General features: G+C 38.4%; 1 protein-coding gene across 1 annotated transcript; it reads left to right on the top strand.

The window, feature by feature from the left end:
* Nucleotides 1-4269: 4269 nt before the first annotated feature.
* LOC122806301 (potassium voltage-gated channel subfamily A member 3-like) lies at nucleotides 4270-6504 on the top strand. Its single transcript, XM_044076609.1, has one exon. The coding sequence runs from the start codon at nucleotides 4351-4353 to the stop codon at nucleotides 5923-5925; it is 1575 nt and encodes a 524-aa protein (XP_043932544.1). The 5' UTR covers nucleotides 4270-4350; the 3' UTR covers nucleotides 5926-6504.
* The last annotated feature ends 137675 nt before the right edge of the window (nucleotides 6505-144179 follow it).

Below are 144179 nucleotides of genomic sequence, written 5' to 3'. Positions count from 1 at the left end.
AGCAAAAAGACATTGTGTGTCAGAACTCCATCTTGGTGTGTGTTTGGGGTGGGACTTCATGGCTGATGGTGGCTTGACTGTGCTTGAGGAGACCACCTAAACTCATTGCAATATAATAGCATTTGTCAGAAATTGAGCATGAGCAGAAGCATGCATGCATCAACCAAGCAGGATTGGCAAGGGTTGGGAGGGAAAGGTACATACTCCCCAGCAGCAATATGATGCTGCATCAGTATCCTTAATCCTCCTTCACTGGCCCTGGACATGGCTTGGTTTGAGTCCATGGAAGGCTAAGGCATGTCTGGTATACCCAGTGAACAAGAAGAAGAGCTGATGGGAGCTGATAGTCAGTTGTGAGCAGGGTGGAATAAAAAAATGAAAAACAAAGGAGAATAATCCTAGATGCCAATAATAAACGTAAGCAGGGCTTCTATCAGATAGAGCTTCTCTTTTGTGATCAAAATCCAGTGCAACCTTGAGTAACCATAAACTCATGGTAGATTAACACATCATTAGGGAGCCATAAACCCTCTTGCATATCAACCAGGACAATATGTTTAAAAAACATACCATATAGCCAAGATGACCATATTCTGGGGCTCAAATGGACATCAGCTCCTCCTGCACAAGGTATCCTTTCCAAATGTTCCTTCAAATACCAAATTCTCACTTCTCATCACCTTGCAGAGACACAGGGTAGAATACAAAACCTAGTTACTGTCAGCTTTTGGTGGCACCTTTAGAAAAACATGTTTCCACACAGATCATGTTTTATAATTTGATCCAAGACAACATTTACAAAGTCAGAAACCAAGTTGCACAATCACCTTAATGTGCTACATGAGTAAGATAAAATAGCACATCCCATGTTTTGTTTTACTTTTGTAATTTTATATAATTTAAATAAATATTTGCATAAAACCCCGATAGAGGCACCATCTCTTAACATACCAAATGACCAAGGCCCTTTTGACTGAGTTACTTAACCTAGAAAAACTCCAAATAGAAAAAAAAAACATGTTTTTCAGTAGTAAAGGGTCACTGAGCCAGGAGTATGTTCTGTGCTATGTATTAGTAAATTATCTTAAGGCTGAAACAAATTTCAGTTTGGCAATCAATTCTATAAGGAAGTTTTAATGTCATAATATGTCATGATGAACAAAAGGATGGTTGTAGTATGCATGATAATAACAGTCAAGAGGTTTTTACACTTCTTTTGTCCCTTGCTATTTAAGGTGCCCTTTGTAGAAGTAAAATATAGGCACCTGTCACTCCATATCTGTCTGATTAAGGCATAAAGAATTATACAGCCACTCTGTACAATGTGAACTGTTTGCATATATTACATTCTCCACAAAGTAGATCAAATGAATGATAACATAAACTCCTAAAGCTGGAGTAGTACTAATGTTTAATAAAATAAGTTTGGATAATTTAAAGGTTCAGTCTACTGTCACATAGCCATGACACCTTTTAGACATTTATACAAAATGGAACAATAGAAAGTACTATTGCTCATTTACAAGCACATGTTAGCAAAATACTTAATTTCATCTCACAACAGCTTAGAACAATAGTGCTTGCATAATGCAGTCCAAATAAAATGCAACTCACTATTTTAAGTGATGCACTACTCTCAATTAAGATACAACAACACTACCCTTATATTCTCCCAACATTGGTACTGAGGTTTAACCAGAATACAAAACTTCAGCACCTTGGAGAGCAACCCTGGAGTGCTCACAATCCCATTGCAGGACAAGGAGACCATCACCATCTGTGATTTAGTGCCTTCAGTTTCAACAAGCTAACCATTTCGGCATAACTTTTTTCTTTTTTTTCCCAACTTATATTTTATTACATTTTCAGATTTAAATGTTAACAACAATGACAAAAAAAAAGGTATATAAAGAAAGAAAATGGAAAACATTATAGAGACATTTAACAGAAATCACCTATAATCATCCTGTCATGCCAGAAGAAAAAAGAAATGGTTATCTACTGTATAACAAATTGCATCAGCCAACACAATAAGGCATTTATCTAAATAAACTGAGGTAATATAGACATAATATTAGGAAGCCAAAGGTGACCAGTAGATAATATAAGAAGCAAATAAAACCTTTGAACTCAACTATTACAACTGTACAAATAGTGCCACTAATAGTTGAGAGATAAACTTTTACTAATCATGTTATTTTACAATGAATTATGCTGCTTAGAGATTTTATTTCAAAGTTATTAGAGAGAGGGTCTTCCATATCAAATATTTTTTATTAACTTCTATTGCTACTGTTTCCAGAGTTTGGATACACTGGTTTATAGTAGCCAGTAATGCGAATACAAATGTGCACCATTATCATCTAGGACAAACTAGTGTCATGCAGACATAAACAAAATACAAACTTTCAGAACAATGGGCAGGTAAACACGAAGCAATTCCAGTCGAAAATAATTATAGGTTCACCCATAGTTATTTGGCTTTCGCCACCCTTTTAGTTTAAAACGATCCCCCATCCATTTCCTTCTCAGACTTAAAATCATTTCTCCTTTCTAGTACTTCTGATTATCAGGTACAGACACAAGTCCGCATAATGCAGCACTTGTCTGAGGTGCTGCAGTTTATGACTTTACCAAAACTAGTACGAGAAATCCGGAGAATTCTCAACAAGGAAACAACTCTCAACCTTTAGAATCAGGGACACATCCTGAAATAATCAGGGACACTTAACATATTGACAGTATTAACTTGAGAAGTTGACAGAATATGATAATGTGAATTAGCTTGCATTTTGAAGTAAAATAACTCTCTAACGATTACTGTCACTATTTATCAAATGTAATCCATCACTCTTTATCCTCAGATAGCTAGTTTTATGATACACGGACTATATTTTTGACCCATTATGAAAGATAATTGAGAGGTATACCAGGAAAGGCCATTTTGTTTGAGACAGTTGCAAACAGGCTGTATAACCTACTATTTAGATCTCAAAATTCACTTTTATCATGGGCTCATTGTGAAACTTTGGCTTTTTAAAAACAAATCTGAATTCCCAAAATTAACAGGCACACCGACGAGTAATGCCAAGCGAAGTGGTACAGACAATAAAGAAACTCGCCTCAGGGCATCTGCTTATCTATAATTATGAAATTGTTTGGGATTAGAAGTTTATATGACAAATCTTGCTGTATTATTTTGCTTTTGGAGTCACATGAGACTAATGAATACTTATCGACCAAACATAGTTTACTGAATTTAGTGAATTATAAATACAAGAGAGATAACTGGTAAGGGGAAACGAGAAAAAAAAGGTCATTTTTAAAAAGCTGATCAGTTTCAACGAATGGTTTGAAATTAGCTGATAACAATTTTTTGTTCTTAACCCCTCACGCAAGCGCACACACACACACACACACACACACACACACGCACACACACAATAATTGCCCGCCTGTAGGTTGCCTCTTGTTTATTAATTTTGCTGCACCCTGGGGTATGTGGGCTCAAAAAATACCTGTTAAGCATTCTACCATATCGGGGTATCTTTTCTGATTAAGTTACTTGCAGCGCTGATTAGAAAGCATTCCAGCAGTGGAAGCAAACATGCATTGCTAACGTTAGGTTAGTGACACAACTTGTGTCTTTAGAAATTTCTTTCCAGCCAATAAATAAAATGTCAGCTGCTCTTGGTAGTAGGAAGCAGGCTCTTAGCTTATATTAAAAAAAATATAAACTCGTATTCTTTTCAGTACAGTTTGCAGTCTCCAAAAGGGTTAATTTAAAAGTGTGTGTGTGTGTGTGTGTGTGTGTGTGTGTGTGTGTGTGTGTGTGTGTGTTTTACATACAACGCTACCTTCACGTTTTAAAAATTACCACTACTGTTGGTTTATGCAGTCTGCTTAAGTACCATTACTATATGCAACTGCTTTTCAAGGCTTGCGCACATTAACAATATCTGAGGTGTGTTTTTTGAAGAATGTCTCTAGACATGGTACTATAAGGTTTAAAAACGGTCCTGCAAAATCTAGGCGCCTTGCCGTGTGTGTACTCTGGGCAGCTCCTACCTTTCCGTGAGATGACTATCAGGCAGGTTAAACGTGACTCTGTTGACTGCTTTATATAACGCCTTGGAAGGGGAAGAGCAATGGGCAGGCTAAAGCCTTTTTCACTCACTGTGGGCGGGAAAACTAAACTGTAGGAGGGTCGCAGTATATTAAAAGGGTACTAAGAGGAGTGGAAATTCGAGACTCCAATCTGTTTGGATACTAGCGCCAACCGTTGCGCTATTTGGCTCTGTGGAGCTTGGAGGAGGAGGCGCTGCTTCCCCTGCCCTCCAACTCACCTGTATGGACGAGCACCTTAGCCTTCTTCGTTCTCCTCCACCTTCCTCCACCAAGCACCGAAGTAGCAATATTGTGAACCCGGGTTACACCGAGACAGAGCAGGACATCATGACGGTGGTAGCTTGTGATAACATGTTGGAGGAGACTGCCGCTCTTCCTGGGCACCATTCAATGGACCGCTACGAACCTGACCACGAATGCTGTGAGAGGGTGGTCATCAACATTTCTGGACTACGCTTTGAAACCCAACTCAAAACATTAGCCCAATTCCCCGACACCTTGCTTGGCGACCCAAAGAAAAGGATGAGATATTTCGACCCCTTAAGAAACGAATACTTCTTTGACAGGAACAGACCGAGTTTTGATGCAATCTTGTATTACTATCAATCAGGAGGTCGAATAAGGAGACCTGTTAATGTCCCAATAGACATATTCTCTGAAGAAATCAGATTTTATGAACTTGGGGAGGAGGCAATGGAAAAATTTAAAGACGATGAAGGATTTATTAAAGAAGAGGAGCGTCCATTGCCTACAAATGAGTTTCAAAGACAGGTGTGGCTTCTTTTTGAGTACCCGGAAAGCTCTGGACCCGCCAGGGGCATTGCCATAGTGTCTGTTTTGGTTATATTGATTTCCATTGTTATTTTCTGTTTGGAAACCTTACCTGAATTCCGAGATGATAAAGAATACAATGGGCCAATTGCACCTGTACTGAATGGAACAAATTCCCATCTGACCATTACATTTGCAGACCCCTTCTTTGTGGTAGAGACACTTTGTATTATTTGGTTCTCTTTTGAGTTGTTAGTTAGGTTCTTTGCTTGTCCAAGCAAAGCAACATTTTCCAAAAACATAATGAACATCATCGATATTGTTGCAATCATTCCTTATTTTATTACACTTGGAACTGAGCTGGCTGAAAGGCAAGGGAATGGTCAACAGGCAATGTCCTTGGCTATTCTGAGGGTTATTAGGCTAGTTAGAGTTTTCAGAATCTTTAAGCTGTCCAGACACTCCAAAGGACTTCAAATTTTAGGACAAACCCTAAAAGCCAGCATGCGAGAACTTGGACTATTAATTTTTTTCCTTTTCATAGGGGTGATTCTATTCTCCAGTGCTGTTTATTTTGCCGAAGCTGATGACCCAACTTCTGAATTTAACAGCATCCCCGATGCTTTTTGGTGGGCTGTAGTTACCATGACGACTGTTGGGTACGGCGACATGCACCCGGTTACTATAGGAGGCAAAATAGTCGGGTCGCTCTGTGCAATCGCTGGTGTTCTAACAATTGCTTTGCCTGTCCCTGTCATTGTGTCAAATTTTAACTATTTCTACCACAGGGAAACCGAAGGAGAAGAGCAAGCCCAATACTTGCACGTTGGCAGCTGCCAGCACCTGTCATCAACTGAAGATCTGAAAAAGACACGCAGCACCTCGTCACTCAGTAAATCCGAATACATGGTTATAGAAGAAGGCATCAACAACAGTGCATTTAAGCAACCTAACTTTAAGTCTGCCAACTGCACTGGAAATAACCAGAACTGTGTAAATATAAAAAAGATTTTTACAGATGTGTAACAATTATGTGAAGTGTTTGTGGAAATAATATATATCTTATATATTATATTTTGTGGAGGAACAACATCGGTAGAAATGTGACCCAGTTCCTATAATTCTCAAAGTCCATTTCTCGTAGAAGATGAACATGCTTACATTGCTCAATGTGTGAAGAAATGTTTCTGTTATCAGAAATGAGAGCTGTGATCTGGGATGCTTGTAGGTATTCTATGTTTTCGTTTTTTCACGAACAGAAGCGTGAAGTGCTTCCAGTGTAGTTTATTACACTCGGTTTTAAACTTGGCGTTTGTGAAGACATTTACTCCTTGTGAAAAGCAGGTTATGAAAAACGGTGAAACAAGTACTGTAACCGCATTATCATAATGACAATGCGGACAAATAAACATTGTATTTATATAGTGAGTACTTACGGTAACAGTTACAAAGTGTATGTAAGTGATAACCATGGAATATTGTTGTGGTGTTTCAACTAGTTAACCTCTTATGTACACGTATTGAACTAGAGTTGAAGCTTCTAACTTCATTTGATACCAGCTGTACTCCGCATACCGGCAACCAGAATACAGACGAAATATATTATTTTAGAGTTATATTTTTTTATTAAATTAAGGAGATCATAAATTTATATATTTGCATTAATTTGTGAATTTGAGCTTCAATTATTTGGCAGTTTGGCTGTCACAGTAGCCCTTAAGTGTTTTGTCTGCCTTTTTTGACATCATTAGAAGAAAATACGTTGTTTCTGTCACAGTTAGGACATCGAAAGTGCCTGAAAGAACATAGCTTAAAGAAAAGATGGCAGCACGGCATCTTTATTTATTTCACTTTCATTGGAACCACTTTCTAAAGAAAAAGCGGTCTCTTTAGTCTTAACACGCCTTCTAGCGGAAGTCACTAAACTTGCCAGGAGTGATGCAGTTTCTATAGCAACCTTAGTTTCCTGGGAAACCATTGAAGGTTGTCATGACATTCATTTCAGTTTCCACTGTAACCTTCCAGATCCTTCTAAGCCTGCAACATTTAACTGCTGCTGTTTTGTTAAAACGCACAGAGAAGTTAAATCCCAGTGTGACTTTTATTTTACATTATTATGTTTGCAGGTTTCCTTAATTTCAAACACTTTAGCCTGCGAAACTGACACGCCAAAAATAAATACGCCCTAGTAAAATATTCAACAAAGCATGGAAGAAAGTTGACATAAACCTAAAAAAAATCGTGAAATAAAGCAATTACTGTTCTGACACATTCAAAATTAGACCGGAGATTTAACTCATTTGGCCAATATTGTTTTAATGGAGGCACACATTCGAGAGAAAGGTACGCGAAACTTTGAAAGCAGTCATTAGGTTCCATATCAAAGGGAAAATCAGAATCACAGATAATCCTGCAACATCCCATTCTGAGTTGCCAGCAGCGTCACTGCTACCTCCTTCTCTCCTCAAAGAATCAGACAATAAAACCTGAAACATGGACACAATCACCACATTAAAACACTTGTTAGAACTGCAAGATAACCGACTGAATACGAGGAAAATAACCCGGGATTAAAGCAATTTGAAAATGGACGTCAGAACTTCCTGCTTTACCATTTTCAAACGCCAGGGGATGCTGTAAACTCGCAAAACAAAGGTGAGTAGTGTTTTACATCAAACCTTGCAAGGCTGTATGATTTAATAAAGATGTTACTTATTTTAAAAACATTGCAACTCTCCTCCTGCCAGTGAGGTCATTCTTGACTATGGGGGTTCTATATTTTGTGGAAAGTGGGATTTTAATGGGTGGGGAAGCTGAGCACAGGGAGAACAACTGATTAATTACAATTACTATCAAATGACAAGAACAGACAGTGGGAGGAGTAAATGCATCACCTTTCCGATTGTGTGTATATAGACACAAGCACGCACGCACACACGCACACACACACCAACCACTCCTGCACACAGACTCAACAGGTAGAGAAGCAGATTGCATGATATAATAGGCATAGTATGTGTGTGCCTGTCTGCAGGACCCGCCTGTGTTTATGCATTTCTTTCTCGTTATATGTATTTAGATAAAATATATAGACACACGTATGACACAGATAACAGAAATGTAAACAGATTCACAGACCTATAAAGACTTGAAATAATTTATCTGGTACATGGATGACTGACTAAATAAAATGAGTATTAAGATTCATGCTTTTTGATTGGCTGAAACATGTTCCCACCCCTGGGAATAAGGAAAGCCTTTTTAATGTATAGGTTGTTCTGTTACTAGGACCATCTTGCTGGTTCTTCTTGATGCAAAAGATTGCCAGAATGGAACAAAAGATGAACTAAATACATTTAGCCAGCATATCTAGCTGTCTATATATATATATATATATATATATATATATATATATTTTTTTTTTTTTTTTGCTGATATCTACAAAGCAATAAATGTATTTAACTGAGCTGGGATGATTGCTTTATATTTTATATTTGCCAATCTCATTAAACCAGCCCTGAAACACGTTTCTTGCATCTTGCTGGATAGCATGAATAATGACTGCGTATGCAATTCATGATGACGAAAGTACTTCAATAGACAGTTCATGAGAAGCATTTATCATTTAGGATAGTTGCAAAAAGCAGCACAAATGTGGATTGCTTATAAGAAAGAAGAATATTGTGAAAGAAAAGACTCATGCAACTCTAAGCATGATCAGAGTTGTATCTGCATAGACAGAGATGATAGACACCTGGAAAGGCATTCTGAATAGGTTTCTGTTTTAGGTAGAAAAGAAACGGCAATGGCCCATTTTCTTTATTTCAGGTAGGGGACATTAATGTTTTGGGAAACCACTGACACCTAATGTAAGAAAGCTGACATGAGTAACACTCAGGCAACCTCTGATTTAATTGAGGTACATGTATAGAAGATAGACAGGTTATTCCTTTATATCACAGAGTTTTTTTTTTTCAATTTTCACATACTGTAGTCTAAAGAGCAGAAGGATTTCCCTTAATCTTCCCGAGTGGCAAAATAGGGTAGGGTCACTTGCAAGAATCTTTAAACTGTAAATATCCTTAACTGAGTTAATGAATTTGTGGCATTCATGCAATGAGTTGCTAGGGATATTTTTTTAAAGAATCTAAGTCATATGTATCATCTTAAGAACAGATCAGGTGAATAACATTAACATATAATGCATATCCCTTGCTGTAGGGAAAGCAAGCTGACAGTGAGGGCCTGAGCACCTCCACCATTCCATGGTGAATGGGGGGAGTGAACAGAAGAAGCTTGGAAATGTTCACTGTTCCCGTGCAAAGGAGCTAATAGTGAAGCTTGAGCATCTGTGCCATCCCAAAGTGAAGAAGTAGGTATTGTTTGGGAACTTCTAGAATTTCAAAAACAAGGAGATGATGTTAAAATAATTCATCAGCTTCAGCACTCTAGAGTGTTGGAGCTGGTATTATGGCTTGGAAACCCACCGGTCTCTTGATCTGAAGGGAGATGAATCTTGGAGAGAGGGTAACTTCAGCCTTCCCGCAGTAAAGGATCTGATACTAAAGGTTGTAGCAATCTGGTGCTCTGCTATGAAGAACTGGACAATTTTACATTATGAGAAAGCTGACACTTAAAAACTAAGCACCTCTTAATTTTCCAGAATAAAGAAAAATGGGGGGACTGAGTACTTTCAGTTATCCAGTAAAAACGATCTGACTTTAAGAAAGTGGCCATTTACTGATGCCCTAATATATGGGAGCTGAAAGTGAAGACTTGGGCACCACTAATATTCCAAAGGGTGGGAAATAACTTCAAAAGGTTTGGTTCATGCCAATATCTTTCTGTACAGACTGATATTGAGTGTATGGAAGTTCAATGTTAGTATGAGCATTCTGAAATAAGATTCCTAACTTTATGTAACCAGGTATATTCTAATGTTCTAAACTGAGGAGTTAATACTGGGAAATAGACATGCTCAATGTCCCAGTGTGAGGGAGATGACCCCAGGGAAATAGGAATATCCACTGCACCAGAATAAGACAAGATGGTATTGGCACTCTGGGAATTTCCAGACATTCGGAGTGGTTTTATACTGGGGGATTGGCTATCTCCATTGTTTTGGAGAGCAGAAGCTGACAGTAGTGGATTGTGTATCTCCACTGTTCTGGAGTGGTAGAGTTGCTACAGAAAATTCTGAGTAGTTACTGATTTATTTATTTATTCAATTTTAATAAGTAGACTGCACTTGCAGTCTGAAAAGTAGGACAAGGGGTTGATGTCACTGGATGCTGCCTGGCTGAGTATCTACTTTGGATTTCTGGGTACTTTATGATATCATTAACTGAGCCGATTACCTGGGATTAAAGTGTACACACATGTTGAAATGGGAAGGTTGGAATGGATAATTGACGTAAGTATGAAGATTTGTTGGAAGCACGTTCTTATGCAATGTTCTTGACTGAGCTATTAGGTCCTTCTGTATCTTTTTTACAAGCCTGCATTTTACAGTTTTGCAACACTGCCTTATCTCAGCCACTGCATACTAATGTTTAGTAGTAATCTGCGGGGCTTACTTGCAACAGGTACTTTATGTTAACTGTTAGTAAACTAGTGTTATGTGGTTTCTATGGTAACCATTTGATAAAAAGGAATGCATACCATGATGGCATCTAACTGTTTATACTTGTGAAAAAAGTGTGTGAGGGGGTACTTGAATTTTCTGACTTAAAAAAAATATATTTAGGTATGTATTTCTAGTTCCTTGAAATAATAGATTTTATTAAGTAATACAGCAAACCTGGACTATTGAGAGGTAAGGTACTACAATCTTAATACTAACAGCCAGTGTGACCTTATAAATATTAAAAAGGGGTGCTGAGAACTTATTTTAGAATGTCAGCTGTCTGCTTACTGAAGTAAACCAGGTTTGATTATTCACAGTCTTAACAAATTGTTACTAATTTGTTAAACACGTTTTCCTTCTTAAAATGACATTTGATGGCCAATGTAGCTGCTGCTATAATACCATTATTATGGTAATAATTTTAAATTCCAAGACCTGTACGTCAGAGTCATGGAACAGCGAAACAGAATTTGTGAAAAAGGGGACTTCTGTATACTGAATCTGGGATTCCTGTGTCTGAAGAGTATTCCCTTTTCTGTCAGGCATGGTGATCTCAGAGTTAGTATATAAGTAGTAAGGTTTACTGTGTCTCAAGAGTATTCCCTTTTCTGTCAGGCATGGTGATCTCAGAGTTAGTATATAAGTAGTGAGGTTTACTGTGTCTCAAGACTATTCCCTTTTCTGTCAGGCATGGTGATCTCAGAGTTAGTATATAAGTAGTGAAGTTTACTGTGTCTCAAGAGTATTCCCTTTTCTGTCAGGTATGGTGATCTCAGAATTAGTATATATAAGTAGTGAGGTTGCGGGGTGATCTCAGAGTTAGTATATATAAGTAGTGAGGTTGCGGGGTGATCTCAGAGTTAGTATATATAAGTAGTGAGGTTGCGGGGTGATCTCAGAGTTAGTATATATAAGTAGTGAGGTTGCGGGGTGATCTCAGAGTTAGTATATAAGTAGTGAGGTTGCGGGGTGATCTCAGAGTTAGTATATAAGTAGTGAGGTTGCGGGGTGATCTCAGAGTTAGTATATAAGTAGTGAGGTTGCGGGGTGATCTCAGAGTTAGTATATAAGTAGTGAGGTTGCGGGGTGATCTCAGAGTTAGTATATATAAGTAGTGAGGTTGGGGTGATCTCAGAGTTAGTATATATAAGTAGTGAGGTTGCGGGTGATCTCAGAGTTAGTATATATAAGTAGTGAGGTTGGGGTGATCTCAGAGTTAGTATATATAAGCAGTGAGGTTGCCGGGTGATCTCAGAGTTAGTATATATAAGTAGTGAGGTTGCGGGGTGATCTCAGAGTTAGTATATATAAGTAGTGAGGTTGCCAGGTGATCTCAGAGTTAGTATATATAAGTAGTGAGGTTGCGGGGTGATCTCAGAGTTAGTATATAAGTAGTGAGGTTGCGGGGTGATCTCAGAGTTAATATATATAAGTAGTGAGGTTGCGGGGTGATCTCAGAGTTAGTATATAAGTAGTGAGGTTGCGGGGTGATCTCAGAGTTAGTATATAAGTAGTGAGGTTGCGGGGTGATCTCAGAGTTAGTATATAAGTAGTGAGGTTGCAGGGTGATCTCAGAGTTAGTATATAAGTAGTGAGGTTGCGGGGTGATCTCAGAGTTAGTATATATAAGTAGTGAGGTTGAGGGGTGATCTCAGAGTTAGTATATATAAGTAGTGAGGTTGCGGGGTGATCTCAGAGTTAGTATATATAAGTAGTGAGGTTGCGGGGTGATCTCAGAGTTAGTATATAAGTAGTGAGGTTGCGGGGTGATCTCAGAGTTAGTATATAAGTAGTGAGGTTGCAGGGTGATCTCAGAGTTAGTATATAAGTAGTGAGGTTGCGGGGTGATCTCAGAGTTAGTATATATAAGTAGTGAGGTTGCGGGGTGATCTCAGAGTTAGTATATATAAGTAGTGAGGTTGCGGGGTGATCTCAGAGTTAGTATATAAGTAGTGAGGTTGCGAAGTGATCTCAGAGTTAGTATATAAGTAGTGAGGTTGCAGGGTGATCTCAGAGTTAGTATATAAGTAGTGAGGTTGCGGGGTGATCTCAGAGTTAGTATATATAAGTAGTGAGGTTGGGGTGATCTCAGAGTTAGTATATATAAGTAGTGAGGTTGCGGGGTGATCTCAGAGTTAGTATATAAGTAGTGAGGTTGCGGGGTGATCTCAGAGTTAGTATATATAAGTAGTGAGGTTGCGGGGTGATCTCAGAGTTAGTATATATAAGTAGTGAGGTTGCAGGGTGATCTCAGAGTTAGTATATAAGTAGTGAGGTTGCGGAGTGATCTCAGAGTTAGTATATATAAGTAGTGAGGTTGCGGGGTGATCTCAGAGTTAGTATATATAAGTAGTGAGGTTGCGGAGTGATCTCAGAGTTAGTATATATAAGTAGTGAGGTTGCGGGGTGATCTCAGAGTTAGTATATATAAGTAGTGAGGTTGCGGGGTGATCTCAGAGTTAGTATATATAAGTAGTGAGGTTGCGGGGTGATCTCAGAGTTAGTATATATAAGTAGTGAGGTTGCAGGGTGATCTCAGAGTTAGTATATAAGTAGTGAGGTTGCGGGGTGATCTCAGAGTTAGTATATATAAGTAGTGAGGTTGTGGGGTGATCTCAGAGTTAGTATATATAAGTAGTGAGGTTGCGGGGTGATCTCAGAGTTAGTATATATAAGTAGTGAGGTTGCGGGGTGACCTCAGAGTTAGTATATATAAGTAGTGAGGTTGCGGAGTGATCTCAGAGTTAGTATATATAAGTAGTGAGGTTGCGGGGTGATCTCAGAGTTAGTATATAAGTAGTGAGGTTGCGGGGTGATCTCAGAGTTAGTATATATAAGTAGTGAGGTTGCAGGGTGATCTCAGAGTTAGTATATAAGTAGTGAGGTTGTGGGGTGATCTCAGAGTTAGTATATATAAGTAGTGAGGTTGCGGGGTGCAAGGGCTTGCCTCCTGGAAAAAAAATGAAGGAGAGCAGTGATTGGGAATACTCACTGTTCACCTGTAGTTTCACTTGTTTTTAATTTTGGGACTTGCCATTATGGGTCTTATGATTACAGCAGGGGGCCTGTGCTAGACATCTGCTCAGTCTTCTTTTTTCCTGAGATGCAGTACTTTGATGGATATGACAACCTTGCAGCAGCATTTTCTAAACACTGCAAAATGTGACTGGGGTGGCACTTTTCATATTGTGAGTGACTTGCTTAGGTTTTTGGATTGTTACATTGCTAGGTTTATATGGTATAAACTAGGCCCAGTCCAGCTTATGACAAATTAAGTGTTCATAACTTTGATGAGTGTTATCACAGCTGTATACAAGAAATATTTTTCCTACGTTAGCTGACATTTATGGTAAAGACTATCTACATAACTCTCATTCTACTAAAAAATAAATGCTACAGAAGCTTACTGGGCTTATAATTTTGATCACAGTAATGACAAGGGCTCACAGACCAATAGGCAAGACATCCCTCAATGCCAGTGGTGACCCAGGTTCAGGTAAAGCTGTACGAATCAGTATGCAAATGTCAGGGAAATGGTAGAAATATTCAAAGGATGGCTAAAGGGCAGAATATTCAAAGGATAGCTATGTTTCTGTAGGATTATTCAGTAGCTAGACAGATGAATCTTTGTATTCCTTACAGGAAAATGTAGAGAATATATGGCTACTGCCCTATATTACATTAAGTTTAGAACAAGTAGTATATGTGTGTGTATTCTGCACATTCCTTTCTGATATTTTGAGAAGGAGAACCACATTATTTTACATTCCCAACGTGCTGGATGATACTTTTCCTGTGATATTATTCTGTCAGGTGCACCTGTTTTACAGAGAGATGAGCACATGAAGCCCCCTTGTGACACAAACAGAAACTTCTGGGCAACTGAAAGAAGAAAAGGTAAAATGGGTGCTGAAACGTAGGCCGGTGATCAAAACAGACAACTACAAACTGTGAAAAAAAAGAAATAACGCTTGAGCCCCGTTGTTGTCTTACCTTAGTGATATGCTAGTTGAGGTGGTCCTGAGATGTAGTTTGGGTCTCCTTGCCACCCTCCTGGCACTGCTGCCCAGAAAATGAAATAGAATGCAATGTTTAGTGCTTCAGAAAGTGAATGGACCACATAACAACACAGAACATTAACCTGGGATGAACTCATGAACTGCTCTGCTGATCTTTTTATGGAAACAAATACTGCTACTATGGATGTCACACTTGGACTTTTATTTCTATCATGAAATTAGTTAGAAGGGTCTCATGCTGATGTAAGTGCATTAATACATGTGATTTAAGACAAAGATAGCTGCAATATAAAGGTAATCAGACAGGCAATGACTTGATTTAAATCCACCTGCAGTTCAAGTGCTACCTGTGGCATTACAGTCCTTGTTTTTAACCAGAAGAGTAAAGGACGGAAAATGTTTGTTTGTTTTACTAGGTAGCTCAGTATTACTATGTTTATTTTAACTTCACTGCTTTCTTTTTTTATTTTAAACAGGATCTTTTTTGTTTCTGGCATACTGTAGACTGGTCAGGGACGTGAGCCTTCAGATCCTATTTACTCAACTGCAACTGCAAGTGGCTATCTGTATTATCCAGCTTAATGCAGTTCAGATGCTGTTTGTACAATTGAAGTCTGTTTATACCTTGAAAAGTGAAGGGTAGGGACTTTTTTCTCTTACTTGTATGTAGCTCTGGTACCAAGGCACTAGTCTGACTATTTATTTTAGCGTTATGCCTTTATTTAATCTAGGGTTGAGTAACTTTTCAACTATAGCCTCAAAACAGGCTTTGTATCATGAGAATGGAGGAGTTCAAAGGTTATCTTATTTCACAAGGGTGGATCATCAACTGGCCTTGGAAACTACAGACATATCAGTCTGTCTACGCTGATATGCAAAGCCATGAAACATGGAAATGATAAACAAAGACATAGGCAACCTTTAGACACTGGACCCAACCCAGTTTGGCTTTGTCAAGGGAAGGTCATACCTACTAAACCTGGTGGACTACTTTGAGAAGGTCAAGGCAATTGATGAGGGAAAATGGTGCATACCACCTACCTGGACCTACTAAGGTGTTTGATACAATACCCCACTCGGGTATAGTTGACAAACTCACCAAACTGGGCATAAACCCCTTCATAAGTCACTGCACTGCCAGCTGGCTCACAGAAAGGATCCAGGAAGCCAAGACTGGTGATACCACCTCAATTAAGAGACTGGTGGGGTACCTCAGGGCTCCATGTTGGGACTGCTTCAATTTGGCATCAGTTTGCAGATGACTGCAGAATGAGGGCTTTCACAAAATTCCACCCCATGACAGAGATATCTTACGAGAAGGTCTAACACAGGAAAATGACTGGTGCCAAAGTCATGGACTAAAACTCAATGCCAAGAAATGCATCATAGTGCATTTTTGGAAAACTGCCACCAAAGCTAATTAATCCATCAATCAGACACTCCTAAGAGGTGATCCAGTTGTCTGGGATCTGGAAACATACATACATATACAGTAATCTGGCCTTTGACCAATATGTGGCTAAAGTAGTAAGAAAATCATTCTGTCACCCAACTTAAAAGTAAGAGCATGGCATCCAGGTCCAAGGAAGGCATAGTGCCACTTTACTGTGCACTTATTAGACTCATGATTGAGTATAATGTCCCCTATGGTATGTACCTGACCAGATATATGCAGCAGTTGGAATGCTCAAAAAAGGTTTCTTACCAGGAGAATTCAGGGTATAAACACATTGTCCTGTATGGATCACCTTAAAGCCCTATCTCTATATTTTGTCTCCTACAGGTTACTGAGAGGCGATCTAATTCTAGCATACAAGGCATTCTCATATACAGCTCTGGTGGACTTTTTGCACATCTCCAAAATGAACAGCTTCAGAACCACTAGATCCAAGGATGTAAATTTTGCTTGTGACATAAATAAGACATGTCAGTGAGACAGATATATGTCTCAGTGGATCCCCATGCTCTGAAACAGTCTCCCCATTCATGTGAAGCACATGACATTCTCTAACCCTATTTAAGATTACCTTGACAAATGGGTGGGAAATTAGAAATTCATCCTGGAACTGACCCCCCCTGTCTCTGATAGACAGAAGTAGACATTAATGCCCAAACTAACAAACCTCCCCTCAGCATAACCTCTAGAAACCACCTAATAAACATACCCATTCCTAAGAAATTTTTGATCACCTCTGCAATAGAGGGGTGAAATACTAATCATCTATCCAAGGGAGAATTTAAAATTTAATTTTTAATATCATCTGGAAGGTTCTGAGAATGCAACAAAGCAAACCTCCTTAAAATAATACAAATAGCCATAGCCCTTGAAGAAGTATCAACAGAGTCATATACACACTGCAAACAATGAGTATTGACCTGTGCAATAAAAATAAAGTATGTTATTTAAAGCAGATTTTTCCTAATAAGAAGAAACTGCAGAAAAAAATCCTCCTACTTTCACAATATGTCAGAATAAACTTTAACATATGAGCCTGACAATTTAAAATTCTGAAACTGAAAGTTGCAGAAGTTAACACTTTTTTCCCATCTTTATTAGAAAGAGTAGGATTGGGATTAGCTTATGTGCTTTGCAGCAAAGGAGTCAACTAAGGCTATAGCTGCTGAGTCAGGTTTGGGAATAGTGTATAACAATTTTATATATCCTATCTGCCTTTTTAGGGACAGCTGGCTGACTATCAGGAAAATTGCAGGCAGTAAGACATACATAATCTGAAGTAGATAGGACAGGAGGAATAGATGTAGGTTCTGTAAAATCCTTCTGTAACAACTCAAAGTATTTTTGAGGGACTGAGAAACCTCACTGTTCTCCCACTGAAAAACTGGGGCATTCTAGCAATAGTCTTAGAGGAAGAGAAACCCCACAGGGAGGATCAGAAAATGAGCTCTCTTCTGAATCTGAATCAGAAATCTGAGGACAAAACTCTGAATCTGTCCCTGTATATCCTTGTTCAGGTTCAGAATCTTGAATCTCTTCAAGAAAGGAGGCATCCCTCTTTCTTTTATAAGAAACTGCTGTACATGAAGGATCAATATCCTGAATCAAACCCTGAGTGAGTCCCAGTAAACTACTCCTACCCAAGGACATTTGAGAAGGAGATGATACATACTTGGTTTTCAGTTTCTTTTTGACAGGAAAAATGGGGCCAGCCATGTTACTAATGGCAGCCATTGCTTCCCCACATATGGGCACAGCATTCTGACACAACAGGGAAACCTTCCCTGTTCCCTCTCCCATGCCCAATGAGAGTGGTTCTCTCTTGCCCACTGAGGGGACCCCAACAGCCACACAGGATGTGGCTAACTCCCTTTCCATACTGGCTGTAGATGCTACACCAGAGGGATCTTGGGTAAAAGATGAATGGTCTGAGGTACAACAAATGGTCACAGCAGAGTCACCCAGCTGTGCCTGTGGCAAATTGCTAGGCTGCTGTGGTGTCAAAGGCTATTTGCTTAACTTTTTCTTTTTGTAGTTGGAAGAAGAACTGACCATGGGAATGACAGTCTGTTCCATGGTCAAGCCAAAAATGGTGCCACTATCCTGTGGAGAACAAGCAACAATGCCATCAAAGCTACCAGTCCACAGAATTTACCTTTTTAACAGAAAAAAAAAACTCAGTAAAAATCACTTCCAAATGGTATAGCAGCCACACAACATTAAAATAAAAGCAATTTTTCCACAGAAAAAAGTTTACCATTTAGATAATAGTACTTTTAAACTGACAGAAAAGAGTGTTCTGTGTAAAAGTATGTTAGAGTCTCAAGGCAGTCTATTAAAATACAATATACCTAGCTTAAAAGTAACTTTCCTGAGGAGGAAAGTAAAACATCAGTAAAAAAATAAGAAAATGGAAGTTTTTCCCCAAAGAGACATATCTGCCCCGCTAAGGAAAGCACAAAACAATCATTAATCCTCAAAAGCCTCAGAAGAGTGCACTCTTCAGTGGCAGTAAAGCTCTGAAGGGCTTCATGCCCAAACTTGTCTTTCAGTCAGTTCAACTTGAGCTGCTTGATGATTGGGGTGCATGGAAGGTGCCGTGAAGCTTTGGAAGCTGGCAGGCTGTTATATCCTTTGTAGGATATAACCCATATAGCTAAGACTAATGCAGCAGTGATCAGTGTGAAGAACATCTCCTTAATTACCCTGTCATCAATTCTGAAAATGTTTCTAAATGTAAAATATAAACTGCTTAATATAACTATACTTCATTGGCTGAATCTGAAACATGTGACTGTGAAGCTAGTTCAGTGCAATAGCAGTGTTGAGTGTTAACATGCTAGCTGTCTGTCTTAGGAACAAAGGCGCAAACACATGCACATACATGCACACACACACACACACACACACACACACACACACACACACACACACACACACACACACACACACGCACACACACACACACACACACACAAGCAAAAACTGAGGGTAATGCTACTCAGTGCTAGAAGTCTAAATCTCAAAATGCACTCATTCGAGGCACTCCTTAAAATGGAGAACATTGATATCAGTGCAGTGACTGAGACCTGGTTCAAGGCTCCAGAGAGCAACCCTGCACTACCAGGCTATAACTCATACCACACTTTTCGGCCATGTAACCTGGACCAAAAACACCAAAGGTGGAGGTGTGTCCATATTCATTAAGGATATCCACACCTCCAGTCTAATTGCTCAGCATAATGCATCCGAGGTTATCCAAGTGCAACTAACTCTGGGCAAAACTGCAATCCAAACTGTAGCCTGCTACAGATCCCCCACCATGCCCTAGGATTCCCACTCCTCTTTTCTTGATGTACTGGAAAATATTAGGGTTCAACCAAACACCCTAATAATGGGCGACTTCAACTACCCCACCATTAACTGGGAAAACTACTCATGTACCAACTCCTTAGCTCAACGCTTTCTGGAATTCATAAACTCCAATGCCCTAGATCAACTTATCCACACCCCCACCAGGGGCAACAATATCCTAGACCTAGTCATTACCAACATGAGTGACCGGTGCTCCACACCTGAAGTCAACTCTTCGTTGATTCGATCCAACCATAAGCTTATCACCCTTGATATCCACATCCCGGCCCCACCTCCATTAAGGAAACCACAGTAAAAAATTTCTCCAAAGCCAAAGCCAACTTCATGCTTCTTAAGACAGAAGTGGTGAACTTCATGAAACCCAAGCAGATGGACAATACAGTTACAACTGCTGAATCCTACACAAATGCACTCTATAAGCACTTACACGAGTGCATGGATCGTGCTATCCCAAACAGAACCAAGATGCTATCCACCAAAAAAAGGAAGCCAATCTGGTGGTCCCCTGCCATAAACAAACTGTACAACAGAAGGAAGAAACTGTTGCAAAAGAGAGTAAAATCCCATGAGTGGAGGAGCTCCCTGGTCAGCCTCAGTAAGAAGCTGAGATCCCTTATAAGATCCTCCAAAACTAGCTGCAAAAACAAAATCACCACTAAATCCAAGGACAACCACAAAGCATTCTATAGCTATGTCAAGAATCTAGATGGCAACACCCAGATCTTCTCTGAGTTACATCACAAAGGCACGAAAATTACAGAACCAACTGATATTGCCAACATCCTGGCAGATAGGTTCAGTGCTAACTTTACCCCCCTCTCACCCCGTAAAGGGCCCATATCTATACAGGAAAAATGCAGATTCCCTGTAATCACAACTATGCAGGTAAAAGCTGCACTCTCTAAAGCCAAAAACATAGCATCCATGGGACCGGACAACATCCCAGGCTGCATTTTACATGAACTTCAGAATGAACTGGCTCCCTACTTAAGCATCATGCTCAGTAATAGCCTCGCATCAGGCTTTGTGCCCACTGAATGGTGCACAGCAACAGTTATCCCACTCCACAAAGGGGGAGCCACCACTGATTCTGGGAACTATCGACCCATTAGCCTGATGAGTCTGGTCTGCAATTCTATGGAACGTATCATCATGGAACTCATAAACAAAGACATTGGTAAGCTTCAAACTCTGGATCTCACCCAGTTTGGTTTGTGAAAGGCAGATCATGCCTCCTGAACCTAATCGACTTCTTTGAGGCAGTCACCGAAGCCATGGATGAGGGTAAGGTGGTTCACACAGCCTATCTTGACCTCGCCAAGGCTTTCGACACCATCCTCCATTCTAGAATTATAGCTAAACTCACTAAACTAGGTATAAATCCCTACGTCACAAGATGGGTTGCCAACTAGCTCACTGACAGAACCCACACTTTAAAAGTTGCAAACTCCAAATTTGACCTCAAAGCAGTGACAAGTGGAGAACCACAGGGTTCCATCCTGGGACCTCTCTTGTTTGGTATCTACTTCTCTGAAGTACAGGCTAACACAGAAGGCCTCTGGGTAATGAAGTTCACAGATGACTGCAAACTAGGAGTCATAGTCAAGTCCCCAAATGATGTGGATATCCTACAGAAGGGCCTCACTAAGACAGATGCCTGGTGTCAGAGCCATGGCCTCTGGCTCAATGCCAAAAAAGTGCAGTGTCATCCCCTTTGGTAAAAACTCTGTACTCATGAACTACCACATAGGCAGCAATCTACTTAACACCGAATGTGTGATAAGTGACCTTGGGACCCAGGTGTACAGTAGTCTCTCCTTTGATAGTCACATTGCCACAGTAGTCAGGTAGTCCTTCCACGTGGCACACCTCATCATAAAAGGTTCTCATCCAGGAAAAAAGAGGTCATTGTTCCCCTCTGCTCGTCCCTCATTAGACCCATTATAGAGTACAATGCCCCATTTGGAATGTACCTCACAAGACATCTTCAGCAGCTGGAAAGGCCACAGAAGTACCTCACAAAGAGGATTACTGGCCTCAAACAAATTCCCTACACTGACCGCCTCAAAAACCTCCAGCTTTACTCCGTAGCATATCGCCTACTCTGAGGTAATCTTTGCCTAACATATAAAGCTATGTCAAACCCAGAGCTGTTGGACATGCTACACCTAAAGAAATCCCAATCCCTCCGAGCTACATGCTCTAGGGACTTAAACCTTGTCACCACAATAAAGAGGACATGCTGGAGGGATAGATTTCTGTCTCTGAGACTTCCTATACTCTGGAACAAGCTACCCATGTATGTCAAGTAAAGTTCTTCATTAGCACTCTTCAAGAAAAATCTTGATGAGTGGATGGGAAATAAGAAATACACCCCGGGGATCACTTCTGTGTCTCTGCTAGACAGTTGCACAGGAAAATAACTTTCTTGGGTGGCGTAAGCTATGGAACCTTGCTGACTAGGCTTACGTAGGCCCTTGGGCTGATAGCCTAATACCTACCTATGAACACACACTCTCTCTCTGTATGTAGCTATATATATATATATATATATATATATATATATATATATATATGTGTGTGTGTGTGTATACACACACACATATGCATATATATATATATATATATATATATATATATATATATATATATATATATATATATATGTGTATGTATATAGCTTCCTGCAGAAAAAAGAATGATGTACTGAAAATGTTCTTCATTACTGACACTAAGACTGTATGAGGGTGCTGTTTCAAAATGGCAGAATTAAGATTCAGGAATATTAAAATGCATTTTAGTGAGTAAGAAATGAGATTAAATTAAGTGAACCCTATATGAATCTGTCATTTAGAAGGAGAAATGATACAGTGATTGGAAGACTTCATCAAGACTTACTTTGACCTCTGGAATTTCTTCTAAAAAGGTTCATAGGTTCATAGGTTGGTACTAGGCTATCAGTCCTAGGGCCTATACAAGCCTAGCCATAACAATTCCCTGGCTATTTCTTCCCACACTATTTACTTCCCTGGGAGAAATTTAGAATTTTTGGTTAATGGGCTAAAAAGCATGAACATTCCAGAATCTCTGCTGCTTATATCCCTTATTCTGTTATTAACATTATGAATTCAGCATTCATAGTAGTCTGTATGGATTCAAGACTATGGATTACCTTTAATTCCAAATGTAAAAAATCTTAAAAAGCAAAAAAAAAGCTTTCCTTAAAGATAGCCAGTGAAGGTTAATTCTCTAAGCTATATGGAAGATTGTTCCTGACTGTAGGAATATGATAAATATAAACTGTATGAAACTGAAGAACAATCTTTTGTTTCTTATTATCAATCATATTATCCCAGAAAACACTGGTTCCAAATCACCAAAAGCACAAACCAGTCACAAAGAGCTCCTATAAAGACTGTCCCTCCTCAACAATTGACTGCATGATAGTGTCAGCAGAAACACCGGTTCAGATGGATAAAAAATGAAATTTAATTCCTTCAGCAAGTAGACACCAGAGTGAGGCAAACAATAAAAACAAAGCAAACAGTTTTGATATTAAACCAAAAGATTAAGCGCTTTCATCTTCTTACAGAAGACTTCATCAGAATAAACAGAACCTTTCTCTGCACCAATTTTTATAGTACATTACTCATCTTCCACTGGATAAAACATTAATTAAGTAATTAATTATGCAAATGATACCAATGAACTAGAATTAAAAAAAACAGTATTATTAATAAAGTTATTTAAACAGTACTCGCTGTATAAAACAGTTTTTAAAAAAAATCAGTTTCTGTAATTTTAGTACTTTTGTTTTCAGTGTATATCAAGATATAAATACATATGAAAAGATCTTGTTCAAACCCTAAACTACTCATAAAGGTAAAACAAACAAGAAAGCATCCATTACAACATATAGGAAACAGCCATAAAAAGTTAATATGGTTTTACAATAGGCATAAATATGTATACATAATTAGTTTTTAGCCCTTCTAGGCTTAGACGCCTTCACTTTTTAAGGCAGGAAGAAGTCAAATATGGTCATTCATACCAGGTGGGGTACAGGCATCCAGTTTTAACTGACATATAATTTCTTTATAGTCTAATATATTCTCCCAATCCCCATCTTATTAATGAACAACTACACCATTTTTTGAAGGTTACAAAACCCTTCATACCCAGCATGTTTGGGATCCCCAAGGTCCATAAGGATGTCAGAAACCCACCCCTTAAACCTATTGTCTCCTCTGAGGGTTCAAAAACACAGCCCCTGGCAATATTTGTGGACACAAAATTAAAACAGTACCAACGCAAATACCAACATATTCTTATAGATTCTTGGGATTTTTTACACAAGATAGGAAATTTAGAGTTAAAATCTGAATTTATTTTTGTGACAGTGGACGTCAAGGATCTATTTTCTGTTGTTCCACACCAAAAAGGCCTAGAATGGTTCGAACACATGTTGATAGAGTTTGGATGTCTATCTTCAGCTGATTTTAGGTTGGTACTTGAAAATATGGAGCTGGTGCTCAAAAAAAAATGTTTTTGATTTTTCAGGGGGAGTTGTACCACCAACTTGATGGGGTTGCCATGGGTTCATCCTGTGCCCCCATATTTGCAAATATTGTTATGTTATATTGGGAAATCTGTCATATATTTGATTCCATGTATAAATATTATATTTCTAGGTACTTTCATTTTTTGGACAATATTTTTATTGTGTGGAAGGGACCCCTCAAGATGATTCCCAATTTTATTGAATTCTTGAATTCCACCACAGAATTTTTTAGGTTTTACCCACAAAACAGGATTGAATAAAATTAATTACTTGGACATCTGCATAGAAAAATACTTCGATAATAACAGATTTACATCCAAGGTTTATACGAAAAGTGTTTTTCCAACTCTTGCCTACACTATCAAAGTAGTCATCCCTATTTTCAGAAATGTAATATTATCGAGGGACAGATGGTAAGAGTTGCAAGGATGACATCCAATAAGGATGATGTTATACAGGAGTTGGATTATGTTGCATTCCCTTTTTTTAGAAATAGGGTAACCAGATGAATTGATTAGACCCATTAAAGAACAAGTGCTACAAGAATGGGGAAATTTGTATATACCCTTACTCTCTGTGGAACCCATAATAAAATAACAGGGTTTGGTTACAGGGACATCATCTGTTACACCTTATCTAATAATGATCTTTGACCAAGATACATGGTGGATAAAGAAAACCATAAATAGAGTATGGGGTATGTTTCAAAGAATGCCCAGTAGGTTAGACATATTTAACAGACAACTGAGATACAGTTATAAGAGAAATTATAGTCTTAAGGAAATACTGGAAAAGAAGAAGAGCAGTACCATCAGTGGGACAATAGCTAAAATGGGGGCACATAAGTGTGGGAGGGGTTCCCAATGTACTTTCATGGCTAACTGTAAGAGTTTAGAAATACCACGTATACCAAAGCCTTAAAACTTTGATGTACAACAGCTGTTATTCAAAAGGGGTGGTCTATCTCGCTTACTGCATATATTGCTGGACATATTATGTTGGTAAAACTAAATGTACTTTGAGACAATGTGTGTATGAACACAATTATGACATCAATAGAAAAAGAGAGACCAGTGCTCTGTATAGGCACAGGCTGGTGTGCACACAGGCAGATTTTAAGTTTTGGGTCCTGGAAAAGGTGGTTCCCAGTGATAGGGGTGAGGATTGGGAGAATATCTTAGAATATAAAGAAATGATATGGCTGTTAAAACTGGATGCCTGTACCCCACCCAGTATGAAGGACTAAAAACTAAATTATGTATACACATTTATTACTATGCCTATTGTAAAACCATGTTAACTTTTTATGGCTGTTTCCTATATGTTGTAATGGATTTTTTCTTGTTTGTTTTACCTTTATGAGAAGTTTTAGGGTTTGAACAAGATCTTTTATATGTATTTATATCTTGATATACACTGAAAACGAAAGTACTAAAAGTACAGAAACTGTTTTTTAAAAAAAACTGTCTTATACAGCGAGAACTGTTTAAATGACTTTATTAATAAGACTGTTTTTTTAATTCTAGTTCATTGGCACTATTTGCATAATAAATTAATTACTTAATGTTTTATCCAATGGAAGATGAGTAATGTACTATAAAATGGGTGTAGTGAAGGGTTTTGTTTATTCTGATTAAGTCTTCTGTAAGAAGAGGAAAGCGCTTAATCTGTTGGTTTAATATCAGAACTGTTTGTTTTGTTTTTATTGTTTGCCTCACTCTGGTGTCTACTTGCTGGAGGAATTAAACTTCAATTTTTATCATTCATAGTATAATCAAATTCTAGATTTAAAAAGTAAAAAATTCACAGGATTACAAAAAGCTTTTTTTTGCAGATATAATTTTTCTGGCATAATTTCCTTGTATCAGTTTATATATAGTATAGAAAAAAAACCAAACAATTAAATAGACTGGTAACTAAAATAAATCCAAAAGCCACAGGACCCGGAGCCAAACTTAAAATCAAACAGAGTTTAATACACTATCACCACAGACACGCAAAACCAAGCGCTTTCACCCAGCCTCTGCCAGGCTTTTTCAAGAAATTAATACTTGTGCACAACATCCCTTGTCCTTAAATAATACATTTCAGAATCAGCTGATCAGTAATTAATTAATTAATTAATTAATATCAACCCGCTTAAAGTGCTACCTTTACATCCTTTACAAAAATCATATTTTTAAAAATTCTTAGGTTTTTTTGTTGTACAAAACAAAACAAGTTAAACCACAAGTTCCAATAAAATCAGAGCCTAGCTTTTCTTACTTTTAAAACAGACCCAATGTTTATATTGTCGTTTAATCCTGGGGACCTAGTAGAGTCTAATCTAAGTTGCCAATAAAGTTCACAGTATTCTAGACATGTCTCCCAACTCCCTCCTCTTACTTCTGGGGTAATCTCTTCTAGCACCATAAACTTTAAATTCATGCTGTTACACTTTTGAGAGTGTTTATATACAGTATAGCCCTGACCTGGTTAGCCTATTCTTGTATGATAAGTTCTTCATATTAAACTCTTTTAAAAAGCTATTTATTTATTTTTTTTTATTTAAATTTAATGACTGCACCAGAATACTGATCCAACAGGACCTACTTCACATTTAGCCAAGGGGAACGTAAAAAAGAGGTAACTATAGTTAAAGGAATATAATACAATTGCTTAAAAGCATTTAACACAGACAGTACACTGAATTTAAAAACACAGCATAATATAAAAAGAGATTAGTACAGACAAGTAAATATATTATAATGATATGAAAGCATGCACAACAATAAATTGAATATACAAACTAGCATACCACTGTATGAGATAACACATTGGGTTGTGTAATTATGAGAATGGGATAGAGAGTATAGTTGGAGAAGAATTAGGTATTTACAGTTGAGTGGAGATGGTTTGGGTATTAAGTTATGAGAGTGATGATTATTCTGGAGAGTGGGGACAGCTTTGCTTCACTAAATGTAGGTGGTGGTTTTATTTCTTTATTTGATTTAATAACTGGGCAAGGGCTATAGAACTTGGTTCTTAAGCAGCAAGGAGAAATGGCTGGGAAAATATAGACGAGTGAGGTTAAATATAGGTGAGAGTGATCTACTGCTAGAAAGTTAAGTAGCACTGACACAGTATTTAGTATAACAAGGTTATATATAAGAATATGAGCTACGTGGTGCAGGTGGGACAATGCATTAAGTGATGTATATTTTTTGTTATAGTAGCTTTCACATACTGATATCTTCTTCAGGTGTGTTTTGAGTTTGGATTACAGTTTAGAGTAGGATTTTATGTTTGTGATGTACATTGGCATGGATTTCCATACTTTGTGTTCTACTTTGTTTTCATTCTACATTTATATACCTGACATTGTGAACCTTGGCTCTAGTTAATTGCTACTGTTGAAGTGGCACCCAGACCCCATGTGTAAAAATGGGAAAGGGTGGCTGTGGATGGATGGATGAATGGATTTGTGGTTTCTACGTGATCCTGTGTGACTGTTCTTGCCTTTTCTGAAACAATGTGAATAACAAGCCTCTGTCCTGAGAGCTGATAGGACTGTACATCATGGAAGTTACTTAAAGCACTTTCCTTCTAAGGGCACTGTGCTATGATTAGATTGTTGTTCATAATTACACAAAGGTCTGTACTGTAAAACATTTTTCTTAGAATATTACTATTTATTGTTGCAGGTACTTCCAATTTAGTGCATTAGAAGATCATTATGCAACATTTATTATACTCCAGATGTAATGATTTAAGTGCACATTGCCCTTTGTAAAGACATTGTTTGCAATGTGTTCACAAAGGGCACTAATTTGGGTGTGGCATCCTGGTTCTACCTTTCCTTTGTTTAATTAGGCAGCCATTTTTGGAGTCCTGGTTCTACCTTTCCTTTGTTTAATTAGGCAGCCATTTTTGGAGTCCTGGTTCTACCTTTCCTTTGTTTAATTAGGCAGCCATTTTTGGAGTCCTGGTTCTACCTTTCCTTTGTTTAATTAGGCAGCCATTTTTGGAGTCCTGGTTCTACCTTTCCTTTGTTTAATTAGGCAGCCATTTTTGGAGTCTTGGTTCTACCTTTCCTTTGTTTAATTAGGCAGCCATTTTTCTTTTCCTCATTTGCCTACTTTTTTTCCTGTGAATGTCAGTATTAAAGTGATTTCTTTCTTTCATCTTACAATTAATTCCCATAGTACATAAGGATGTTTCATAGACCATGGAATTAGCATTGTTAATGTTACAACAGCACACCTTGATTAAAGCAAATTTCCTTTATCCACTGGACAACAAGATATGTAAAATGTGATAAATAATCAGGAGACGTATTCCACTGATTTTCTTGTTTACAATGTGATTATGTTACAGTAACAATGATTTGTTAGAATTTGTAGTCTGAGTGGATGTCAGATTCAGGTTTTGCCACACAGAATAATAACATTTTAGGGGAGATTCATCTTCTTTCTATGGCTGAGTGCAGAAAATTATATAAAGCCTGCAATGTGAAAAACATTTATTTCTGCTGGTTATACGGTAGAAAACCAAATAGCGAGTAGAAGAAGCTAAAAAAATGGGCACTCCTTCCAAAGACTACAGATGTAGCATTTCGCATCACCATTTGTTGACACAGTACATATCAATGTAATCTAGGCAGGTCTAATTTTGGGATAATAGCCACACATAAAACATGGAGATCCCAGTCACTGTAACTTTAAATAATAAATTCAGGTAAAAAAAAAATCTTAATATCAATCAAAAGGATGCAGAACAAGATAAATTAGATGCTGTAGGCAGCATCGGTTTATATTTTTATCAGAATTTGCAGACATGAGCTCCTTTCCATGTATTATTGGCAGTTCAGAATACCGACATGTATCAAGTCAGCAAGTAAAGTATAAAGACCTGCTTTGTGTCTACTGCCAATATGGTCTTTGTGGCTTAATACTGATATATCATCTGCCTCTTCAAAAACATAAAGGAAACCTATGTTCTGAATGTAATAGTTTATTAAAGTACATTCATTCTGCTGTAAATTTATGCATTCAGATATAGTACTAACACTTTGAAAGTCTATAAGGAAATGAATGGTCTTGCAAAATTTCTTGGCATTTGTGAAGAAACTGATATGTCTAGACAGACCCCCTCCCCCCAACTGTCCTTTGGATACTCAACTATGATCCTTTCAAGGTGCCTCCTTTTTAAAACAAACTTGGATAGTTAATGAGTTGGCCTAGGAAATGGCAAAGTGCTTCTTCTCTGTAATATGCCAAAGCAGTGGTGGTACCATCAAATTTCAAGTGATAAGTTGCCTTTTCCAAGATCAGGGAGCCTATATCTCTTCTGGGGGATGTTAGTGATGTAACAGGGTCTGAAACATTGCTGCCTCTGCCATGAAGATACAAAACTAACGTGGCACACCTACATCTCTGTTTCCACACTGCACCTAGTAGTCAGACTGTTCTATTAGCCACATGATTGGAAATTACAGATCTAAAAGGCAACCTCATATCTCTATTACTTGATATGCAAAGTATAACTAAGACATCTACATCTCACCATAATACCAGACAAAACATTGCAATGCACAAACATATTTTGCAAGGGGGCTTTTCACCTGTTATACCTCAGTGCGAGTAAGTTCCTACACTCCTGATGTCTGAAGATGTTACCTCTGAGACTGCATAACCCCCAAAAAGGGAACAACTGTTTTAAAGAAACTTTCCCTTTTCTTCAAGTCATGCAACCTTAGAAATGCCTTAACAGAACATCTGCAACAAAACACCACCATACTGACTAAAATGCTGATAACATAAACAATTTTCGGATACATGTGCAGCACTTTTTATGTTGACAGAAAGGCATTGTTTTACAGTAATCCTCCCCAATGCCCAGTAGCAAGTCCCACCTAAACGCCACCCAACAGGCCGCCGACATGAATAAACATGAAGATGTTGAGAAAGTTAGCATGAATTATTCATTCATTATTACTGGCATGCGTGAGCCAGTACCCAACAAAAGAACATCAATCCAAGTTATGGAAAGCTGAAAAAATACACACAGTAACAAATCATCCGTTTGCACATAGTTTTGTGAAATAGTCACAGTCCAGGCTGCTGATCCTCCTTATCTGATTCACTGTCAAGCCTGTCATCATTTTGTTCTTCATTCCCAGCCTCATGTAATGGGAACATCCCAGCACTTGCAAGTGAAATTAGCCGTACTGGCAAAACAGAATCATTTACTTTAATTATGTTTTATAACAGGGACTGCTCAGAGTGTATTATTTTGTACTTTTTCTCTTTTTCTACACCATTTTATTTTTTTAAACATTGTTACTGCCTAACAGGCTATTACTTAAGTTATATTTGAGTTTCTCATTATTGTTTAAATGTCATTGTTAAAGTGAATAAACATAACATAATTTGAATCTGATCATTTCAACCTCTGACTTCAAGAGTTTGTGGCAAAGGCATCCATGTATCCATACCCCACAAATATTTTTCCCTGTGCTTTTTGCAAGGATGCCAGCCCCCCTGCACCCCCATGTATATAAATAGAAATATACCAATTCTGAGATTGCACTACTTTGAGGAAGCATGTGCACTGCTTGTGATGTCACAGGCAAATCTGCATGACATGTCAATCATGTGTAATTTGCATGCTACATCATGGTCATTAGGCATGTTGATCACTATGGCCATGCCCATTCCTGTGCGAAACAGCTCTGGGGGGGGGGGGGGTAATGTTATAAAACACCGCCAACAAAAATAACAAGAGAAACCACAGTGTTCGCAAGAACTCCATAATACAAAATGCAAAGTTAATCCCAGCAAAGCATAGCAAAGTATATTACAATTTGAAAAAGTACCACTGTGAACCATGGATAATGTAGAGGGTTAAATATAATGCAGTATAATATAAAGCTGTGGAAACAACTCCGTCTGAAGCCACTGGTGAACACTTGATGAAATGTGTGCACGAGGATCACAACATGTAACATGGTACATGACATATGAATGGTAGCGATGCAAAAAGTTTGGAGTTTGACAGCTCAATGATATTCAGAATGATAAAAGGCACTTTAAGACTCAAAATGACATTTAACATCAGCTGTGATCATATGAAGGGAATCATGTTTGTTAAATGTGGTCCTCCAAATGCCTTTTATTTCACAGTATCCACATGAGATGAATTTGTGAGGGAAGAGTGGAACAGTGGTTTAGTGATTAAAGTTTATGTATGTATGTATGTTGTGTATATATGCATGCATTTATCTATGCATGTACGCACTTCTTGATTTCTATTTTAACCAGGTAGGAAGACTGGTCAAAAGACCCTTTTCAGCCACAACCTGAGCTCTCAGAAGAAGCAAATGTATATAATAGGGACAGACTTGATAAAAGACATTATAACAATATATAGGAAGACATTCAGTAAGAGTGTATGTAATATACATACAGTGAAATTTCCACATTTAGCAGTTATAGCAGGGTATTATCATATACCTTTGGCATCTGGCAGTGTTTTCTTTATATAGAGTTAAGCTTAAATTATAATTGTAATAATTGTAATTTACAAACATATTTACATGGGCTAATTTTTACCTTCAAAAGATATTCATAAAAACAATAGTCCAACTGGATCAGACCTATAATGATCAAATCTTAACTAGGCATTATCTCTATAATGCTATATTTATTAGCTTGAAATAGATGTATTTTCAGTTTGTTTTTGAAAACGTGATTATCATACTTAGACGTCTTATATCACCTGGTAGATATGTAGCTGGGTCTGTTTTAGTAAATACAAGCTTTTATCTAATTGTTTAATGATTCTTCAGTTTCTCTGACTATAACATGGATGGATGGGTTTTATTTATTATGTCTAAACTTTTAAGTGCTTAGTCCCTACCGTACCAGTAGTTATGCTAGAGGGTCTAGAGGAATGATAATCAGTGAAATGGACCTGCACCAGTGATATGAAGAGATACAGCCCTAACTAGAGCCCAGGAAACATGGGTTTGATTAGCACATCAGGAGCTTGACAGTATGTGCAGGATAGGATGGGGATTCACACCCTGGTTGTGAGGATGCCACACGGGACACATTTAGTGCACACCAAGAGGACAACTGTTCATTGGATGGGCAGAATGTTTTGCCAATGGTTGTCTCTTTGTGGATGTAAGGGGAGGGGGGATTCTGATACTCCTTGCAAAACTTTTCCAGGGTTGGTATTTGGTATATCACATAGAGAAGAAACAGGTGAAAAACAATCATTGTCAGCAATATGACACCACCTTGGGTGCCTTACTTTCCTCACTGACCCAGAACATGGGTCAGAGTTAGTCCAGGGTTGGCTACAGTCAGGCTTGGTTGACCCCTTGGACTAAGAGAGGCCCTGGAGCAGCTGATGGTCACCTCTGAGGAGACAGAAAGATGAAAACAATTCAATTAAATGACAGTAAGATCGTTATTCTTCAGATCAGGTTTGATGATAAGGATGTTCACCTGTTTTAGACGTATGCAGACTTGCAGACATGTTTGAATTTGCAGCTGTTAACACATGTTTTTCTGAGCTGTAAATTTGCATGGTGCAATAAGGTATGGGCTTGGCTGTTCTTCCAATCCTCCCATGCCAAATCTCTTTGCATCGTTAGTTCTTTGGTTTCTTTACCCAAGAGCAACTCTTGTCATCTGAACCTCCTGTGTGTCAGTGGGAAAACAGTGTCTTGAACTTTTGTGACTTGATTGTTGAAATAGTCTAGCATTATATTTGGAACTGTTGCAGCATACATTACAAGCATTATATTTGGAGCTGTTGCAGCATACATTACAAGCATTATATTTGGAGCTGTTGCAGCATACATTACAAGTATTATATATGGAGCTGTTGCAGCATACATTACAAGCATTATATTTGGAGCTGTTGCAGCATACATTACAAGCATTATATTTGGAGCTGTTGCAGCATATATTACAAGCATTATATTTGGAGCTGTTGCAGCTACATTACAAGCATTATATTTGGATCTGTTGCAGCATACATTACAAGCATTATATATGGAGCTGTTGCAGCATACATTACAAGCATTATATTTGGAGCTGTTGCAGCATACATTACAAGCATTATATTTGGAGCTGTTGCAGCATACATTACAAGCATTATATTTGGAGCTGTTGCAGCTACATTACAAGCATTATATTTGGAGCTGTTGCAGCATACATTACAAGCATTATATTTGGAGCTGTTGCAACATACATTACAAGCATTATATTTGGAACTGTTGCAGCATACATTACAAGCATTATATTTGGAGCATACATTACAAGCATTATATCTGGAGCTGTTGCAGCATACATTACAAGCATTATATTTGGAGCTGTTGCAGCATACATTACAATGCAGTCTGTGCCCTACAAGGACATGCAGAATTCTCTTTGCGTTCTTGCTTTTGCCTGCCCATTGCAACCTGCGGTAAGGCTTTAAATAGCCAAAATGACACAACAAACAAGCAATTGTTTGGGCTACTAGGTAAAGCAATAACCTTCAGACAAGCACCAATGATATATGTTGCAGGATTTTATCTAGCTGTTTAGGTCCTACTGAGGGATGATCTTCTTAGCTAAGGCTGCAGGTCCTGAAGCATTTATACTGAAGTAACTGATAATGATGGCATTTTTGGGATAAGAAGGTGGATACACCCCATTTAAAAATGTGATACTATAATAAAATTGAGGATAGTGGGAGAATATAAACACCATCTACATGTATGTGAGCATGTGAACCAGTTGGGGCTTTTGTGATGAAACAAGGGGTTAGTTTGAGATATGCACATTATTTTAACTGAAGTACTGCTTTTCACAAAGAGTAATAATACACCTCCATTTCTCAAACAAGGTCTGGTATATTTAAGAATACAGTGATTTCATCAAATGAAATTAGAGGAGCAAAAAATCAATATCTGCCATTATTTTGTAAGAACAAGTATGTATTTTTGAGAAAAAAATATTTGTGGTTGCTTTCTGATCACACAGGCTTCTACTAATAATAATAAATAACAACGCTGTTCAATCTCAGCCTCCGTATAGTTTTTTTACAAAGTAAATTGAGAACAGCTAAAGTCATTCTCCTGCATAAGGGAGGACCTTCCATAGACCCAGGCAATTACAGACACGTAAGTCTGACCAGACTCATGTGCAAAGCCGTGGAAAGGCTTATCATGGAATTAATCAATCAGGACATAGGGAGCCTCCAAACACTTAACCCATCTCAGTCTGGATTCATCAAGGGCAGGTCATGCTTACTCAACCTGGTGGATATTTTTGAAATGGTCACTAAAGCAGTGGATGAAGGCAAAAGAGTACACACCACGTGCCTTGACCTGGCTAAAGCTTTTGACATAATTCTCCACTCAGGCATACTGTAAAACTAAATAAACCCCTGTGTCACTTGCTGGATTGCCAAATGGCTCACAGACATGATGCAGATAATCAAAATAGGGAATATTACCTCCACAAAGAGACCAGTCTCCAGTTGGAGTCCTCCAGGGTACTATGATGGGACCTCTCTTGTTTGGCATCTACTTTTCTGAAGTAAACGTCAATACCAAAGAGCTCTGGATGACTAGGTTTGCAGATGACTAGAACAGTCATTGAATCCCCAGATGGCTTAGCCATCCATGCAAGAAAGTTTGTCTTAAATAAATAACTGGTGTCAAAATTATGGTCTGTAACTAAATGCCAAAAAATGCATTGTTGCATTCTTTAGGAAGTCATTTATCTCAGAGAACTACCACATTGATAATACATCTTTAAGAGTTGACCCAGTTATTCAAGATTTGAGAACTTATGAGGTTAGTGAATTAACTTTTAACCAACAGGTGTCTTTTCTAAGAAAGTCCTTGTATATTGCACTGCTTATAAACAAAGGGATTGCATCTAGATCTAGGGATGTCATTGTCCCCCTTTACTCAGCCCTTATAAGGTCAGTCACTGAATATAATGCCCCCTTTGGAATGTATCTCTCCAGACACATGCAACAAGTAGAATGTCCACAGAGATACCTTACTAAAAGCATACAAGACCTAAACATCATGTCCTACATGGACTGACTCAAAGCCCTGTCACTATATCTGATATCCTAAAAAATGAACAAGCACAAAAATCTGTCTAGTTCCAACATCACCAATATGAGTGTTAAGAAAAAAAAAACACAGAAAAACTAGTAGACTTAACATTTCGTTGATGAGCTCACTCAGAATAATTTCCAAAAATCATAAATGTCAGTCCTTTGTAGTTGAAAAAAACTGTCATGACAGTTTTCATGTTTACTAAATGAAAATTGTCATGCTTTTTTTTTCAACTGCAAAGCACTGGCATTTCTTCTGAGCAGTAAATAACTTGTTTTTTATGCAGACTAATACATATGGACGGATGTTTATTAGATGTTATTACACAGATGTATATTTATATTTATAGTGTTCTAATTAGATACTGTTTATGGTTAGATAGCTATATGTGTTTTTTCTTGTATCTATCTAGCTAGCTCTTTTTACTTATCTACCTATGTATATGATTTTAGTTCTTGTCACAGACCTGATGAAGGCTTTATTGCATTAGTTATCTGAAAGTGATTTTAGTTAAAAGTCAGTCTTTTTATATGCATGTTATGCTTTTCTTAATACCTGATTTTGGAATGTGAGTTACAAATAGGTAGTGTTTTCCTTAGCTAGGATTTAGTTTGATCTAATCTGTAGTAGTGTGTGGGGGTGGGTACTTGCTGTTCTTAAATGCACTTTTACAACCCTGTTTATATTGTTTGTCTGGAATAGGCTGATTTACAATTAAATACATATATTTTCCACACCTACTTCTAAGTGTATAAAAGCTGATATGCTTAGCAGTGTAAAGTATTTCTGATTTTTTGTTACTGAGGATTGCTTCTCTGCAAAGAATAAAGGCTTGTTGTTTTGGAACACTATCTGGGTTTCATGAGTTTTGGAAATTATTTGCGGTAGCGTTGTTGCCTCACAGTTAGACATTGCTCGTTCGATTCTCAGTTAGAGCATCTTCTGTGTGGCGACATGCGTGAATGGGCGTTCCTTCATTGAAGGCTGTGTGTTAGGCCTGGCAAGTCAGTACATAAAAAATCTACTGCCAATCATTAGCGGACCGGAGTTCCGCTGTGGCGAGCCCTAACCGGGAAAAGCCAAAAGACACAAACAAATTGTGATTGAGCTCATCAATGACATTTTAAGCATGCTAGTTTTTTCTGTTTTTGTTTTTTCTTTTAATTTGGTATTCTACAGACTGCTAAGAGGTGAGCTGTGTCTGGCATAGAAAGCATCATCCAAACTAATACTGATGGATTTACTGTATATAAGCAAGTCAAATGGCATCAGAAATATTCAGTCTAGGACAACATCAACAGAATGGTTTGGAGGGACAGGTATATTTTGCAGAGGATACCACTGCTGTGGAACAGACTCCCTATCCACATAAAACAAAGTTCATCTCTGCCCATTTTCAAGCACAACTTGGATCTATGGATGGGACACAGAAAATGTACAACAGGACATCCCCCTGTACTACTAATGAACAGATAGAGCTCCTAAATGCTTTACCCCATGCATGGGTCCCTCAAATTATCTATGTTATGATCCCAGTTATTCTCATTAGGGATAATATATAATTATGGACCTTGGGATTGGTAAGGCCAATTTATAACCATAATTCTTTAAGTATAGGATTTCAGTGGGGAGCTGTTTTCTGGTCATGTAAGTTGATAGATGGTACAATGTGAAGGTTAATGGTCTAATGACTTTAAGTTGGATGTTCTGGATAGGGAGAGTATCTGCTTCCTACAGGCAGGGGATGGGTCTATATTATATATTTGAAGCTTCAAAATTTTGAACCTCATATGTTTGACAACATATGAGCAAAACTTGAAACCTCAAATATATAATAAAAAAGTAAAAAAAAAAAACTTACCTTAACGCTCTGAGCAGGGGGAAGCACCCCTGCACCCCTCACACCCCCCACTTAAATATACCATCTCTGAGACCATACTTCAGTGCAGAAAAGGGAACATTTTCTCATTCTGCACATATGGAGCCGTTGCCTTTCACCTTCAAACTTTTCAAAGTTTGATCATATGGTGTCAACCATATGACAGTCAAACTTTGAAATGTTCGGTAATTTAATCAGGACCTGCAGGGAATATGGTGAGTGCAGTTAACAGAAGGAAAACTATTCTTTTTGTTTGAGCAACATTATAGTTTTACTGATGTAATAGTATTTAGATATAGGTGTAGGTAAGCCAGATCTATGCTTCAGAGGGATAAAGCCCTGAATACTCAGCAGGTGTTCCAGGTTCAGTTACTGGCTCAAGCTCCTGAGGAACTGGCAGGGGAGGAGATAGGAGTATACACATGGGACAGACAAGGAAGCTGGATTTCCTGGCAGAGGCAGAGCTAACTAGTGTGAAGTGATTTCTGAGGTTGGCTGAGGTGGCTTGTTGACATCTGTCCTTTGTGGAAGTGAGGGGGCAGTTCATTGTGATCCTCCTACTGCTTGTTCCACCCACAGGGTATTAATGGGGTACATGCACAGGGTAGGAAAATAAGGTATAATCCCTTCCAGTAACAGTATAATGGGAATCAGAATGCTTTGATCACCTCACTGACTGAACATTTATCGAAGGAAGTCCGGGGAGGCCAGAAAGGGTAGGTAGTCACAGCAAGTGAGGAGAGGCAACTGCTTTGCAGATTGTCAACTGTGGAAGCAAAATGATTTACATACACAGAAAAAAAGATATCATTGGAGGAGTAAAGCTCCTGATCCCACAGTTCCTGCTGCCACCAAGAGCAACTGTTAGGCTATATTAGTGGTATTTAATCATATGTGTGAGGCTTTGCAGCAACCACAGGTAGTAAGTGGCCTATAGTCCTAGTTATTCAGGAGTAGAACTATAGTAACAACAAAGTGAAGGAATCAATGCTTTTTAGAATACAAGTATGAGCCTCAGGCAAGCAATAACAGATAAGGTTTGATGCATTGTAAAACATACCTTGCTGTCTGCAAGAAATAAAAGCAGAAATGGTTTTGCTTATAGGAGTAAAACTGCAAGTGTTGCTCTCACCAATGGCCCTTAGTAATTTGATAACACCAAAGGAATAAAACTCTTGCTACCAAGCAAGGGCCATTCTGGTTAAAAGTAATGAGGTTAAGCAGGAGCACAGCTCTTGGTACAAGGAGGAACTATAAGCAGATGCAGTAAAAGGTGTTGCTGTTCAAAGAGACAGAATATCCATATGATGGCCTTGCAGTTCTAAAATCTGGGTTTCAGCCCTGATGAAGAAAAATACTACATGAGGAAATTGTATGTTCTGTCTTTGTCTGCTGATGTTTTTGTCAGGTACTCTGCTTTTTACTCATCTTCCCAAAACATGTTGATTGAAAGTGCTCATTTAAATTGGTTTGTCTTTGCCATTTTGTCTAGTTTGTCAGTTAATGGGGCTATAAAGGGCCAGTTCTCCCACCTATTTAATACATTTATAAATTAAAATCAAACCTTTAAAGGATTTATTTTAGCTCTGTTACACAGAGGTATAAAGCCCTAAGACCCAGATGACCTGAGTTTGAATAGGGTAATAGGTGCAGAAATATTTGGATTGAAAATTTGGCCGTGAGGAGCAAAATCTGGCAAACAGTTTCTGGTGTGAATGACTGGTGATTTAAGTTAGTTGATTGCCACCATGCAAACAGGGGCTTGCATGGCACTGAAAATGGACAGTGTCAGGTACTATTCCAAGTCTATGATGGCAGCCCTCATTAGCATTTACATCCAGGGTGTAAGAGGCCCTGCAATAATCTAAATGTTCATGTTAGCCACCAGGAGCAGGGTTACTGCATTACTAGAAATGCCCTTATTGACTCAGTGCCAGCAAGGGCAAAGACTACCTCCATACTTACATGCATGATGGCTTCTCAGGTTGGTTTTCAGCTCTGTGTCTAGGATGCCCAGTATAAGGGAGCAAATGGATCCAAGACCAGTACAGGAAGGCTCAATGGTTGGCAGGCATGCAGGCCAAAATACATCTACTATAAAGTTGGGATTTGTGCCAGATTCAAACCAAATCTGAAACTAGGGACAATTATTCACTGAAATGAATAAAATGAAATATAAACAACAATGAAGACATACAGAACCATTCCAATAAACAATAAAGCAAATGTAACAAAACTGGAAACTTAATGTATGAAATTCAGCATGCTACAAATGGACTTCATGAATGTCCCTTGAAAGATACCTTCAAAGCTCAGGCATTTACAGATATTATGTTGAGTAACCAAATGGTCTACATTGCATGCAGTGTCACAGACAGAGCTGCTATACCAAATAGCTTTAATACAGTTATTTATTGGCTCGCATGGATATCACAACAGTTACTACAGATACAAAGGTTATCTCCTAGACTATCCATTCAATGACTACTTTTTGCTGGATCACAAAACTGATGATAATCTGAAGTGTATGAATGTGAAAGGGCAGACCCTTTTGACCATTAGAGCCACATTTCATCATTCACAGTGTACTTTTACTACAATGCTGTAGAGCTGTGTGAGGCAGAGGTTCTGCAGCAACTCACAACTCCAGCAGCAAGGAAGTATCTGGATTTTAGCAACCCTCTTCAGATGAGATTCAGTATGGTCATTGGTCCAGAGAGTATGTTTTTTTTTTCTGGCATGTTCATGGCAAGCATGACCAATCTTAGGATAGATCTGCAGTACTAGCAATGACTCCAACTGTCTTCTCTTAGAGGTGGCTGGAGATAGACTCTCTAGCATATTCCACCTTGATTCACCTTAACTAAGAATATGTAGACAGTGGACATCACACAGAGGCACTATGTAGTACCTGACTCTTTCCTTCTTATTCCCCCTTCTCTGCCTTTGCAAGATGTAAATCTCTGTCAAAAACATCATGGAAGAGGTGCAAAAGTTCAAGTACCACAAGATAAACAGGTATGAAATGTTATTTGTGATTGTTTATGCTGGCAAAATAGACAAATAATCAGAGGCTCATTCATTCATTCTTTAAAATGGCCTAAATACCTTAGTCCCAAAAAAATACATTTATGTGGTCATCCCTCGGTCACTTTCTCTTATTCTAATCCAGAAGAGGCTGGGTATACCCTTTGGATCTTCAAAATAATACTTTCTATACCTCTTAACTGTCCAGATGGTTGCTTCATATTTTAGGTCTGTTCTTCATAAAATTTGTGGTTTTATTTAAGATTGAAGTCACTAAATAATGACAGACATTTGAGATTCAGACTTCATATCTTTCAGAAAATGCATGCTAACATAACAGAAATTATTCTAGCAACTTTCTAAGTTTATAAGAGCAATATTTAACATTTGTTCCTATTTTAGGGCCTTTGTCCTTCCATTATTTTTGGCTTTGTCCAGGTTTCTTGTTTTAAGAGGTTAAGATGTATGTTACTTGCACAAAAATTAAACAAAATTGCCCAGGCAGAAGAAGATACATTATTACCCCTTTGAGATGGAGTCAGCCATTACCTTTCGTTGCCCATTGTTGGACTCCTTTTAGCCTCTAGGGTGCTTAGGAAGTAAATGGTAGTGGTAGCAATCCACCCGAGGCTAACAGGCACCAGTGCATTCCCTTACTTAGATGACTAGGTGTATTTCATTCCTGTGAGGACAATGAATTTTGAGAAGCCTTAGCTTCCACCAGTTTAGGTGTTTCACAGGTTGTTTCCTATGTGCTTAGACCTTTTTAGCATTTTACCTCTGCATAAAATCTAGAAGATTTTAGAGTAATTCATCTGTTTTATGAGTCACATCAGATGTAAAGGATTCCTTAGAGTCTTAGGACTGATGGAAGCAGCAGATACTGGAATGGTATCATATGCCAGGTATCACATGAGGGGCCTGTAGTGGATTTTCAAAGAACACTAGTCTCAAAAGAAGGACCATCTTGATACCACAACAAACCTTTCAAAGGTCTGCAAGACTGACTCATGTAGCACTGTCATCTTTTTCATCCTATTTGGTAACAAAAATGAGGTCTACTCCAAAATCAACAATGCCACTATCACAACAAATGGATCCACCCTCAGAATGAAAGGGGCAATACAAGAGGTGAATGGCCCAAAGTCAGTGATAAGTTGGAGTAAGACTCATGCATCAATGTTCTGGAGAAGAAAACAGAATTCTTCCACTTTCAGCTTTTGCACAGATGTTTTCTCCCCAGGGGTCATCTCTGCAGCCATTCAGACAACATGCCTACTATTCTGTGTTCTGTATATCTACAAGTAAGGAGGACTTGCTCCTACCCAATATGCAGATAAGCAGTGAGAGTATGGGAGTGAATCTCAAGCGACATTCGCTTACTCTCAGTATTTCAAATTCCATTGGAAGCCAATTGTTTACTGTCCAGCCTGAGTCAGTACTGAGTGGTCACCGACTTTTGTCAGTGCCCAAAAAATGTTCAAGGGATGGGAGAATCTAAATACACAGGAATGACCAAGCCACTGAAGATTTTGGCTCTTACATTTTCATTGGCTTGGTCGTTCCTGTGTATTTGCAGTCGTTAATGTTTTCTATTGAGTATGGGAGAATCTAGTTTACAGTCTCTTTACATCTCTAGCCAGAAACATGAAGGTAAGTATTTTTCACTGATTCCACCGGCCTGGTGAGACTCTAGCCTCAAGGTATTCTTAATAATTTCAGTATAACACACACTACCAAATGTGAACATCACCAAATAAGAAATGAATATGAATTTCAGGAAAAAATGTATTACTCCTGCTGTCTTGACATAAGTATTTCAGGAAATATAACACTATAAGAATATAATACTATAATAGTATAGGAATAGGAATATAACACTATAAGAATATAATACTATAATAGTATAGGAATAGGAATATAACACTATAAGAATATAATACTATAATAGTATAGGAATAGGAATATAACACTATAAGAATATAATACTATAATAGTATAGGAATAGGAATATAATACTATAATAGTATAGGAATAGGAATATAATATTATAAGAATATAATACTATAATAGTATAGGAATAGGAATATAACACTATAAGAATATAATACTACAATAGTATAGGAATAGGAATATAATACTATAAGAATATAATGCTATAATAGTATAGGAATAGGAATATAACACTATAAGAATATAATACTATAATAGTATAGGAATAGGAATATAACACTATAAGAATATAATACTATAATAGTATAGGAATAGGAATATAACACTATAAGAATATAATACTATAATATTATAGGAATGGGAATATAAAACTATAAGAATATAATACTATAATAGTATAGGAATAGGAATATAATACTATAAGAATATAATACTATAATGGTATAGGAATAGGAATATAACACTATAAGAATATAATACTATAATAGTATAGGAATAGGAATATAATACTATAATAGTATAGGAATAGGAATATAATACTATAAGAATATAATACTATAATAGTATAGGAATAGGAATATAACACTATAATAATATAATACTATAATAGTATAGGAATAGGAATATAATACTATAAGAATATAATACTATAATAGTATAGGAATAGGAATATAACACTATAAGAATATAATACTATAATAGTATAGGAATAGGAATATAACACTATAAGAATATAATACTATAATAGTATAGGAATAGGAATATAACACTATAAGAATATAATACTATAATAGTATAGGAATAGGAATATAACACTATAAGAATATAATACTATAATAGTATAGGAATAGGAATATAACACTATAAGAATATAATACTATAATAGTATAGGAATAGGAATATAATACTATAAGAATATAATATTATAATAGTATAGGAATAGGAATATAATACTCTAAGAATATAATACTATAATAGTATAGGAATAGGAATATAATACTATAAGAAATTTTGACAACTCATTATCAAGCAATAAAAAAGCAACTAAAAACAAGGAGCTGGGAATCAGAAAACATGGCTTTACTGCTGTAAGTGAATTTATGCAAGAAGAAGCCACATGTAGGGTGTATGTGATTCAGACACTTACATACCAACTGCAGTAACTGTAGAGCAGGAAAGGTGGGTATGATATATACTAATGGCCACATGAAGACAAAGTAGTGATTAATATTGTTAAAATGAGTGGCTTGGTGTATGCATATGAGGCAGATCAAGATGGAAGTTGGGATTCAGAAATATATAAATGGCACCGTACAGAGCTGAGAATGCCACAGATTTCTGTTTTTCATGCTGAGGGAATTGTGAGAAATGTTAGGGTTTGCTGACACATTAGTATATTTCCTACATGCTCTAATTAAAAATGCTGAAGTGTTAAAATGTTGAACTCAAACTACCTACACCTCTGCTGGACTACCCCCATCCCTACGAACCCAAGCTAGTACTCATTTTTCAGTTTCACTAACAAAGGAGTGATATTGTTTGTTGATTGTCTGTGCACTGGTGCAGTGGACATATGTAGGGGAGTGATATTTTTTGTTGATTGTCTGTGCACTGGTGCAGTGGACATATGTAGGGGAGTGATATTGTTTGTTGATTGTGCACTGGTGCAATGGACATATGTAGGGGAGTGATATTGTTTGTTGATTGTGCACTGGTGCAATGGACATATGTAGGGGAGTGATATTGTTTGTTGATTGTCTATGCACTGGTGCAGTGGACATATGTAGGGGAGTGATATTGTTTGTTGATTGTCTGTGCACTGGACATATGTAGGGGAGTGATATTGTTTGTTGATTGTTTGTGCACTGGTGCAGTGGACATATCTAGTACATGTACACTATTAGAAGGCATTTTGAGTTCAGCATTTTAGTTTCAACAATCTGATATTTCAAGATTTAGGTTTCAGTATTATGACTTTCAGTATATTAGTATTCAATAAGATATCACATACCTTGGGGAGCATATGTGATTTCTACACACCACAGAGGAAAAAGGGAACACTGCAGATCCTCGACAGTATAATCCAGTTTCCTCAGGGTTTGCTATGGTTTAGCCTGCTTCTCTAAGTGCCAGAAAGCCATAGGCTGCACTCACATTTAAATAACATCCCCACCTGGGTAAATGGTATGGTGGTACATGAACAGTAAACATCATCACTTCATCAACTGCTAGGTGGTCTGTAATGTGCAAGGTATGATCAACTGTGTGTGTGTGTGTGTGTGTGTGTGTGTGTGTGTGTGTGTGTGTGTGTGTGTGTGTGTGTGTGTGTGTGTGTAAGCCAGCCAGGCAGTTTCTACAGCTCCCATGTATGACACACCTGTGACCTGTATCACTGCTGTGTGTCTCCTAGGGCCATCTTAGTGGCAATGCTGGATATGTCATGGAGCCCTGGCTGATGACATCCATCAAACATCCACAAAATGAGGCAGTCAGGGGTACTATTCTCCACATTCCCAAATTAAACCAAAGGGTAAAAAGGACAAGCAGACAAACCATTAAGTAAAAACTGCAAGAAAAGCCTACCCTGGAAAGACTAGTGAAGCAAATACATTACATAAAACAGATGCATTCAAATCAGATACTAGAATGTGCTCATCCATGCATAGGCTAGATGCACTGTGTTGTAGATATAGACAACCCATTTAACAATGCAAAAAGGCAGGGAAGTTACCATTGTCTGCAAAGGTGGGGGAGGGAGGGAACACATTTGTAGATGCTTTTCATAGGGAAATGTGTAAGACAGAAGGTGTATGAGAAAGAGTATAGGTGTGTGCGTGGGCTTGGATTAGGGTGGGGGACATGAAAAGAGAGATATTTCAAAGGCTCACTGTCTCAGACGTTAGTGTAATGTACTGTGGCCTGTGGTGGTGTGATTATGTCTGCTGGGACACAGCACCAGTGCAACATTGCATGTTGAACTAGTGAACAGATCCATAGTATGGATGGTAGAAGGTTGAACATCATGTGTATGTTCCTACCCATAGGTGATGACTATATTTCCTTGTGACCTCACCCCATCTCCCACTTATCCTCTGTGCTTATGACATGGTCAGTACCAATCAGGTCATTCTCACACCAACATTCAGTACCAACTCCAGTCAAGCTTACATGAATGAGCTCCAGCAATGGCTCATAAACCATAAATTACTTTTTACCCCTACCAAGACCCAAACTATGCATTTTGGAACAACACAGAAAATTCAACAAGCACCTTATGCTAACTATCTTTGACCTGCACAACCATTCCAAAGAGACAACCTCCACTTTCAGATTACTAGGACTATGGCTTGATCAGTCACTAAACTTCCATTTTTCACACAGACAAAGTAAGAGCCGAAATAAACCCCTCCTCTTCTGGGTGATCTACCCTTTTCTATCCCAAGTAGCTAGAGCAGTTCTGCTTTATCAACTTGAATATGGTCTCCCAATCTTTGCTTCTGCCTTCAAGAAAAACACTGTAACACTTCAGGCTATCTCTAACTCCATCTGCTGGTTTATTGCAAACTCACTGTATCACAGTGGAAAAAGTCAAATGGATACCCATAAAACAAAGATCTAACATACTTTTAGGATCCCAAAACTGCAAACTACTCCAGCTCCACACATTTACTTCCCTTGCAGGTAGACATTATGAAAAAACCTCCTCGTACAACCCGAGACACTACTCACAAGCCACATTAACCATCATTACCCCCTAGAACCAAACTCCACAGCACTGCACATGCCCTGTCATACCAACTCTCATTACCTCTAGAACCAAACCCCACAGCACTGCACATGCTCTGTCATACCAACTCTCATTACCTCTAGAACCAAACCCCACAGCACTGCACATGCTCTGTCACACCAGCTCTCATTACCCCTAGAACCAAACTCCACAGCACTGCACATGCTTTGTCACACCAGCTCTCATTACCCCTAGAACCAAACTCCACAGCACTGCACATGCTCTGTCACACCAGCTCTCATTACCCCTAGAACCAAACTCCACAGCACTGCACATGCTCTGTCACACCAGCTCTCATTACCCCTAGAACCAAACTCCACAGCACTGCACATGCTCTGTCACACCAACTCTCATTACCCGTAGAACCAAACTCCACAGCACTGCACATGCTCTGTCACACCAGCTCTCATTACCCCTAGAACCAAACTCCACAGCACTGCACATGCTCTGTCACACCAACTCTCATTACCCCTAGAACCAAACTCCACGGCACTGCACATGCTTTCTCCTCTCAGGCACTTACTCTTTGGCAAGCTCTCCCCATCAGCATTATTGAAATCAACACTTATTCCAAATTCAGAATGCAATTCAAAAAGCACTTCATACAAGCCAAATGCTCTTGCTTTAACACAGGACATATAATCTAACCATTCCCCTTTCCCAGTCTCTTCTTCTCTCTCAAGATTCACTTAATATTGGCCCACCTTTGAAAGTACTATATTTACTGTACATTACACTCTGCCTGATTGTACATTGTACTACGCTTGTTAACTAGAATGTATATGCACACTTTTTTTCTGTGTAATTTGTCTGAAGTAATCTGTTACGTTTACATTTCTGTATTTTTTTGTTTGTTTGAGAAATGTTTTGTATTTCACCTGGGCTGAGTGTGAAATTGGTCAATACGGATCTGGTTGTTGTTTGTCTTTCGGCTTTTCCCAGTTAGGGGTTGCCACAGCGGAACTCCGGTCCGCTAATGATTGGCAGTAGACTTTCACAAACGCCAAGGTGCCAGCTCGATGTTCAACCTTCAGTGAAGGCATGCCCATTTATGCATGTCTTTCGAATGTCTACCCAACCACGGGCAGGACATGCATACTCCACACAGAAGGCACTCCCCGCACTCCAGCTGAGAATCAAATGGGAGAACCTCTTGCTGTGAGGCAACAATGCTACCACTGCACCACCGCGGATGTTAAACAATTATAAATAAATAAATGCAAACATATCACTGCCATGACCAGGAGACATTCTTTCCAGGGTGGAGGAACCTCCGCAATGGATTTAGCTGTGAACATGTCCTCATCCATGGCCTTAATGCAACCATCCATATATTTACCAGTGGAATAGCACTTTGAATGGTACCTCACCGTCTCCAGGCATCCTCCTGAGGACAGTACATGCTTCATTAGGTGATTTAGTCTATCAAAACAATCACACATGCATGGAATGCCCTTACATAGGTCAACTCACACACCCTGCATCAGCCTGACCAACCCTGCCACGGGTGTGGAGGTACTACACTGTGCCTCCAAGATAATCTTGCACATAATCTGGCTTGTGCCCAATAACATGCAGACTTTAGGGGGAGGGTATAAATGATGTCTCCATTGACAACCAGTACTGACCTCCCTGTGTTACCTGGCCTGCCCAGTAGAGCTAATGACAGATACTAATGTGTGTCTGATGTGAGGTGGCACATACCCCTGACTGATGGTGACCTCAGTAACTAGTCCTCCTGTGTTATATGTATGTGTCTCCTGGGTTTACATACAAAAAGATGCTGTGTCTATGGCCTGTGTAAGAGATGTGGTTGTCACATTATCTGTATCCGCCATAAACACTGTAGCCTCCTGATTTTGCAAGCTCATGCCTGCCACCATCTTCAGAGATACTAGAGCCTCAGATCTTCAGAGATACTAGAGCCTCACATCTCAGGCAGCGACAGTTTCACAGTGATGGTGCTGGATACGGAATCACCTGTAAACACATCAAAGTGCAATACAATGTGTAAGTAAAGTCCAGTAGCAGACATATATTATTAATCAGGTATAGAAATACTACCTATACAAAACCACACATTAAAATACAATACCTTGAGCAGAGGATAGTGGAATTCCTGTTCTTCCTGTACAGCCCAAACAGACAACATTCCCAACTTGGCCAAGGAGAAATAAGTCTGGAGGACCTAGACATGCTGCTACAAAGAAAGAGGTGTACATACCTGGGCATCTTGTGTAGATATTTTTGTTGCTCAATGATCATCCATTCTGACATCCAGCACTGCACTGTGGGACCAACATGAGGTGTCAGGACCACTGATGGGGGTGTGTGATTCTTCCTTCCACCCACCCACTGACTTACCTTCCCATGCCAGGTGGCAGCTCATTGTTTTGTAGTATGAATAATGTCTGTGGCCCTGCATCAGACCACTGCATGTATAATATCCTGGCCACCAATCACATTTATATTTATAATCACATATTTAGTGGTACAATTACTGTAGCCAACATCCAAGCCACAGTGTCATCAGCCATGGAGATGGAGGCCTGGGCGAACAAACCTATCTTCTGCATCAGAGAACCTGGTCTTCCTCATAGGTTTGTCAGCAAGCTCATCAATACCTTTCTGCTCTGCCTGTCATTTAAACATTGATCTCTCAGTATAGAAAACACTAGCATCAACAACATAGTCAACAAATGCCTTTCTAACACTGCTCTCTCCCACTCACATATGCCATGCTGCCTGTGTGTCTGGCATTCCTAGTTCTGTAACCAAGTGTCAGTCTCCCAACTGTATTGACCAAATGCCCCTCAAAGTACAACTGCTGTATTACTGCAACTCTCATGGATAACATCAGTGTGACGTGGCATGGTTAAAACAGTTTGGCAAAGATGGAGGAAATATAAGGTATACAACAGTCATGTGGTTTAAAACACACAGGTATTATAAGCCTAGGCTGAATGCCTTACACCGAAGATCGAGGAAGTGCGATGGGTAAGTTTCCTTTTAGGCTTCACAGTCCTGTACAGCAATTATCTATCCTAACAGTACTTGTCTCTGTTCACTTTTTGTTTTATGACCCATGAAAGTCATGTTGCACCATTATGTGTGGCTAATTAACAAAGCAACTAACAGTACACAGTTTTTTATTAAAAAGTTAAACTGAAAAGGTTGGGACTTAACCTTGTTAAAGGTAAAGCAGGTTTTCTGCTTGAAGTACATGTTAGAGTTTTGAACTGAAATTACTACTCAATGTCTTCTTCAAAGGATCTGTGGGTCTCAGTGGCCTCCTTCACACTACCCTCATGCTTGTGTTGTGCCATTTCTGGAGTCTGTGCATGATAATTATGCAAATGAAGGCTCCAAGTAGAAATGTTGTTGAATTGCTCAATTTCCATAACAAGCATCCTGTCAAAACTCTGCATTAAGATCTGGATAGATCTGTGGACACATGAGGACACCTGTGGGCAGCACTGCATATGCAAGATTCAGCTTATGGCTCAGGGAAGATATCTGTAATTTACATACTAAAGTTGGAGCCACTGTTATGCATAGTTGTCTTCCGGCATAAACAAAGATATTGGGCTGCCATGTTTCACACCTCAAACTGCTATGCTCAAACATTATCATTCATTACATATATTTGGCTTTCCTATCATCAGATACACAAATGAGCAGTCCTCCATTGCGGAGCAGTTATCACATGTGAAAATGGGTGTGATCATGATTTTCCTACAAAATTTCTCTCTGTAGTTACTCAGATGCTGAATAATGTCATCTAAGGGTGACAGCAATAGTGTTTTTCATGCACAAAGGTGGTGTGTGGAGGAATCCAAGATATTTCCCCACCTATTACACCACAATTATAGACAGAATAACCTGGAAGAGGGCTATAAAGGCCTTTGATACAAAGTAGAGGCCTGAGTACTTTGGGCCTTGCATTAACCTATGCCAAGGGAATCGCTTACATGGGGACATAGTGTTGTTACCACGATAATGTCCTTAATGGATTCAGTCTTAACCTCACAGGTCAGTGAGAGGCTGAGGTTAGACAGCAACATTCACCTTTATACTCAAAGTAATCCCTGGCTTACCTCCACATGTAGACTGTCAGTGTGTGCCATGCGCATATCTAACACTCTTCCATTTCTTTTTCCTTATCCCCTGAAGCAAATACAGAGAATTCATATCATCACAAGAGGAGGCTGGAGTGCCTTAGAGAACACTAGGATGAGAATACCTGTTACAGAGAGTAGATGTGTCTATGTTAACAATCTGGTCAGTTATTATAGGTTTAGACAGGAAAGGTGTGGGTTTTCTACAAAGTTGTCACCTTATAAAGTGACTGAAGTGGGACTTTTTTATGGAAACATAAGTTATTGCAGGGCAAGCCATAGTTACAAGCAGTGAAGTAGACTGGACTTAATTTTTTTTGTTTTGTTTTTTTGCATATACATAAAAGATCTGTGTTGTGGAATGTCAGTTATTTCTGATCTATCCTATAATGTTAAGGTGTCTCAGGTACAAATTTGATAGCTTAATGCAACCACAACAGGAATCTAAGGAAGTATTTTTGTGATAATATCTCAGGGCATTCACTGTTTTCTGTTTCTGTTTTTTTTTTTTTTTTTTTTTTTACAGAATTCAACTACCTACCTAAAGATTGTCCTGCATAAAGGGTACTGGTGGTAACCCTTGTTTTATACAGTATTGGCACTTAAATTGTAGATTAAATATTCAGAGGCAACAGTATGGATCATTGTTGCTATTTATATTGGAGGGTGCATGCCTGGCAGTATGGACTGTTGCTGCTATTTATATCTGAGGGTGCATGCTTGCCAGTATGGACGGTTGCTGCTATTTATGTCTGAGGGTATGTGCTTGGCAGTATGGATGGTTGCTGTTATTTATATTTGAGGGTGCATGCTTGGCAGTACAGATGATTGCACCTATTTATATCTGAGAATTCATACTTAGCAGTATAGATGATTGCAGCTATTTATATCTGAAGGTGCATGCTTGGCAGTAAGGTCTATTGCTGTTATTTATGTCTGAAAGTGCATGCTTGGCAGAAGGGATGGTTGCTGCTATTTATGTCTGAGGGTGCATGCTTAGTAGTATGGAAGGTTGCTGCTATTTATGTCTGAGGGCGCATACTTGGCAGTATGGAAGGTTGCTGCTATTTATGTCTGAGGGTGCATGCTTGTCAATATGGATGATTGCTGCTATTTATGTCTGAGGGTGCATGCTTAGCAGTATGGAAGGTCACTACAATTTATGTCTGAGGGCGTATGCCTGGCAGTATGGATGGTTGCTACTATTTATGTCTGAGGGCGTATGCTTGGCAGCATGGATGGTTGTTGCTATTTCTGTCTGAGAGTGCATGCTTAGCAGTATGGAAGTTTGCTACTATTTATCTCTGAGTGTGCTTGCTTGGCAGTATGGAAGGTTGCTACTATTTATGTCTGAGGGCGTATGCTTGACAGTGTGGATGGTTGCTACTTTTTATGTCTGAGGGCGCATACTTGGCAGTATGGAAGGTTGCTGCTATTTATGTCTGAGGGTGCATGCTTTGCAGTATGGATGATTGCTGCTATTTATGTCTGAGGGTGCAAGCTTGTCAGTATGGATGATTGCTGCTATTTATGCCTGAGGGTGCATGCTTGCCAGTATGGATGATTGCTGCTATTTATGTCTGAGGGTGCATGCTTGTCAGTATGGATGATGGCTGCTATTTATGTCTGAGGGTGCATGCTTTTGTGGAATTATATATATTGCTCAACATATTAAGTTGTTGCTTTCAGAGCACTTCTTATGATGTCAATGGGTTTGGTTCCTCCCTTGGTTAACTATTTGATATCATTGTTTGGCCTTCATGTTTGCTGTACTTTAAAGAAAGACGTACAACATTTGAGGGGAAAATATGTGTGAGCTGAATCTTCCATTTTTATTGGTACAGTTCTCACACAGCATATTTCCAGTATGCCTGGTTTGATGACATTAATGAATTTTAACAGCAACCTTCAGACAGATTGTGCATGTGGCTCTGCATACTGATCCTTTGACTTGTGAACCATGTATGTTGAAAGCTGCTGGTTCAGCTTCCTAACCTTGCTTGTGTATTGTGGCCTTACTCACAATTTCAAGTGGATGTTAGTGGTCATTCTGCACCTTACAGGCACTATTAAAGTATGTTTGACTGAAAGCTTCACTTGGATTGTACAAGTAGCTTTACATGCTACTGCATTGCCTTTCAATGCAGTAACATGTTAAGCTACTGGATTGCCTTTCAATTTGCATGTGAAAATAACTGTGGGTTCAAATCCTCTCTTGGTTCTTTGCAGTGGTATCACTGGCAATTTGGGATTGGTGTTTTCTGCTTTTTCAAATGCAGCACCTGTATGTAAGTCTAAAGTAAGTATGAACTCTTATTTTTTTCATATGTATACACTTGAGTCACACACACTATTACTGAGAATCAGAGTGCAGCCTTCAGTGTACTTGCAGAAATAGCAATATATCTTCAACCCCATCTTTCTGTATTTCATGTACTGATGGCAGTGGGTACCCCAAGGGTTGTATAATGTGACATCATTTCTACTTTAGGTTGGCATTTCTTGTTCATTAAATTATAATATATGTAACACAGTCAGAGTAAAGATATGTCTTAGGTGAATTTTATCATTGTATCTGTAGCTCTGTCCCCACCCTTTTCCCATTATACTTTCTGTTGTATAATTTTTTTTAAAATTTTTGTTCCTCGGTTTATTTTACAGTTATATGCAGCAGCACCCAGACCTGCCCGCATACCTCCAGTAAGGCCTGTCAACCCCCCAACAGATGGCAACAACACTACCAATACTAAAAACACAGGTGTCCCAGGCTTTTGCAGTCCCCTCCATGCCTCTTACAGCATACTCAATGGACACTGCAGCAAGACCCGTACCAAATGCTGCTGCTTTTCAACCCGCCAGTTAGCAGTGGCAGTGCAGGTGATACCTTTGTTAGCCGGCGGCAGCAGGAAGACATAGTGGGAGGCTCACTGACAGGAGGGATCCCACTCCATTTTCTGTCTATGCCTGCCCCTGTTTGTTGTCCAGTTCTCCCAGTCTCCATTTTCTCTCCTCTGTGTATCTATCTCCTTCTTCACTGTGTTCTCCCTCCCCTCACTATGTCAGCATCGCCATCAGCCTTGTCTGTCTTTCATGTTTGTTTGTGTGTTCTTGCTACCTAACCTAACCCGTTTACCTTCCTCTAGCTTTCCCCACTACATTCCACAATTTACCTTCTCATTATATGTATACATATAATTGGCACCTGAGTGCAAAAAAAAAAAATCACATCTCCATCCTGCTCATTCCCTAATTTTTCACCTTATTTTCTACCCTCTGTTCCTTTCCCCTCTTCATCACTTTCTTATGTTCCCATTTCCAACACTGATTTTGGTAAAAAAAAAATAGATTAGTACACATGAATCACCACTAATTCTCCTTCTTACTGCTACACTATGCTCAGGATCATCCACAGACTCATTGAGGTGTGGACACTGCTAATGAGCAGTGCTTACGTTTCTCTTTCCCTGTGGTTACAACTTAGTACAAGGCATACTTCCCACTATTCATGCTGCACAACTTAGTACACTGAGCACTTCCTGTTATCCATGCTATACAACTTAGTACAATGCACACTTCCTGCTGTCCATGCTGCACAACTTAGTACAATGCACACTTCCTGCTATCCATGCTGCACAACTTAGTACAATGCACACTTCCTGCTATCCATGCTGTACAACTTAGTAAAATTCACACTTCCTGCTGTCCATGCTGCACAACTTAGTACAATACAAACTTCCTGCTATCCATGCTGCACAACTTAGTACAATGCACACTTCCTGCAGTCCATGCTGCACAACTTAGTACAATGCACACTTCTTGCAGTCAATGCTGCACAACTTAGTACAATGCACACTTCCTGCTATCCATGCTGCACAGCTTTGTACAATCCTCACTTCCTGCTAGCCATGCTGCACAGCTTTGTACAATGCACACTTCCTGCTATCCATGCTGCACAATTTAGTACAATACACACTTCCTGCTATCCATGCTGCACAGCTTTGTACAATGCTCACTTCCTGCTAGCCATGCTGCACAGCTTTGTACAATGCACACTTCCCCCTATCCATGCTGCAGTCATGAGTGGGATATTAATGAGCTCAGAATCTTACACTGTTTTCCTTGTACTCAGTCTTAATGAGGACTGGGTCTTGCTATGCAAACAATGTAATCAGCTTTGGGGTGACCACGACTATTGCTGCCATCTTTCTGAATCCCAGAGAATGTAATTTCTCCTTCTAATGAACATTATTGTGAATCTCTACAAAACCAAGCTGGATCCAAGTTACAGCAACATTTCTATTGAATTGCTAACTTCTAAAGTTATAAATAAGCCACCCTGTCATCTACTAAAAAACAAACTAATGTTGAAGAATCCAACACATTCCTTAAGGGATGATACAGTTATATAACATATTTAGCCACCCATTTGTCTTTCTACTACAGAAAAAAATCTTGTTCTAAAATTGTTTCTGCATCTGAAATAACATACCACATAACGTAAGAAATGTGAAACCAGGGAAAAAAAATCACTGAAAAAAAAACATTTTAATGGAAAATGCATGCAAACGTTTTAATGATACAGAAGGATGCTTTCAATCATATACAAATGTAAAGAAAATTCTTAAGTCAGAAACCACAGACTATAGGGAGTGCTGAGAGTTAACACACACACACACACACACACACACACACACACACACACACACACACACACACACACACACACACACATAAACAGTACCAGCAACACTTCCAAAAAGTCATTTAATACTGACCGTGAAGTGCTTTTGTTCCTAAGACATGGGAACTTAATCAGAAATGATCACAGTATAGTAATCACCTGCTTATATAACAATCAAAACAGTGACATAATTGTATTTTAAAAATAGAAAGTTAAAACAGGTAAATGTACATATATGAAAAATATATAAATCTTTAAGAATTAAAATATTTTAAATGAAATGGCTGTCTGTCCACTGATAAAATTTGCCATCTTAATTCCTGTACTTTGTGGAGATTATACCAGTCTACACCTCTAAAATCAATGTTAAAATGTTCTACAATCAAGTTAAACCATGTTTTGCCTGTGCGTTAGCTTTATCTTTGTTTTTTATTTTGCAGTGATGTTTATATATTTAGTTATGCCTTGCTAATTTTTTTAATTTCTAGTGACTCTGCCATATTTATTTCAAGTTTATAAACTATTTTCATTTCTACCTTCCATTACTACAAACGCACATTGCTATTATAACTCCACTTTTCTATCACTTGTCACTAGCTCATTACATGAATGGTTTAATAATGTTGTTTAGTATTCATTCCCTCACAGAGATGATAATTAATGTTTCTTGCATAGTGCCTAGTGCTTTACTAAAGTTAAAATAAAATTTTCTGTTTTGTTACTTAGGCCTGGGCCACGACTGGAAAGGTTCTCAGGACTAGATCTTTTGCTGATTAACAGAGAAAATTATATAAATAAATAACACATAAAAAGTTGAAATGTATCCTTAATGTTATCATCTGAACTTTCAAACAGCTCAGATGTCATTTTTGCCAAACTGCGTTCTCTCTCTCTATATCTATATATATATATATATATATATATATATATATATATATGTGTGTGTGTGTGTGTAGATATACACCCACTTGTAAAAGAGGATGTGGATTCTAAAAGTATAAGGTATGAATTTTTTATAACTATTGATTTGTTGACAAACAAATTTGAAGCTCTAATTATTTATATAAGAAGAATGTGGGCATCAGTGCATACAATATGGCAGTGAGTGTTATTAGAAGAGAAAATGTGGGAGGAGTTTACTTAGTTTCAGCATGAGTACCTGACTTTATGCATTTACTCTAAGCAGATTATTATTTAATTAAGTACTTCCTGTAGCCGCTATGCTGGAACACAGTTGACCTGCATGGTCTTGCATGTATCCTGCCTCTACTACATGTCATCAACATAGTCTCTCTTCTTGTGGTGGTGGTCTCTAGCTAACTTGAGATTATACCACTGTTGTAGCTGCAGGCTTATATGTATACACTACAGGGGACTTAATAACATTTGGAGACTGCACAACCTATGTTAACATAACAAGTGTAATAGTACTGTGAAATTCCTGTGAATGCCCCTTGAGTGTATTCTGCTTTGTGTACATATATCAGATGATAAAACAAGTAACTCACTAACTCTGCCTTAAAGGTCCATAGGGTCATAGGTAAGGACTGCCTAGCTGCCCATGTGGGCCATTTTAAACCTAACCAGTTTCCCTTTTTGTGCTTGAAATAACCTACCCCATTTGGTTATAGACTGGCCTTACTCATCCCATGGTCAAAAATTATGTATTACCCCTAATGGGAATTATTGGGATCATGCCATAGATAATTCGAGGGGACCTATGCATGGGATAAAGCATTCAGGAGTTGCCTCTGTCCATTAGTGTACAAGGGGCAGTCCTTGGGTAATTTTCTGATTCCCATCCATAAATCCAGGTTGCTCTTGAAAACAGACAGGGATAAACTTGGTTTTATGTAAATGGTGAATCTGTTCCAGAGTACCTTCATAAGAGTTATTACCCAGCGTTATCTCTTCCACAGCATTTTTACACCTTTAAATTTCTTTTGAACCTGTCTTTGGTTCTTATCCTTATAAAGCTGTCTGTTCATTCTTATCATCATCAGTAATTATTTAAGAGAAAATAAAATGATTACTTCCCAAATAACAGCACCCCTTCCTACATAGTAAGTATAATTTTCTGTTTATTTATTGACATTTGATTACTGGGAAAGTCTGATTTTTAGCAGAGACCCGGGGAGGAAAGCTCCAAATTATTGCAAAACATTTTAAGAACAATAAATTTACAATCTGCAAAAACTAAATCAAAAACATCTGCAGTTTAAATAATTATAACAAATTAGACAGTATAAAAACATTGTCAAATACCTTGTATCGATTTTTAACCAATCATTTAACATTTAGAGAAATAAAATGTAAGTTAGTCTAATACAAATAGGAACTGCAATATGAAGTGAGTGACAAACAGGCTTATGGTATATTTAGAGAGAAAGTCAGGGAAAAGAATTAGGTAGCAGTAAGGAAGTAAGTGAAGAAGGGAGAGTAAGGAAGTATAAAGAATCAAACGATACCTGTTCACATTTAGGGATATAGTTTATCCTGGACTTGAGCAAGAATAGAGACAGATTTTAGCTAGGAAGGCTTTTGGAGTGGTTTTGAAAGATGGGATGGTGGGGTACAGGTTACAAATCTGATGGATACAGGTAAGGAGTTCCAGGCCTTAGCATCTTTGCAAGAGTACAGACTATGCCCAGCAGATTTGCTGCATTTATAGATAGACAGGAGTTTTTGGTCACTGGATCCCAATAGCCAACTGGGAACATAGTTGTGTAGAATGTATTTTAGTGCTGGACAGGCAGATGGATGCTGGATAATTTTATAGGTGGTAAGAAGTTGTGTATGTTAGTTGATGTGACAGTTCTAACCAATTTAGGGTTTTCAGTGCAATACAGGGGTGGGTTCTGAAAGGGGTATGTGCTGCAAATTTAGCAACTTTGTTATAGCACTGTTCAGGTTTTAATTTTTGTGATGCCTGGAGTTTAGTAAGAATAGCAGAGCCATAAAAAAGAGTGGGGAATAGATAAGTAGTGGCAAGTGTAGTTTTAATTGCATCAGTGAGAATGTTTTTATCTCAGTAACGCATCCCTAGTTTTTTATGAGGTTTCCTTATGCAATTTTGTATATGCAGTTCGAATGTAAGATTATCATCCACTAACACCCCTAATAGCTTGCTGTGAGAAGTGACTTCAATGGTTGTATTATCAAGGCAGATTAGTTTAAATTTTGTTTATTCGTGTGAGAGGAATTTGGGGAAAAAGCAGTAGTCTGGTCTTTTTTGGGTTGAGCATGAGTTGTGGGTTACAAAGATGTTTCAGTGGCTGTTGAAGCTTTCTGAGTAATTTTTTGGAGGTGTACCATGTTGTCAGATGTGCAGATGAGAGTGGAATCATCTGTGTATTGTATGAGAGTGGACTGCTGTGTGGAAGTATAGAGGATGTTGGTGAAAATGTTAAAGAGGAGGGGACCAAGGATAGAGCCTTGTGGTACAGTGGTGGTGACTGGGAAGTAAGAAAAGAGCATGGAGTGCCATTTTACTGACTGATACCTATTGGACAGGTAGCTTTTGAACCACAGAAGGATGGGCTGAGAGAGACCTAGTGAAGACATTTGAAGTAGAAGTTTGCTGTGACAAACTGTGTCAAAGGCTTTCAACAAGTCTAGAAATAAGGAAGAGACTAGTTTGTCATTACCTCTAGCTTTATTGACAGGATCTATATAAGTTAGTAGGGCAGTGCTAGTACTATGGGAAAGATGGAAGTCAAGTTGTGTATGGGAGAATTCTTCCTGCAGGAGATACTCTATCCATTGTTTTTGAATAACTTTTTCTCGTATTTTGGTGAGGGGAGATAAGATTGCTGTAGGTCTAAAGTTATTAATGTCTGTTAAAGTTCTTCATTTTTGTAGAGGGACAATGTGTAACTTTTTTTCCAGAGAAAGGTAACATGGAATTCTTGAACTGACCTATTTATAAGGATTGAGACAGGATAGGCAACACTACTCACTGCTAATTTTAGATAATTCCTTGGAAGGTCATGAGTTGAAGAAAAGCAAAGTTTAAGTTTGCTTAGGATTAGTTTTATATAGGATGTGGGCACAGGTTTGATGGTGAAAGTGGATGTGGTGATATATGGCTGTTGGGCAGAGTTGGGATTAGATGTTGAAGAATCCTTAGTTAGAGATGCTATACTATCGATAAATTAAGAGTTGAACTGTATTGCAATTTTGAGTGGTGAGTTATTGGAAGAGGGATTTGGGTTGTATTTTTGACATAATGAAATTTTTTAGGGTTGTGTTTAGTATTATTCTGAAAGTTATTACAGTATAGTTTTTTTGTTTTCATTTATTTGCTTTTTAGTGCGACTGCAAAGCATTCTGAAGTTTTCAAGATATTGAGGTGTTTTATATTTTTGCCATTCTTTCCATGTTTTTTCTGTATCCTTCATTACCATGCTACTCTTTTTTGAATAGTCAAATCGCATTATTTGTTTTCATTCTCTTCCATGTAGGAGGCGCAAGGCTATTTAGGATATTTAGAAATGAGTGTGGAGTCTGCATGTCCTCCCTGTGGTCACATGGGTTTCCTCCCACATCCCAAAGACATGCTGTAGGTGGATTGAACACTCTAAATTGGCCCTAGGAGTGAGTGTATGCATGTGTGTGCCTTCTGTGGAAGGCTGGGCACTGGGCTGGCAACTCGACACTGTAAAACTCCACTGCCAATCTTGAGTGGACAGGTGATCCGCTGTGGCGACCCCTAGCCAGGAAAAAGCCGAAAGAAGAAGAAGAAGAAGAAGAAGAAGAAACAATGTACTGAATTCAATTACAGCATCATCTAAGGAGAGGATTTTTAGGAGGTTCCAGTTAATATAAGCTAGTGTAGTAATGAACATTTCTGGGTTAAACTTGGAAAGTTTACATGTTATTTTATAAATATGTTGTTTCACTGGATGTTTGAGATATATAGACATATAGTTTGGGAGATGATCACCAAGAGAGTCTGACATTGTACCTATGATGGAGTATTTGCTAGGGTCTGGTATTTGGATCAGTCTTATAGAGAATTTGACGTCTTGCTATAGTGTGTGGGGTTATTAATTAGTTGTGTGAAGCCATATAAGTTCATGCTAGTTGTAGGGGAGTTGGAGTTTGTGTCCAACCAATTGACATTTACATCACCTAGTAACATTTCTTCTTGTGGAAATGTTATGGATATCCAATGCAGGATATTTTCCAGGATAGCTATGCTGTCACCAGGAGGGATGTAAAGGACAGTAATACATATTTCTTTATAACTGTTTATACTGAGGAAAGCAATAAGAAGCTCTGCTGGACTGAGTTTTGGTGATGGTTTGTTGTAGGGGAAATGTGGTAGGTATCGGGAAATATTAAAGAATACCACCACCTTTCCTCTTAATATGGTCATTACAGATGTTATAGCCAGGAGATATAACTTCAGAGTCATTTATGTGCTGGGTTTAAGCCAAGCTTCAGTTACAGCAATTACATCAGGCTTATAGTGAGTAATCCAGGCATGTAGTTCTGCAGTTTCATTTATTATACTTCTAACATTTATTACAGCAAAAATGATATCATCAGGGTTGGGGTTGGCTGTTGTTGGGTTACAAAGTGTGTGGGAGAGAATTATCTTTGTGTTTATTGTGATAGGTGGGGGCTAATATTAGGGTGAATATCTCCTTCTAGAAGGATTTCAGTATACTGTAGAATTATGCATACGTGTGTTTTTTTTGGAGAGGATTCTTGCACTTAATTTTGTTTTGGTTTGAGTTCAAGTGCAATCAATCAGCCTATATTTGGAATAAAGGTGAGGGGCAATATTGAATAGGTTTGGTGCAATGTATGCAAAGTATAAAGAGGAAGTATGGATAGGTGGTTGGGACAGAGTCGGAGAGATGTTGCAATAGAATACTGAGCCCATGGTGTAGGATGAAATATGGCGCAGCAGGAGGAGACGTATAGAGGATAAGCTGTAGCATAATTAAGTACAGGAAGTAGGTAGTGGGAAAGTAGCAATGAGAAGGAAATAAGAGGATGCAAGACAGTAGGAGAGTCAGTGATGGTGGATTCTAAAAGCTGGAAGAGGACAGGTAAGGAGAGAAGTAGTTTCTATAAAAGAAGGGAAGTAGACTGTCCTGGTATCATCTCTGTAAAGTAACGCATAGATGGTATTAAAGGCTGGAGTATAATAAAGTAGTCAATATAAAAAGAAATGCGGGTTTATTTGGGAAAAGAAAAAGACACAATGTGGAATAGATAGGTACTATTAGGGAGGATTCTGATTATAAAGGAGGATTAGGGAGGATTGTGATTATAAATGGATACAGTGCAAAGTAGTATGGGAAGGAGAAAGATAGCTGGGAATGAGGCTAAAAATGAAACAGTGATAAGGACGTAGGAAACTATTAAAGCGAAAACCACAAAGGAAGCCTTCTGCAGGTAGCGATTATGGTAAATCCAATTAGTGAAAATAATCACGATATAGCGACTTTGATGTTAGCACTTTATTAATACACAAGAACTTTCGGAAGGCTTTGTATCCTTCCTTCATCAGACAAAACAACATATGCTAGGGTAAATCTCATTTAAATACACACTTAATGACCCTATTAATGACCTCATAAATGAGGACCCTCCTATTTTTAAAAACACATTCATTTAAAGCTATCATTAAAAAATATATTATACATGTGTTAATAAAATGTGCATTATATTAACAATCAATTTAATAACATATTAGTTGCAACAAATGATATGCTTAAAATCTATAAAAAAACACAATAAGAATGTATAAATATAAAAAAATATAAAAATAAACTGTATGTAGTGTGATATAAAAGGGACTACTAATCAGTTGTAAAAAAGCCTATGATGCTGTAGTGGACTAAACCATCCTAATCCTACTAACACAAAAAGGATGGCAGGGCAAAATATGTAACCCCACAAAGGCAAAAGGTAACAATACAAAAAAACACATACAAATCTAAATGCACTAACAACTATAAACAGGATGTGTATGTCTTCATAATGAGCTATATGTTATATACCCCCCCCCACATATTGTATAATATTTATGTCCTACAACATGTATCTAAAAAGATAAAAAATTAATAACTGTATATGAAAACAGTCCAAAGCCATAATCCATACAAATTTATAATACAAATTTATAATTAATACCAATTAAACTAAAAAATAAAATATAATATATAAAATATAAAATATAAGAGAAGCAGCTTCGTTGCAGGGCCATAATAATGTCACTTATTACCTCCTTAATGCCAAGTGTTTCAATATACAAGTCAAGGAGATGGACTCATTCAATCCAGGATTAATATGCGCTCCCGTTCTAATTTGCCAAAAAAGCTCCTCTTTCTCTAATTTAATCTGCCAAGGGCCTGAATTTTGATCTGTCAACATAAACAATGCACTGGCTCGTCATGTGATGGAATATCCTGACCATATGTTTTATGTTTTATTTTTCAGTGTTAAGACAAGTGTTTTATGTTTTATTTTTCAGTGTTAAGACAAGTGTTGACAGATCAAAATTATATTTTATATTTTAAAAAATATAGGAGGGTCCTCATTTATGAGGTCATTAATAGGGTCGTTAAGTGTGTATTTAAATGAGATTTACCCTAGCATATGTTGTTTTGTCTGATGAAGGAAGGATACAAAGCCTTCCGAAAGTTCTTGTGTATTAATAAAGTGCTAATATCAAAGTCGCTATATCGTGATTATTTTCACTAATTGGATTTACCATAATCGCTACCTGCAGAAGGCTTCCTTTGTGGTTTTCGCTTTACTGGGTCTGTTTGGCAGTTTTGGTTTCGACGTAGGAAACTATATATATATATATATATATATATATATATATATATATATATATATATATATATATATATATATATATATATATTCACTTTATAAGCTCGAAGTACTGAAAACTAGAATTTCAGTATCGTGAGACCAAACACAGACACTGCAAAAACATGAAAACCAAAAAAAAAGACACCCATAACAACGGAAATAACAATCCAAAACCAATACCCAACCCTCCCCCAACATAAACACACTAGAATAACAAAAAACAACACACACATCACTACCATACCAATAAGCAGGGAGGCAAGTCCCCCCTGCACCCCCCAGTGGGCGCTGTGCCCCCACACCTCTGCTACTTATATATACCAACTCCAAGGTCGCACTAACACAAAAAAGTCAGACAAACCCAATATAATTTGACCTACTCTCCCATTGCACACTACTATACCTATCTCACAAAAAAACACACAGACTACACACAGAAAAAAACACACCACTTTCAACACTTACACATACATACACACACACACACACACACACACACACACACACACACACACACACACACCTACCTACCCTAACCAACTTCTAAAACTTCCCAAAACCTTACACCAAACCACACTCCTACACAAAACCCTAGAAATTGCAGACTTACCTGACCCTCCTTTCATAACCATACTTTGGCCGCCATGTTTCCTATCCAAACACCACTTAAATTAAACTGACAGCAAAAAGCAGCGCACACTACACCTACTACCAATTCAGCAAACTAACATTCGACAATATGCAGTTTCAGGCAACTGCACTTTCGCTCTTCTGGTCTCGAGATACTGAAATTCGAGATTTCAGTATCTCGAGTTTGTAAAGTGAAACTATATATATATATATATATATATATATATATATATATATATATATATACACACACACACACACACACACACACACACACACACACACACTCACGTCATGGTGAAGTACTAATGATTAATCTGCCCTGTACAAGCATGTGGAAAAGAGCTTGTATTAATGGTACCATTTATATTAATAACATAATCAAAGTTAGGCAAATGATAATGTGAAGATTGGGTGAAGATAGATGAAGGCTGCCAGCCTAGCCAGATAACATTTTGGAGATAATTCTGTCATCTGTAAATATTAATGTAAACCACAGGTGTTGTCTTAAATGGTAAAAATAGTGTTACACGTGGAACTGAAAAAAATGCAACAACAGTGCACTCTACTGACCAAGTAAAGCATGTTGTGACCCTTTGATGTTAAAACTCAGAGTCAGTGAGTCTATAGTGAGGCATCCTGCCTATTGTTGTAAGGCCAGAGTTAATGGCCAGAATTTGCATGCATAAATGTCCTTTATTGCTCTGGTTTCTTCCCAGAGGTGAAGAATGTAAATGTAGTTTCTGTTAGCCTGGGAACCCAGGGAAGTGTGAAGAATGATATAATGTGAACCAGGAATGTGATTTTAAAAACAGAGAGAATCAGAGAGAATTAAGCATTTTTGCCTTGACCATCCTACTCTGTCTTGCTCTATATGTACATTTATCTTAGATTTGTGTTTTCTCTTAGAAATAGCTAGAAACTAGAAAGATTAGACTAAGTGTTTATCTGTGATGTCAGAACTGTACTACTGAATTGTTTTAAGTAGTTCTCTGTGATATCTGAACTCTTGACTAACACTGTGTAGTAAAACATATTGTCTTGTGTTTTGACTATTTGTTATTAAATATTTTTAAACCCTTACAACTGGCGATGTTTTTGTAGAGATAATTTAATCTCTTTAGAGTACTTGCATGCCTTTGGTAAAATTGTACAAAGCCACTCTAATAGCTTTATCCCTGGGCTATACTACCAATTGGATAATAATATTGCTCAGTAATAATTGGACACCCTTTTAAGGGCCTTTGAGCAGCTGATAAATATTAGTGGGTGGTGGCAGCTGGTACTACCATATAGTCTGGGAAAAGGGGACACAGCTGGATAACCTGTGACAGCCTTCCCCAGGAGTGTCTGTGTGGTTATATAACCTCTTCTCAGGTTATATAACCTCTTCTCAAAGTGTGTGTGTGTGTGTGTGTGTGTGTGTGTGTGTGTATGTCAGCTACTTGGGCAGGGACATGAAGCACTGGTTGGACAGAGAGGGTGCTGAAGGATTTAGCTTGCCCACTAGGCTGAGATCTGGACCCTATAGCTGTGCCAGTGGGGAGTCTTTTTGGGGACCTGGAGAGCAAGGGAGCAACTAGCCCCAGACTAACTGTGATCTCTGTGTGCTGTTAAGGGAACTTGCACTTTACTGTGTGTATTTGTTATCCATTTCTCCTATATGAAATGCCCATTACTCATGTTAGTGGTGAGGATTGAGGCTCCTTGATTGCTGGGCCAGGGCACGGGTGTCACAAATGAATTGTTTGGCAGTGGTGGGATATCCACACCACATATTAATTGGTTGGCAAATACTAATTGGCTTATAGTGGTGTGGGTAGAGTGACTTCTTGTAGCTTGTGTACAGTGTGCTCTGAAGGTGTTTTGTACTCTTAATCTGCCATGCAGTGAATACTCAGAGTTCAGATCACAATTGTTTTATTTCTTTTGTTAGCTTAGTTAGTCAAGGTGAGCAGGCAGCATGTTAGCAGAGGAGTATGGAAGGCTGACAAGGAGCCATCTGGTGGAGATGTGCCAGGCTAAGGGACTGGTGCATGGAAATCTGACTAAGGAAGACCTGACTGCAGCCTTGGTTACAGCTGCATCAGAAAACAGCAATCAGATTGGCAGTGGAGATATGATGCCCTCAGAGAATGGACAGCTCAAACCTTCTGTAGAGAACTTAAAAATCCATCTGGAGCTAAAGAGACCTGAGTTGGAGGCCAGGCATGTGGAAATAGAAGCAACTGAGAGACTGAGGCATCTAGAGAGTGAGGACAATGAGAAACTGTGACGTTTGCAGGCTGAGGAGAATGAGAAACTGCTACGCCTGGAAGCCAAGGAAAAGGAGAGGCAGAGGCAGCATGAGAAGGAGATGCTGACTCTTCGCCAGAGTCATGGAGGTAATGGAGAATGGAGTACCTTGACCCTAGGAGCACAACAGGTCAGTAAATTTCTTCCGCAGTTTAAAGAGGGGGATAATTTTGATAGTTTAATTCATATGTTTGAGATGAGATGCAAACAATATGGTGTTGACCAAAGGCTCTGGGTATGGTTCCTGACCCCCTTACTCCATGGTAAAGCTATAACTGTTTTGTCAAAAATGTCTGATGTTGCATGTTTTGATTATACTGCTGTTAAAAATCACTTGTTAGAATTGTTCAAGCTAACACCTGAAACATATAGGAAAAATTTTTGTTTGCATAGACACAAGGCAGATGAAAGTGTATGTGAATATGCTGCTGAGCTGAGTACGTATTTCCATAGGTGGGTGAGCGGATGTCAGATCACCACTTTTGAAGGGCTGGCAGACCTTTTGGTGAGAGAACAAGCCCTTAGCACTTTGCCTGAGGACATGAGGATCTGGTTAGCTGATAGACAATGTGCTACTTCAGATGAGTTGGGGAAGAAGGGAGACCTATACCTGGCAAGCAGGGCAGCCCTGCACAGGAAAGGGACCCACAGTACTGCTCATGGGTCTAAAGGAACCCATGGTGGGCAGCCCAGACTGCCCCAACAGAATCTGCCAGTAGCAGGGCAAGCCACTAGTCCAGATACATGTCCAGGAGCTAGGGTTAAATGCTTTGAAGGCAACCAGTGGGGCCATGTGGCATACAGGTGTCCATGGAGGCAATATGGGGAACAAAAGGTGAGGGACCAGTAAGTGGGAAAGACAAAATGCCAATAGTAGGTTGTCTTGGGAAAACAAGGGTACCAAACTACCACCAGAGGTTATATCTTATTGGAGTGCATGGCAAAGAGGCCATTGACAAGAGAGACACAGCCTCTGATATAACCATTGTAAAGCCTGCAATGGTTACAGAGGATCACTACTTGCCTGGACAGTCTACTCCAATCAGGGCTTTTGGAGGGATCCCATTCCAAATACCTTTGGCTAGGGTTCACCTGGACTGGGAGGGTGGAAAAGAAAGCCAGCAAGTAGGTGTGTTTGAGGATATACCTGCAAATGTCCTGATAGGGAAAGATTTTGATAGTGCCGTACCCTGTGCTTGTGCAATTACACACAGTCAGGCTTGGAGACAAACAGGTAAGTCTGGTAGCTTGGTGGGACCCAGACAGACTGCATACTTGCAGCCAGGACTGGTGAGATGGTTACTTCAGGGAGGCAGCTACCCTATAGCAGTCAGACTGAAGGTGAGCCACAGTTGCTTGGGAGTATCGATGGTCCCTTGGACAGAGTGACTACAAAGGTAGAGGGGAGTAGTAGTACCTAGGCTGACAGTGAGGCACCACTGTCAGAATATGCCAGACTTCCTGTGGAAGGGAGCTGGGAAGGGTGACAAGGAGAGAGAGAGTTTAGACAGGCTCAGCTCTCAGACCCTACATTGCCAGGCCTGAGGCAGGTAGCTAGGGAGGCACCTGATTCTCAAGGAAAGGGGAATCTATATACTGGGACAAAGGGTTACTATACAGAAAGTGGACCCCTGAGAGAGACTTAGAAGGTGAGAGAGTACAGCAGTTGATAGTGCCTAGAGCCTACCATCTGGCACTTCTAGCCATAGCCCATGATACTTCCTTTGCAGGTCATATCTTCATGTACAAAGAGGAGTGTTATGCAGAACTTCTGTTGGCCTGGAATTTCCAGAGAAGTAACAAGGTACTGCAGGACCTGTGAGCAGTGCCAAAAGGTATTCAATGCAGGAGACAAGGTTAGAACTCCTTTGATGCCTTTTTCTGTGATTGAGGAGCCATTTCAGGGAGTAGCTATGGATATTGTGGGTCCTCTGAGTACCCCAAGTTCCACAGGGAAAAAGTATATCCTAGTGGTAGTGGATTATGCGACACGATACCCTGAGGTGGTGGCTTTGTCCTCCACTAAGGCAGAGAAGGTGACAAATGCTTTGTTAGAGATTTTCAGCAGGGTTGGTTTCCTCAAAAAATATTGACTGATAGAATTGCCAATTTCATGTGAGACCTGCTGGTTGTCTGTGGACGTCCTGTGGTGTGAAGCACTTGAAGACCACCCCTACCACCCCCAGACTAATGGTCTTGTTGCGAGGTTAAACTCTACAAATAAGTCCATGCTATGGGCATTTGCAGATCAAAGAGGAAGTGGGACAAATATTTTCCCCATCTGTTGTTTGCTTACAGAGAATTTCCCCAGGAATCCACAAGTTTCTCACCCTTTGAGTTGCTGTATGGGCATAGGGTGAGGGAACCTCTAGATTTAATTTGAGATGAGTGGGAAGGTGAGTGTGAGTCTCACAAGGGGTCTGTTGTGGCATATGTCTTAAACCTCAGGACAAGGCTCTGGGAACACATGGACTTGGCCCAGGAGAACCTGGCAGAAGCCCAACAACAGAAAAAGGTATGGTATAACAGGAATGCACGAAGCCAGAGAGTATACTGTGGGGCAGCAGGTAATGGTTCTCATTCTGTCAGACACAACAAACTGCAAGCAGCTTGGGAGGGACCCTACAGGGTGGTAAGAAAGGTAAGTAATGTTAACTACATGGTGGAACTGCTAGGATGGCAGGGGTACAAATTGTATCATTTTAACATGATAAAACCTTACCATGATAGGGAGGTCCTTGTGCTGAGCATTTGAGGTGGATTGCAGGAGGTGTGTGACAGAGATCTGGGAACTGATCTCCTCAGTGAGGCTCGGGCTGACACCTCAGTGGAAGGGGTAGAAATGTCCCAGCAGCTATCTCCTACCCAGGTTTGAGAAATCCGAGCAGTGTTGCAGGAATATGGGGACATGTTCACTGGGAAACCTGGGTGCAACCACCTGGAGCAGCTGGGTGGGGCTATGTATCTTACAACCATTGATCTTACCAAGGGTTACTGGCAGGTGCCCTTGACTCCCAGCGCTTAGGAGAAGTCAGCCTTTGTGACTCCTTTGGCTTATATGAGTTCACAAAGAAGCTCTTTGGGATGAAGAATGCCCCAGCAACTTTCCAGAGGCTGGTAGATCATATCCTAGCAGGAGCAGGAGGGTTTGCCCTTGCTTACCTAGATGATATTACCATCTACAGCCGTTCCTTGCCAGAGCACTCTCAGCATGTCAGGGAGGTGCTGGCCAGACTACAGAGGGCAGGGTTGACCATTAAGCCGAGCAAATGTCAGGCGGGTATAGCAGAGGTCTCCTACCTATGACATAGAGTGGGGAGTGGTAAGATAAGGCCAAAACCTGCCAAAGTGGAAGCCATTTAGGCATGGCCTGCACCTGTTACTAAAAAGCAGGTGAGGGCATTTTTAGGGATAGCAGGGTACTACAGAAAGTTTGTGCCCAGTTATAGTACCATAGCTGCTCCCCTCATAGACCTGACAAGGAAAAATAGAGCCAGCCAGCAAAAGATCAAGTTGCTAAGATGGAGCCTAGGGTTGCAAGCATATGATATGTCAGTGCAGCACTGCAGAGGGATTAGCAATGCTAATGCAGATGGGCTCTCAAGACAGGGAATGGGGTAAGGTATATTCAGATAGACCTAACTCCCTCAAGCAGCATTTCTCAAGGGTCACTTGAAAAACTAGCTTGAGTTCAATGGTGGGGGGGGGGGGGTATGTGAAGATTGGGTGAAGATATATGAAGGCTGCCAGCCTAGCCAGATAGAATTTTGGAGATAATTTTGTCATCTGTAAATATTAATGTAAAACCACAGGTGTTGTCTTAAATGGTAACAATAGTGTTACATGTGAAACTGCAAAAAAAAAAATTAACAACAGTGCACTCTTCTGACCAAGTAAAGCATGTTGTGGCCCTTTGATGTTAAAACTCTGAGTCAGTGGGTCTAGAGTGAGGCATCCTGCCTATTGTTGTAATGCCAGAGTTAATGGCCAGAAGTTGCATGCATAAATGTCCTTTATTGCTCTGGTTTCTGCCCAGAGGTGAAGAATGTAAATGTAGTTTCTGTTAGCCTGGGAACCCAGGGATGTATGAAGAATGATGTAATGTGAACCAGGAATGTGATTTTAAAAACAGAGAAAATCAGAGAGCATTAAGCATTTTTGTATTGACCATCCAACTTACCAGCACTGTTTTGCTCTATATGTAAGTTTATCTTAGATTTGTGTTTTCTCTTAGAAATAGCTAGAAACTAGAAAGATTAGACTAAGTGTTTTTCTGTGATGTCAGAACCATACTACTGAATTATTTTACGTATTTCTCTGTGATCTCTGAACTCTTGACTAGCACTGTGTAGTAAAAAGTATTGTCTTGTGCTTTGACAATTTGTTATTAAGTATTTTTAAACCCTTACAAATGTGGCTGTTTTTGTAGAGATAATTTAAGCTCTTTAGAGTACTTGCATGCCTTTGGTAAAATTGTACAAAGCCACTCTTAGCCCTGGGCTATACAACCAATTGGATAATAATATTGCACAGTAATAACTGAACACCCTTTTAAGGGCCTTTGAGTAGCTGATAAATATTAGTGGGTGATGGCAGCTGTTACTGCCTTATAGTCTGGAAAAACTGGGCATAACTGGATAACCTGTGCCAGCCTTCCCCAGGAGTGTCTGTGTGGTTATATAACCTCTTCTCAAAGTGTGTGTGTGTGTGTGTGTGTGTGTGTGTGTGTGTGTGTGTGTGTGTGTGTGTGTGTGTGTGTGTGTGTGTGTTTGAGCTACTTGGGCAGAGACACAAAAAACTGGTTGGACAAAAAAGGTGCTGGAGGTTTTAGCTTGCCCACTAGGCTGAGATCTGGACCCTATAACTGTGCCAGTGGGGAGTCTTATTGGGGACCTGGAGAGAAAGGGAGCGACTAGTCCCGGACTGACTGTGATCTCTGTGTGCTCTTAAGGGAAATTGCACTTTACTGTGTGCATTTGTTATCCTTTCCTCATATATGAGACGCCCCTCACTGGTGTTAGTGGTGAGGACTGAGGCTCCTTGATTGCTGGGCCAGGGCATGGGCATCACAGATAATACCATTGTTAAATCTTTGAACACCTGAAATCATTGCTTTGTTTGAAGGTTAGTAAATGTAAGAGTCTCTTGTATAGGGAAGGTGGAAACAAAGATGTGCCACAGGTAAATTATGATTAGTTTGGGGAAATGTTAGCCATAATGGAGCTGGATAAGGTATCTAGACTAGATTTTTATAGTGAATACAATCCTGAAAAAAACTGAAAATGAGCTCCCCCCAAGTTTTTTGGCCAGTATCTTTTATGAAATTCTGGCATTTTCCTAAGTGAATGGAATATGGTTACATATTACTTCATATAAGCATAAAGGCTATATCAAGAAACCTAGTTACAGACCTATTAGCTTGTTAAACACCACTGCAAACTTTATGGAGAGTATACTATGTAAAATGTGTGAGGCAGAGACAGTGAGTTGTAGACATTCTGACTATAAATAACATGTTTAAAGGTATAAGCTAACTACTATTACCAATGTTTTGGAAAAGCATATGCTTTGCTTTTGACCATGGCACTCACTGTTTACAGTAAGATATTCATTAGTGTTAACCAATGGAAAGGGTCAAAGAAGCTGCACAACATGAGGATTAATAAGTACCTTACAGATTGGATTTTATTATCTAGCAGAACGTCTCTGGGTTATACATAATTGTGGGCACTTAGGGTTCTCTGCTGGGGTTCTTATTATTTCTGATTTGGACTGGAGATCTTTTTATTCCAGAAGGTATGAAGGAGGTGACATATGCAGATGATGTATGTCTGGGCTGCTTGCTTTATCACCAATTTGACTGAAAATCCTAAAATGCAGGAAATATAAGATCAGAGATATGAATAGTAAACTGATAAATATTTAAGGGAAAACCTGAAAATTCAATGGACATATCTCCTTATTTATGAATTGGTATATTACATTTAATCTGATGAGCGAGTACTGTAATTTAGGCACTGTAGTCCATAATCAACTAAACTTTGGCTTTTATTTAAAAAATAAATGTTTATGTAGTCAAGAACGAAGCTGGCTTTGTTGCTTCATTTTACATCTAACAGGAATCCATGAATAATGATGGCTGTCATCATATCTCTGGTGATACCTGTCACAGAGTGTGAAAAATAGTATGGAACATGAAAAAGTTGTAATGATAATGATGACTGAAAATATCCAAAAACAAATAAAAAAAAATAAGAGGTATGTCAATCTGCACATACCATGAATGGTTAAAAACATCTTGAATTACTTTCACTAGCTTATTGCAGACTTACAGGACAACTGAAAAGCATTTATATCTTCTTATATTACAACTGCCTTACTGAGTTATCTAGACTTGAATGACCATCACATATGTTAGACCTAATGAGAAAGCAGTTAAAATTATACCCAGCAAAGAAAACCAAAAATGAAGCAGGCAACCAGGCTCCACACAAACATAATTAAATACATTAAGTGCTTTCATCTGAAAATACAAAGGACTTCATCAGAATAATTACTAAATCTAAAATCACAGTATAAATACCCACTTCAATTAAGAAACCCCCCTCCCCTGAATTAACATTTCCAAGACAACTGAAATAATCACATGACATAATTCTCATAAAGGTTACATATAAAAGCAAGCAGTATATTTAAAAACACTACTTGTTATACACAATAAAATTACATATGCAAATATGCTGTAAGCTAACCTCAGTATAATAATATATACACTATCACATGCAGAACAAAACAACCCTACACCTATAAAAAATAGGTTTCCTTTAACTGCAAGACACTACTAAGGGACATTGCATCATTCAGACCAGGCATAACCATGGCATTAGGTTTTTAACTGCCACTTCACTTCTAAACATTCTAAAAAAAAATCATCACTAGGGCCACCCCTTTAGTTTTTCCAATGTAGAATGCACTGCAGGATTTACACAGGGCCAAGTAAACAACCCCTTTATTATCACACTGGAATTTACCCTGTACCTTAATATTATCTGACCCTTCCACATAGAATCCATTGTTCCCAATGTCCATTCATTGCTGAAGGCAAATAATTCTATGTGGAAGGGTTTGGTAATATTAAGGTATAGGGTAAATTCCAGTGTGGTAGTAAAGGGGTTGTTTACTTGGGCCTGTATAAATCCTGCAGTGCATTCTATGCTGGAAAAACTAAACTGAGCCTTAGAAAGAGAGTTTACCAGCATATTTACGATATTAGGAAGAAAAATGATAAAAATGCTTTATTTAAGCATGTGGATTCCAACCCTTCACATGAATTCAGATTCGTGGTTATAGACCAGGTGGATTTGTGGCAGAGGGGTGGCCTAGTGATTATTTTTTAGAATTTTTAGAATTGAAGTGGCAGTTAAAAACTAATGCCACAATTATGTCTAGTCTGAATGATACAATGTCTCTACGTAGTGTCTTGCGGTTAAAGGAAGCTTATTTTTTATAGGTGTAGGGTTGTTTTGTTCTGTATGTTTTACTGTATATCTTATTATACAGAGGTTAGTTTACAGCATATTTGCATGTGTAATTTTATTGTGTATAACAAGTAAAATTTTTATACATACTGCTTGCTTTTTATATGTAACCTTTATGAGAATGATGTCATGTGATTATTTGAGTTGCCTTGGGAATGCTAATTCAGGGGAGGGGGGTTGTTAATTGAAGTGGGTATTTATGCTGTGATTTTAGATTTAGTATTTATTCTGATGAAGTCCTTTGTATTTGCAGATGAAAGTGCTTAATGTATTAAATATTTGTGTGGAACCTGAATGCCGGCTTCATTTTTGTTTTCATTTGTTGGAGTTTTTTTGTTTATACCCAGCAAAGACAAACTCAAATAAACCCAGATTATGGTTCAACAGCAGCATTGTAGCAGAATAGAAGAGATTACCTGAAGTGTCATTCTGGCTTAAAATATGAATTCATTTACGGTACCATCAAGTTCTTGCATACGTAATAAGGTTTATTATTTCTGAGACAGGCATAGAGTATTTACTTACATCTTGAGCTAATAATGAATTCATGCAATTTCTGAGTTCAGACTTAAAATACAACCTCATTAGACTGGCTTTTGTGTAATAAAAACATTTATTTTTTCAATAGTTGTTATAGGTAGTACATCTCTTCTGCATTGCTGACATATAACTGTTAGTTGATTTCAATCAAAGAGCTCCTGCAGAAATCAAAACAAAAAACAGCTGTCCATATAGTAAACAACAGGTCTGATTTTTTTCATATCCTAGACAAAAGTGCGGAAAATACATAAAGTACTGACATTAATTATCCTCTAAGCAAACAATGTCATTGCTGATGTCACGAGGACACATGGACATGGCTGTTTTGAAAGCCTGGCTATGTTATTGCTCATCAGGGTGGAAAGTAAGATTGGCAACCACTGCTTCTTGGTTCATGTTATAGTTATTTATGAAGTGTGGTACAATTCCTGCCTCACAAATGCAGAGTCTGAGGTTCAATCCTGAATGCCAGTAACTCTGTATATGGGTGTGTGCCTGTCCCCCACCTCTGTCTATATAGATTTTTGATGTGTACTGCATTTTCCTCCCACCTGTTTAAACATGTTAGTTGACTACAATATTCTACATATGTGCTATATTTACTTTTGTCACTGTGTTTCAGGTTGTGGCTGAAAAGGGGCCAAGAAGGGCCAGTTCATTTACATTTGTAACAAATAAATAAATGATGTCACAGCTCAGTGACCAGACTACAGCCCCCATATTACCATGACTAGAATTATAAATTACCCATGGTCCTGACATGCTACATTGCCGTAATGCTATGTCATTTTTTTAAGTCTTACCTTTTTAAAATTAATGCCATTGTATAAAATGAATATGATTCCTCATCTGTCTCTTTGTGCTGATCTAAATTAGCAAATATGGTTTCCAGAAGTACTGCACAGAGTAATACAGTCTTGGCACCCATTTTTTGTGCACTTTGTGCCTTATGTCATTATGCCTTTAGCTATGGTATGGTAAAGGACAATTTGTATTTAGCATCCTGCAGAGGTAGTAGTTATTTAAACAGAGGAAGAGAAGGTCCATTCAACTTTTTTTTTTTTTTTTTTTTTTTTTTTTTTTTTTATACTTTATTGGAAGGCATTAACATTATTTAGTAAGCTTTTCATTTTCACTACTTAGCAATAAGGTTTTGGTAACCACACAGATCGGCAGTTCATTATGACTAGTGGATTTTTTGGTGTGGGATATCTAGTTTTATTTCCTGAACAGAATGCAATGCACATAAGTGAAAAGTAAAATTTACACATTGTGTAAGCATACATTTCTGAGGCCCCTACACTGGCCCAGTAATCAAGGAGCCTCAATCCTCACCACTAACACCAGTGAGGGACATGCACATTGGGAAGATGACAAGTACACACACACAGTAAAGTACAATTTCCCTTAAGAGCACACAGAGATCACAGTCAGTCTGGGGCTGGTTTCTCCCTCTCTCTCCAGATCCCCAGTAAGACTCCCCACTAGCACAGCTATAGTGTTAAGATCTCAGCTGAGTGGTCAAGCCAAAACCTCCAGCACCCCCTCTGTCCAACCAGTACTTTGTGCCCCTGCCCAAGTAGCTGACACACACACACACACACACACACACACACACACACACACACACACACACACACGCACACACGCACACACACACACACACACACACACACACACACACACACACACACACACACACACACACACACTCTTTAAGATTTGATTTATATACAAACACACAGACACTCATGGGGAAGGCTCTCACAGATTTACTAGTATGCCCCCTTCTGCCCAGACTATAAGGTAGAAATCACTGCAACCAACCAGCTCTACTTATCAGCTACTATAAGGCCCTTCCCAAAGGGTGACCAATTCTACTGTGTAATGCTACTATTATCCAAATGGTAAGTGTGACCACCAGCTTGGCTATTTAGGAGTGGCCTATACATTGTCACCAAATACATATGAACATACTTTAAGAGCTTAAATATCTCTAAACAACCAACCACAATTAAAAGGTTTAAATATATTTAATAATAAATACTAAAAGCACAATACAATACTCAATAACTCAACACAGTGACAACAGAGTTCAGAATCACAGGAAATACTTTAAAACAACATTGCAGGGCAGTCTCAAATAAATATAGAAAACATCTAAACTAATCTGTACTGTATTCCTATCTATGTCTAAGAGATACTATGCCCTAAATGACTTGTATATAGAGCCAAGCAAATATAGATGAGAAGTGCTGATGATAGGATGTTTCTAGGTCCAAAGACAAACACAAAATGCACAGACTTTCTCTGAGAAATAGTTCTTAAATTAATAATATACATTACTGCTGGGTTAGTTGGATGACATCACTATTTGACACCTCTGCCTTCAGTTCCCAGGGTAACAGAAACTTAAAATTTTAGCACCTCTGTGTCAAAAATAATTATCTCTTAGAAGTTTGCCTGGAACTGTAAGTCGTAAAACAGTTTCACACTTTTACCTTTGAAACCTGTAATTATTTCAGTTTCCAGACAACAGAAATAATTTCTAGCTACAGACATTCTGTCTCCTAGCTGAGATAAACACCATTGTAAATAATTAACTTATTTTCTTAGAGTTTGCAAGTTAACTCTGTTTCCAGTAGGGTACACTGTGGTTACATTCTTGAAACTCAGCACATAACACAGTTTAACATAATATAACATATAGTTTTCTTACAGTTGTAAGACAAACATACAAACTATATTACTATTTAGAAGTAACACAGAATTGTTTATAAAATTCCAGCTAGCTGGGCTGGCAGCCTTCACAACTTTCTTTCAACAACTTTGCTGAAGCACATTTATTAATGCAGACATCCTGAGTAGTACAACTGTATACTTTCCAGTTTATTTTACTGGACTTTTAAGATACATATCTGTGGAAGAAGTAAGTTTTGTCTACATAATGTTATTTATTTTTAAAAGACTCACTAGACATGAATACATTTGGGAACTGTATTCCATAACAATGTAGTCCTTGCAGCAAAGTTAGGACTATGAATGACTATCCTTCCCATGACCTAATGTTGACAAGCTTGTCTGGTCCAACTTTGACATCTAGTTTCAAATGTGCTCCCATGAAATGCTCAGCTGAGCAAGCATATTGCTACTAATCCTCTTACAGCTGCACTTATGATGACTTTACTCTTTCTTCTCAGGCCCATACTTGTACCCTCTTCTGCATGTACATTTCCAGATGTCTCACTTAACTACAAAAAACAAGGGGGTTGGGGGTTGGCATAATGTTTAACATGTTTACCTCACAGTCAAGAAGTACAGTGTTTAATTCTCATTATGAGAAATTGGCTAGGCTTAAAATGGTCCACAAGAGCTGTGAGTTAAGTGCTTACCCATGAACCATGTGCAACTGTTTCCAGTTCTTTTGGTAGGAGGTTGACATAATGGTTAAGGTGTTTACCTTACCGACACAAGGTGCAGGGTTTAATTCTCACATGGGGTAATTGGCTAGGCTTAAAGTGGCCCATAAGGGCAGTTAACCTAGTACTAATCTATGAATCTATGAACATTTCCTAGCAAAGAAAATTTTGGTACAAACTCTCTAAGCCTCCTGGGCTACACAGAGTGAGTACAAGTTTTATTTCTCTGTTCTGTTTCTTACAGACACTTGTGTGGTGATCTCTTTCAGTCCTGCAAGGCAGCAAATGACCCTGTGCTGGTTTATCTCTTAGACATTTGTAAAACTGCTAGTGCCACAAATAACCTGCTCATGGACCTGAATCTACATAGAAACATAAACAGACCCAGTTAGCTGGATTGATATCTTTCCCAGATAATCATCTTGAGAAATAAACACCTTCTGCATGCCAAGCAACCAGCTCTTTAATTATTATCAAAAATAACTGAATGAGTGGGTGGAGATCTGCAGATTCAGCCCTTATTTCACCCCATCCATTACAGACAGCAAAAACAAGTAAGAGGAATTTGCATTTGCTAGGTTGTCAAAGACCAACTTAACTGATTTCCTAGTATTTACTCACAACCTCAGAAAATTGCTTGTTGGAAAAACTAGTGTGTTATTCTACAGAAAATACTTTTGATTTACCCTGACACTTCAGAAATGTCCCTTATTTAGTATAGACAGTTACTGTTGTGTGACCAAGACCTGGCAATGACTGGGTGAAGTAGTGTTTGTTGAAATTAAATACCCATAGTGGTAGGGTGTATTTTAGCCACATCTGCCAGTCGGGACATGTAGCAAAGCCATGTTGTATTTAGGGTCAGCTCTCTCCCACCATGTCATTTGTCATTTTAAGGTAGTCCAAATGTACAGGATTGGCCTCCCTCCCACCCAGTCAGTCAGCATATTAAAGTAGTGCTTGTTTTTAGGGTAGGTCCCCTTCCACCCTATCAATTATAATTTTAAGGTATTCCATGTGTATTTGATAGGGTGGGTGGGAGTCTGTAAGCTGTCTTATTAAGGTAGGGCTTCTGTTTATGGTTAGCACTTTCCCACCATATCAGTTGTTATATTAAGGTTGTGCTTGTGTTTAGGGTAGGCTATCCCCCACATATCAGTTATAATTTTAAGGTTGTTAATGTGTATGGGATAGGCCATCTCCCAGCCTACCAGTTGTAATTTTAAGACAGTGCTCATGTTTAGGGTAAACCCTCTCTCTCCATATCATAGGATCATAGGAGATTACTAGGCTAATGGCCCCAAGGCCCTTACAAGCATAGCAAGTTCAACTCATGTTCCCAAAAGTGTCTGGTTCAAGCAGGCACTAAAATAAGCACCTATTGACCCTGTCCAAGAGGGACACAGGTAGAACCCCTGTGGTGAATTTCCAGTTACCCATCCAATCATCCAAATTACACTTAAATAGGGTCAAAGAGGGGCTTTGTTTTACATGACTAGGAAACTTGTTCCAAAGGTAGAGCAACCTCTGTGAGACAAATCTCTTTCTATTGATTCAGTTATTTTATGACAGTGCTTGTGTTTAGGGTAGGCTCCCTCCCACAATTATAATTTTAAGATAGTACTCATGTTTAGCATGCAAACCAACCAGCTCTCCCCGTTTCTCTCCAAGTGTATTTGCACTGCTATAAATCACTCATTTATGGAATGTGTAAACAGTACACAGAGGATTGCTCCATGTACAGAGATGCAGCTATGAGGCATTGCAATAGTGCCTGAGTTGAAAGAGGGCCTTAATGCCTTGCAAACATGATGAAACCCCTCTCTCTTCAGGAAGTAGGGCCACTGTATGTGTTGTAGATAGGATAGGGAGGATGCAGGGTGCTATAACTCACTTAATGTGACATGAGAGTCCCACCAACTCACTCCTCAGCCCTGTCTATCATACAAACAACACTGCCCTTTTTGTGCAGTACATACGTCTCAGGTACAAGATACACAGAATGCACACCAGGTCATTATGGTGTTCATACAAGGCAGCAACTCTGTAACTCATGCAGAGCATCAGCAGGGATACACTTTGCATAACTCTCATCTAATGAGCTGTGTATAGCAACTAAATTATGCAACAGGGAATTAGGCATTGAAATTCAAAAGGCAATTAAACCTGTGTACTATAAAGTGCCTTTTTCAGTTAGCATCTTGCAAGCTACCTTACAGAATGTATGCTGTGATCATGAACCCACCATTGCATGCGTTTAAAAGAGTTTCAGAATGGCACACATTTCTTATGATAAGGCATTCTTAAACAGCAGCATAATCTTAAAATGCCAGTCTGCTGTCATAAATTAACAATTCCTTTGATGTTATAAATGAGGACTTCACATACAGCTTTTAAGGAAAGACATTATTTACTATTGTTTCTATTTTGCAGTACTGTAATGTCCATATAATAAGCAACATTGTTATTTTGAATCATGTAGTTAATGTTTTTTATTTGTCTGGATTTACATAACTGCCAACAGACTTACTTAGCCAATCGAAGTAAACATTCCTTATGAAAAGATTGAATGCATTTAAAGAATCACCTGCATCAGCTGTTGTACAATTGCCAGTATAACTATCACATCAGATACCAAGACAAAGAGTCGAATGATAATCAAATGTTTAAGAAAACATGGTCCATCCATTGACTGCTGTGCAAAGCTAGCCAGGTTCCTCGGTTTAATTTCAGGTGTACTTTAAAATAAATGTGAGTTTTCAAGTAAACAGAAGTTTTACTGTTGCTTATGCCACGTCTCTTTTCAACACAAAAACTTGCTGTTTTTTGGCAAATGGTCCTCAATGTTTTTAATGTTAAAATTTGAAATAAAAAAATGAAGTTCGCATCTCCATGATTATTGTTAAGTGTGATGAATAAAATAGTATGTACACTGAGAAATGTGAGCAATATGACCAGCTAGAGAGATACTGGTATGGTTGAAGTGGGCTCTGGTCCGCTACCTTGCACAGGGCCTCATTTGACCATGGTCCAGCTCTGGTTCTGCTTGAAATGTCTGGGAATGTTGCTGGTAAAGGTAGGGAACAAATAATAACATAATGGTCTGCATGAGTGAAATGTCAGGCAGAAATCAGTTAGTAGAGCTACTCATGAAGGAATTAGGCATCTGGATAGACCTTTGAGTACCCTCTTTAGCTATCTGGCATTTAAATATAGAATCAGGAATGGTGATGGGGGTACTAATTAATGGACATGAGTCATAACATAAAAGTAGAAGCGGTATTAGATAAGGTTGTCCTTTATGTCCTGAACTCTTATGAGTCATAACATAAAAGTAGAAGCGGCATTAGATAAGGTTACCCTTTATGTCCTGAACTCTTTGCATGTTCCTTGGATCTAGTAATCTATAGCACTACAGGGGATCAGAAGATGTTAGTAGAATGGCTAGAAGTTTATGATGTGGAATATGTTGATCAATCAATGACTTGTATGAATGAAAGACAAAATCTGATGAAAACTCAGATAAAATCACTGAGGTATATGTGAGCTCATTCCTACTGATAGCGATGTTAGGATTAATAACAGAAAATTAATTCTGTTTAGCCAAGCTGTGTACCGTGACAGTAGTATGTTATATGTTGTATTATGCATCTATGGGGTCACATATATTAGAGAGACAAATGGGAACTTTGGTACCAGGGTTAAGGAACTTCATAAGAATCTTAAAAATAAAGAAATGTCTAGCCCTCTTACACATTTTTAAAATGCAGATCTGAAGGTGACTAAAGTCTAATTTGGTTTTGTATTAATATGACAAACAAACCAGATATGAATAGTATTTTAAGGTACTATGAAACTAGTTTTTTACTCTACTTTGCACTGTGATATAATTTACCCTTAAGGGTTAAATAATACATTCAGTTGTAACAATGTGACAAACTAATTAGGTAACTGTTCTTCTTTGATGATTGTATTGCATGCTTGCTTGTCTGTTTATTTATTTAAATTATCTGTCTTATTTCAATGTAGTATGGTTCTTTATCTGTTTCTTATTCCCTCAGAAGGTTGACTTGATCAAATTTCCATCACTACTTCAGGTATTTTTCTAATAAATTGATTTTAATGGCTTGATTGGTATTCTTTTTAATTCATTTATTTTATAAGATGTTGTGATGAAGTTTGTTTCAATCTGAAACTTTCAGGAAAAGGTATAAATTATAAATATAGTACTAAGTGTAGGTGTTTAACAGAGAAGCATGGTATAAGATAAAAGTACCACCATTCAGGCTAAAAATGGTTATTTTGTTTTGTAGAGAATCTAATCAACCGAGGTAAAACTGAGGTAAGAGCTGAAATGAAACTGAAAGTAAAATGAAAGTTTCAGTGGAATATAAATTGTCAAGAAGGAAGTGAACTCGCATGGGGAGATTATTACTGTCACTTCAACTAATGAACTAAGTAATACCTATATAATTCTGAAGATAAGAGATCCTGGGTTGTACATTGCCTACTTCAAGATGTTTGTTATGGAGAGGATGGAGGTGGTAGTGGGGATAGCACAGTTATGAAGCAGGTAGTTTATCCACCTCAAGTAAAGACTGACCTGAAATTTCTTGAAAAATGGAGATGATTCAGAATTCATTAAAAAAAGTTTTTTTTAGTAAACAAACGAAGAAGCCTAGCAAATAATTTTGGGAAGGAATTAAATGTGAAGAAATGCTTCAATTACTGTAACTAGTCCAGGAAAGGTGAAAACAGACATGCCTAAAGTTAAATTATTTTTCTTATTTTAATTTAAAAAGTAGAACTTGGAAGATTATCTCAAAGGCCATACAAAATAAATGCATAATAATAAAAAAAATGTTTCATTGCACGAGCAATTCTTCTTAATGATGACATTTGTGTGTCTAAAGGTCTCGAATAATTTATCATGGATTTGCTGGAAATGCAAATTGCTTAACTGCTTTTGCAGAAACTGAATGCAAAAGGGGGGAAATAATGACTATAAAGTAAAAAAGAATGATAATGCTTAACACAAGGTGCCCGACAGGAGAGAAATGTCACAGCACGTCCTTATGGAATGCAAGGCATGCATTTTAGCATCACATCCTTATGGAATGCAAGGCATGCACTTCAGCATTACTTCCTTATGGAATGCAAGACATGCACTTAAGCATCGCTTCCTTATGGAATGCAAGGCATGCATTTCAGCATCACTTCCTTATGGAATGCAAGGCATGCATTTCAGCGTCACTTCCTTATGGAATGCAAGGCATGCACTTCAGCATCACTTCCTTATGGAATGCAAGGCATGCACTTCAGCGTCACTTCCTTATGGAATGCAAGGCATGCTTTTCAGCATCACTTCCTTATGGAAATCAAGGCATACATTTCAGCATTACTTCCTCGTGGAAAGCAAGGAATGCATTTTAGCATCACTTCCTTATGGAATGCAAGGCATGCATTTCAGCATCACTTCCTCGTGGAATGCAAGGCATGCATTTCAGCATCACTTCCTTATGGAATGCAAGGCATGCACTTCAGCATCACTTCCTTATGGAATGCAAGGCATGCACTTCAGCATCACTTCCTTATGGAATGCAAGGCATGCTTTTCAGCATCACTTCCTTATGGAAATCAAGGTATACATTTCAGCATCACTTTCTCGTGGAAAGCAAGGAATGCATTTCAGCATCACTTCCTTATGGAATGCAAGGCATGTATTTCAGCATCACTTCCTCGTGGAATGCAAGGCATGCATTTCAGCATCACTTCCTTATGGAATGCAAGGCATGCATTTCAGCATCATTTTCTTATGGAATGCAAGGCATGCATTTTAGCATCACTTCCTTATGGAATACAAGGCATGCATTTCAGCATCACTTCCTTATGGAATGCAAGGCATGCATTTCAGCATCACTTCCTTATGGAATACAAGGCATACATTTCAGCATCACTTCCTTATGGAATGCAAGGCATGCATTTCAGAATCACTTCCTTATGGAATGCAAGACATGCACTTCAGCATCACACCCTTATGGAATGCAAGGCATGCACTTCAGCATCACTTCGTTATGGAATGCAAGGCATGCAGTTCAGCATCACATCCTTGTGGAATGCAAGGCATGCACTTCAGCATCACATCCTTATGGAATGCAAGGCATGCACTTCAGCATCACTTCCTTGTGGAATGCAAGGCATGCACTTCAGCATCACTTCCTTATGGAATGCAAGGCATGCACTTCAGCATCACTTCCTTGTGGAATGCAAAGCATGCACTTCAACATCACTTCCTTATGGAATGCAAGGCATGCACTTCAGCATCACTTCCTTATGGAATGCAAGGCATGCACTTCAGCATCACATCCTTATGGAATGCAAGGCATGCACTTCAGCATCACTTCCTTATGGAATGCAAGGCATGCACTTCAGCATCACTTCCTTGTGGAATGCAAGGCATGCATTTCAGCATCACTACCTTATGGAATGCAAGGCATGCATTTCAGCGGGTTCCTATTAGATGACCAATGAAGAATTCTATCAAATGCGTCTTGGTCGAACTTTAAACAATGAAAAGGCAAAACAGTGAAGTGTTTTTTAAGCAAATTCTTTCCCAGGGAAAGAATTTGCTTGGCCGCTTCGCTTTGCCATTTTTGGCACTGTAGTGTGATCTCAGAGTTGGTATATTTAAGTAGGGGGGGGGTGTGGGGGTGAAAATCCCCCACTTTATGTATTCTTCCAATTTTTTTTTTTTTTTTTTTTTTTTGGAAGAGCAATTTTTTTCCTTTGGAAAAAATCACTGTTCTGAGCTTTCAAGATTGTAAGCTTTTGCTTACATGGGGTAGATTATTCATTGTTCGCTTTTTTAAGCGTTCAATGATATAATATAAACTCATTTCAGTGCATTCATTTCAGCATCACTTCCTTATGGAATGCAAGGCATGCATTTCAGCATCACTTCCTTATGGAATGCAAGGCATGCATTTCATCATCACTTCCTTATGGAATGCAAGGCATGCATTTCAGCATCACTTCCTTATGTAATGCAAGGTATGCATTTCAGCATCACTTCCTTATGGAATACAAGGCATTAATTTCAGCATCACTTCCTTATGGAATGCAAGGTATTCATTTCAGCATCACTTCCTTATGGAATGCAAGGCATGCGTTTCAGCATCACTTCCTTATGGAATACAAGGCATGCATTTCAGCATCACTTCCTTATGGAATGCAATGCATTAATTTCAGCATCACTTCCTTATGGAATGCAAGGCATTCATTTCAGCATCATTTCCTTATGGAATGCAAGGCATTCATTTCAGCATCATTTCCTTATGGAATACAAGGCATTCATTTCAGCATTGCTTCCTTTTGGAATGCTAGGCATGCATTTCAGCATCACTTCCTTGTGGAATGCAAGGTATTCATTTATTCTCCAGTTACCCACTTAATCTGAGAGTCACAGTTAGTCAGAACCTACCTCACCACCGACAGAAAACTGCTGATGTTGTGTGTGTGTGTGTCTTTCGGCTTTTCCCAGTTAGGGGTTGCCACAGCAGAACTCCGGTCCGCTAATGATTGGCAGTAGATTTTTACATGCCGAGTTGCTGGCCCTGATGCACAACCTTCAACGAAGGTACGCCCATTCACGCATGTCTCCACACAGAAGACGCTCTAGCTGAGAATCATACAGGACAATGTCTTACTATGAGGCAACAATGCTACCGCAGCACCACCACAAGGCAGAAAAGCGTGTCCTTGATGGGTCTTAGATCATGGTAGTAAATTACAAGCACAGTAAAGATATAAGCCAACACGAGGATAAAGTTAAAGAAGGTAATAACCTTTTCAACCAAGGAGAGCTAATTTATGATTCTGGTATAAATAACAATGAAAGAAAATTGTCTATAAACTTTGCAGTAAATAGACATCCTTCTGAGAGTGCATAGCTGTTTTTTTTATATTCAGACAGGTAATAATTTGCCTTTAATTTTGGGAAAGTTTGTGGTAAGTTACAATGGTGGACAATGCTCCCTCATAATGACTGGTCATTCATTTCAGTTACTTTTTGAGTATAGATTCCCCATCGGTGTGGGTTTTTGTTGAGGTCCTTCCAAATTTAAATACGTGCTATTAAATAACTTGGTGATCCTTAACTGCATCTATATATATATATATATATATATATATATATATATATATATATATAGATATATCTATATATATATATATATATATATATATATATATATATCTATATATATATATATATATATATATATATATGTATGGGTTCCATTCAGAAGCTCAAAATACTTAAATCTCAAATTTCAGTATTTCGAGTCCAAGAAGCCGAATCCACATAATAGCGAAAGTTTAGAAGCGCGAAATTTAAAACCTCGAATACCGGAGGTTTTGAATTTTGCACTTTTAAAGTTCCGCTATGGTCATGTATTTAGGTTAGTGTGTGTTTGTGTGTGTGTGTGTATGTGTGTGTGTGTGTGTGTGTGTGTGTGTGTGTGTGTGTGTGTGTGTGTGTGTGTGTGTGTGTGTTGAGGGGTTTGGATAGGGGCTGTGGTGTGTGTCAGCGTGTTTTGTTGCTGTGATGTGTGTGTGCGAAGAGAAAGTAGCTTGTGTGGTGGTGTTTTGTATGTGTTTGTATGTAGTGCGACCTCAGAGTGAGAATATTTAAGTGGGGGGGGTGTGGGGGGTGCAGGGTGGCTTGTCCCCCTGCTGTCATGTAGTAGAGTGATTGTGTGTGTTTGTGTTGTGGATGGTGAGTGTGTGTGTGTGTGTGTAGTAAAACCACAAAATTCAAAACTTCCGGTATTCGAGGTTTTGAATTTCGCGGTTTTTAGTTTTTGTTGTTTTGTGGATTCCACTTCTTGGGCTCAAGATTCTGAAATTCGAGATTTCAGTATTTTGAGCTTCTGAAGAGAATCCATATATATATATATATATATATATATATATATATATATATATATATATATATATATATATACATATATATATATATATATATATATATATATATATGGGTCTAGGACACATGCTCGACTAGCATATGTCCAAATTACAAAACAAGGAAACACACATACATGAAAGCGCTTAACATTGAAAAGCGCTTCGGTGTATGTGTAGTTCAAAAAAAAAAATCTACATTTCTGCAGGGGGGCTTTGCCCCCCTGCACCCCCTACACCCCCCTACTTTATTATTCTCACTCCGAGATCACACTACAGTGGGGAAAATGGAATTTTCCCTTACCCACACTGTAGTCCGATCTACGAAACAGGCACACATACACGGAAGCGCTTGTCAATGTTAAGTGCTTTCGTGTATGTGTGTTCGATGTTTTGTGATTCGAACATATGCTAGTCGAGCATGTGTCCGGATCCCATATATATATATGTATTTGTATGTATGTATGTCTCTTGTCTGTCTGTCTTACACACATTTCTTACCAGAGAACTGTCCAGCTCCTTTTCAACCCTGAATAGGATAAAACTGTTATTAGATAATGAATGAATATTTGGTTAAATGGAAAAGCCTATCTGAAATAATTACATTTTATTTTGTTTGCATTTGTTAAGTTAAAACATTAATCCCACGGACCATTAATGAGTTCAGAATGTGTGATCACAGAGAAAAAAGAATAACCTTGTTGTTACATCACAGAACATTTTCAAACAGATATAAATATATTTATACAAAATTGTTAAAACAGACATAGGTGTAGTTTATATATATCCTATGGATACTTGTACACTTTAGGCAATATGCAGACAGAGCAAAGTAATCATATTCAAGGTAAAAAGAAAGTAATTAGAAAGTAAAATGTGCACTATATACACACAGTGTAGTAGTAATCAATGAAAAACAGAAAAAATGTAAAGTATTGTAAGGCTGAATATGGAGGAATGTAATTTTAATGTGACTGATTTGAGTTGGTATTAAAACTGTGACAGAAAAGGCAAGGCACAAGGACAGATGTTGGGCTTAGTGACAGTAAAGATGTACACGGTTGGGCTTAGTGACAGTAAAGATGTACACGGCACTTGATTTAGGATAGACAGCAGGGAATACAAAATTACTGTTATCCATTTGGCATTGTTTTCTATCATTACTTTCCCTTTATTTTAATGTATTTTAAATGTATACAGCTGATCAGAGACAAGGTTACCAAAGACATAGATCTCAAGCACATTAAATTGAAATAAGCAGTTTGCAGTCAATTACATGCACTCTGCAAAAAGTGCTACAACTGAGAGTTGTGCCAGGCTCAGAAATGATTACATTAATTCAGGAAGGCATAAGGGGGAAGGAACTCCAGCATAATGGATATGAAGAAAAGGCTCATAAGAGAACACAAAGTTATTTTGCTCATTTCAACAGGTGTTACTTCTTGATGTGATACAATTTGCAGTTAGCCAAACATTATCAATTTTAGTGCTACAGTTCTATTAAAAAAATTGGAGCGACTCCTTTTTATGCATAACTTATGTACAGCTATAGGACTGTATTGATTATATGTGTTGTTTAACTTTGTTATATACAGTTCCATTTGCTTTTACATGTTTTAAATATTATTGGCTATATACCATAGGTCAGATGTTTCTGAGAGAAATGTTAGCCTTCATTCTGTACAGGGAGTCATTACTTTCTAGCGTGCCTAACTTTTTCAACTTGTCCAGCCACTACATGCAATGGGTGATAGTAAGTTCTTTACGCCCTCCGTGTTTGAGCAGTTACACAGACCTGCACTGTCTCATTCAAACCTGGATTTCCTCACTGGGGACAATTCCCTGGATTTAAACAGAAGGTGACACAAAATCTACAACATTGCCCTCACTTCAAAATAGGTAAACCTGCATATGTTACTGACTTTCATTTCCATAGCAGGTGCCTTTAGCAATTAATATTGCTGGAAGGCTGCAGGCAGGACAAAAAATCATTACACCTCTAGAACTTGCTTATGTACTGTATGTAGTGAAGTGAATTTCCTTTTTATATTCTCTTTTATCTATCATGATGCAAGGGTTTTAAGGATGTGTTTATAATAAATGTTATCTCTGATTATTGCCATTATTGTAGTTTGATTTGGCATGACCTGTGGGAGGAATTACAGTTGTATGCAGATGAAGTATTAAATTCATGAGGCTCTGTATCATGAGTTTTTAATTACTTTGAATATTCTTCTTCAGTGACTGCTGCCATAGACTCTATTACATCCCCTGCCCTATCAGGGACTCTGGCCAATAAAATCTCACTTCACTGTTGTTTTTCCTGAAATGCAACTAATCAGGAAAGTTGCACTCCTGTGCTGCTCTGTATTTATTATCCCAATATTCATTAAACTTTAAAGATTTCAGCTTGTGGATCTGAACTTGCTGATGTTTAGCTCAGAAAACAGCATTTCCCATAGAAAATGCCGGATGGTGCAGTTTTGATTCACATTGCCAGGAGCAGTTTAATGATGGTGCAGTTTTGATTCACATTGCCAGGAGCAGTTTAATGATGGTGCAGTTTTGATTCACATTGCCAGGAGCAGTTTAATGATGGTGCAGTTTTGATTCACATTGCCAGGAGCAGTTTAATGATGGTGCAGTTTTGATTCACATTGTCAGGAGCAGTTTAATGATGGTGCAGTTTTGATTCACATTGCAGGAGCAGTTTAATGATGGTGCAGTTTTGATTCACATTGCCAGGAGCAGTTTAATGATGGTGCAGTTTTGATTCACATTGCCAGGAGCAGTTTAATGATGGTGCAGTTTTGATTCACATTGCCAGGAGCAGTTTAATGATGGTGCAGTTTTGATTCACATTGCCAGGAGCAGTTTAATGATGGTGCAGTTTTGATTCACATTGCCAGGAGCAGTGTATTGTGAACAGCATTTTCTCCTTTCACTTCTTCTTCTTCTTCTTTCGGCTTTTCCCGGTTAGGGGTCGCCACAGCAGAACACCTGTGGCGACCTCTAACCGGGAAAAGCCAAACATTTTCTCCTTTCACTACTTTGCAGTTATTACATTTAAATTATTACATTTAAATATGGGAATTAAGTCTCCTGCTGTTTAGAAATGGTTTGATGGGCTGATACATTGCCTGCTTTTCATCTAGTTGAAGCTTCTACTACTTGAAACTCAGAAAACATAGGGGAAGTTTCTCTCTTTTGTTAGTCTTACATAATTAACCTAATCTAGGTACCTGATGTGAGCAGAGAACTCACAGCCTTCTACTCCTTGTAGCATTAACAGTAAAACTGTAGCTTGTTGAGCTAGTAATGCTGTTTCATTTTGATTGGATAAACCAGCAGGTATCTGACTCTGCAGAATCAGTAAGAAAATAAGTTATTTTCTATCAAAGGGTGTGCCAAAACTATTAGCACTCCATCTTTCCATCCATCCCTCTGTCCGTCTGTATGTTTATCCATCCAACCTTCCTTTTTCTAAACCACTTCCTAACCTAGACATCAGTTTCCAGCTCACCCTGTAAAATATCCAGCTGTTTCCATGCAAGACATAATTCCTTCAACATGTATCAGATCTGCTCCAGGGCCTTCTTAAAGAAGGCAAATACTTTCCATGAGAGGCATGCAGATGGCATTTTGGTGCTCAAACTACTTCAAATGACTCCTCTAAATTTTTAAATTCTCCCAGTCTTTTTTGTTTCTAGTACCATGATGGGAATGGATCCCATTCCTAAGTAAAAGTATGATTAAAATTCACAAAATTAGTATTGTTACATTATTTGATGTTAGCCAAAAGTGAACTTCCAAGCATCTGCAATGACCCCAGCACTGACTCCTTCTGTAATTCATATGGAGTTACATGTATTAGTTGTATATCTAAATATGACTGTAAATTCTTTTTTCTTTGAGACCCATTGCCCATACTACTATTAGAACTGTCTGGGTATCCTTCTTCGACATTGCTCTCATTTCTACCTGCAAAACCTGGTATTTTATGACTGTGTGTCTCTGTATGTAAGACACTGTAATCACTGGGTGTAGCAACTGCATTGATCAATGCTACTTTTGTCTTCTTTTCATGGACTACTATATCTGGTTTTCTTGCATTTGTTTTCTGAACTGTTAGTAATGGGTGATCCCATGTGATATAACTTCATCATTCTCTATAATACTTTGTGGCCTATGTTTAAAATGTTTCCCAGCTACTTCAGTATTGTAATTTTTGCACAATCCCCAGTGCAACATTCTTGGCACAGTATTATGCCTTCCAGTGTATACAGGCCCTCTGCCATTAATGTATCACAGCCAGCAACAAGATGTGCAACTGTTTCCAATTCTGTATTACAGAACCTGCATTTGTCCATTTCTCCCACATGTTCAATGGACTTTGTAAACCATTGGGTATGTAGTACACTATCCTGGGTGCCAATGTTAACCTTCATCTTTGATTTAATTTCATCTGTCTTAACCATTCCTGTATCAGATCATAAACAACATAAGGTTGTACCAGGAGTTTTCTTTTCTTGCAGCTATATTTATGCCTTTTTCACATTTCTTGCTTTCTCATCTGATCCTTCTCCTTATAGTTTTTCTTTTGGTTTTGTCATGCTCAGTCACTGCCTGCATTTTTGTTTTCTTCTGGTTTGATTTCCATTCCTGCTTGGCACCAACATGATTCTGCTAAACTAAGCAGGGAAGTTATCTTAGACTTCTTCTCCTCAAGTTTTAAAACTTTCACTATGTTTGCATCTGGTGAAGTCAGCAGCTATGTATGCAGTCCTACAATTGCAGATCTATGCAAGTAATCAGTTTTCAGGAGGCCCATACCTCCTTTAGAATGAGGAATATATAATCTTGGTATACAGTGATTTTTATGTATCATTTGACAAGCATGGAGCATTTTTCTTGTTTTTCTGTCCAACTGATCCATTACCTTTTGGGGAAATCAGTCACCCAAAAACTGTAAGTTAGAATCGGAAGAGGAAATTGATTTATAGCTTGGAGTTTGTTGCTAGATGTCAGGGCTGTTTTCAGTATTAAGTTTAGTCTTCTAAAATATTCTTTACTGTGTTTTGTTTGTATTTATTCATGTTTTATTGTTGCTTTTTTATCAATTTCCACATATGTATACACTCCCCCCTGCTCACGTTCCTGGGTATCATTTTCCTGTCCCAGACTGACATTTTCTTGGTGCCACAGCTTTACTACTTTAAATGTTGTTTTTGCACATTTATCAAGACCAAATGACATTCTTACATCATCTGAGAACGTTTTAACCACTTACAATTGTTCTTTCAGCTCCTCATTTGATGAACTATACCATTTTAAATCATCCACAAAAAAGATGAGAAGTCTTTACACTTTGCTGTTTTCTAGGAGCCAAATTGTAACCACAGCCTAATCTGTTAAGTAGCCAGCTTAATGGGTTAAGGGCAAGATACAAGAGCAGCGGTGACAAAAAGTCATGCTGGAATATTCCTCTTTCAATTTTTATCCATGTGATAATAATTTGTCCTTTATCATGCCTTAGCTACAAAATGGTCTGCTACTGTTTCATGGCTACTGTAATGTAATTGATCAATGTAGGGTGTATCTTATATATCTATAACACTTTATCCATGAATGTGGGATGCTGTCAGATGATTTTTTGGTCATCTATCCATGATTCATCTACTTCTTACAATTCTCTGTTATAGCAATAACCCACGCCTGGATGTGGGTAATGCTGGATTTACCCATGGTTGGTGTGGTTTGGTCACGGGGGCGAAGCCCGAGTGGCCAAACAAAGCCAACCGTGGGTAAATCCAGCATTACTCACATCCAGAAGTGGGTTATTGCTATTATACAATGATATTATTTAAGAAAAAAAATAATTACTTTTCTTAAATAATGGCATTGTATAATGCCTCCTTGCTGCCCTTCCACAGCTGTCTGGTATTCTGCGGCAGTTCTGATGTACTGCGCATGCGTATGCCTACGCAGTACATCAGAGCTGTGGGCAAAAGCAACGGAGAAAGCAAGATCTCCATTGCTTTTTACAAACTGTTTCACTATGTTAAATGGGTTTAACATAGCGAGACAGCTTTAAAAAAAAGCAACGGAGATCCGTTGCTTTTTTTTTAAAGCTGCCTCACCACGTTAAACCCATTTAACATAGCGAGACAGTTTGGAAAAAAAGCAACGGAGAAAGCAAGATCTCCATTGCTTTTTACAAACTGTCTCGCTATGTTAAAGGAGCTTAACATAGTGAGACAGCTTTAAAAAGGCAATGGAGAATCTCTGTTGCTTTTTTTTTAAAGCTGTCTCGCTATGTTAAACTCGTTTAACATAGCGAGACAGTGTGAAGCAATGGAGATCTTGCATTCTCCGTTGCTGTAAAAAAAGAGTTATAGTAATGGAAAAAGTCTGGGTGACCGGACCTTTTTCCATTACTATAACTCTGATTTACAACATGCACACTGACCAATGTGCATGTTTTTGAATATTAATGGGGGGTCATTGTATAATATGACTTTGACAACAGCTGATATTTTATTCTGTCTACATTCTTTTGTTACCCTTTTGTTCTATTGCAATGATTGAGTTTTATTCTAAATGACTTATAAACTCTATTGATATCAATTCCTGTATATAGTTTACACATTGATGGAAGGCAAGTTATTGGTCTATAGTTTTTAGGATAGTTTGCAGGTTCACTCTTAGGGAGGAACATCATTTTTCCTGTTGTTATCCAGGTTGGTGTATGTTTAAGATGTGCATATAAGTAGTTCTTACTCAAGGCTAAATCTTCCTGTAAAGATGTTAATACTTTTAACCAGAAGTTAAGTATTGCATCTGGGCCTGGGTTTTTTTTTCCAGTTAGGAGCTTTTCTTAAATTTGTTTCAATTTCTCTGGCAATTACTTCATCCTATTTCATATCCTGTACATTTGAATGTCTTACTGTTTCTTTTACTTCTTCTGTCCCTTCAGCATCTTTGTTGTGATCCACTGGGTCTTCATATATCTTTCTCCAAAATAGGCCTATTTCTTCTTTTTTGGTGCTTTTTCTATTCCATTTGTTTTGCTTCCCAATTCTCTATAAAACATTTCTGGGTCATCAATGAATTTCTTATTTTGTTCTTTTCCTTTATATTTATCTGCATACATTCACAGTTTTTCTGCCTGTACTGGTATCTTTAGCTTATTATTTGCAATAGTGTATGACACAGCCTAGTCTCTTCTGATATTGAGCATTGCTTTCATGTCTATCTTTAGAAGTATTTTTATTGATCCGTTCCCTCCTCTATACTCTTCTAAGAGTGACACACCTTGCCTTAATTGTTATATAGTTTTCTCTTTTCAATGCTTCCATGATGGCATCTGATTTCTTCCTTTTATTTATTTATTTGTTTGTTTGTTTGTTTTTCTCTCTTTGTTTACTAGAAGGTCCGACTGGGGTTTATCCCATTTTCAGTGCAGGTCTGGGGAGAAAAGCTCCACAAAGTAGGTAAGTACATTTAAACACAACCTCCCCCAAAAAAAACACCAACAACAACAACATTTTGTAAAATGCATTGAGTTCACATGAAAACAGAATTCTATCTAGAACACATTATATTACATGCACTAACTTATGAATTTAAGATAATACATTTTTCATGAAATAGTTGGTGACAGATGTATTATGTAATGTGCTTATCAGTTGAAGTATAAAGAAGGGCAACAAAGACCGCAAGGGATTTAGCAGGAGGTAGAACTTAAGAGGAAAAGTAGTTATATGAAACATTAGGTAGACTGAGATAGAGAGCTTATATAGAAAGATAGAGGTAGTGGCAGTTACATGGGAAATGGAGGTTTGCTGGAGAGAATGTAGGTAGAGGGTGGAGTGGCAGCCTGTAGAAGAACAATGTAAGTGACAATTCTGGGAGAACATACAGTGAGATTTCCTAGTGATAGAGATATAAAGTTACATGCATAAGATTAGGGTACAGAAACGTTAAGTAAAGGAAGTGTAACTTTGTTACATGTGTAAGATTAGGGTACAAAAACATTAAGTAAAGGGAGTGTAACATTATTACATGTGTAAGATTAGGGAACAGAAAGGTTAAGTAAAGGGAATGTAATTTGGCTACATGTGTAAGATTAGGGTACAGAAAGGTTAAGTAAAGGGAATGTAACTTTATTACATGTGTAAGATTAGGGTACAGAAACGTTAAGTAAAGGGAGTGTAACTTTGATACATGTGTAAGATTAGGGTACAGAAAGGTTAAGTAAAGGTAATGTAACTTTGTTACATGTGTAAGATTAGGGTACAGAAATGTTAAGTAAAGGGAGTGCAACTTTGTTACATGTGTAAGACTAGAGTACAGAAACGTTAAGTAAATGGAATGTAACATCGTTACATGTGTAAGATTAGGGTACAGAAAGGTTAGGTAAAGGGAATGTAACTTTGTTGCATGTGTAAGATTAGGGTACAGAAACGTTAAGTAAAGGGAGTGTAACTTTGTTACATGTGTAAGACTAGAGTACAGAAACATTAAGTAAAGGGAATGTAACATTGTCACACGTGTAAGATTAGGGTACAGAAACGTTAGGTAAAGGGAGTGTAACTTTGTTACATGTGTAAGACTAGAGTACAGAAACATTAAGTAAAGGGAATGTAACATTGTTACATGTCTAAGATTAGGGTACAGAAAAGTTATGTAAAGGGAATGTAACTGTGTTACATGTGTAAGATTAGGGTACAGAAACGTTAAGTAAAGGGAATGTAACTTTGTTACATGTGTAAGATTAGGGTACAGAAAGGTTAAGTAAAGGGAGTGTAACATTGTTACATGTGTAAGATTAGGGTACAGAAACATTAAGTAAAGGGAGTGTAACATTGTTACATGTGTAAGATTAGGGTACAGAAAGGTTAAGTAAAGGGAATGTAACTTGGCTACATGTGTAAGATTAGGGTACAGAAACGTTAAGTAAAGGGAGTGTAACATTGGGAGTGTACCTTTAATGTGTAAGGTTAGGGTACAGAAAGGTTAAGTAAAGGGAGTATAACTTTGTTACATGTGTAAGATTAGGGTACAGAAAGGTTAAGTAAAGGGAGTGTAACTTTGTTACATGTGTAAGATTAGGGTACAGAAATGTTAAGTAAAGGGAGTGTAACATTGTTACATGTGTAAGATTAGGGTACAGAAATGTTAAGTAAAGGAAATGTAACTTGGCTACATGTGTAAGATTAGGGTACAGAAACGTTAAGTAAAGGGAGTGTAACATTGTTACATGTGTAAGGTTAGGGTACAGAAAGGTTAAGTAAAGGGAGTATAACTTTGTTACATGTGTAAGATTAGGATACAGAAAGGTTAAGTAAAGGGAGTGTAACTTTGTTACATGTGTAAGATTAGGGTACAGAAAGGTTAAGTAAAGGGAGTGTAACATTGTTACATGTGTAAGATTAGGGTACAGAAAGGTTAAGTAAAGGGAGTGTAAACAGAAACGTTAAGTAAAGGGAATGCAACTTTGTTACATGTGTAAGACGAGTACAGAAATATTAAGTAAAGGGAATGTAACTTTGTTACATGTGTAAGTATAGGGTACAGAAAGGTTAAGTAAAGGGGCTGTAATAAGCTGATGGTAGTTGATGTATTTTTTTAAGTTCTAGCTAGTTAAGGCTTTATTAATGCTATGCAATGGTGTTTTATTAAGGATTATGTTTAACAAAGTTTGCAATTTTGTGATAGTGTGTCTCTCTTTCTGATGGTTAGGTAAAGACTTGTAAAGATGGGTGAGGTATAGAGTAGGAATGGGAAGAAGTATGTTTGTGCTATGTTTTTTTCTGGAATTATTAGTGAGAAATGTCCTAGCCCTGTGGAGGGATTCTAGTTTCTAATTTGTTTTTATGATGACTAAGGGTAGGTGTTGTTTGTGAAAGAGATTATCATCAAACATTCCTCTAAGGAATTTTGCCTGTATGACGCATTCTGTTTATGGTTTTGTTGTCTGATAAGATATAACAAGATTTGGTTTGAGTAGTTTTTAGGGGTAAGAAAACATCAGCTGTGTTTTTTTAGCATTTAAGTGAATATCCGAGCTATCTGGCCAGGATTCAATGGCTAGAAAGGCCTTTTGGGTGTTTTCTTATAGGGAGGACAGTGTCTGGGGTGAGCAGATGAGAGTGGCACCATCTGCATATTGTACCAGGGTAGCTTGTTTAGTGGAGGAGTATAGATTACTGATAAAGATATTGAAAAGCAGCAGTCCTAGACTTGATCCTTGAGACACACCCAAGGGAGCCCGCAGGATTTTTTGCAGGGGGGTGCAAACCCAGAGCCCCACCCACATAGCTCACCCCGCCCCCCTGCCAACACAGCCACGCCCAAGTCCACCCACCCCAAGCCCCGCCCACACAGCCATTCCAGTGTCCCATTACTTGGCTATTTCTCCCCATTTACTGTAGACACTGTTCAAATCTGTGTGCATACTGTGTTATGCTTTAGTTCTACAATGATTACAGGCAGTTGGATTTAATTTACAACTTTTATTTCAAACATTATAGCCCAAACACCGAGATATTTACTAAACCTAAACAAAGCAATAGTCTTACAATGAAAACAGACTTGGCATTAAAGCTTCTCTACTTTTGAAACTCACATTCAATGAAACGGCATTGAAACCCACATTCAAAGAAAATGCATCTGGCCAGTGGTAGGTTATTTACCTTTGAACTGTTTAAGCAATAGGCTCCTTGCACACCGTTAGGGCCATGCAAAAGTTATTTGATTTACCTGATTGTATTAATTATAATATATAATTGAATTATATCCCTTGTATTATACAGCAACACTTGTTTGAGTGTCGCTGCCGAAGTAAAAGTAATCTGAATAATTCCACATTAAAGATATCTGAAACTAATGAAGATGTTGTTGCTAGAAAACTGTATATTTCAGTGTTTCATCTACAAATTCAGTGCCTGCTGCCATCAAAGAATAAATTGCCTATGTTAAATTAAAATAAATGGTAAGCTGGTATATTGCAATAGAAAATGGATGACAAGCTGAAAAACAGGTTCATAGTTATTAGGCATCTCATCCAAAGGAGGACATCCTGAGGACTGCAGCATACAAATGTATATGCTGTAGGAATAGAACCTCAAGCCTTTACATTAAGATGCAAGTATTCTACTTGTGGTGCTACTAACATAGCTTTAAAACTTTATACCACAATAGAGATACCATTTGCTAAACAAAATGGTTGCACATTGTAAATAGACTTGGCATGAGCAGCAGTGAACTTCGCTTCCCTTAAAACTCACAGTTCCTTGAAAATGCACTTGAAAATTCCACCTGCTAACTCTAACTTGGGCATTTCACTTTCTCTCTCTCTTACAAAGATACCACACCCCTCAAGGCCTCACCCTTAGTGCAAGAAATCTTGACAAAGCCTAAAATAAATAGGGACAGATTATAAATATGGCTCTCAGAAACTTAGAAAATTGCAGGAGTAACAGGATTTGTGTTAGTATGCATTTTTCTAAATGACATGACATCTAAAACTGAAATGTCTCATTATTTAGCAACTTCAATCCTTTTTAAGAGGAATATGGGGCAAAAATCTGGACAGCTGAGGGGTATGCTACCTCCCTCTTATACACACACACCAAATAATTCTGGTCAGACTTGAATTAGTTCTGGGAAGGTTGCACTGAACGGCACCGTGCTTGATCTGAAGTGGGTGAAATCCTGGTAGCTAGTGATTGCAGCTCAGCAATGTGGAGCATTAAAGCATTTTTAGCAGAGCATTGTTTCATCACTACCTATTGTGTTTGCACATAAGCTGTAGTTATTTCAAACATTTGCCTTTTTGATTACTACAGAGTACATTTACCCACCAGAGCTATTGTGTTTTGACTTCAGTGTGGAGCTAGTTGTTGCAGGGCTTGGCTTTTAAGTAAGGTAGCAATGCTTATTTACCATATACCATTAAAGCCACCCAACTACAAGTGTACTAACACACAGACACTGCTATAAGACACTGGTCTCCAATAAAATGTAATGAACTTCTGAAAACACTGTAATCCTGTCCTTTTATTACAAATACTGTCATATGCATTTCAATACCCAAGGCTTATACATTATCTAGCTATGTAAATATTCTCTGCATGGCAACAACGAAAAGGCTTTCAATGCTGGCAATTCTTTAACAATATGTTTACTAAAGCTTACTTGCATCTTACAATGTCCGACAAGCTTACTAAAGCTTACTTGCATCTTACAATCTCCGACAAGCTTACCTGATGTTCATTAAACCATGGCTACTTAAACAGAGCAACAGGACACTGTGATAGCATGCAGTTCCTGAATAATAAGAAGCATAAATCAACAGTATAAAAATCTGATAGAAAACCAGAACATTTTGCAAAATCAAGGACAGATGAAAAGCCACGGTCGTATTTGTGATCTACCTTGGATGGGGGAATACTCTGCACACTTACTGCATAACTGCTTCTTGCCTTCCTTGGACACATCCCGAGCCACTACAATGGGGGCTGGGGTGCAATAAGTATGTCATAATTTGAAATGTCTCTGGCTGACAGTGATGGCTGACACTCCTACCTCTCAACTTCAGAGCAAGAAATCTGGACAAAGCCATACATAGAACTAGAAGTGGGACACAGGCCCAAAAATAAGGCCAATTTTTAAATATTGCTCTTATTAACTTAATAGAACAGGTAGATCTTGCATTAGTACAAATTTTCTGAAGGGTATAAAATCTGAAACTCAAATGTCTGCCATTATTTTCTAACTTCAATCTTTAATGACTTGCCACTAATTTGCCAGAAACCACAATTTTATGAAAAACAGACCAAAATGTGATGCAAAAATACCTGTCAAAAAGGGACACCTTTTAATATTAACAGTTAACTTGAAGCAGCTAACAAAATAAGAGCATCCACATGCATTTCTGAAATAAAGGTAATCTATAACTGATCATTACAGTTATAATTGTAAACCCTCCACATTTTCTTCCAAAATTGCCATTTTGGAGGAGGGATTATTAGGGAGAGCAACATTTTGAGCCAGAATTGGGGACAATTGAGATGTTTGGATATTCCTAATCTACAAAGTGATTTGCACGTACCTCTCAACCTCTTAATGCAGGAAATCTGAACAAGGCTAAATATATTGGGGAACATACAAACACTACTAAAATTGCTCTTGTATAAACTTAGACAGTCTTGCATTAGCATGCATTTTTCTGAAGGTTATGACATATGAAACTCAGTGTCTGTCATTTAATGGCTTCATTCCTAAATGATTTGCTAGAAAACCACAAATTTTATGAGGAACAAACCAAAAATAAGCAGCAAATATCTATTAATTCTGCAAAGATATGGACAACTGAGAGGTATAGTTCAACCGGGGCTGTCTGAGTTTGATACCCCCCCCTCACAAAATCATGGTCAAATGGAGCCTCCCCCCCTGCAGCCATTCCAATGTCCCATTCCTTGGTTATTTTGCCCCATTTACCATAAACACTAATGTGCATACTGCTTTACTTCTGCGATGATTTAGGATTTCATTTGAAAGTTTTATTTTGCATTTTACAGCACAAACCCTAATACATATCTGTTAAAGCAATGCAGTCTCAATGAAAATAGACTAACATTAAAACTTCTCTGCCCTTGAAACTCACATGCATTGAAACAGCACTGAAACCCACTTTCAGAGAAAATACATTTTGCCAATTGCAAATATTAACTCTGGGCTGTCTTCAAAATCATAGGCCCCTCGAACATAACATACACATGCTCTTTGATACACCTTCCTGACTGTATTACATTATATTCCTTGTACAATACAGTACAGTTGTTAAAGGTCATTTTAAATTTATTGTTTTGAAAATTTTTCCAGTAAACAAAGAAACAAAAAGCATCCACCAATGACAAAATTGCCCAATTCAGAACATTTCCATCATAAAAAGTCTACTCAAGTCCACCAGTATCAGTAAAAAATACACAATCTCTGTAGTAAAATCCACATTGAAGAAATTTGTAACTAATAGAGGTTGCTGCTAGCAAACACTTTATATGTCATTGTTTAATCTACAAATAAAGTGCCTGTTACCCTTGAAGAATAAATTGCCTTTGTTGCATGCAGTAAAAATGAAAAGCTAGTAATACCGTAATAGAGAATGGATAGCAAACTGTTAACAGGTTCATAGTTACTAGGTATCTTTGCCAAAAGGACTGCAGTATCCACCCCCTTTACAACACAATACAGCATCAGCAATGCATTTACCTACTGTGGGAGTAGAACCCACAGCCTTCAGCATCTAAAGCAAGTACACTATCTGTTGTGTTATTAACAATGCAAGCAGACTAAACATAAGCAGCACTAAACTTTTGCTCCCCTGCAGCTCTCAGCTCCTTGTAAAATCTACTAGACACTCAGCTGTATCTCTGAACTTTGCAGCACAAGAAATCTGGAAAAAGCCGGAATTTATTGGGGGGGGGGGGCAAAAGGCCAAAAAACCAGGGACACATTTTAAACATTGCTTGTATAATGTTTGAAAGTTGCTAGAATAAAATGCTGCGTTACCACCATACATTTCACTGCCACGTCTTGAACCCAGTGGACCCCGTGCAAAACAGTCAAAGCAACATACCACTACGCCAAATCAGCTGTTTTGTGAAAGAGGAAGACTGAAACTTTACCATTTAGTGAATTCAATTCTCACCATAGCACAGCTGTCAACCTCTTAGCACAAAAGACCTGAACAAAGCCAATAATGGGTGACTACAACCACCAAACATTCAGTGAATTCAGTTCTCACCATAGCTCTCAACCTCTTAGCAAATAACACCCGGACAAAGCCAGTAATGAGAGAATATAACCCCCAAACATTTTCAGTGAAATCAGTTCTTACCATAGCTCTCAACAATAGCAAAACACCTGGATGAAGCCAATAAATACCTGAACAAAGCCAATACTGGGTTAATACAGCTCCCAAACATATTCAGTGAATTCAGTTCTTACCATAACTCTCAACCCTAGCACAAAACCTGGATGAAGCCAATAATGGGGGGAATACAGTCCCAAACACAGGGATACATTTCAAATATCCATCTTGTACACTTAGAAAATTGCTAGAATAAAAGCTTGCTTTTGTTACCATGCACTTTCTGACTTTCTGAAGAATATGAAGTCCGATATTGAAATGTGTCCATTTTTTTAACATTTAACTACCCAACCATAGATAGGAAAAATTACTCATGCCAGAACACAAATGCCCAGAGATTCCTCGATTTTATCAATGCAAATGCTTTGGAACAGCTAGTCAATACCCCAACAAGCGGTGATACTATCTTGGACTTGGTATTAACCAACATGAGTAACCACTGCAGCACCCCCTACAGTATTATCCTTCCTGGCAAGATCCAACCATAAAGCAGTCACTTTCGAAGTCACCATCTCCCCTGACCCCCTCTAGCTAGGGTCAAACAAAAAAACTTCTCCAAAGCTGATTACAATCTCCTGAGGAATGTATAAACAGTTTCACAGCCTCCTTCACCTCTGTAGTAACTGGCACAGATATCCAAATTTATACCAAAGTACTATACAAGCATTTATATAGACAGATGGAATCAGGAATACCCAACAGGACAAACCACCGCAAGGAAGAGTAAACCTCTCTGGTGGACATCTGCAATAGTATATAACAAAAGGAAAAAATTGCAGTCTAGGACCAAGAAGGAGCAGGTGCCCAATTGGAAGCAATCTCTCCTTAGCCTGAACAAGCAAATAAGAGCACTAGTGAAATCCTGTAAAGCCAACTTAGACTCCAAATTGGCCACATCTACTAGAGACAATCATAAGGCCTTCTTCACATAAGTCTGCAATCTCAAAGGAAGCACCCAGATCTGTTCATAACTGGTGGTCCAGGACACCACATACACAAATGCTGTAGATATAGCCAACCTACTGGCTGACAGATTCAGCAAAAACTTCACCCCTCTGTCCACCCATCAGTAAATCAGGACATCCTCAGTACCTGCCCCCCTCCCCTTTTCTCTAGGGGAACATGTCCTCACTGCCCTCTCAAAGGCAAAAAAATACAGCCTCCATGGGACCTGAAAACATCCCCGGCTGCATCCTACATGAATTCAGGCATGAACTTACAGCACCATTAGGCACCCTATTCAACCAAAGCCTGAGTACTGGCTTTATCCCAGCTGAGTGGAGGACTGCCACTGTCATCCCTTTACACAAAGGTGGAGTGTCCACCGATCCGGGAAATTATAGCCCCAACAGCCTAACTAGCCTGATCTGCAAGACCATGGAATGGATTATAATGGACCTCATTAACAGGGACATTGCCAACACTCGACCCCACACAGTTTGGCATTGTCAAGGGGAGGTCATGTCTGTTAAACCTGGTTGACTTTGAGACAGTCACCAAAGCATTGGACAAGAGGAAAATGGTGCACACCACCTACCTTGACCTGGCCAAAGCCTTAGGTCATAGGTGTTTACTATGCTAACGACTACAAGGGCCTTTTTAAACCTAGCCATGCATCCCAAATCTTTGACAAGTTCTGACACCCTTGATAAGTGTAAGCATGGGTCTGGGAGATGAACCATTTACAGGTTACCTGTTTGCATTAGAGACATAGGTGCTAAACCAGGGATGAATTACTGGTTTCCCATCCAATTGTCCAAGTTACACTTGAATTGGATTAGAGAGGACCTCTGCTTCAAATGGATGGGGAGCCTGTTCCATAGACTGTGTAGTCTCTGGGATACATACCTATCTCTATAGCAGGTCCTATTTATATCACAGGCAAAGTTTAAGTCTGTAGAATGGGTAATTCTGGTACTGTTTCTTTTGTGGCTATGCAGGAGGTCTATCAAAGTGAGGCCTGACAATGCCCTGTATGCCAGGCATAAATTGCCCCTCAAAACCTATAGGAGACAGAATACAGGGATAGGGCCTTGAGGCGACCTGCATAGGACATATTACTTACACCATGTATTCTTTTAGTGAGGAACCTCTGTGGACTTTTCAGTTATTGGATATGCCTGATATATAGTTATTGGATATGCCTGGTTAGGTATATACCAAAGGGGCATTGTACTCAATGATAGGTCTGATGGAACAATGACTTCCTTGGACTTAGATGCCATACCTTTGTTTATAAGTTGTGCAACATATAAGGATTTCCTCAACACAGCAGACACATAATGATCAAAGGCTAGATTACTACCTGTGTGTGTCCCCAAGTCCCTGACTACTGGGTCAACTCTAAGGGGTGTGTTGTCAATATGATAGTATCAGGTATGGATGACTTCCCAAAGCAACTACAATCCTTGGGACTATGAATATTAACCTGTATTTTCCAAGCATCCAAATATAAATCTGGCTTCTTGTGACTAATGTTGTAAAAATCAGAATTCTTATAACAAGAGCTGTGTATAGTTCAACAGCATTATTTAAAACCTTCAAATAATTCACAAGAGGACATCACTAATATTAAACGGACATACAACATTATTCATGCAGACAAATTTAACTTGTATAAAAACGACTTTGCAAACCTGAAAAAACTAAATAAAAACTGCACAAACAAACATTTTGGGTTATGCCAAATGGTTGCCAGGCATCCACACTGTCACTTTACAAAGTAATAACACAGTACCACACAAACTAACCAACATTATCCCTGAACTCCAGTTTTAAATTTCTGGTAAAGAAACAAAAACCTTGTTAGCAAAGAGGAAAAAGCAACACAACTCAAACATTGTTTTTACAAACCAAACAAACACAACCTTATTTTATTCCTTTTTTGCTGTATGCATTTTATTGCAAAACAGATCAGCCAGCACTTGCACATGCAATAACACAACCATACACATGGAGTCATAAAAATCAGTCAGTTTGGACCACAATCCTAATAGTGCATAATAATGAACACTTCAGTCTAATAGTAAGGAGTATGTTCCCTGGTAATTGTTATTAACCAGACTAACTTATTTCTGCAACCTTCCTACCTTTGTGGAATCCCTCTCTGCACCTGAAACAGCTTGCTTGCTCCGATTTTAATGGCAAGACCCTCTTCGTGGACACAACACGGCATCTCTGCTGGCGCCCATCTAGAATTCAAATTTCACGTGCGAATGCAGAAGATAAAGACGTAAACCGTATGGAAAAAATGAAAACGGGTCGCAAGCACCTTCATTTGTACGGCCGGACGCAAAGGGAGTTCTTAAAGAAGAACGCCCTTAATTTACTTCTAATAAAAAAAAAATAAATTACTCTCCTGGCCAGCCGATTCCAGGGGGGTGCAAGTGCACCCCCTTGCACCTGCCTGCGGGCGCCCTTGGACACACCAACTGTGACTGTGAGGAAAGCAGAATAGCCTTGTTTCTATTGTACAGCTTGTTTCCTATTAGATAAGTAACTATGGAACCAGTCTAGTGATGGGGTATTGAGGCCTAGAAAGGCTAGTTCCTCAAGGAGATTCTTGTGTGAGACAGTACTGAATGCTTTAGGTAGGTCTAGACTGCTGAGACTAGGCTACCATTGTTTTGGAGTTGATTAGCTGTGTTTGTAAAGTTTAAAAGGGCATTAGTGATGGTATGACTAGGCCACAAGCTTTATTGCATCAAGTTGATTAGGTTATGGATGATGAGGTATTTGAGCAACTGGATGTGGATGCATTTCTCTAACATCATAGGTAGGGGCAGGAGGATGGCTATTGGACAGTAGTTGGTTAGTTAGGTAGAATTTCTGCCTTTATGGAGGATTATGATGTATATACTTCTGCAGTGGTGCAGCGGTAGCGTTGTTGCCTCTCAGCAAGAGGTTCTCCCGTTCAATTCTCGGCTTGGGTTGGGAGTGCCTTCTGTGTGGAGACTGCATGTCCTCCCCGTGGTCGAGTGGGCGTTCGAAAGACATGTGTTGGATGGGCGTGCCTTCATTGAAGGTTGGGCGTCGGGCTGGCAACTCGACAACATAAAAAAAAAAACCTGACAATCATTAGCGGGCCGGAGTTCCGCTGTGGCAACCCCTAACTGGGAAAAGCCGAAAGATAAACAAGCAAACATGATGTGCAAGATTTTTCAAATGTTGGGGACATGATTTTCTTTTATGGATCTATTAATAAGTATGGAGAGTGGGAATGCTATAGCTTCTGCTGCTATTTTGAGATACTCTGCAGGTAATTTGTTGGCTGCCAGGGTGGTTGGTTTCATTTTTAGTAGGTATTTTTTTATTGTTGAGGTGGGTACATTATCTAGTTTAAAGATTAATTTGTTGTTGGTAGGGGGCTGTTGAATAGCAAGCTGTGAGGTGGAGTTTTGTTTGGTTACTGATAAGATAGAATTTATAAAATGGATGTTGAATTGGGTTGCTGTATTTCCTGTGTATTTAGATTTTTGTGGTGGGTTGGGATATAGAGGGACAGTTTGAGATTATTTTGGTGGGTATTCAGCAGGTTTGTAAAATATTCTTTCTTGTCATTAAGAATTTGTTTTCTGTGAGATTTTCTGAGATATCTATAACCCTGTAGTGTTAAATGAGTTTTACTTTTGTATAGGTTTCCAGGCCTGGCCTCTGTTTAATAGTAGTTGCTTAGCAGTCTTTGTTAACCAAGGTCCTGGAATGGATTGACTCTTTTCTTTCTAAGTCGGGTCTAATTATTTAGGGTGGTTAGTAAGACAGAATTAATATGAGTAACTGCTTTATCTAGTGGTACTTTGTTTAGACAGTTCCAGTCAGTTCTAGTTATATTGTTTTAAAGTTGTTATAAAACATTCAGGGTTGAAATTTCGCAGATTATGGGCTTTTTTGTATGTTACTTGGTTCTGAATATTTAGCTGCTCTCTGATTTTTTTTTTTTTAATTTCTCCAAATGTTTTGGGTTTCTATTACCATGATGAGAGTGGACCCCATTCCTAAGTCAAAGTACAATTAAAGTTCATGAAATTAGTATTGTGTCAGTCTTTAATGTCAGCCAGAGGTGTACTTCACAGCACCCATAACGTGCCCAGTAATGACTCCTTCTGTAATTTGTTTGGAGTTAAATGTATTCATAACATATCTAAATACAATTGCAGATTCTATTTTATAAGATCCGTTGCTCCTACTACTATTGGAACTGTCTGTGTATCTTTCTTCCACATTGCTCTCATTTCTGCTTGCAAATCCTGATATTTTATGACTTTGTGTGTCTGTACACAAGACACTGTAGTCACTGAGTGTAGTGATTTCAGTGATAAATGTTACTTTTGTCTTCTTTTCATGGATCACTGTATCTGGTTTTCAAGCATCTATCTTGTTGGTAATGGATGATCCCATGTGATTTAGACTTCATCATTTTCTTTGATGCTGTGTGGCTCGTATTTCCAGTGTTTTTCAGCTACTTCAGTACCATAATGTTTACACAATCCCCAGTGCACCAGTCTTGCCACATTATTATGCCTTTCGGTATATGGTCCTTCTGCCATTACTATGTCACAACCAGTAATCAGGCATGCAACTGTTTCCAATTCTGTTTTATTGCAAAACCTACATTTGTCTGTTTCTCCCACATGTTCAATGGACTTTGTCAACCAATGTGTGTGTAGCCCACTATCTTGGGCCACTAATATTAGCCTTTCATCTTATGGTTTGAATTTGCCTCTCCTTCACCATTCCTACATTCGATCTTGATCAACATGAGGTTCGTACAGAAGTTTTCTATACTTGCAACTATATCTATGCATTTTCCACATTTCTTGCCTTCTCATCTGATCCTTAACCTTATATTCTTTCTTTTGTTTTTTGGCACATTCAGTTGCCGCCTAATTTTTATCTACTTCTGGTTTGATTTCCATTCCAGCTTGATGTCGATATGCTTCTGCTAGACTAAGCAGGGAAGTCATCTTAGATTTATTCTCCTCATGTTTCACAACTATTTGAGTCCTGTGAGGTCAGCAGATATGTGTGAAGTTCCATGATAGCAGATCTATACATGTAATCAATTTCAAGGAAGCCTATACCTCCTCCAGAATTGGGATATATAATCTTGGTATGCACTGATTTTTATAAATCATTTGGTGAGCATGAAGCATCCTTCTTGTTTTCCTATCTAATCTTTTCAACAAAGTTTGGGGCCAGTCAGTCACTCCAACACTGTAAGTTAGGACAGGAAGAGCAAATTGGTTTATAGCTTGAATTTTGTTTTGGATGTCAATGCTGTTTTTAAGATTAATTTAAGTCTTATATAATATTCCTTACTAAGTTTTATTCACATTTGTTCATATTTTATTGTTGATCCTTCATGAATTAACAAATATTTATACACTCCATCTTCCTACTTTAAAGGTTGCTTTTGCACATTTATCAAGACCAAATGACAATCTTATATCATCTGAAAAAGTTTTGACTACTTGCCTATGTGCTTTCAGTTCCTCATCTGATGAGCTTTACAGTTTTAAAACATCAGCAAAGAAAAGATGAGAAGTCTTTACACTTGGTTGTTTTCTAGGAGCCAAATTATAGCATTGGCCTTATCTGTTAAGTAGACGGCTTAATGGGTTAAATGCAAGACAGAATAGCAGAGGTGACAGGGAGTCACCCTGGAATATCCCCCTTTGGAGCTTGATCCATGGAATAATAATTTGTCCTTTATCATGGCTTAATAGCAAACTGGTCTGCCACTGTTTCATGGTCACTCTAATGTAGTTGATCAGTGTAGGACGTATCTTATACATTTTTAAGCACTGTTTTATCTATGAATGTGGGATACTGTTGAATGCTTTTTTGTAATCAGTCGATGTCATACTTAGATTTTTCCCCTTTTTACAGTTCTCCATTATGACATTATTTAGCAACAGATGATCCTTTGTTCCACATGACTTTCTTTCATTACCATGATTGAGTTTTCTTCTAAATGATATAAACTCTGTCAATTCCAGTATATTGTATATACGTAGTTGGAAGGCAAGTTATTGGTCTATAATTTTTGGGGTAGCTTGCAGGTTCACTCTTAAATAGGAGCATTGTTTTTCCTCTTGTTAGCCAGGTTGGTGTCTGTGCAGAGTGTACACATAAATAGTTTTTACTCATGGCTAAATCTTCGAGCAAAGATGATAATACTTTTAACCAGAAGCTGCGTATTGCATCTGGACCAGGTGTTTTCCAATTAGAGGCTTTTCTTAACTTTGTTTCAATCTCTCTGGCTGCTACTTCATCCCATTAGCAGCTCTCTGATAGTGTTGGTGGGTTGATGGTTACTAATATTGTCTGGTAAGGATCTAGCAGCATTGGTATTGTGGGGCTTATTTGAAAGAATCAAATCTAGTGTGGTTTCTTTGCTAGATGTTTTGTGGGTCCTGGTTGTGACATTAGGGTAGTTTAAGGATGTTATTTTTTCTTTTAGGGATTTTTTTAATTATTGCTACTCCACCTACTCTTTTTGTTAGTCTGTCTGACCGGATTATATTATATCTGGGGGGAGTAGTTCAATACTACTTATTTCTGGCTTTAGCCAGGTTCCAGTAGCTAAAAGTATGCCAAGGTTACAGTGTAAGAAGGTTGTGGGGCGATCACTGGTCTTGTTTCATATGCTTTGAAAATTTACCTTTAGGAGAAATAGGTTGTGGATTCAGTTATGGTTTGGAAGAGGTGTCGTGTCATTCTGAAGAGGTTTTGTGGTTGGTTCTGATGATATACCGGGGCTTGGACCAGAGTGGGGTGTTTCAGCTTAGTTATGGTATGCAATTATGCATAGAAAAAGCTAGCCTTTGTATGTGTATGTACTGTAGGTAGGTGGAGAATGATGGCTTACTGAGCTTTAAGTGCTTAAATATGCTTTTGTTTAGTAGTGAGTGTGGATATTGTTTGGGAGATATGATTGAAAAATGTGGTATGTTAGAGGATTGTTGTGGTTGTGAAATTGTAAGAGATGTAAGTGTGATTGTAAGATTGTGATATTTGCAAGGAGGGGAAGTAGTGCTATGGTGATTGCAAAATAATGTTTTGTTCTTGAAAGGAATGAAAGATATGTCATGTACTTCATGATAGTGGGAGTAGTGTTTGTTGTAGTGTAGGATTTCTATCTCATTATGTAGTGTATGTTTAGGGTGGTTAGGGTGTATTATGATGGTTGCAAGAGTATTAGAAAGGGTGGTGGTCTTAATAGTGATGGAGAATGAGGGAGATGTTGCTATTAGCTCTTATTGGTTAACTGTAAGAGTTGGGCATGGGCTGGGAAATATAAATGTAGGTGTAGTGGGGGTGTGTGGGAATTGGGGTGGGGTAGGGGAGTGTAGTGGAGCTCAAGCAAAGCAAAGGTGGAATGGAGCAGGGCCCACACACAGAGTACTGTGTTCTCAAGAGAAACAATCAGTGGAGCTGCATTTAGAAGTAATGTGAGCATATTAAGGCAATATTACCAAGATTAATCTACCACAAATAAAGAGTATTTTGAGCAATGTTTTGATAATAAAGGAAATAGCAGCAGACAGTACTATGTTAGCCGTTATATTAATGTAAACTGTCTAACTAAGCTGAATTTAAGTTAGGAGTCTGATCTGTACACAATTTTTTAAGGGACTTTAACAAGTTACTGTTAGAAATAAGATGCTTAAGCAGTACACTTTCCTAATGTTTATTTGCAGGATATGCTAATGTTAGCTAATAACTATTGTGTGGAAGAAAATACTGATTTAGTTTTAGTGGAATCGGCTGAAGCCTCTAGTAGTGTGAATACTGTAAGATAGCTATATACATTAAATAGAGAGTACATCAGTAGCTTATGATTATGAGTTGAACATTAATCATACTTTAAATAATATTTTCTGCTGGGGGATGTTCTTGGTAGTAGATGACTGGTATCATCAAGTATGTTGGTCAAGTTTGCAGAATGGAGGGTGACAATGCACTATATAAATATTAAGGTTTACTCTCTATAGCTGAAAGAGACAAAAATAGGCAGAGTAAGACATAGCTAGCAGAGGAAGGGAGAAAATTCAAACTTAAAATGTGCTTAATATTGGAGAGAGGTGTAGAAGTTAGGTAAATATGCACAACTATACCCCTACCTCACCACTGTTCCCTGAGATCTTTTGGCAAACGATTAAGAAACACCTTTGTAAGGATGTCCACGTGTATGTACAAAGTACAGGACAATGAGCAAATGTTCTAGTTGGTAAATGAGTAAGTACCTTTTAGAAAGTACAGTAGTTTAACCTGCATTTTGTATGATACAAAACATTTATGCCTTTGTCACTACTAACAGTTGTACCCACCAATTAAAGTATCACAGTTAGACCTATAGGCCGCAGTGCTAAATATAGTCTGTTTTCTGAAATAATGACAGAAAGTATTTCTGCAAAAGTTTAACACCAATAAGCAAAGATATATGTTCCTGTGCCTTACACTGTAACAGTCAATTGCCAAGGATAGTTACAACACATCTGTATTACAATACTAAAAATACCAGCATTCAGGTTAACAAGAATAGTAATTTTAGGTGATATAAAGAGAGCAAGGGGAGACACTAAATACTTATCAACTTAACACAGTTGCTGTCCAGGGGTATAATTTCCCTATGGGCAAATGAATGAAGTCTCTAAGATTAAGTAAGAATACAATAATGCCTATCTTATGGGTCCAATGCACAATAAAGTAAAAGTCCATACAACACAATTAAAATATGGTTCACTAGTATTATATCTGATAGAAGCTACGCCTATCTGTATGTTTTGTAAAAAGCAGGTGAAGTATGAAAAGTGATATATTCAGTGCACTTTAAATGACCAACAGCACCAGTAAAACATATGGTTCACCAGGACTGCATCAGAAAAAAAATGTGCAACTACATAAGAGAATATATGGCAAATCAAACAGGCGAGTTCTAAAGCATGGTTTGCTCTCAGGAAGTACTACTACATTTATGCTAGCAGAAACAAAAATCCTGCTTTTATCAAATAATGCTGCATATTACAGCCTATCATACCTCTCAAACTCCTAGAGCAAGAAATCTGGACAAAGTCATATATAAAAGTGGGACAAAGTCCTCAAAATAGGGACAATTTTTAAATATTGCTCTTACAAACTTAGAAAGGTGATAGAATAACAGGTTTTGCATTAGCATTAATTTTCTGAAGGGTATGAAGTCTGAAACTCAAATGTATGTATTTAGTTTCTAACTTTAGTCTTTAATAATTTGCCACTAATTTGCCAATCCCCCTCCCCCACAATTTTATGGAAAACAGACCAAAATTATGAGGCAAAAATCTGGACATTCTGCAAAACTCTCTACAGTTGAGAGGTATGAGCTTATTAATGTTTCAAATCAATTATTCAATCAGTGTCTATATAGGCAGTGTTAGATACTTAAAAAGAAATTTCAAAAGCTGAAAATATGTACTTTAAAAACACCAGGAGTAGACTCTAAGTTAGACTACCATAGCCATGGCAGAACATTTCTACACTTCACAAGCCTTTATCATGAGGGAAAAAACAATTCTGAAATTTTATGCCACAAATCTTTTAACTTACTTTAAGTGTACACACTACTGCAGTACACCACGGAAATGCTGAAAACTGAAATAGAAAATCAAAATGGTGGATCCTGTACCTGGACGAAATTATACTGTGGAAAGGATTATAGGAAGAGCAACAAAATTTGATCTGGATTTTTGTGGCAAGACGATCTGTTATTAATTTAGCTGCACAGTAATATATCCTATTTACTTCAGTTATAGTACACAAGTTTCTGTTAATAGTCTTCACTACTGGGTTCATCTTTTTATCAGACGTCTAACATTTTGTTTCTTATTTACTTTTTGTAATCTATTTCTTTCATCAATTTTAATATGTCTATCCATCTCTATTAAATCAAGCAATTCTTCCCTTACATTATTTTCTTCTAAACTGAGGCTACATTTGTTGTTCTCTGTTTCTACAGAAAGTTCCAGAACATCTTCCATTGACATAGTCTCTTCAGTTGCACCCTGCATCATCCATTGCTCTTTCATATAGGAACTCACTGGCCTATCACTGCACACCACTGGCTGCGTCAGAGTTGCCACTGTTTTCTGCTCCTTCCATTGTTGTGCAATTGCAGCTAAACTTTTGAACTGGTTTCCTATGGAAAGCTGCAGAGTATCTTCATTGCAAGTGGTCAGATGCTTCCCATCGCATCTGTCTGTCCTTAATTTGTTGACTCTTTGCTCCATTATGCTGTGATATTACTTGAGTTGGATTTTCTACATTAAATCCTTCACTTTGAAAGTAGTCCATAACTTCAGTTTTTACTTTTTTAACTTCTTCATTACTAATCCTCTTTTCAACATTCCCCCCTTTGTGATCTTATTTTTTGTTTTTTTGTATTGTGAAGTTTATCGTATCTGGGGCCTTTGCCTGTATTTCTCTTCAAATATATTTGGAGCTGCTTTTTCTTCTATTGATTAGTTTGACTTTCTCCTTTTCATAAATATTTCACCATATCAGATCTCTTTTTCATTCCCATGTCCATGTTTCTTTTTTATACCTTTCAAAAACGTGTAGGTTTTCTTCTTTACATTTTCGCACTTCCTCTGTTGCTTCTTTTTCCAAGTGGCTCAAAGTTTCTTTGTCCATATAATGTTTTTCATGGATCTGTTGAATTAAGGAGCACAAATATCATTTGAAGCTTTTGACAGTTTTTCTTGTGCAAGTATTTTCTTTCCTCCAATTTATCTCTTAATGTTTTTGAATATCTTTTATCAGGAAATTATAGGCTTCTTACATAATAGTAACACTGCATATTATTTTCTTATTCTGAGTAGTTCATTCTATCATCTTTATAGATATTTTTGGCCTGCCAGTTTTTGCGTATTTTTGTAGACTACTACCTTCTTCATCAGCAGGGGGCCATCTACCCCATGAGCCTGGCCTAACCCCCATTGTAAAAATATTTCCATATCTTGAGGATTTTACACTATCATTTTTTCCAGTCCTAGCACCAGTGCACATACCAGGACTGGGCACTTTTTTATTCTGGGACTTGTGCACCCAACTGTCTTTTTTATTTTTTAACCTACCTCTGACCATGATGTATACTGTATAAAATACAGTCTATATATCAGTGTCGTCTTAGTGAGATTTTGTAATAACAGGGTCCACCATGTGAAGGTACTCACCAAGACTTGAGGGTGAATTCATTTCCAGCAATACCAGTCTCTTTTTCTTGCTGATATTATCATTTCTTCATTTGGATATGGTATCTTGGTGCTAAGTCCACTTCAAATGACTCCTCTCAAGGAGGTACACTGGATATATCAAGGATATTCATGGATCACCACATCTCTCACTATGTCAGGAAGAATGAACTCAGCTACCAGGTGAAGGGATCTCATTTCAGTGGCTTGTATTTCTCCTCTCATGCTCTCAGGTGTGAGCAGTCACTGATGCTACTATATTTAATAAACAGATTTGCTGACCATCCCATAGGAGAAATCTGTATACCTGTAACAGACAGTCAAGAGTCTGTGGAAGGTGGAAAATTAATGTTTGTAAATTCTGATTATAGGAGATGAACATCACTTGTAATTTGCTTGACTGTGTACTTATCTAATTCGACTTTGCTGCACACAATACAATTAACATTCCTTCTGACAAATGGGAGGCCTTCCATAAACTTGTATTATGTCATTAACCCCAAGTTAATTTACTATGATGCAATTAAGTGCCTCCCAATCAAATGTCATGGTTCTTTCTTGGTAAGGAAGAGTTTAGTTATTTTGGGGCCTTTGTCATGAGTAAATCAGGAGAATTGACCAGTTGATGGAGGACCACAGACATTATACTGGACTGTAGTGGTAAAGCATGAGCTGAGTCATAATATAAAGCTTTCATTCTACCAGTTAGTTTTGCCCACCCCCACTCCCACTCCCACAGACACCCTCACGATGTTCACAAGCTTGGCATGAAGACAAGAAGTAAGAGGTTACTGATGAAAGCAAACAAGGCAGCTAGAATCACTCTTTGTGAAAGTGTGAGAAATTTGAAGATGTTTGATAATCTTAAAGTATGACAAGAAGAGTCAATTGATATAGTTTTGGGCACCGAGTAGAAATGGTCCAAGAATGCTTCATTTTGGAGTTATGAAATGCAGATCCCACTGAAAAGGGCCCCAGTGAGGTAAGGATGGATTTTAATCCTGCTCAGCTTGTTGCCATTACAACCCTCACTACTGCAAGCTGCTGAGATGATATATCGGCGAATAAATGGCTGGACTGGAGCAGCAATCATAATTCTTCTGTAGCCCATCCAGAGGGTTTATAAAGGATTCTGTACTAACTGCCTCATGCTGTCTTCTCAGATATCAGCATGGTAAAATGGGGGGCATGTTTAAAGGTTATTGACAATAAATATATAATGAACAAATGCAGATGTACTAGACACTGGCAGTTACAGGACAGAAAAGTACCGACTGAGAATGGGACCAATTTATTGTCAGGGCTAAGAATATCAGAACTGGCAAATCTTACTACATAAATATAACTGGTGAATTCAGCACCATTTTGCTTTCATATTGCTATTTGAAAATCTTGTGGGCCAATGTTATCAACAGGTAAACTTATGAAGCTTAAACAAGGCAGCTTATAAATAAGTAGTCATATTAGTATGTTTGAGAAAGGATAAATTATAGGTTGCTCTTGGTTTATAGAGGCCAATGCTAAGCTTATTCGGATAAGCCTATGATATCATGAGACAGACATGTAAGACTCATTTGAGAGAACTGTACCTAACATTAGTAAACGTGGTATGCCCATTAACACTGTCACAGCATAAAGCAGCTCAAGTCCTGCACTGCTGGTACATGACATTACAAGTTGTTATGCATGTACATAACCAAGCCTGGAAAGCTTAAACCCCCCATGTGCTGACAGAGCAGTGACATATACAGCAAAGTCTTCTGGACCTTTAACACTCTAAGGAGTTAATAAAAAGAGAAGTAATCTATGTGAATTCTTACTGCAACATACATACACATACACACACACACACACACACACACACACACACACACACACACACACACACACGCACACACACACGCACACACACGCACACACACGCACACACACACACACACACACACACACACACACACACACACACACACACACACTTGAGTTATGTGTCCTCCACTCAAATCCTACCCCTAACATGGCTTTGCAGTTCTCCAAGCAAATGGCTGATCTTCTCTTCCACAGTTTCTCTTGCCTTGTAGAAAGAGTCACAACTGCAGTCTATCAGACTCTTTGCACTCTGTTGGTTCAGCAGAAGGATGAAAACAAGCAATAAACATGTGAAATGAGTAGTCATCACCAGCAGTTAAAAGCCATGGCCTGTTAAACAGAGCTTTGTGTCTTGCACTTTTTAGCAAGCAGCTGGCGTGATCAAGTTGGGGATGGTTTGACTTTAACTTTACCTTCATCTTAGTATAAGTAGGTTGCATAACAGATTCTGCACAGAACACCCTGAAGTTATTCATCACATTGTCACATTGTGTGCATGGGTTTATTTATCTTCATGTGGGCAAAGCACTTTCAGAGGTGAGGGATATAGTACAGGGCAAGGCTCAAAGCACTGAGAATGCATAAATCAGGACAGGTAATGCAGTAGTATTTAACAATAAAAAAGACACTTCTGTTTTGATTCACTTTTCATGTTAGGGTTCTTTGATTTTCAATTATTTTTTGCATGACTTAGTATCTGTTTAATGACTGCAACAAAGAACTCTAGGCATTGTTATTGTTCTAGTAGCAGAGTCATCCCCACACCCCTGTGCAATTTTATTAATGAAGCAGCTTTAGTACAGTGAGACAGAGGTTTGAGTTTGATACTGAAATGGAGGTTTGATAAGAGGCCTGCCACATCCTGCAGAGCACTTTACTGTACTGCTTATATGTAATGCTTGCAGCACATTGTCACGTTCATACCTTAGTAGTGCTGGGGGTGTTGCATTACCACTGCTGCTTCTGTTCACTGACTCACCATAGGGGCCTACAGGTTTATTTAAAGCTGCAAAATAACTGAATGAAAAAATGGATACTTCACATTACGGATTGTTGTAGGTTTGTTTTGGATACTTCACATTATGGATTGTTGTAGGTTTGTTTAAACATGTGACTATGAAACACACGTGTAATATTTGTAAGATACACATCATAAAGCTGGGCTGTGGAGGTGATGAGGGAAAATTTGTGTGGATTATTTATATCTGGAAATACAGTGCGCTGACTGGCTTGAAGAGAGCTGAGAAATGCTGGTAGCATTGCCATCAGTTTATTTATAATAGCCTGCAAAGCATGGTTTCTGCCCCATTCTAAGCAATAATCCACACAGAGATGTCATTTTTTGAGGTGTGTGTGTTTTCCTACTGCAACAATGTATTTTATTATATAGTTACTATGGCAAAAAGGAGGTAGAATCCTTGAATACAGCAGGCAGCTTTTGAAGATGAAAAAGGAAATGCTCAGACAATACAAAGACAAGCTGCAGTTTGTTGCACTAAGAAAACATTGTCTTACTAAATCATGAGATAAGTACATGAAAACTGATGGGACCATGGCTTTCCTGAAAGTACCACATGACCAATTAGTTACGGTATTGCTCTTTTTGTTATTTTATAACATCATTATGTCCTACCTGATTTAAATTTATGACACATGAGCATCAAGTAGCAGTAACATTAAAAATGGAGTCAGTATAACAGCTCTTTTGTGACTAAGGTAGACACTCTTTCTAAACTACACCTACCTGATGCCTACCAGCCAACCTTTATTGCCTCTGCTGTATCAACAACCAGCTTCCCTATCTTTTGGCTTCCTCTTCCTTGCTACTCCTGTACCATTTATGCAATCTTGTTAGAATAATAACTCATTTTCTCCTGATCATGATTCTCCATTTGGAGTGTATTTTGCTAAGTACTTACACATTTTTATGGGGAGAATCTGGCAGTTTGCTGATGTTTTATGTGCCCCTTTCTTTGCTAGTTTAAACCCATCACCAAGGGCCATTGACTCTGAGTTAGCTGCAGACTCCTATACCAATACAGACCCTCAGTCCACACTGAGATAAGAACCATCTAGTTGCTGAACTGAGACTATGAAGAAAAGCACCCCATAATCATTTGTGATGCAGAAGGGCATCACCTAAGGGGTTGTTACTGGCTATACAGCTCATCTAAGACACTCCGGCCCTTTTCTCAGGCTCATCCAACATGAAACTGGCTTACATGGCAGCCTGGCTAATTGACTCTACATGAATAAAGCCAGTGACCTTTCTTCCCTGTACAGCCATTCCTGTGAGCTGGAGAATGTACTACCTGTCTTGTTCAAACCATAACAACAGGCAAGCAATTCAGCTTTATGTTCATCTTAATAACAAAGATCCCCAGCAGAAGATCTATGATTCTCTGAGAAAGTTATCTATAATATCCTTATTCTCCATTGGAGATGCATCATTTATTTATTGAGATAGTCTGACTGAGGTGTTTGCCTTTTTAAGCAGAAGCCTGGCCAAAGAAATGAGATCCAAGACACAAAGTAATGTTATAATCAAAGATGAATAGATGCAATATGCAAGCATGAGATTTTTATTAGTAAACATAAAATAAATAAATATGTTTATAGAAAGATAGATAAATAATATATCTATATCATCTAGATATCCATACAGACATAGATGTGAATAAATATACCGTACAACAAAAGTCAAACGTTTTGGTCAGTATAGATAAACCATGTGTGTGTGTGTGTGTGTGTGTGTGTGTGTGTGTGTGTGTGTGTGTGTGTGTGTGTGTGTGTATATATATATATATATATATATATATATATATATATATATACAGATAAATAAACTATATTATTCCAAATGATCGAACATTGACCATCAAATATACAATGGTCAAAAGTTTTTAATGAGCAATCCTTCCAACTATAATAATACTGACAGTATCCCCCCAACAAAACCAAAACAGACTCTAGCCAAAAACTTGCCAGTAAGCTACACAAAAAAAATATGGTAACCAATAGATAAGAATACAAAGAAAATTAAATCTCTTTGGGGGCTCTGATCCATACCCTCTTACTTAAATATACCAAATACACAATTGCACAACCTCCAAAAAAGGGTAATTAGCACTAAATAGTATAATCTGTTCCAAATGAGATCTGATTATTCAAATCTTTGACCAAAAGTGGACCTTCACTTTATGATCAGTCATTGACATGTTCAACCACAGTACACACAGACGCATATATCTATGTATGTATGTATGGAGTTATACATATATGCATACATACGTGTCTAGTACTGAAGAGGCACTCTGAGAGGATCTGTAGTCTACAGCTGATTTGTGGTATTGATCCTTCATTAAAATATAATTTTTACAATTTTCAGTGTTGCTGTGTTCTGCTTTTCTGATTATTGGTGTGTGTGTGTGTGTGTGTGTGTGTGTGTGTGTGTGTGTGTGTGTGTGTGTGTGTGTGTGTGTGTGTGTGTGAGCATTTCAGTTTACATTTATAAATATTGGTTAGAAAAAGGAAAGTTGAGAAGATATTATAAGCCCGTTGTTGATAGGAGTCAAAATAACAAACAAAAGATAATATATGAATGCTGTAAATAGTTGTCTAAAAGAGGTGGCTTGAGCTGAGATACACATACATCAGTATTTTGTAAGTTCAATGTATAACTGGGTCTGTAGACTTGATTAGACTTAAGTACTCTGACTCAGACAGTTACGGAACAGAAACAGATGTACTTGGTATGTTGGTATTACCAGCTGTATTTCTAATTTGTTAACATGGGGTCACTTTTAAAATTTTTTTTTTTGTACAGAGTTCTACTCTTTAGCTTTACTGACCCTTTGCAGGGACAATCCGTGCTGATTTGTTTTTTTTTTTTTTTTTTGTCTGTATTTGTAGGAGATTCTGGTTCTGTGATATAAGTTGTCTGGGCAGAGTATGTTTCAAATTATCTATGGGAAGACACTGTTGCTGTTGAAGTGACACCCTGACCCCATGTACAAAAATAAGGGGAAAGGGGTTGTGGATGGATGGATGTATCAGATTGACTTGGGAAAGAGTCATGGTATTTTGGAGCACTAACAAATCAAATGCGTTTAACCGCAGATAATGGCAAGCCTTATTTGGAAGATATTCATCAAATTTCGCTACTTTATTAAAAGTTTGTTACAGTTTATAAAGGTGGGATGACTGTGCATTTGTTAAGCTAACAGGAGCTTAAATAAGATACGGTAGGAGAAGTGACTAAGTTCTAGTAAGGTATGACTAGCTGGTTAGGTAGTGTTTAATTTTATATAATAGTTCTTGTTTTTGGTCAATCCTTTTTTGTAATAAAAGTGATATGTTAGTTAAATTTTCAATTTTGGTCAGTAACGATGCCTAGTAGTTTCATTTGTAAAATTTGTTCAGTGGGTGTATTGTTTTGTGAGGTAATTACCATTTCTTTCTCTTTTATTTGTCTTTTCTTCTTGGAAGATCAAAGAATATTTAGGTTTGTTTTCTTGCATTCAGAAATGGGCAGAATTGCGAACTGTATGAACCAGTTTCCGAATGAAGAAATTATTTTTTGTGTTAATTTCTAAAGCTGAATTACAGTGGGTGTATAACGTCAAAAAGCTGAGCAGTTTGCATTTTAGATGATGTTTTTTTTCCACTACTGATTTGTGTATCTAATTTATAAAGATACTAAGTAGAAATGGACCTAATACAGACCTTTGCAGTATGCCTGCTATTTATAGACTGGAAGATGGAGTAGGTAATTTGCCAGTGGACAATGGATTTTTAAGGAGAGTGGTAGTTTGAGAACCATTTTAACAAAAATGTCTTCATATCAATGCCCAACATCATCATCTGATAGAGATAACTCCTAAAGAAAAAGTACAAAGAAGAGAATGAAAGAAATTTAATGAGCTACATCTGTTCAGAAACTGCTGCCAGTGGTGTGAAGTATGCAAGAGGTCTCCTTCTTTTGAAACAGTATGCAATATACTCCAAATGCTTCTTAGGAAGATTAGGCAAGCAATCTGGAGGTAAATACCTTTAACCATCTTTATCACCACCCTGAAACACTACCGAACTCAGTGAACACTTCCCTGTCCGCATCTCATGGTCGACCCCTCACCTTTCTAGAGCCATAAGTTAACCAACTTCAACCCAGATACTTTTAATAACTACCTCTCTGCAACCGATTGGTCCTTTCTTTCATGTATCCCTTCCTAAATATTCTGAACTCCATTGCCCCTCCAACAACTATTAGAATCAAATCATGCTATTATTCCTGGCTTACCAACTATACTCGTTCTCTTATACAGAACAGAAATTTTGCCTGGAAACTCTGGTCTAAATCTAAATTGCTCACTCACCTCCAAAAATATAAATAACTTCAAACCTTAACCAAAATGCACATAATCAAGGATAAGAAGAACTTCTATCAATCACCCCAAAAAAGTTAGTGCTTGTGGTATTCTGATTAGGTTGTTTTTGCTGGTTAATTGTGTTGCAATTAGTGTTGAAATCTTCTACTATTATGTTGTCTTCCTTTAAAGTGAAGGCTATTAAGAATAGAATGCCTTTTGTGGTGGTAATGTTTGACTTTACCTCAAAACTCAAGTTAAGTTGTCGCTATATGTAGAGTTTTGTGACTACTAGTTTTCAGAACAAACAACCAGAAGTTCGCTGGAAACTCCAAATAAGGGCTCACAACACAAACAGTTGAAATAGTTTATTGGATAACGCTCACAAATTCATATGTTTTCAACACACTTCTTCAGAATCTTACTGCTTTGGTTTCACACCATTCCTCTCAACTGTCCAGATTTCTGTGGAATGTCCACTCTGTCTGTAGTTCTGGAACCTCCTACAAATATGTAGCTGGCCTGTCTGTAACACTGATGCCCACACACAGGAAGGATGTCCACCACACAGGAAAGGTAAAGGTTGAGAGGAATGGTGTGAAACCAAAGCAGTAAGATTCTGAAGAAGAAGTGTGTCGAAAACGTATGAATTTGTGAGCGTTATCCAATAAACTATTTCAACTGTTTGTGTTGCGAGCCCTTATTTGGAGTTTCCAGCGAACTTCTGGTTGTTTATTCATGGTATTTTGGTTTGCTTTCATCTCTTTTTTGACTTGGTTGTAGTTTTCAGAACAGTTAACTGGACTTCAGCTTTATTAAAAGTGCTGCTGCTTAGTTTTCAGAACAGCTATTAGGGGATTTATGTTTGCTGAAGATGGTGCTGTTCCCCAACAGCAAAATAACAAGGGAGAGTTATATTTGAAGTTATGAGGAGTGTGTCCTATTTTCTGCAGTCTCTCTTTCTCAGACTTCACTGCATTCCAGCCTAGGTAGTGATGGCAACTTTAGAAGTCCTTGTTTGGCAGATGTAGTCCCTCAAATATTGTCAGTCTCCATCCTCAGTTATGTTACAGTCTTTCTCTCAGGCCGTACTAATGGCTGTTGATGCATCATTACAGTATTCTCTAGTATGGCTTCCTGAGGATAGCCACTCTACAATCACTATACTGTATCACTCCAGCTAGCCCTTACTTTAGGGTGACTCAATGTTCCTTTAATGCTCAGACAGTTTATCTATAACATATGTAGCAATGATTAATGATATACTGCTCTTGTTTTGGTTAGGCCAATGTTATTCTGCATTCAGTTGCAATGTACAGTTCAGCAGAAATGTCCAGTATAACATTAACTGACATCATGCCTTCCTTAAATGGTAGGCAACAACTTATTTTGTTAACAAACAGTTCTTATATTGGACTTAAGTCTGGTGAAAGCTGATTGTTTTGCTGCTGGAGCAATAGTCAGAAATTTCAGATAACGTCAGCTTCATTCATTCATTCTCAGATTATCAAATTCAGGGTGTAGGCAGAGAATGGGGAAAATATATACTAGGATAGAGAGAGAGAGCTTGTCACAGCAAATAGGTCACTCATGGTAAGCTGGTCTAACAGAAGGGGGCCAGAAATCTTGCTCTAAAAATGTGACCCCCCACCATGATTATTCCCTTAAAAAAATATGAAAACTTTAATCAGAAAAGGGGCACTGGTGCACAGCCCTGGTGGCATGATAAGCCCTTGGTGGCCAAGTTACCAGTGCAGCCCAGACAGACTCAGTACCTTCAAAAACCACAGAACCATAATATGGTCTGACCACCTGCAAGTTGAAGGATGGTGGTAGAAGGGGATTATGTGCAAAGGAAATGACAGATGCAAGCAGATTAGTTTAAGAAGAACTAAAACCTAGTGGTAAAAACTAGATCTTTGGATATGGAATGTCTTGTCACTGCTGGGATAGGAACACAAGCTTGTGCAGAAAAATGCAAAATAAATTTAAATGGCCTTACCTCTACACACAGTAACATATGTAAAACCAAACTTTTTGATGAAGGGCAAACATTCTCCCTTCCTTAGTGATGTTCCTTAGCATACTTACCAGGTGAGTATAGGGATACTTACAACACCTAAGCTGGGCATGGTGGTAGAGTTGGAGTTTGTGCTAGTAGGCAAGGAAAGCACCTCAATGTGACTGCAAGTTACAGAAGGGAAGACTCTGTCTAATGCTCATGTATCTGGACCTAACAGCTACTCAGATTAATCAACTTCCCCAGAAACTATGGGAGTGGCAATCGAAAGGGTATCACCCACAGAATCTGTAGACCTGCCTATGGGTGTGTTGCATGACAGTGTACCACCTACAGATTCTGTAGACCTGCCTATGAGTGTGTTGCATGAGAGTGTACCACCTACAGATTCTGTAGACCTGCCTATTGGTGTGTTGCATGAGTGTATACCACCTACAGATTCTGTAGACCTGCCTATGGGTGTGTTGCATGACAGTGTACCACCTACAAATTCTGTAGACCTGCCTATGAGTGTGTTGCATGAGAGTGTACCACCTACAGATTCTGTAGACCTGCCTATGGGTGTGTTGCATGACAGTGTACCATTACATATTCTGTAGACTTGCCTATGGGTGTGTTACATGACAGTGTATTACCTACAGATTCTGAGACCTGCCTATGGATGTGTTGCATGACAGTGTACCACCTACAGATTCTGTAGACCTGCCTATGGGTTTGTTGCATGACAATGTACCTTCTACAGATTTTGTAGACCTGCCTATGGGTGTGTTACATGACAGTGTACCACCTACTGATTCCATAGACCTGCCTATGGGTGTGTTGCATGACAGTGTACCACCTACAGATTCTGTAGACCTGCCTATGGGTGTGTTGCATGACAGTGCACCACCTACAGATTCTGTAGACCTGCCTATGGGTGTGTTGCTTGACAGTGTACCACCTACAGATTCAGTAGACCTGCCTATGGGTGTGTTGCATGACGGTGTACCAGCTACAGATTCTGTAGACCTGCCTATGGGTGTGTTGTATGACAGTGTACCACCTACAGATTCTGAGACCTGCCTATGAATATGTTGCATGACATTGTACCACCTACAGATTCTGTAGACCTGCCTATGGGTGTGTTGCTTGACAGTGAACCACCTACAGATTTAGTAGACCTGCCTATGGTGTGTTGCATGACAGTGTACCACCTACAGATTCTGTAGACCTGCCTATGGGTTTGTTGCATGACAGTGTTCCCCCTACAGATTCTGAGACCTGCCTATGAGTGTGTTGCATGACAGTGTACCACCTACATATTCTGTAGACCTGCCTATGGGTGTGTTGCATGACAGTGTACCACCTACAGATTCTGTAGACCTGCCTATGGGTGTGTTGCTTGACAGTGTACCACCTACAGGTTCAGTAGACCTGCCTATGGGTGTGTTGCATGACAGTGTACCACCTACAGATTCTGTAGACCTGTCTATGAGTGTGTTGCATGACAGTGTACCACCTACTGATTCTAAATTCCTACCCCTGGGTGTGGTGCTCAAGCAGAAACTTTCTAATGATGCTGGAAGAGTTTGGCGCTCACATGCAGAATGTAAGAAATACCCAAGGAAAAGTGAGTAGGAGGAACAGCTTGATGCCTGAACCCATGTGGTGAACTGTTATTGGTCTTCTCTGACAGTCATTGATTGTCTGTACCATACATGTCGTGTTCAAATAAAATGCTCCTCATAAGGGAACTTAGTACTGGACCACCCTGAGCCAGAAGCCAGTGGCTGACTTTTAGTCATGTTATTAGACTGCTGCCATATGTTTCAGAAACTATAGTCAGGATAGATTTCGAGTTGCCAGATGATCATTATATGGTGTTGAGTCAGACAGCCAAGGCAGCAGCTGAACAGGCATGAAAAACCAAAACATGTAACAAAGAGTATCTTACCTGCCTGTGAGATACTTTGTGTGGGATGATCTCAGCTTCCATCATTAAAGAGTGTCTCTCATGTACAGGGACAGTTTGTGGAGTTGGCATCCAAGTTGACCAAGACCTCTGAGATGGAAGGATATGTTTTAAATACTGGTCTATTAATAGACAAATTAATTTGAAAACTGAGCACAAAAAGTGGCATGTGTGTAGGTGGTCACCCTCTCCTCTTCCAGACTCAGCAACCAGGAGAATTTACTTAGTGCAGTTCCTTACATAATGTAATAGCTACCAAGGTTGCACAATCTACAATAAAGGTAAGTCAATTTGAGAACATGTTTCAAATATTTCATCACTAGAATAGAACTTGTGGAACTGTGCATGTGATAACAAAGAAGCAAGGAGCTATGATTGAAAGCTATTCAGTTTCTATCATAGAATTAATGCTAAGACAAACTGGTGCACATAAGTGGTAAGGAAAGCCATCTGGTTAAAGAAACAGTCCTTTTATTTAATGCTATTAGCGAACTCTCCATATCTGACTGCCGAGTACTGACAAGCCTGGAAGGCAGCAGTTGACAGCATTCAAAGTGAAGGCCCAAGTACTGGAAGTGTTTGATGAGATACTTCTGGACAGCATCAAAGATATCCTGGCAAACCATCTGCTAACACTGCAGATGGAGTTGGGAGCATGACATTAGCTAGACTATTCTTATAAGGCTGAAGAAACAATGACCTTGACTGATGACCTTGTTGATAGGTGAAAGTAATGCACTGTTGAACTTTTGAACCCAACAGACATACTCTCTTTTGAGGGAGCAGTATCAGAAGCAAAACATTGCTTGGAAGGCAGGGATAATACCTCTCTAATGGCAAAATGGGTGAAGGTCCTAAACTTCAAAAAAGGGGAACAAGAGGGTGAGTTCTAGTTCATAGGTTCTTAGGTATTTACTAGGCTAACAACCATAAGGGCCTTCTTAAGCCTAACCATGCATCCCAAATCTTTGACAAGATCTGATATCCTTGATAGGTATAAGCATGGGCCTGGGAGATGCACCTTTTACAGGTTACCTGTTTGCATCAGAGATGTAGGTGCCAAAATAGGGATGAATTTCCGGTTTCCCATCCAATTGTCCTAGTTGCACTTGAATTGGGTTAGAGAGGAATTCTGCTTCTCATGGATGGGGAGCCTATTCCATAGATGAGATAGTCTCTGGGATACAAAGCTATCTCTCCAGCAGGTGTTATTTATATCACAGGCAATATTTAAGTCTTTAGAATGGGTAATTCTGGTGCTGTTTGTTTTATGGATATGCAGGAGGTCCATCAGAGTGGGGTCTGACAATGCCTCTATGCCAGGCATAGATCTTCCTTCAAAAGCTTGGAGGAGACAGAATACAGGGGTAGGGCTTGAGGCGGTCCGCATATGACATTTTACTTGTGCCTTGTATTCTTTTAGTGAAAAGCCTCTGTGGACATTCCAATTGTTAGCTATGCCTGGTTAGATACATACCAAAGGGGGCATTGTACTCAATGATAGGTCTGATGAATGCCGAATACAGAGGAACAATGACTTTATTGGACTTAGATGTTATACCTTTGCTTATAAGTTGAGCAATATAAAATTATTTCCTCACCACTGAAACACATGACGGTCAAAGGCTATATTACTATCTATGTGTGTCCCCAAGTCCCTGACTACTGGGTCAACTCTAAGGGGTGTCTTGTCAATATGATAGTTACCAAGGATGGATAACTTCCCAAAGGATACTATTATGCATTTCTTGGCATTTAGTTTTAGTCCATGGCTCTGACACCAGTTGTTTGCCTGTGTCAGCCCCTCCTGGAGAACATTTGTGTGAGTGTGAGATTCAATGACAGCTCCTAATTTGCAATCATCTGAAAATGTAGTCAGTCAGAGACCACTGACACTGGCCTTGAATTCTGAGAAGTAAATGCCAAAAAGGAGCAGTCCAAGGACTGATCCTTGAGGGGCTTCACTTGTGACTGGCCTCTTTGTAGAGGTTGGACTCCCCAATTCTAGTAAGACATTGCTCTCCAGGCACCATTGGCTGGAGAAACTTTGTCCTGTAGCTGTATCATGGATTCAGAAGTAATGTATAGAAACACTGGCACAATTCCTTTTTGTTTTTACCAATCCCAACATTGTCCATCTAACACTTCTTCCTGGCAGTCCTCTGACCCATTTTTTCCCCTGGAAGAGAACCATATGAACCTGGAACAGTTGCCATCACCTGTGTATCTGAGACAGGCTCCTCCCCATCCCTCCCAATGGTGGCTAGCGAGCTCTCCAATAGCTGTTTGTATAGGATTCATGCATGCTGCTGCACACACACCAATGTAGGCCGAGTAAGCTGCTTGCAGAAGGGTGTACACCTGAACTCGTACCACTGTTTCCCTTACAGAGAACCAAGCCACCACCCTCTTCCCTGGAAGGATAAGCTACTGTTCATCTTCCATTGCCTGGTCCCTCAACTGCTCATTCTGCTAGTCAAACATGGGTCATCAGTAGTGGAGTTAGGGTTTCATCCATCAATTCCATGGGGCTAGGCCACTAACTCAGCTCTTTGTACTCATGTTGACAGTCATAGTCTGGGGGGAGGAGTGAAAGAAGAGTTCAGCAGTATGTTTTACATGAGTTTTGTGGAAAAGGAGAAACATATGAATCATAGACTGTGTCACATTATTTGATTAATTTGTGTTTTTGTTTACTGGTGAGGTTGTCTAGTATATGGATCCTTTTCAGTAATGATACTGGCACATATGTGCAGTAGTAACCGAAGTAATAAAACAAGGCAATACCAAAACATCGGACCAGTCAGCCAAGGAATCTAAACAAAAGAATAGCAAAGCCACAGCAGAATATTGTTTTACACAGATGAATTTTCTACTTATTGTATGGAATACAAACAAAAGAACAGTGAAGTAACACTAAAATATTCAGACATGAAATATGCTACCTACTCGCCATTTATCACAGTGAATGCTTAACTGAGGGAGGGTAAGGATCTCAGTGTTCATAAACATTGAATCAACTTTAAACAATAAAATTAAGAAATTTAGAAAAAAAAAAGCTGAAATGGAGCTCATCTGATGCAACTTCTTACTTAAGCAATATTCGTGAGACCACCACATACATTTTAAGAACATTTATTTATTTATTGGTATTTGGTTACTGGGATAGTCCACTGTGTCAAAAGAGCCCATTTTCAGTGGAGGCTGAGGGAGAAAAGCTCCAAGAACATGTTACAAGCTTGCACAATTAAGTTAAGTTGTACAGAATATCACAGTGTACATAATTCTATAGTTAATAAAAAACATGAACGTACATACAGAAACAATATCAACAAAACAGCATAGAACATTTCAACAAAAACATCATTTAGGCAGGTGGCATGAACACTTTTGCACCTTTTGCAACATGCACCTTTTGATAATACAGGCTTTTTTAAAGAGACAGTCCCAACTAATACATTTCTCCTCTCAAGATAATAATAAAAAAAAATACAAAAGGTAAAATATCAGTACTGCTCTTACATGACAAATGTTTAAAGAAATACATTTTCTATCAGTATTTTATAAACAAACAAGAGCTCAGGTTACTGAGTACCTTACATTATTTCCCATAACAAACCCCTGGGGGGAGTAATCACTTTGTTATGCCCTGATCTCCAGACAAGAGCCAAGTTTGGTGATGTTAATGCATTATGGGATGATGTATCATCTTCTTGAATTGTAGGTCTTTTGACAGAGTTGACAGACTGAGTCTAAGGGCTTTGACGTCTTCATTGGCTTTATTCAACGTCTGGGCTGCTTCAACAGTTATTTTGTCTTGCCTTCTATTTACTTTGCTTCTCCATTTTTCTTTTTCTTTTTGGAACATTTGTGATGGATCATTGAGTTTTGTTTGGTACGTTTTGTACAATTATCATCTGCTGTGTCTAAACAAAACACCTTCTGGTATTTGAACAATGTATGAACATGGAATTTCAGATGACCACAGTGCAATAGCTTGCAGATGCCTGTTATTTTTTTCACTGGGTCTAGCATTCTTACAGTTTCTCCTGGCTGTACTTACTGTTGTTCTTTTATGTGCAGTGAAATCAAAATTATTTTGGATGTGCTGTGCTTACTTCTATTGCTGCTAATGGCATTGTATCTATTGTAGTTGTAACAATACTGATGAAGTATAGTTTTGAATGAAATACATTCATAAAGCCGAAGGGATGAACAGTTTATACTACTCAAAAAACACCCAAACACCAACCCCTGGACCCCACATGTTGGAGGCTACACTCCCACACTCCCTTCTAATTATGTATACCAACTTGAGACTGCACTATAAAGGGGAAAGAGCAAATTTCCTGACCCAGCTGTACCGCAATCTTTATGACATTTCTATGTTTGTTTTCTGTTCGATGTAATGCTGTTTGGCATTTATGCCATTTGACTTTCTAAATTTATCTTGCTTTTGAACTTTGTCTGTGACTTATCAAAATTTGAGTGGGTGAGAGAACCACATGTTATAGAGGAGAATTTCAATACTCTAAAAGTACAATTTAGCACTCTTCTTTGCTGTCGAGGTTATATTTTTTTTCAAGAGATATGATACTGTTTGAATAGCCCCTCTCAACATGAGCAGTCAGTGGGTATTTTAGGTTTGTGACAACATGACAGAACTTCCATTCTAAGGCAAATCTCTGACATTCCAGGCTTTTAAATTGTGGGCCATTTCTGAAATAAGAGTTTCAGTATCCTCGTCCCAGTACCGAGCATAGTATTTTTCAGCATTGTTACTTCTGTGTAAGTTTGAACAGTAATCAGTGCATATCATTTTGATGTTGGTCGGCACCCCTTTGTCCAGGAGTAGTCTGATATCTTGTTTGGAATAATTTCTTCTAAAGTTACAGTCTTTTTAGCAGTCGCATATGGTACAGGATGTGGTCATTTCTTCAATTTTAGTGGATATCCTGGGCCAAAGCAAGACTTCCCTATCTCACTCTTTGCATTTTATAATATCTAAATGTACCTGATGCATCTTGACTTACATCTGTTTATCAGGCATAGAATTACATCCACTCATTTCAGAGGTGTAGTTAGTTTGGGGAGAAGGGCATGCAAAGTGTTAATGATGTGACTGGGGGATGTCGATCAATTGGTTGTTCAGTACCGGCATTGATTTTCATAGCAGCATATCTGACTGCCCATACAGAAATGAATGCTGATACTGCTTTTCTGATTTAGTGGTCAGGACTGATATATTTAAGAACTTCATGTGTAACACAAGTTGTAACCAGTGGTTTGCTTCAGTGTTTTTTTTTTTTTAACTAAAATATTTTTTTTTTTTAGTCTTGAAGTCTGCTTGGGGATTGGCAGCATCACTGAACAAGACAGCAATGGCTTTCACCATGTTGAATTTTACATTTCAGGGTCTATTTCTGAATTTATTTTTGATATTGACAAATATAGGGCTAGATTCATCATTTCCAAATCACTATTTAAAAAGCCTTAGTTGTTTTCCTTCAAGTATGCCTAACTCATTTCATCAGCACTGTATATCTGGTTTCAAGGTTCACATGCTACACTAAAATCAAATTTCTGAAGATTCATGGCATTGAGTGCAGTCTTAGTGGTGCCTGAGTCAATATTTTTTAAAGCTGCTCTGCAGTTGCTTATGGCTATTCTATTAACAAGTGACATCCATACACAAAAGGCAACAGATCTTTCACAATGACTGTGTATTGCGTCTGTACTTCTGTCAGTGGTCTATATCCATATGCTGTAGGAAGTCTGTCCTGCAGTAGTACTGCCCCTAAGCTGGACTGATTGGCATCCACTTGTTGGTTTAATGCCTTTAGGTATCATCATATTTCAAGGTAGGAACTTCAGTACCAATCTTCTTCAAGAGTCCAAAGCTGTTCTCCCAAAATTATTCAATGATTTTTCATGCAAATTTCACATTTGTATTGACACCCTGGGCAAATTCAGCACAAGCTTTGAATGTTAAAAAAACATTTCCCAAACACTTGACAAAACCAGCCTATTCAGCACTTATTAAGTTTTCCATTATTATGTCACAGTTGTTTGCTCATCTGATTAGTAGGACCTCTACCAGTATGTCACTTATGATAATTACTCCAAGCCTTCCATAATGTCTGCAATAGGTCGTTGGAAGATTTTGGGGACAATAAGATCTCAAATGGCATCTGCAAAACTGATATTGTCCTGGCAGTGCTAAATGTACACAGCATTGAATTTTTTTATCTAACTTCACCTGCCAAAACCTGATTGGCAGTCACGAGTGAAAAACATATAGTTCTTAACATCATCAACACAACTTCAGCATCAGTCTTTGAGTTGTGTTTTCATTTAATACCAAAGTCATGGGGGGGGTCTCCCTTTTTATACACACACACACACACACACACACACACACACACACACACACACACACACATACTTCTTACACGCGCAGGCGCACACACACACACACACACACACACACACACACACACACACACACATACACATGCACACACACACATGCACACACACACACACACACACACACACACACACACACACACACACACACACACACACACTTCTTACACAGAAGTGCGCATACACACACACACACACACACACACACACACACACACACACACACACACACACACACACACACACATACATACACACTTTATTCAGTTTCACTTCTATTACCATAATGTTTTGTCTTGGTTTCTCTAGTAGTGACCCTATATATTTTTTTTATTTTTTAAATGCAGTTGCTCTCTTGCTCAGTTCCTTATGTCATGGTCACTTCGTGTACACATCTTATGACATACATTGTCTGGTGTGGGGCAGGGGGCAATATCAGAATTCAGGTTAATGGTATACTGACTGGCAGTCAGATGATGCCTGTAAAGAATCAGAGCTTTAGTTTATTCTGGCATTTTCCTGATCCCTGCACAACTTTACTGTTATTATTCAATTTAATTTCTTCTGATATATACATATGAGAGTCATTGTAGTGACACATTTCACATTTCTGAGCCTTTACACATTATTATACATTACTCTCCTTAGCATCACGGTTCTAATCATTTCAATGCTATCACAGACAAGAGCTTCAGATGGAACACTATGAATTGATGTTACCATACCCAGATTCCTCATGTGGTCGTACACAATACTGCTGTACTACTAATTGAAGCAACACATTGTATGATATGGTTTTTGTAGGCACACACTGACTTGTGAGATATGTTTCTGTTTGTACACTGAAGTTCCATTTGTCCCATAGGGAAGACTTTATAGCCTGAACATGACAACAAAGTAAACAAGGAAGTACTTACACAACCCGTCATTAAGACCCAAAGCCTTAAAAAAACTTTTATTTCAAGTACTACACTCTGTTTCAGTGCCCAGTTTAAATTCAATACTCTTGCCATTAATCAACATTTCTGATCAGTGTTTTCTTTCGTTAAGGAGAATCCCATTATCTGTGCAATACCAGATATGTCAATAAATATTTATTTTTCAGATTTTAAGCTTGTACTCTCTTCATAGGAAATAAATTCAACAGTTTCATCAGCTACATGAAAAGCGTTACATATGCAAAAGGCATTTTTTTCTGTTAGATTATCACAGACCGATATTTCCACAGATTCTGCAGGTGTCTTTGATGCTTGACAGTCCCTCCCTCTGTAATTATATCCATAACTCACACCCACACTGTACTTAAGCTGCCATTTTATGTGCTTAATTTTAACAGTGCCATTGCAGAATACCTGGCTACAGTATATTATTACTTAACTATCATTTGTCCAGTTTTACATTTCTACATGCATTTGCTTTCATTTTTAAACGAATTTTACACATTTTATAACGTAATTTACACACATCCATCACTCACATTAACTATCATCTGCATATCATTTGTCTGCTCTGTACAACAGTTAATTCACTTGCTTTCCATACTACTTTTTTTACCTCTCACGAGTGACTCGTGCAAATTTTCAAACTTCCCTTAGCTTTTTCATTCATGTAAGTATAAATAGTTTCATAGAACCCATGACTTCTTGCAGGAAAGAAATGACTCACAGAGAACAGATTTTGTTTTTGTACACAAGTATTTTTAAACTCATTTTACTACAGATCATTTTTCTCCACCTCTTACAGCCAAAAGTATTATAAATATTCACTAATTACTCTGCTACCTATGTCTCATTACAAATATAAAAATGTTAAATCTTTGATTCTAAGACTTCTACCTTCCTGCTGGGTTCCCTTTCTCAGTTTCCCAGGATGGATGAGGGATACTTGTATTGTCTTATTTGTGCATGGTTTTGTAGTTCATAGGTTCGTAAGAGTATATTAGGCTAATGGCTTCTAGTTCTAGGACCCTTATAAGCTTAACTGAAAATCTGTTTCGATTCTTAAAGTCAGAGATAAGTACTAGGCTAACTGCCTCTGTGTGCCATTTGTAGCATAGCCAGTTTCCCTTGGTGAGAATCAAACCCTATACGTCTAGTCTGTGAGGTAAACACTTTTGCCTTTATGCTAACCTCAAGCCCCAATAAAGTTTTTTTCTGAGTCCTGGATGAAATGTTTATAGTTTTTTCTGAATTTATTTTGAAATATATTAACAAATGAAGCATATAAATGAAAGAGGCACCATGTTGTTATTATTTTTTTTTCACTTCTGACACCATATGATATGTTAACCAAAATTAAATATACCTTAAGCTACAAAAATGAGAAATATGTTGAAATGGACCTAATTTAAAGAGATTGTTTTCCTTCAGAGTCATTTATAAGACCACGCATACTCAGAAAATTTGCCTTTTGACCGCACCATCTTTCTTAACTGGACAAAGTCCCAATTAATATATAGAACAAGAAATATAAAAGATAAACTAATGTACACAGAGACATTAGAAAGAAAGATATCTAATAATGACTGACAATTGTAGGAACAAATTATGGACTGAAACAAAACTATGCATGGCTATAGCTGGAGAAAGAAACAGTCAATGTCGCAATCATAAACAAAATTAAATCAAGGGGATTAGACATTTAGGACACTAAGTGTATAAAATTAAGACTGTGCCACTTGTGTGGAGGTTTTTGAAAGCGTTTGAGATTTTTTTTAAGATGTCTTTGTCATAGCTGAAGGTTATGAACAGAAGTGAAATTGAATATTTGCTGCAGGAAAGAATATTTTGCATGCTGATACAGGCTTCTTCTATTGAGACTGTAAAAAAGTAATTGCAGTCTGAATATGAAATGTGACAGCTAATACATTCTTGGAGTAGAATGAAGCAGTAGTTGTGTGGTACCCCAGGTGTTACGGTAAATTAAATGCAGTCTGAAAACACCAGCAATTATCAACAGTACTGCCACAGACATGCACATGGGTCTGTTTATGACCCCATCCTGTGACCTGCTCAACAGCACTGGACAATGTAAACTTGAAGGGTGATTGGTTTTGCATTGGATGTATGCAGTCATTTTTGGAAAGTTGAAATGAATCTTTGTTCTTGTTCTGAAATTTGACAGCTGTCATATATTTGAGCTGGAGAAAGAAACAGTCAATGTCACAATCCAAGACGTAGCAAAGCATGTGCTATGTACATTACAATGTACATTTTTTTAAACTAATGAGTTTTGTTTTCTTCAGTCAGATGAGTAGAATTTAAATTTAAACACCCCCTTAACTCCATTTTTTATTATAATATATTTTGTTAAATACTTTTTTGTTACAAAGTGCACACTTTTTTCAAGCCTGTCATTTCAGGATTTCTTTGAAGTATGCGTTCCCTTTCAGCCAGACCTTGCTGTGGCAGAGGGAAGTCCTACTGCCTACCAGTGGGACTGGTGAGCATTGTACTACCTATCTAATGCTAGAGGAGTGGTTTCCAGATCTGAAATTGTAATTTTATTAGCCTTTTTGGGCTGATTTCTATCCCTTTCAACTTTCTGGCTTAAAAACGCGTGTGTTTACACATTTTTCATATCGTGCAGCACTACGAGGCTACAGTTAAAGTATTCCAGGTGCCAGAAAGTCTGCTCTTCAAATTTTCCCTTAAAACTAGCTGGTTTCTCAGTAGTAGCACTAAAATCTGAACCCCTGTGACTAGCACTTTCTCTAGAACCTGCTGTAAAGCACTAGAAAGCCTGAAAATGATACAAGCACTCAGCTCTCCTTGTCAATAAGGAGAAATTAATCATAGGCACTAAACAGCCTACAATTGCAAAGTACCTTGCAAAGGTAAGGGAAAACAGCTCTTAAACCTTACAAAAAAGCACCTAAACAGTCATGTTCAAGGGTCAGCTTCCGGTGGTTTCTCCTGTCCACCTGGTGAATCTGGGCATACTGGGGCAATGCGGCAACTGCCTCATGTACACAGACAATCCTCTCCTCCTACCACCCAACACTACAACCTGCGAGGGATGCACTTACATAGCCAAACTGGAAGCCAAGCTCTCTCCAGTCAAGACTGTGCTAGACAGTCAAGAGGAGAAGGCTAACACCTGCACTACACCTCTAGCAACTCATAGCCCTTCAAAACCCACACCATCAACTTCCACACATAGCAACACTAAACCCACATATGCGGAGGCCCTTAACATTAACCTGCCCAAGCAACAAGGACCTCCGAAGCCGAAACGCAAACAAACACCAGTCACAACCAAAGTGACACATAGCTCACAACACCAGTGTGCCACCCAACAACAGCCCCTAGGGCAAGACAATGTACCCAACACTTTAGTCATAGGTGACTCTATAGTCAGGCACACTGATGTCCCACTCACCAGGCTGAACAAAGAGAAAATTACAGTCAGCTGCCTGTCAGGTGCCAGGATCCACCACATAATGCATGCACTCATGTCACTCCACAACAAGTACAAATACAACTCTATCATTGTCCATGCTGGAGTAAATGACTTGAGATGTACCTCCCTGGACTACATGAAAAGAGACATGGAAGAGCTCTTGGATCATGTGACCCAGACAGGTATGACCCTAGCCCTGAGTAGCATTCTGCCTTCGCCCAGAATGGTACCACAGTATAAGGACAAAATGATTGACTTCAACAATTGGCTAAGCTTCTGGTGTCATTCAAAGGGGATCCAGTATTTGTCTGCCTGGAAAGACATGATCGACAAACCACTATGCTTTGTTAGAGATGGTCTGCACCTGTCACCCCTGGGATTCAGGTTACTGGCTAAAGCTCTTTCCACCCCTATAGTGCCTTTTTTAGGCAAGGTTTAAAGGATAAAACCACCACCGTAACAGGTACAAGCATGCAAAATCTGAAGGTAATGCTACTCAATGCTAGAAGTCTAAACCTCAAAATGCACTCTCTCGAGGCACTCCTAAAAATGGAGAACATCGATATCTGTGCAGTGACTGAGACTTGGTTCAAGGCTCCAGAGAGCACCCCTGCAATACCAGGCTACAATTCTTACCACACTTTTAGGCCACAAAACCAAGACCAAAACACTAAAGGTGGAGGAGTGTCCATATTCACCAAGGATATTCACACCTCCAGGCTAGTTGCCCAACACAATGCATCCGAAATTCTCCAGGTGCAACTAACACTAGGTAAGAATGCAATCCAAATTGTAGCTTGCAGATCCCCCACCATACCCAAGATTCTCACTACACCTTCCTAAACATACTGGAAAATATTAAGATACAACCAAACACCCTAATACTAGGTGATTTTAACTACCCTGCCATTAACTGGGAAAACTACTCGGGTACCAACTCCTTTTCCCAACGGTTCTTGGAATTCATAAATTCCAATACCCTGGATCAACTAATCCATTGTCCCACCAGGGGCTCCAATATCCTAGACCTGGTCATTACCAACATGGGAGATAGATGCTCCACACCAGTGGTCACCCCCTCATTGGTCAGGTCTGACCATAAGCAAATCACCCTTGACATCCACACCCAACCCCCATCCCCCAGTAAGGAAACCTCCTTAAAAAACTTTTCCAAAGCCAACTTCATGCTACTGAAGTCAGAAGTGACAAACTTCACAACACCCATGCAGACGGGATCTGGAAGTTCGACTGCAGAATCCTACACTAAGGCACTGTATGAGCACATCCACTCGTGCATGAATCGTGCCGTCCCAAATAGAACCAAGATGCTCTTCTCCAAAAAAAGGAAGCCAATCTGGTGGTCCCCTGCTATAAACAAACTATACAACAGAAGGAAGAAACTGTTGCAAAAAAGAGGAAAATCCCAGGATGCAAAAAACTCCCTCACCAGCCTCAGTAAGAAGCTGAGATCCCTCATAAAATCCTCAAAAGCTAGTAATAAAAATAAAATTGCCAAAGATTCCAAAGACAACCACAAGGCATTTTATAGTTATGTCAAGAATCTAAATGGCAATGCTCAGATCTGCTCTGAGCTACAAAAGAATGGCATTAAATATACTGATCCCAAGGATAATCCCAATATTCTGGCAGATCGATTTAGTGCCAACTTCACTCCCCTCTCATTCCCTAAAGGGCCCATCTCAATACCAAAAGATTGCCAAATTCCGATAATCACAGCCACACAGGTAGAAACAGCACTCTCCAAAGCTAAGAATACATCATCAATGGGACCAGATGACATCCCAGGCTGTGTACTACAGGAACTACATAATGAACTGTCACCCCACCTAAGTGTCATGTTTAATCATAGTTTCACCTCAGGCTTCGTGCCCACTGAGTGGCGCACAGCTACATTTATCCCAATCCACAAGGGAGGATCCACCTTGGATCCCGGGAACTACCGTCCCATCCCAGTTTGGGTTTGTGAAGGGCCAATCTTGTCTCCTGAATCTGATTGACTTCTTTGAATCGGTCTCCAGAGCTGTGGACGAGGGTAAGGAGGTCCACACAGCCTATCTGGACCTCGCCAAGGCCTTCGACACTATTCCCCACTCTGGAATCATAGATAAACTTACTAATCTGGGCATAAATCCCTACATCACTCGATGGGTTGCCAACTGGCTCACTGACAGAACCCAGACTGTAAAAGTAGCCGACTCCAAATCCACCTCCGGACAAGTGACAAGTGGAGTACCTCAGGGTTCAGTCCTGGGACTGCTCTTGTTTGGCATCTACTTCTCTGAACTACAGGCCAACACTAAGGGACTCTGGCTAACAAAGTTTGCAGATGACTGCAAACTGGCAGCCATTATTGAATCCCCAAATGATGTGGATATTCTACAAAAGGGCCTTACAGAAACAGATGCCTGGTGCCAGAGCCATGGGCTCAAGCTTAATGCCAAGAAATGTATAGTCATCCCCTTTGGAAAAAAACATGTACCCATGAACTACCACATAGGTGGCAGGACACTAAACATCGAAAGTGTGATGAGAGACTTAGGGACACACGTGGACAGTGGTCTCACTTTCGATAACCACATCGCCACAACAGTCAGGAAACCCTTCTACGTGGCACACCTCATCACTAAGGGCTTTTCATCCAAAAAAAAGGAGGTCATTGTCCCACTGTACTCATCCCTCATTAGACCCATTATAGAGTATAATGTCCCATTTGGTATGTACCTCACAAGACATCTGCAACAGCTGGAAAGGCCACAGAAATACCTCACTAAAAGAATCACAGGCCTAAAGCAGATGCCATATGCTGACCGTCTAAAAATCTCCAGCTATACTCTGTGGCATATCGTCTACTCAGAGGTGATCTCTGCTTAACATACAAGGCCATGTCAAACCCTGAGCTGTTGGACATGCTCCACTTAAAGAAATCCCAATCCCTCAGAGCCACATGCTCCAGGGATCTAAACCTTATCATCACAATGAACAAAACATGCTGGAGGGATATGTTCCTGACCCAGAGACTCCCCATACTCTGGAATAGACTGCCCATACGTGTCAAGCAGAGCACCTCATTGGACCTCTTCAAAAGGAACCTTGATGATTGGATGGGAGATAGGAAATTCACCCCGGGGATCATGTCAGTCGCCCTGCTAGACAGGGGTCCAGAGAAGTAAATATTGTGGGAAAAAATTTCCAGAGAATTGTTATGGCTAGGCTTGCATAGGCCTTAGGGCCAATAGCCTAGTACCAACCTATGAACCTATGAACCTATAAGAAGCAGGCCCTGCCTGGAATAATGTGCAGGCTACATTTAAACGAGTGGGGATTACGTTCTGGGAGATGGTGTATGAGGTGATTTACAATTCCAAAATTTTTAACTATACACCTGGCTATAACTAAATTACACAAAATGTAATGGAAATTTATCATTATGGCAATTATTAATAGTGCTGCACCAAATTTTCAGAATACTCACTTGAATGTTTGGGACTATAGGTTTAATTTCCTCAATGTTTTTCTGCGGCTTTCTGTGCTTCTGTATTTCCTGAACCTTGCTAATAAGATGCAGATTTATCAGCTGCATTGAAGCAAACAGGCAGTGGGATGAACTCTGTATTCTTTACCAGATCTACAGAGTGAGGGGTTATTAGGCTATTGTAAGCCCAGTCCCTCACTCAGCTTTCTCTGAAATGCAGTAGTAAACCCTGCTTTATCTACGGCGGTAAGATTTCAGACCTGTAAAAAGCATCAGTAGTCTCCTACCATTAGTTATTTTAGTACTTTGTAATCTAAAAACACTTATCTGTAAAATGGCTTGGAGAAAATCTCACTAAAAACAAAAAAACATAAAATAAGTGACTAAATGCAATCAATGAATTAAAAAAGCATACAGCAAGACTGACTGAATAATAAAAATAAATAAATTAATAACTTAAAAGACTTGTAATGTCATCACCTTTTATTATACTCCATTTCATAGTTCAAATAAGCTTTGATGCTAATTTTTTCTTCAAGCCTGTCATATTCCCTTTGCATACAGTCAAGCTACGAAACTTAAGTTATGTTTCAGGCATATCACCACTTAGTGCCTGCTCAATGCATTGCTGATATCCATTCTAGCAAGAAAATATAAATGTTTATTTTCTGCTTCAAAAACTCTTTTTGTTTTTCCTATATAAAGACATTATTTAAACTATATGATAGACTTAGTATTACCAATTGCAAGTCCCTGCTCTACCTAATATAGTTATGTAACTTCCTCCCAGCCTGTATTTATTTAATATCATTACATTATATACATTATAATAAGTGGATTTAGCAGCTGTAGTGTGAAATGTTGTTTTCTAAGAATGCCATACAGTCACAACAGCAACATTTATGAAGTGAAGACCAAGTAGTGCCATGCTGGAAATGTGGTCTCGTGACAAAACAAGTGATGAAGTTATGGCTATATGCACAGAATCTCAGAAAATAGTAAAAGAAAGAAGTGCACCTTCATCACTAGGCTGGAGGTTGCTGAGGATGAGTATGATCACAGGTGCAGGTACGAAGATCATGCAAAGAGTTTAAACAGTGGAAGTCTGCTGGAGGAAGGATGCTGACTGGTATGTTGGGAGGATTTGTTGGAGATTGTGATGGACCTTAATCTTTTTTTATGAAAAAGTGGACAACTGCAGCAGGAACACGGTACTCATTCGGCTTTGCTTGTTATAACTATGTTGTGCTAACTCATGTCCTACATGTCATAATGATACTGGGAGGAGATTATATGCAGTAAGAATAAGGGGGATGTTTGATTTTTTTCTCGTTGTAGTACTTTATTTTGGAATTTCAGCAGAGGACATGAAGAGCACAGCCTGAAAACATGCACTGCTTAGTTTTCCTTAGTATACATAGTTGACACTTTGGGTTCAGCTATTTCCAGTACCAATTTCATTTCACAGTGAAGGGTACAGGACTGGGCTATGAGTCACTCCGGATGTACAGGTACAATAAATTTATTAAGGGGTGGCATTTCTGAGCATATGTACCACTCAGCTATCCTGAATATGTACTTGTGTTGCACATTATTTAAGAACAGCCATTGAAATGTGCTGTAAATAGGATATTAGTTTTAGTTCAGCTCCCCAGACTTTAAAGCAATTTAAAGGATAGTCAGTAAGGGCTGAAAATAAGACTGATATGCAGACAGCTGTGTTGTATTCAAAGGAATTTTAAAAGTGCTAGGGTGGTTTACATTCATTTTGAAGGTGGATTTACTGTATGCCTAGAATATAATCACTGACAGGAAGTGGACTGACACTAGATCTGATACACATTAGTTTCAGAGACTAGATCTGATACACATTAGTCTCAGAGATGAGAACCATCACTATGCTGAACTTGCAAATGGAAAATTGTAGGTTTAGTGCCTACCTATATTATATTTGAAACATTCACCTCTGCCCTCAGTAAGTTTAGAAATAGTAGTTCCAATGGACCAGATAACATACCAAAAAACAAATATGTGCACTCAGAAACAGCATACTGTACCTTGCTAAGCACATTCTTAGTAAATTAAAAATGGCTATGTCCCTGATAACTCAAAGCAGGCTATTATGGTTCCAATCCACAAAGAAGGCCAAGCTACAGACCCCAATGATTAGAGATTGGTCAGTCTCACAAGTGTACTATGTAAAATATAGGGAGAGTCATCATCATGGGATGTATTCAGGCAGACATGAAAACCTCCTCCATGATATAACCCAAAATGACTCTGTAAAAGGTACAGGTTGTAAGCCTGACCTCTTAATTTTCTGAGAGCATAACTACTATCCTGGATGAAGGTTTACTTGTCCATACATCATACCTTGATCTGGAAAACCACTAGACACTGTACTCCTTGATTAAATCATCATAAACTTTGGGATCTGAAGGTAAATGAAGCCATAACAACTTAGTTCCACAAATGGCTACATGGTCATACACAACAGGTAAGAATAGCATGACTCCTGTCTTCACCATCCCCTGTCATCACAAGGCTCTATCCTGGAACCACTCCTTTTTGTCATCTTTTTCAGGTATCAAGACTCATTCCAATTTCTTGGCTCATCAAATATGCAGATGAATGCAAACTTGGAAGCATTGTCCTTAACCCAGCTGATATTACCTCCCTTCAAATAGCACTTTACATTACATACAAATGGTACACAGAAATGGTCTTGCCTTCAATGTCTAAATATACTATTCAGGCTTTTGGCAAAATCAGCAAAAAACAACACTAAATGAAAAAACAATAAAGAACAGCAAAGCCAGTGTACCACTTTATTCTCCTGATACCTTGGCTTTTCACCTTCAAGGGATAACTCATACAAAAACCAGCAATCTTAAATACATGTGTTAACAAGTTACTTAGTCACTTAATCAATTATGTATTATAATGAATTATACTTCAGTGGAAAATGCACCCTCCCAGAAAATCCAATACATTCAAACCCCACTGAACATTGAATACAAATAGCATACACAGAATATATTTAATACATAAAAAACACACTACAAGTATAAATATACTTTAAAATGCAAAGAAAATGTTAAATTCAGCCAACCAGGAAAAAGGGGTTCCATAATTCAAAATGTAAGTAGTTTCTAATAGATTTAATGTAGAAAGAAAATCCCACTTCACATCTGCTGGTCAAGCCAAAATACTAAAAAAGAAAGATGCCGCATTACCACCATGTTTCTTAAAGAAATGTTGGGCAGCAGGGCTTTCCCGTCTCTGATTTGTAATATCAGCCCAGTGCTCCGACACCCTGATTCTCACCATTCTTTTTGTTGCCCTATATACCAACAGGTGTTTTCACATCCACACCCCAAGATATAAATCACCCCACAAGACTTACAATTAAATCTTTCATTCGCCACACATCTACGGCCATTAATAAAATCATTCGAAAGGTTGTGTATTCTATTACAAACACTGCAATTACCACACGTAAATGAACCCACATGGCGGTCACTAGGTTGCATGATTTTAACAGGTCTAGTCAAAAGCTTCTGCAAATTACAATAGCGACTAAAAGAAAAAGTCACTTTTTTAGGGAAGATTGTACTTAAAAAAACATCTGAAATAACCATAGGTCATAGCTCCCTAACTATTTTCATTAAACAATCTGAAAAAGTTCTGTGCATGTTGTTCTTCTTTCGGCTTTTCCCGGTTAGGGGTTGCCACAACAGAACTCCAGTCCGCTAATGATTGGCAGTAGATTTTTATGGTGCCAAGGTGCCAGCTCGATGCCCAACCTTCAATTAAGGAACACCCATTCATGCATGTCTTTCGAATGCCACTCGACTGCGGGGATGACATGCAGACTCCACACAGAAGGCATTCCAGACGAGAATCGAACGGGAGAACCTCTTGCTGTGAGGCGACAACACTACCGCTGCACCACCACGGCTTCTGAAAAAGGGTTGTACATAGTAACATAAAACAATCTATCAACTTCCCTTGTACCACTCTAAATATCCTTACCAAAAGAGCTTCGATAAGATCTCCCAGCTTCAACCCCACTCACCACTTTTTTTTCCTAGCTTTATTTAGAATCCCTGTAGAATAACCTGTATTTATGAGTCTTAACTCTACCTCCAACAAAAACTGATCACAAATCTTAATATCAGAGGTATTCATAAACACACGTTTAAACTCCCCAAAAGGTAGAGATTCAATGAGATGGGTAGGATGCATACTCGAAGCATGCAAATAATTATTAACAGATGTAGGCTTCCAATAGGATTTGAATTATATCCTTTCATTCTCATCCACAAAAAAACAAAGATCTAAAAAATGAATGGCCCTGGGCTCGATCTGATAACTAAAACTTAAACCATCGAGACTCTTGTTCAGGCAATCGAAAAATTCCAAAAATTCACCAATAGTGCCCTTAATAATAAAAAAACAGGTCATCAATAAACCATTTGAAAATAACCACCCTGTTCCTGATATATTCAGTCGCATAAATGAACTGCCTCAAATTCAGACATATATAATATGGCATACGAGGGAGAATATGCAGCACCCATTGCTGTATCCCGCTTCTGCAAATAAATTTTACCATAAAAGTAAAGTAATTATGGCACAGACAGAATTCCAACAGTTCCAAAATGTACGCAGTTCGTGGACCTTCCCCTAAAGTTTTCACTACAGCTTCCAGACCTCATTGCAATCCGATATTAGTATAAAGGGACTACACGTCTGTGGTTACCCAAAAATAATCACTCTGCCACTTTAACCCTTTAATACAGTCACAAAGTTCCAGATCATTCTTAATATGTGCTGGAATATTAACAAAAAAATGTTTTAACACAGAATCCAAAAAAAACCCCAACATTTTGCATGTAAGAACCAACACAAGAAACAATAGGTCTTCCCGGTGGATTCCATCTATCTTTGTGAATCTTCGGAAGGGCAAAAACTAATGGCATATTTGGTCTTTCAATAGTACTTTTTTAATGTCCGAAGCTGTGACAAAGCCCAATCTGCTCCCTTTTTCCAACAGTTCTAAATGTTCCCTATTAAACTGAGTCATCGGGTTAAAAGACAAACATTCATAATCTTCCTGTTGGCCTAACAAGTCCAAGACCATTTTTTTAATATTGTACATTGTCCATTATAACCCAATTGCTTCCTTTGTCAGCGTCTTTAAATACAAATGAATTGGCTTGTCCCTGTAAAGATTTCAGGGCAAGCCATTCATCCTTACAGAAAATTAAATGACCTGCAGTTAAATTTTTTATACTCTTTCTCAATGTTATAGAGTAATGTCTTTTGAAACAGGCAAATAATTTGGCATGTCTTAGGATAAAAAATGCACTTGAGAAACAGGGAAATATAGGTAAAACAAAACAGCCGTAACCTGTATTAAATCTAACCACATCAGATTCATCATTGCAACAAACTTCCTCATCAAAAAAAAAATTCCATGTTAAATTTGTCATCACAATCATAAATAGGCACATTTAATAGTGAATTTTCCAACTCCAAGTCAGAACCACAAAGCTAATTAACAGTTTTCTTTGAAAAATAATGTTTTAAATACAATTTACAACAAAACTTAGATGCCTCAATTAAGAGGCTTACTAATGTAGGTGTTCTAGTGGGTACAAACTTATCTCCCTTTAAAAGAACACTTTTTTCCACTCCAGACAAATGTAGTTCAGTCAAATTAACAATATTCAAATTTTCATGCTCACAAGAATG

Source organism: Protopterus annectens, chromosome 7.part0 (assembly GCF_019279795.1).
Source record: "Protopterus annectens isolate FY-2018-M chromosome 7.part0, PAN1.0, whole genome shotgun sequence".
In the NCBI taxonomy this organism is placed as follows: Eukaryota; Metazoa; Chordata; order Ceratodontiformes; family Protopteridae; genus Protopterus; species Protopterus annectens.
Note: the sequence above shows the minus strand (reverse complement) of the source record. Positions and strands in the feature narration are given on the sequence as shown.

What these genes read in the sequence shown, in the direction of transcription:
- LOC122806301 (XM_044076609.1), top strand. Translation starts at nt 4,351, where the DNA reads ATGGACGAGCACCTTAGCCTTCTTCGTTCTCCTCCACCTTCCTCCACC.